General features: G+C 51.7%; 1 protein-coding gene across 1 annotated transcript; it reads right to left on the bottom strand.

Annotated features, from left to right (window-relative positions):
* Positions 1 to 21,264: 21,264 nt before the first annotated feature.
* Positions 21,265 to 108,639, bottom strand: GALNT2 (polypeptide N-acetylgalactosaminyltransferase 2). Its single transcript, XM_044239301.1, has 15 exons — positions 108,550 to 108,639; positions 86,853 to 87,006; positions 56,843 to 56,941; positions 56,511 to 56,578; positions 56,205 to 56,270; positions 52,963 to 53,084; positions 50,406 to 50,493; positions 46,917 to 47,004; positions 45,624 to 45,727; positions 41,276 to 41,402; positions 36,144 to 36,236; positions 35,725 to 35,808; positions 33,616 to 33,742; positions 27,602 to 27,721; positions 21,265 to 23,907 (listed from the first exon to the last, which is right to left on the bottom strand). Exons 1-15 carry the CDS (start codon positions 108,566 to 108,568, stop codon positions 23,752 to 23,754), a joined length of 1,515 nt encoding a protein of 504 aa, XP_044095236.1. The 5' UTR covers positions 108,569 to 108,639; the 3' UTR covers positions 21,265 to 23,751.
* Positions 108,640 to 142,902: the final 34,263 nt, after the last annotated feature.

Raw genomic sequence — 142,902 nt, 5'->3', positions numbered from 1 at the left:
CTCTGCTTTTTCTTTCTACATCTCTCTGCAAATGTCTACCTTTCTCTTTTTCTTCCCTCCCTCACTTTCTCTCACCTTCATCTGCTGTCCCGTTCTCCCCTCCCTGGCCCTCCCCTTCTCCCTTTTCCCCACAGAACTTTGGTGAGCCCCACCGTCATTCCCTGACCTTCCTCTCTCTGTGGGGGGGGGACAGTCTGGGACATTCCTTCTGCCATCTGGGTTCTTCCTTTCTGTTCTCCAACATCCTGGTTCTGAAGTCTCACTGCCCCACAGAGACTCTTATCTCCTCTCAAGTAGGGGTGGGGGACATGATCCTTTGTATCAAAGACATCACGAGGGCAGAGGCACCCAAGAAAGAGGTGAGGCTTCGACAAGGAGACGGAAGACCCTTTATAGCCAGGAACGGTTGACAAGATTTATTTTACTGACTCTCAGGGCCCAGCCCATCCCTTAGGGCTCATGCGCATACTCAGAAAATCCAACATCTGTCTTCTGGTTTGAGAGAGGGTCAGCAGAGGAAAGTGGACCAAAGACCATTTATTAAAGAAACTTTTATTTTATTTTAATTAACTTTATTTTATTCAATAAAAGTTCATCCCCATTAGACACCGGGGATGAACAAGGACGGTCTTTTCTGTCAAGGACTGCCAAGTAGTGGGAGACACACACACACACAACTACCTCATGTCATCAGATAATAATAGTATATGAAAGAGTAGTCAAGGAACAATGACCAAGTTTTCTCACCGAGAAATGAGGATATGCAGGCTGAACCACATTCTGTCCCTGGGGCGGAATGTTTTTAAAGGAATTGTTACAGGAGATCTGTATGGAAAGACAGGTCAGGTGTGATGGTCACTTCACAGAAGGAGTGTGCTTGTTTGATGGAGCGAACCTGTGTGGTGCTGGTTCCTCTTAGGGCAAAGGCTGTGGGATTTGCCATTGGGAGAATGTTGGGCCAATAGGTACAAGCCTAGCAACTGTGCCCCAGTTAAATCACCCCGATGCTAGAGGGCCAAAGAATGTGAGGTCCATTCATGTGAAAATGTGTGCTTAAAGGAGAAATTACCATTCTGGAGGGAGGAACTTCCTTCTGAAGAAGTCAAAGACAATTGAACACACAATTCTCTGTAACGCACGCGTGCGCGCACACACAGACACACACACACCCCACGTTTCCCCAGTTCCGGGAACTAGAAAAAGATGGAGTAAGACTTGTCAGGGGTTCCTTGACCCTGCTCCCAGCCCTCAGCCCCAACCTGACTTTGGGCAGCCTGTGTTAAGCCTTCCTTATGGTAGCGGTCACTTTTAGGCACATTCACTGTCCACCAGGGCTTAAAGTATAGCGACCATGAGTAATCAAGCCCCCAAATCGAGACCCATGACCTGTAAGATAAGCGCATTCCTGGAGGTAACAGGAATCCAGGAACAAGTAACAGGAACAGCCATCCAGAAGGATTTTTGCCCCGGGGTAGACTGTAGAAGGACGGGAAGAACGAGACGATGTAGTCCAGTCGGCCTGAATTCAACAGTGTTCCAATGACAAAAGAGGAATATTTAACAACCTGGTCTGACCTTGGTTCAATTACCTTCCCAACCAAATTTTTGGTCCGTCCCCCGCTTTCCTGGAATATGTCCACCTCCTTGGAGATGACGCCTTTCCCACATCTGCCCAGCAGAGGGCAGCAGAGTACACCTTATGGGCCTCAGAGGAGGGCCCAGAGTTCAGTCAACAAACGCGTTCTGAGTTTGGGGTGTGGCGGTATTCTAGGTACGGAGGAGACAAAGTGAACAGTGTCACTGACCCTGAGCAAGCAGAGAGAATAAGCTAGTTGCTTGAGACCATGCCACCGGCCAGGAAAGGCAATGGCCCTGCGGCTGAAATCAGCGTTCTTCCAGCAAACACTCCCCCGGGGGCAGATTAGGCTCCAGGTAGGTCTAGGGACAGCCAACAGCATCGAGATCTCTGCCCTCCGGGGGCTTACATTCTAGCAGTAAGGAGGGAACCCAAGAAAGACAAAGGTGGTTGAGCAGTATTTTAAAAGAAAGTCAGGTGTTTGGGAAAAGAAGAAATCGGTTTTGTGGGATGTGGGGGCGTGGGGCAGAGGTTCGGGTCAGCTTAGGTTCAGAGGCTCAGATGGGAACCCCTTCCAAGTAGGGAGTCAGCCCAGCAGCATCGGGAACCCTCTGTAACCCATCTCAGCCTTGCGTGCTGGGATCACGTGGGGACGCAGGTCCCACCCCTGTCACGTTAGGGACCACGGGTCTAGAGCAAGGGTGTCTGAGGAAAGCGTGGCTGTACAGGGTTATGTGGGGTGGGGAGGATGTCAGCCGGGGGCGGGGTCGCAGAGGACAGGAGCAGCCCAGCGGGACAAAGATGCTTCAGCCCAGGTGGCAGAAGACCTGGGGACAAACAAGCAAGGAGCAGTGGGCAGGGGGTGACCTGGCCTGAGCAACACCAGAGGACAGGAAATGGTTCCTGGACGAGGGAAGAGAGTGGGGGAGAGGCAGAGACAGAGAAGGAGAGGAAGGGGTGTGGTGGGGTAGGAGCAGCCTGGAGCCCACCCTGCAGGGGGCCAGGGGAATAAGTAGCCATTATCTTTCTCCTACCCATCTCCTCATCTGCTGCCATGCCCCCAGGAGCCAAACCCGGACCGTCGGGGGACCGGCAGCCTCCCCAGAACACGGGGACAGCGGGCAAGCTGCTGTGGTCCTATAGGGACCGGGCTCTAGAGGGGCTCAGCTTCCAGAACTGTTCCCTCCTTTCCACAGTTCCCTTGGATCCCTACCTGGAGGAGGCCAGTGGGCCCCGGCTTCTGATTAGGACTCGGGAGGGTGTGAAAACGGGGCTCTGCCTGCTTCCATCTGGGGAGCAGTCCTGAAAAACCCAAGGGAACGCAGAGTCGGTGGGCTCTGCATGGGGCCTGGACACCCTGGAGGTTCGAAAGAGCTGCTGCGGGGGCAGGGGCTATGGTGTTGGGTTCCCTGAGGTCCCTCCTGTGTCCCTGCAGCAGGGCCATGTAGTACCACACGCTTCCCGGGAGAGGGCAGCCTGAAGCAGTTGGGGAGGTCCCCCCAGGAGGGATGGGCCCCACACAGGGTCCAGGTCACTGGAGAGGCGGGGAGAGGCCTGGAGGAGGGGAGGGGTACGGGAAGGCCCCGTCAGCCCCCAACCCCACCCCAGGGCAAGGAGCTGGGCAGACCCAATCCTCAGAAACCCCTCTGGGTCCTGTTCTGCCCACTCAGCCTTACCCTCCGTGTGGCTCCCCAGTGTCTCACAGGCGCAGCCGCTCAGGGAGGAGGCTCCTGCCTGCTGAAAGCTCCCAGACTGCGCTCCATGGACCCAACTTCGGGGTTCAGCCTCTGCAGGTGCAGACTGTCCATGCTAGCAGGTCAGCAACAGCTCTGGCCCTTGGCTTCCGGAGATAAGGACACCTGCTTAGCTTCCTTCCCAAGGACACTGGGACGACATTGGAGAGGTGAGAACCTGGCACTACTGTCCTCATTAACAGCGCCCTGGGCTCAGCCCACTGAGTGACAACGCCGGGGCCCACGGAGGGGAGCTCTGTTGCAGGCCACCTGCTCTCCATCCCCCCGCTGCTTGTACCCAGGGAGGACGTTGGTGCCAGTCCAGAGACAGCCGTGCAGCCCAGCCAGCCTGAGCCCTGCTTCCCAGCACGCTGCCCCGTCTGCAGGTGTTCCAGGGCTGGTGCACCTGTCCCCTCATTAGCCAAGGAAAGGCTAGCACATGAGACATTAATTCCCTAATCAGCTTGCTAATGTTGCATAGATAGAGAGACAGATGATAGATGATAGATAGATAATAGAGAGATAGATGTCTTTGCTAAAATAAACTGTGCCGTAGGTCAACCTGGACATCCCAGTCTGGATCTTTTCTGTCTCTGAGTTTTCATCCTTCGCTTTCTGGTATCTTGTGGATCAGAAGCAACCTAGGTCTGGCCAGGGAGAACCACCTGCACAGGGAAACCTTGGGGGTCCCCTGGATGCCCTCCATTCCCGCTGCCTGTTGGTGGTCTGCAGTGCCCGGCGCAGAGGGATGGAGGGGCCTGGAGGCCGGGCCGCGACCCTCTGATGGTGGCTTCCAAGCAACCGCAGCTTGTTCGTGAAAAGGACTTGAGAGCAGTCCCAGGTGTGCTGTGTGTAGTAGTGGCAGGAAGACCTGTTGTGTGACACACAGATTTTTCCAAAAAAAAAAAGAGAGAGCGAGAGGAGTCACGTGGCCTGTGGAGTGTGGCGTTTCTGAAGGTAAGTTCTGGATTGGGTTCCTGCCTGGGTGTTTTTACTTAGCAAGCTACTAGCCTGTTTGGGCTTCACTATTCTCACTTGTGAAACAGAGACAGTGATTTTGTGTTACAGAGTGTCTGGGCAGGAAGATGCGGCCCGCTCCCCCTTCCCCCCGTCCCAGGGCCAGGGACACATGGGTCCCTCTGGTACCGGAAGGCCAAGTAGAAAGCAGGGAACACGCAGAACGTGCAGGACACATTGTAGGGAGAGGCCAGGCTTTCTGGGGCAAAAGTTAGACCCTCTAAAAGAGGATATCCCACAGGGGGCCTCTCCCATGTTCCCTGTTCCTGCCCACTCCACCCCCAAGCAACAAGAGAACCCAATGGGGGAAAAACAAGAACCCAATATGGACAGATGGTCCAGCTTAAAGTGCGGTGGGCGTGGGGGGAACGAAGGGATTATAGGTCCGGGGAAGTGGGGAGGGGGATGATGGGAAGGGGCAGATGGCCTTGTAGGGAACTTGTAGGGAGCAATTCCTATCCAGATCTGAGGAGCTGGAGGGGCGGAACAGCTTGAAGTTCTCCCCCACGTCCCCCCACCTCCCTCCTGAGCACACCGCTTGAACCCTAAGAAAGTACCTTTGGGAATCGGTGTGTTTTCCCAGCCGCCCCTGTTTAGGCAGAGCCCACCATTCCCTCTGGTAATAAGAGACACTTTCTACTCAGGTTTGCCCATGTAGGCAAGTCTCACAGCCGGGGGGTGAGTGCCCAAAACACGGCAGATTTTATGGAGACAGGTAGAGAGCACTCGGAGGGCCCAAAGCGGGCCAGAGGTGTCCAAGTGCTTTAGAAGAGGGATCGCCTCCAAGCCAAACTGAAGGTTTTACTAGATCTTATGATTCAAGCCATGTTGACCCACAAAAAGGAAGAAAACAGAGGAGTCTCTGGGCTGTTTCCCACAGCGGCTGGGCCGTTTTGCATTCTAACACCCTGAGTACAAGGTTTCAACTTCCCCACACGCTCCACGACCCTCGCCGTCTTCTCTTGTTTTGACAACAGCCCTCCTGACAGGTGGGAAATGACATCCCATTGTGGTTCTGAGTGGCATTTCCCTGATGCTGAGGCTCTCGGCACGTTTTCATATACATGTTGGTGATTTGCACGTCTTCTTTGGAGAAATTAAAACCAGAACGACCAAATGCTCCAGCTATCACTCCTGGGTGTTTATACAAAGATTTGAATCAGGGTCTTCAGGCTTCGTGCCACACTGCACCCCCCCCACCCCCACCCCCGCTACATTCAATGCTGTGTTCGTCACGGGAGCCAGGACGGGGCACAAAGCAAGGGCCTGCCAGCAGATGGGTGCATAAGGAAAATGTGGGCCACCCAGAAGTTGGACTATTATTCGATCTTTTTCTTTTTTTTTTTTAATAAGTTTTTGTTTATTTATTTAAGAGAGAGAATGAGAGAGAGGATGAGAAGGGGGAGAATCAGGGAGAAGCAGACTCCCCGATGAGCAAGGAGCCCAATGCGGGACTCGATCCCAGTACCCCAGGATCATGACCTGAGCCGAAGGCAGTCGCTTAACCAACTGAGCCACCCAGGCGCCCCTTATTCGATCTTTAAAGAGAAGAAAACTCTGCCCCATTCGGCAATGTGGAGGAACCCTGAGAATGTCATGCTGAACCTTGAGAACATTATTAGGAGTGAAATAAAGACACAGAAGAAGCAAATCCGTCAGGGTCCCAGTCCTACAGGCACACTTCGGAGATCTGGAGGGCTCTCTTCTGGGACCACCACATGGAGCGAGCATCACAAGTGAGTCCACTCGTGTTCTGGCGTCCCACCCAGTGTAGATACGAGTGATGTTTACACCATACTAGAGTCTCACATGTGCAACGGTATTATCTAAAAACACAACGTGCGACCCTAATTTAAAAATACTTCATTGCTAAAAAGGCCATCATCTGAACTTTGTGAGGTATAATCCTTTTGCTGCTGCAGGGTCCTGCCTCGATGTTTTTGTTTGTTTCTTTTTAAAGATTTTACTTATGAGAGAGGGAGAGAGTACAAGCTGGGGGGGGAGGGGCGGAAGGCGAGGGAGAAGCAGGCTCTCCGGGGAGCCCGGAGCCCAGGCAGGACTCGATCCCAGGACCCTGGGATCATGACCTGAGCCCAAGGTAGACACCACGGACTGAGCCACCGAGGTGCACCTTGCCTCGAGGCTGACTGACCAGGGCGGTGGCTACTCAAGGCTGGGGTGGCCGTGGCCATTTCTTAAGACAACAATGAACTTTGTCGCGTCAACAGACCCGTCCTTTCCAGGACGATTTCTCCGTGGCATGTGATGCTGTTTGATAGCACTTTGCCCACAGCAGAACTTCTTCGAGAAGTGGAGTCCGTCCTCCCCAGCCCTGATGCTACCTTTTCAGCTCAGCGTCTGCGATATTCTAAATCCTTTGTTTGCTTTTCCAGCAAACTCCATAGCGTCTTCCCCAGGACGAGTATCCATCTCGAGAAACCGCGTTCTTTGCTCATCCGTAAGAGGCAGCTCCTGGTCTGGAACGGTCACTCACACCTTACAAAGCCCGTCCTTTGTCTTCAGAGCATCTCTGATGGGACAGAAAAGCCTCAGCCCTCGGAGGGTGACAGATAAACTGCCTTCCGTTCATGGTTTAATGTGAAATAGTTAATTGCTATCATTCACTCGAATTCTTTCAGCCAGTCTTTCCAGAAGAATCTTGCATAAATCAGGGAGGCGGGTTTTAACTCTTTCCTGGTTGTCAGCTCGGGAAGGAAGACCCGTGAGGCCCCGGTCCCTGCCTCCCCGGCAGCCACGGGTTACAGACAGGACGGTTCTGTGCAGAGCACTGGGCAGCCGGTGCACAGAATTCTTCAGATTTACAGAAAGTCCGTCATCAGTGAGGGGTGAGACCCCTGCCCTCTGCAGCCCTTCTGTCCAGTCTGTCACCATCCCGTTGCCAGCACCCTCTCGTGGGCCCACGTGCGTGGGTGGTGGCGGTGGCAGCCCTCCCAGGGGATACCTCCCTTTCAGTCACCCCTATTGAGACACAAGTGTCTCGGGGCGCCTGGGTGGCTCCGTGGGTTAAGCCTCCAGACTCTGGATATCAGCTCAGGTCGTGATCTCAAGGTCGTGAGACTGAGCCCCTGGTCTGCTCTGGGCTCAGAGGGGCGTCGGCTTGAGGTTCCCTCTCCCTCTGCCCCTCCCCCTGCTTACATGCTCTAAATAAATGAATAAATAAACACATAAAATCTTAAGAAATAAAGACACTGTTAAATAAAGACACTGTTAAGACAGCGTCTTCACAGAAGGAGGTGTAGAAAGAACAAAGACCCTCCAAGGTGGCTGTCCTCCGAACCTGGGAGCGCATCACCACCTGTCACAATCGGGAATTTAAGTAGCAGACAGCATCAAGGTGGCTCCCAGCTGAGCGGGGGGGTCAGGAGCGCGATCAGGGGCTGGATTCCTCCGGTTATCCAGGGGAGCTGGCGTCGTCACAGGGGTTTTGGTAAGTGAGACCCTTTTCCACGTGTGTTCACCGGGGAGGGGGAAGGGTGAGAGAGGCAGGGCTGCGGCCGCTGAACGTGGAAGGGGCTGTGAGTGGAGGGGCAGGAGCAAGTTCTAGAAGCTGGGAAAGCCTCAGCTGTGGAATCCTCCCCTAGAGCCTCCAGAAAGGGGCACAGCCCTGCGGACACCGTGGTTTTAGCCCCGCCAGCCCCATGCCAGGCTTCCCACCCACAGACTGTAAGACACCGCCTGCCTACTGTCCCAGCTGTGGGTTTGAGGCCATGTGTCGCAGCGACAGGAAACCGCTGGGGCGGGGACTTGAGGCCCCGGAGAGATTTCAGGGCAGCGGGGACCTTTGGGACAGGGCTGACAGGTACCTGGCGCCTGACGCCTGTGGGCCTGGCCCTACAGGAGGGTGGAAGGAGCGGGTTTTAATGGAAAGAGCAAGAACTCAGGGACAGGTCATGCACGAGCATCTCCGGGTCCCCTCCCGAGGCACGCACTGAGGTCTGCGTGCAGACTGCCTTCTGTGCTTCCGAGGAGAGGAAATTCACTCTAGTTCCTCCCTGGCGTTGTTGGGAGGGCATCAGCCCAACTGAGATTTTAGAAGAACCTGGCAAATGGCAAACCCACGTGATCAGGGACCTGGTCTCCAGGGAAGCCGCTGCGTGGGTGCCTCAGAGTTTCTCTGTCTCCTAAAGCAAAGGGGGAGGTAGTGCCAGCTGGTCTGTGGTGGCCGGGGGGTCCGGAAGGGCCATCGCTGGGATAGGACCTCATCTGCGGAATGGAGACACAGGGGACGGTCTGGAAGGATGCAGAAAGCAGGATTTCCCTCCAGGGGAACCTCCGGGCCCGGCAGGGCAGCTGTAAGCAGGGCGGGCCCCTCCAGACCTCTTCCTGCCTCTCCCCCGTTCCCCTCGGACTGAGCCTGTCCCAGGGAGCTGGAGGCAGCCCCGGGCCCACGGCACAGGCCACGGATGGGCAGGAAGAAGGAGACCCTCGCGTGTGGTGGGAAGTGTGCCCATGGGGACTTCTGGATCCTGGGCCAGGCCCCGTTTATCTGCTGCGACCTCGAGCCTGGGGTTCCTCATCGGTTACCGGAAGAAAACAGCCCAGCTCAAGCGGTGACTGTAGGGGTCTCATCTTAAAGCCCAACGGCCAGCAGTTTCCAGGTGTGGCTGAGCGGTTCCTCCGCGCCATTGAGGGCTGTAAACAGAGTCTGCAAACGTGCTCTGTATGTCCCGCGTTCGTGTCCTGGCGCTGTCGTAACAAATGACCAACATCCTGGTGGCTTCAAACAAGAGAAATGTGTTCCCTCACCATCCTGGAGGCCCGCAGTCTGGAGCCGGGGCGTCAGCAGGGCCATGCTCCCTCCGGGGGCTCTGGGGTGAGTCCGTTCTTTGTCTCTTGTGACTTGCGGTGGCCGCTGGCGCTCCTTGGCTGGTGGTCACGTCACTCCGGTTTCCGACTCTGTCTCCTCAAGGCCTCTCTTCCGTGTGTGTCAAATTTCCCTTTCATAAGGACCCTGGGGGACCGGATGGAGGCTCCCCTTGGACCATCTCGGATCATCTCTCCACATCAAGATTCTTGAGAGAATCACGACTGCAAAGACCCTTTTCCCTGCGTACAGGCTCTGGGCACAAGGACTTGGTGTCTGTGGGCGGTCGTTATTCAGCCTCCACGGGCCACTGTCCGGCAGCTGCAGATCCCTGTCTAGTCCACGTGCAAAATAAACTCGCCCCGTCCCTGAGAGGCTCAACCCATTACAGCTTCAGATCAGGTTGAGGAATCTCGTTTCCAACTCACCCAAAGTCCCAAATCCCATCATCGAAACTGGCTACCGAGAGACTCTGGACATGCCCCATCCTGGGGGAAGCCTTGTATCTATGAAACTGGAAAAGAAGTTATCCGTTCCCAAAACACAAACAGTGGGCACGTACAGAATAACAGTTACAGGATTCTCATCCTGAAATAGAGCACAGTGACAGGGAAAAGGGATCTCCAGTCCCAAGCGGTTTGGAAACCCAGCAGGGTGGATTCCATGAGGCCTGAAGGTCTGGGAGAAACTTCTGTGGCTTGAGGCTAAGCCTGTGGGCCGAGGGCTCAGGTACCAGGGATTGGGCGCTGATACCCATGGGTGGCCATTCTTGATACTTACTCTGTGTCCCAAAGTGCATTTTTCGTTCCGAGTATAATACCTACAGCATAACTGTATCTTCGGGGCCGGCAAGCTTGCCTCAGGCTCACCACTCAGGCCCCCTGGCCCTTCCTGAACGAAACTTCCCAGGCCCTTCTTTCTTCCTGGCCTGTGGGTCAGCTCTGGCTGATGGCCGGCGCTACAGGGTCATGCTGAGGACAGGCAGACCCGGTTTTGAACGGATTCACATTCCCCCCAGGGGCTACTCACCGCTGGCGCATTCCTCGCCCGCATCCGCTCAGCACAGGGCCGTCCCGGCCACTCTCCAGGCATCTCGCTGGCCGCTGAGGAGCAGGACCGGTAGCTTTGCCTGTTTGCTCACGGCAACACAAGAGGCCCGTCTGTGGGAGGCTTTCTGGAAGGGCCAAGCAAGATGGATGGGCAAGGACGCCGTTCACGTAGACATTTGTGGCGTTTTCCGCGGGAAAGCCCGCTCTTTGGAGGGCACAGGGTGACAGAAGAGGTCAGACCTGGTGACGCGACAGGGCAGGGGGTCCCTCTCGGCTGGCGATCTGGGAAGTGGCCTCGTGGTGGGAAGGTTGCCGGGAGTAACCGGGACCTCCCTCGGAGTCGCAGATGGGTCTCCTTCCTCCAGTGGCTGCCGTGACCAGGATGTCCCCAGGCTGAGGAAGTGAAGAGGGCCGCGGTCTGTGGGAGCACGGAGGAGGGCTCTGGCCTAGGGCGACTCTCCCCATCCCAGCTCTCTGTGGACGTCCTTCAGGCTGCGTCGCGCGGCTCCCTGGAACCCCAGCCTCCTCTGGTGCTCGTCATGTCCTGTCCCGGTCTCAGAACTGGCCCGCGCCCTCGGAGTCCACCAGGTGCTTGGAGCCCACTAGCCTGGCTGGCAGCATGGTGGTTTTTGGTCTGACCTTGCACACTGGGAGAACCCGCCTGTTTTCCAGCAGGAAAATGCCTTAGTACAGAGTGTCTTAGGGAAAAGCATTTAGGAGCATATGGGAATGGCGGAGCGGAGGGGGTGGTCTTCATTTCCACAGTGACAGTGGGACAGAACAGAGACAGCCCTGGAGAGCGCCTGGGGCGGGGTGGGGGGAGGGGCTCCGTCGGTTAAGCCTCTTGATTTCAGCTCAGGTCATGATCTCAGGGCCGTGAGATCGAGCCCCATATTGGGCAGAGCCTGCTTAAGATTATCTTTCTCTCTCTCTCTCTCCCACTGCCTCTCTTCCCACTTTGTCCCTAACCCCTCTCTAAAAAGGAAAGAAAAGAACGGAAAACAACAAAAAAGAGCGAGCCCGGAGCCAAGCTAGAGGAGCTGCAGGCTTGTCGGTAGGGTTGCCCACTGCCCCGTGTGCCCCGTCTTCCTGCAGACAGTGGACCTGGCTTTCTTGAGGTCCTATCCTCGCTCCTCTGGGAGACACTTGCCTCTGTGGGACAAATGACTGCCATGAGAACACAGCGGGTGGTGTGACAGAGGGACGGGTGGTGCCAGTTTGGAGAAGGGGCCTTCTCTGTTCCATCCCCCAGGCCACCTCTCAGCGCGGGCTTCGGGCCCCAGCCACCGGCTGGCCCGCTGTGTCCCCGACCCGCCCAGGGGCCGGAGACCGTCCCTGCCCCAACGGGCTTCGGCATGTGGAACAGCCTCCGACGAGTTGGGTTTTCTGCCTCTGGGGCTAACGTGGCTGAAAGCCCAGGACAGCAGTGGAAGAGAAAGGAGAGAAAACTGAGTGACCCCCGAGTGAGGGAGAGAGACGGGTGCGGCTAATGGAATTCCGGTCAGGCGCGGGAGACGGGAGCGCCGGCCTGAGCAGCTCTTTCCCCACAGCTATCATTATGGGAAGAGACTTCCGACAGACAGCAGTGTTGATCACTCTGACGACTGCTCCACGCCCCGCCTCGGCGGGAGCCAGGGGTCCCCTCTGGAGCGCTGCTGTCCTCAGCAGTGGGAGGACACAGTGGCTGTCCCTGGAGGGAGCAGTCTGCTTACTGAATGTGGCAAGGACTCGGGAGCCCGCTTCCTCCCCTTCCCCTCCCTGCTCCTTGAGGCTTTATTGTAGTAAGGAAGGGACAGACTGGGGGTGGGGGGGTGCAGCGAAACTTGCCTGGGAAGCGAATGTGTCCAAATTGGATCCCTGTTGCTTCTAGAGAACTGACCCAAAGCCCATCTGCTTCCTTCAGGAGCAGATACGAACAAACCGATTAAACTCCTAATATAGATCAAAAGGGAGAGTTTGTGCCAAAACGCTTTCTGGGACACATTTCTGGGTTTTATTTCCTTCTCCTTCCAGGGAGGTAGTGGAAGTTAGGCCAGTCTAGGTCATTTTCTTTGTCTCCATATCCCTGATCCAAGAGGAAAAGAACAGTTGTGTTACAGCCAGCTCTGTTGTAATACAAACCTTTCCCGAAGTTGAGAAAGCAGCCAGCCTGTCTCAGCCCGCAGCTCAGAGGCTGGACGGGATTCGATTTTCTGGGTACGCACTCGGCCCAGGACCCAACTCTTGACTCCCACGAAGCTCTCGCTGTCCGTACTTGAGTGCGTGATGCCACTCTGATTCTTTTTATCCTCTGCTTTGATTGTCAAGATAAGTTCTGTCGCTCACAGGCTTCGGAACCCAAGGATTCCAAATTGAAATCGTGAAGGGACGATCTGTGATATTAAATCCTTTGAGCCGCAGACGGCAGGGAAAATGGCTTTCTGACGAAGCGGGTCAGAGTACAAGCAAAGTCGAGATCCCCACTATCGTGCCTGCACAGCTCCGTTCATATCATGTCCCCATTTTGCCGGTGACAAAACAGAGCAGAGAGGTTAGAGCACTTAACCCGGGAGCATACGATTCCAAGCTCAAGCTCACTGACGCTGGCCACCTCATGGCTTCTCAGCGCTGCCCTGGGACTTGGCAGCAGAAGTTTCAATTAAAAAGTGTGGGATTCTACATTGAGATATCACCTTACACCAGTTAGAATGGCCAAAATTAACAAAACAGGAAACAACATGTGTTGGAGAGGATGTGGAGAAAGGGGAACCCTCTTACACTGTTGGTGGGAATGCAAGTTGGTGCAGCCTCTTTGGAGAACAGTGTGGAGATTCCTCAAGAAATTAAAAATAGAGCTTCCCTACGACCCTGCAATTGCACTCCTGGGTATTTACCCCAAAGATACAGATGTCGTGAAAAGAAGGGCCATCTGTACCCCAATGTTTATAGCAGCAATGGCCACAGTCGCCAAACTATGGAAAGAACCAAGATGCCCTTCAACGGATGAATGGATAAGGAAGATGTGGTCCATATACACTATGGAGTATTATGCCTCCATCGGAAAGGACGAATATCCAACTTTTGTAGCAACATGGACGGGACTGGAAGAGATTATGCTGAGTGAAATCAGTCAAGCAGAGAGAGTCAATTATCATATGGTTTCACTCATTTGTGGAGCATAACCAATAGCATGGAGGACAAGGGGCGTTAGAGAGGAGTAGGGAATTTGGGTAAATTGGAAGGGGAGGTGAACCATGAGAGACTATGGACTCTGAAAAACAGTCTGAGGGGTTTGAAGTGGCGGGGGGGTGGGAGGTTGGGGTACCAGGTGGTGGGTATTATAGAGGGCACAGCTTGCATGGAGCACTGGGTGTGGTGAAAAAATAATGCATACTGTTTTTCTGAAAATAAATAAATTGGGAAAAAAAAAAAAAAAGTGTGGGATTCTAATCACATGCTTTGCTCCCTCTAGTGCAGTCTCTGGACCAGAGGCCTCAGTGTCACTTGGGAGCTCCCTAGAGACATAAATTCTCAGGACCCACCCGGGATCTCCTGAATCAGCAGCTCTGGAGGTGGAAGCAGGAGTCTGTTTCCACGAACTGCGGCCCCCCAACCCCGCCCCAGTGATCCTGAAGCTCCAAGTTGGAGAAGCCGGGGTCCGGGTCACAGCCTGGCTTGGGGAGCTCTGCAGACACACAGCCCCTTGGCCCCGTCGCTCTAGGATTGGGGCGGGTCACCATTTTCATTTTTTTTTTGTTTTTCAGCTCCCCAAGGAATTGCAGTAGGCCGCCGGGTGTGAGACTGGCCAGCATCCTACAGAGAGCGGGGTCTGGTTCTGCTGACCGCGGGTCGTGTGTATGGCTTAACGAAGCCCCACTTTGTGCACCGGGTGACAAGGCGGACGTGACCGCTGAATGAGATCGTTCCCAGAGCAGCGAGCACGGTTTCTGGCCGGCTGCGGGCTCTCAGTAAAAGCAAGCGCTCACCGGACAAACCGGCAGCCTCGTCTCGCCCCCCAGCTGCTGCCCGAGCACACCGTAGGAGTGCTGGCAGGAGGTCTGGGATGCTGGGAAGCTTGCCCTCTGATGGGACCTCTGAGGCCCTGTCCTGGGAAGGCCACCCCGGGGATGTGCTCCCGTGTACTCTCTCTGTGCCCATCTGGTTTGGAGCTTGCAGGAGGCTGGGCCCAGCTGTGCGTGGGGCCCTGGGGGGTTCCTGAGGGCACCTGAGCCTTCGTATGAATTCACGGGGCCGCAGCTATCACGACGTACCCCACACTGAACAGAAATTGATTTTCTCACAATTCTAGAAGCTAGAAGTCTGAGATCACTGGGCTTCAAGATCAAGGTGTTAGTTTCTTCTGAGGCCTCTGGTTGGCTAGCAGATGGCCGTCACCCTCCCTGTGTGTGTGTCCCCTGATCTCTTCCTACAAGGACTCCAGTCTTATTGGATCGGGGCCCTCCCCAGCGACCATTCACTTTGGGGAGGGATGGAACACTCTGCTTTATGACCCCCCAAATTATGTCCTTCTTATATGCAAAATACATTCACCCCATCCCAACAACCCCACAGGTCTGGATCCATTCCAGCATAACCATAAGGTCCCAAAGCTCATCTAAACATAAAGCAGGTACAGGGGAGACTAGAGGTAAGATTGTTCTAGACCATCTCAAACCAGATAACAAGCTGAAAGAGGACTTTCATTTTGGCCTCCATCTGTACTAGGTAAACTCTTCCCAGCTTATCTCTTAACGCAGGCAAGCATCCCAGGCCCGGAAAGGAAACCAGCCCCGGAGCCAGCAAGACCCTACGTGACTGACTGCCAGACGGTGACGCACCTGACCTTCACAGCCAGCTGCGTGGACCCACCGGCCTCTGTCTTGCCTTCTCCTGACAGAAACCCAAAAGTGTTTATAGCACTTCAGAGATGGTCTTTGAGATGCTAGCCTTGCCCGTGTCAGCCTCCCTGAAATCAATTCCTTCTTTGTCTCACCCCCTTTGGATTTCTTGTGTCTCTGCCTTCGGCTTTGGTCAGTGGTGAGAGGCTACACCTGGTCTTTTGGGACCCTCAGGCCAGGCGCTCTTGCGCTTAGCGATCGACTTCCAAAATGTAATGATGGGTCAGGCATAGGCTCAACATCCCCAATCCCAAGGGCAGAAATTGGGAAGAAGAAAGGGGTGAGCGAAAACCTACCAGGGCCAATTCCGTTTGATTTTAGGGCTCCAGAATAATCTACTTTGGCCCCGACTCTCAGCTCTGACCCACCTGGAATGGGGGCAGAGCCAGCTCTGTCCCTTGGGGCCTGTGCCCTAGGTCAGTGGGGGCAGGGGCAGCCCTGGGACCTCTGGGCTGCCTTCACGGTCATTCTTGTCTGCCTGAAGGAGAAGGTGGCCAGCCCCGCAGGATCCCAGCAGCCCACCGGCTGTCCTTTGTTTTGTCCTCTCTCCTGTCCCCTTGGGCTAAGCTGGCATTCTGCTGCTATAACATTCTTACAACACTTGTGATGTCTGATGGGACCCAGCCGTCAGACGGGAGGCTCTTCCTGGATCCTCCCTGGATAAGCTCCTTTCTATTCCTGGCTGCCGTGGCCACGGCGGATCGGATCCTTCAGTGAAACCCATAATCTCTTTCTCATTTTTCGAAGTGTAGACAGGCTGAGAATTTTCCAACTCTTCAAGTTCTGATTTCTTTTTCAATTTGTCTCTTTTCTCTGCCATTTGACTACAAACCGTAAAGGGAAACCAGGTCCCTCCGACCGTTTGCTCGGAAGCCAGCAGTGCACCAAGCTGGTCACTCACGCGTTCTGCTGTCCACAGGACGCTAGAACACACTCCAGCCAAGTTCTCGGCCGCTTCTCGACGAGGACTGCCTCCCTCCCACTTCCAGCCACTGGTCCCGCACGCCCATCCGTGAACGGGTAGGGAGCTCCCCGGTGTCGATTCGGGTGCTCTCGTGTTTGTGATGCCGCGCATCTCTCCTCTTCTCTCGAGGAGCCTCCAAAGACTTGTGTTTCGTGTCTGTGTTTCCACCGACGGTTTCTTCAAGGCCATCGAGGCTCTAACATTCTCCTCAAGTCTCTTCTAGCTTCTACACACTATCTCCTTCTGAAGCCACTTCCATACATTTTAAAGGTATTACTACATAACCACCCACGTCCCGGGCACCAGAATCTGCATTATTTTGCTGGGTCAGCCAAGACAAGTACCACAGACGGGTGGCTTCTCAGCAGAGATGTATTTCCTCATAATTCTGAAGGCTCAGAGCCAAAGGTCAGGGTGTGGGCAGGGCTGGCACCGTTAGAGGTCTCGCTCCTAGTGTGTAGATGGCCGTCTTCTCCCTATGTCTTCGTGCGACCTTCCTTACGTGCGTCAGTGACCTCATGTCCTCTTTTTTTTTTTTAATATTTTTATTTATTTATTTGACAGACAGAGATCACAAGTAGGCAGAGAGGCAGGCAGAGAGAGAGAGGGTAAGGGAAGCAGGCTCCCTGCTGAGCAGAGAGCCCGATGAGGGCTCTCCCTTTGCCCCTCACCCCTCCTCCTCCTTCCTGTGCACATGTGCGTGGACACGTGTTCTCTCTCTCTCAAATAAGTAAAACCTTTAACAAAAAAATCGAAAGGCACTTGCTGTCCCTCTTCTGAGGCCTGTGGTGCCACTTTCGGGCTGTGTGACGGCGGGCCTCACACCTCTCACTTTCTTGCCCCCATAGTAACCTTTCATGGAGAACTCGGTCTCTAACCCGGATGGCCTCGGTTCCCCAGTTCCAGGCCCCCTTCGCTCTGGGGCCCACACGTGCCCACAAGCCTGCGGGGAAACCAGGGTGGCCCGTGGCAGCCGCAGCCCTGGCCCGGGAGGGAGGCACCCTCCCGTCTCACCGCTCCCTGATGACCGTCCTGTGAGGTGAGCTAACTGTGCCCATTTCACAGACCCGGCTAAATGTGGAAATACCACATTTATCAGTGGAAGCATCATGCCTCAATGCCCTGGGCCTCACCTTTCGCTCACTGAAAGTCCCCTGAGCCTTCTGAAATCGTTCCTCCACCAGGCCTCGGGGGGCCATCGACAGCCTTTCCTGCCAGCATCAGTCGCCTGCTCCTGAGCCCCCTCCGTCCACCGCCTGTCCCCACTGCAGCCGTGCACCCAGGCTCCGGGCTCCCCCTAAACACCCTCTGACCCCCGGCCCTGCCCTTCGCAGCTCCCGGCACCCCCCCACGGGGCGAGGACGAGGACAGACAGGGCATGATCAATGCTTCACCCCGTGCTGCGCGAGCGAACTGGACAAATGGCTTGGCTTCTGGGAGCCTCAGTTTCCTTGAGGGTGAAATGGGCAACAACCGCTCTGTGGGCTGTAAAGGCTAGAGGTGACTCGAGGGCGGCGCATGTATTCCAGGGTCTGGCGAGTTGCACCCCCTCCTGCTTCTCGCTTCTCCTCCAGCCTTCCTCCCTGTCCTTGCACTACTGTCCCGCGGGGCCGCCAACAGTGGTGCTGGAGGGAGGCTACCCTCTGCTCCTTCCCCACCCCCCTCCCCCCACGGAGGCAGGTGGGCGGCGTGCTCCCCGCACGTTCGGATCCACAGTCCACGCGAGGCGGACTTGGACGTGACCGGTTCCTGGACTGCGGCCGTCGGGAAGCAACGCTCTCTTATCAGGGGCACTTTGACCAAATCCTTATTCTGGTTCCTCGCTCACCGGACGGTCTTCTGCTCCCTGAATTTCCCATGCGGCTCCAACAGGGACAGAAGTTGGTCAGAAAATCCCAACCCCTTATCGCCTGCGTGTTAGAGGTTGAACCGGGGCTTGGATGTTCTGAGGACCAGCAGCCCCTCCTGGGCCCCTCGCCCACCCGCTGCCCGAGGCACTGACGAGTAGTTATTTCTCAAATGCGAAGTCAGTGACTAGGAGTCTCAGAGCGCCCAGCTCACGCAAGTCTGTGCTCACGGGGAACCTCTTCCCACTTGACCTTTGGAATCAGGGCGGGAGCCCAGGTCCGGGTCAACGTCAGGTCCCCCTCCGCTTCGCTCTGCCGCCCAGGCCACTTCCAGCTGATGTCGCAGCAAGGAGACAGAGCCCCTGCAGCTGAGGGAGGGTCCCAGACCACAGACATCACTCACAGACGTCATCCATGCGAAGGTGCTTAGGATTCAGGGGGTCCAGAAGCTCTGATGCGAAAAAAAATGTTGTCTTTATTTCCATGAACCTCCATGTGATTACAAAACTGGGAACTCTGTCACCAGTTTAGATTTAAAAAAAAAAAAAGAAATCAGAGGTATTTTCATATTACATTAATTATGGCAGATTTTTCAAAATGCTGTTCATGCTCATCCCAAATTTGAAATTACGGTAGCTATTAGATGTGAGGCCTTGTTATTTAATGCACCGAGAAGCACATATTATAAAAATATTTTGATAATTGTGTCTCAGTCTAATTAGTCGTCTCCGTAATCCCAGGCCATGTGTTTCATTCATTTGAAAACCTCAGAAGAAACCCCCCGTTGCCAGCAGAAGCCACCGCTCACCGAGGATACAGGAATCCCGCACCCATGGGGCTGCCTGGGCCCAGCCAGCTGCTTCCAGAATTCTCTCAGGGATGGCTAATGTGGCGGGTGTGGTGGGGGCCCAGTGGGTAGCCGGCCCCTCCCTGTCCTTGCCAGCAGGACCCACATCCGTGACCGAGGACGAGGCCCCAGGAGAGAACAGGTGGCCGTTGGCTAAGCACCCGAGTGCCGGGTTCTGGGCTGTGGGGCCTGAGAGGTCTCGGGGGGAGGGGTGCTCCCTGGGAAAAATGTGTCTTCTCTGAGGAGAGGAAGGAAAGAAGGAAAAGAGGAGGGAGAAAGGAAGGCAGGAGGGAAGGAGGGGAAGAGGGTGAGGACAAAAGAAGGAAGGAAGGGGAGAAAGCCAGGACAAAGAGCCTGCGCGGGAGGGGTGGAGGCAGGGCTGGTCAGGCAGAAAGCCGTTCATTTTTTTCCTGACAATGGCGAGCCCGGGGGTTGACCTGGAACCCTGTCACCTTCGGATTCCTTGTTATACCAGATAGTAAATGTCTCTTTTAATTTAAACCGCACGTAATTGAGATTTCTCACGCTTGACTCCAAGTGCTCCAGCGGACTCTTCTCCAGTTCAAGAGCAACGGGACAGCTCGTTTCTGGAAGTCCGTCAGGGAGCCCGCATCGGCCACGCCGAGGTCTCACCTCCGGGGGGTGACCTCCTCCCCCAGACGGTTGTCCACGCAGCACCGAGGAGGCATGTGCCTTTCTGGGACAGTCTTTAGTCTCAAAACTGCATTCAAGGTCTGGTTCAGAGTCTGGCTCCCCCGCGGGTGGAACCTGGGGGGAGGCCCACATCGTCTACTTTGCAGCCCTGTCCCACGGTGGGTCCCCAGGGGCTCAGGCAGGGGCTGCTGGGCCATTGGTCATCACTGCTTTGGGACCCTCCGATCCCACAGGCTTTTGGAAACGATGTGTATCATTTGCAGCACCCATAATACAGAATATCAAATACCGACACGTATTTTTGGTAAATTGGTTCGGAATAACAGTAAATTAGTCTAAGAAGAGAATTTTCTTATTTTCTTTGAGGTAGGTCCACAGGCAGAGGAGAGCATGAGAAGAGGTTTTATTTTTGTGGCTGAATATTTTTTAAAAGTGTGGAGTGGCCTGCAGAATCAAACAGCTGGGTCAGGTTACACACTTTGTTGTTAAAAAAGTTGCAAATCGGATCCTGTTTACTCCAGGCCAGAGCTCATAGAGCAGCAGGCCCACCCCCCCGCCCCCCTCAATCAGTGGAAATTCTTTCCGGAGCATTCGGGAGCCCACACCTGACTCAACTACCCAGTCATGTCTCTACAAAGTCCCCACTCGGAGCCTGCAGAGCCCCTGTCCCCTTGCTTGGAGTTGCATATTTCCTGCCCTGCTGGGTCTTCAGGATGGTCAGGACCACACAGAGTTTCTCAATAAATAGTGAATGAATAAACGTTTTCCTGATACCAAAGCAGGAACCACACCGACACGCGCACGCACACACATGCGCACATACACTCCTGAAGTGCTCTGGAGGACATTGCACAATAGAGCTTTCTTGGTTTCTCAGATGTCAGGAGAACCAAGTTTTAATTAATTTATTTATTTTAAAAGATTTTATTTATTAATTTGACAGGCACAGCGAGCGAGGGAACACAAGCAGGGGGAGGTGGGAGAGAAAGAAGCAGGCTTCTGGCTGAGCAGAGAGCCTGATGTAGGGCTCGATCCCAGGACCCTGAGATCATGACCTGAGCCGAAGGCAGAGACTTAACCCACTGAGCCACCCAGGAGCCCCGAGGGCAGGCATTTTAAAAGGCTGAGGATGAGGGGGAAGGACCTCAGCCAGCCTCAGATGGCGCTGGGCGGCCCATAGCTGGTAAACAAGTATGGATTTTAAATACCATAAAAGCACTGAAAATATTTGCTCCCTCCCTCCAGCCCAGTTGGGTGGGCAGACCCCAGGCTGACTCCAGGTGAGCACTCAGGAGTGAGTGCTCTTGAGCCGGTGAGCCCTTGACCTTGAGGATGTTAAGGGCTTCAGGCAGCAGCCTCTGGGGCCAGTTGTGGAAGGCAGCCTGTCGCACAGGTTACTGCGAGCAGACGCGGGAACGCATTCCAGGGCTTGGCTCCGTGCCCGGCACATCACGAATACTCCACAGACAGAAACGAAACGGTACTACAAGTCAGAATAAACAGCACGAGGGCCCAGCAGTAAACAGCGAATGTTTTTTAAAAGTGTGATAAGAAATGGTCACGGAGGGGCACCTGTGTGGCTCAGGTGGTCAAGCCTTTGGCTCAGGTCGTGATCCCAGGGTTCTGGGATCAAGCTGCATATTGGGCTCTCTGCTCAGTGGGAAGCCTGCCCCTGCTTGCGTTCCAGTCCTCTCTCTCTCTCTCTCTGTAAAAAAAAACACAAACCCCCCAAAACCCAAAATCTTAAAAAAAAAAATGGTCATGGAGTGGGGGGTCCCAGAGAAGACAGACCGTCTCCCCACTACCCCCAGATGCTAGTCACCCTCCCTCCCCCGGCAACGCACCAAGAATGACTGCAGCCATTGCCAGAGAGTGTTATCTATAAAGTATCTTCTCTTTATTTAAGTTAAACAATTTTCAAGGATGGTTTCCATCTATAAAATGGACAAAGTACAAGCTCTGTACAGCAGTTCTTTTTTAAAAATCAACTGGAAAAAAAATTACCAAACTATATTTTGAATTTGCAAAACATACTCACAGAGACCATCATTTTAGCTTTGATGAAGACATAAGAAAGACCACCACAGAGAGGACAACTAGCTTCGCCACACTTTGCTCAAAGGGCTCTTAGGAGAGAGAATCTGTACTTGTAAAAACTGGAGTGCGAGGGTGGGATCGTCCCGTTGACTAAGAAATACGCAACCACAGGGAGTCACTTTGGCACACTGTTGTCTTGTAAACATAGCTCACCTCCAGGAAACACGCCCAGCCGCACCTCTGCTCACAAGGCCCACGGGGTCCCAGGCTGCTGCACCCACTCCCCTGCACCCCTAGCTCAGGGTCGAGGAGCGACCCCAGAAGGAGCCAGGTGGGCCCGTCCTGATGGTACAGGCGCCATGAGGGTTCTGGGTGGGGTGGGGGTGTGCGAGGAAAGGACGCGTCAAGGACCTGACTCGAATTTGTTGCACATCAAAGCCAAATGTGTTTGCTGGCCATGGGGTATTTTTCTGGTGAACATGGGCAGTGGCTCACAGGGGACAGGGTCTGAGAGGAGGACCCAGGTGCCCCGGGCTGAGTCTGCCTCCTGCCCCACCTGCACTCAACAGCATTGCACAGGTACCCAGCCCTCTCTCCGAGGCCTCCCCGTAGTCAAGACCGGTCTCTGAGACAAGGTGTGCAGCGGTAACCCAGCCACGGCCACCCTGTCCACTAAGCGTACGTCTGCCTAGTGGGCAGAGGCCAAAAGGAAGGCAGGACAGTCCGCCAGCCACACCTCCACGCCTGATCCCAGTGACCCAGAGCAAACACACATGGGCCTTTTTCAATGGAGGAAGAAAACACAGTAGCGCTCCCTTTTGGAAACGGGAAACAGGCAGGGAAGAGAGTGGCACTTTGCAGACTATCAGCCCAGCAGAATCTTCTGGGCCACTTCTTACTCTGTGACCTCCTGGGCCCTCCCCTCAGGGCCCAAGGAGGTGCATTTCTGACACACTTCCCACCACGCGGGGTGGCCAGCCTCTCTGAGACTGGGCGCACATGTGGAAGGGAGAAGGAAGGAGGGCGGGGCCCCTCCGTGGGAGGCCTGGACTGCCCTGTCACCGTGGGGCCACTGCAAAGGCAAGGGGGGTTGCTGTAGGGACATTCCTGGGCATCTCTTCCTGTCATGACTTTTAGTTCCTAACAGGCTTGTGGTTTATACTGACATCTGCTTCCTAACACACAAGCCTCCTGCTCTGTGCCCAGAATCCTCCATGACCAAAAGCAGGCCCCTGGGCCAGGGAGGGACCACGTGAGTAGGACAGATTCCAGAGCCCAGGGACCAGCTCCCAGGACACACACAGTTCGCTCCATGACAGCCCAGGACAGCTTCCTATGGTCACCTACTGGGAGCTGGAAGCCTGGGTTTGGTTTTGTTTTTTTGTTTTTTCCTAAGAGAAAAAAAAATTAATTTAAAAAGACCCAAAGTAATGTTTGTCAAAAAAATAACCCATCCTGGTTTCCAGATACCAAGGGCACAGAAAGTAGGTTCCAATACCGAGCAGTGGCTTGCAAGCTGAGCCAGTGGAGGGGCCCCCAGCACCCCAGCCTCCTGGGGCCCAGTGGCAGGGAAGCCCCCCGTGGCCCCCGTAGCACCTGCTCACTGGTGGGGCTCCGGGGTGGGGGAGGCGCTGGAGGCCACCTTCTCCCCACCCCAAAGGGCCCCGTCCCTCTTCCTTACGGCCGTGAACTAACTGCTTTGTGGGGAATTTACAAGATGAGGACGACCTACAGAAACCATAGGGAACTGACCGTACATTCTTTCTTTTATATATATTTATACTTACTGTCCCACCGTAGAAAGTTCCTATTCAAATAGAGCAAGTACATCATGTGGAAGAGGGGGTCTGTGCTGGGAAGACAGCGGGAACAGAGGAGTGGGGACAGGGACGTACGACGTAATCCTGCAAAATGACTCGGGTCACCATTGCAGAAACCAGACATGATTTCGATGGGATCAAAAATGGAGATTTCCAGAGTGTTCCTCACGGTGACACAGCAGCGATGCCCCTTCTGCTCTCCCTGTGCCGCGCTGGGGCCCGCGCCTCGGCCGTCCCTGGGGGGTCGCTGTGGGCGGGGGGAGGGGGCGGCCTCCGAAAGGGGGCCCAGCCGCCTCCCGTGGGTCGAGGAGAGCGGGTCTCTTTCCCAGCCTCTTCGGCGTCCACCCAGGCCCTGTGCCTCACACACGTTCTCCGACGTTCCGACCATGATGGAATACTGAGGTATATAGTTTCGCAGAAAGTTCAAGAAACATAATCGAAAACAGGATCTCCAAACTCAGCCGGCCGGTGTGGGGGCCCGGTGGGGGCCGCCTGGCGGGCTCTCCTACTGCTGCAGGTTGAGTGTGAACTTCCACTGCTGAGACAGGGCGGGGCCGCACACCTCCACGCTCAGGCCCCCACTCTTGGCCGCGCGGCTGTCCAGGCACAGGTTGCTGCCCACGTGCCGCAGCTTGGAGTTGCCCTCGATCTGCTCCCATTTCTGCAGGAGACAGGAGAGGGCCTTACGGTCACAGCGCACACAAGACGGAAGGGGACAGACCCATGGCCAGGGTCTCCTAGCTATACGAAAAGCAAAAACGCCAAGACTTGTTTTCTTTTTTGGTGGTGGTGGGGCGGATCTCAGATCATACTGGAAGAGTTAGCTGCTGCGCGAAGACCAAGCAGCCCCAGGGCCGGCTGAGCATCCGGGAAAGAAACCTGTGCCCTCTCCTGGGCTCGCAACTCTAAATCTCCACTCTGCGCCTGCCAGGGCCCGCGTGTCCTGCCCCACCCCTCATCCAAGCTCCAGCACTCTGGGCACCTGCCCATCCTCGGTCATTAACCCGAGCACTGGAGCTAGAGTGCCTCCTGGGGGGAATGTGCATTCATCCACAAGAAGGCCTCATCTGATGCTATTTCGCCTCCAGAGGAGCCCTAGGAAGCTGAGTCAGCTCAAAGAGGACCCCGATCCTGCCCCTGGCTCCTGGAAGGCAGCCCCGCCTGGAGGCTGTCACCCGGCGGCACTTCCACACTCCCACTTAGGGCCTCGGGCTCAATTAAACCAGGGGAACGGTGTCAGCCAGCCGAGAGGGAAAGAGATGCCTGAGTGGACAGAATTACCATGTTGAAGAACCCGTTTCTATACCATCTGTTCTCTCTGCGAGTCTGTGAGCTCCTTGGTGGGTCTGAGAAACCTGTCTCAGCCACTCCGGGGGCCCCCGGCACTCTGCACGGCAGGGACCGAGCAATATTTGCTGAGTTCCAAATGCAACTCCTGTGAGCACAGGGCCTGAGGTCTTATCCGAACGGCCTCCCCCCAACCAAGACCAAACCCAACAACCAACCCACCTTCAACCGACCAGCTAACCACACTCCAGTCAGTCAACGAGTAACCCAACCAACTCACCAATTCACCAATGGATCCGCCAACCAAACAAGAAAGAAAACAAAGCCCACAGCCTTGCCTAAGGGAAGTCTAAGGCCCCCCCACCCTGCTGTTTACCCCATGTAAAAGTCTGTTTGTTCTTTAAAAGAAAAAAAACGATCACACTTTTTTCTCCCCAAAGCTCTCCTTTCATTAATAGAGTCTGTGATTCTAATTAATTTTTTACACTGTGTGCACTCAAGCTCCTTTCCGTAAGTATTTCTGCAAATCCTTTTGACACCACGGAATTGAATTCGCCTCCTCTTGCCTCCCCTTCCCGATTCGGCAAATGCACACACAACACGAACACACACACGTGCCTGGAAACCAAACAGTCCAGCTGGCAAGAAGGTGTGGCTTTGAGATAAAATTAGCTGAGGAGCCTCCTCTCAGAGGGCAAGTGGATGGGGGGAAGGAGGCAGGGCAGGCAGAGAGGAACCCGGCACCCCGAGAACCGGCCTTCTACGCGAGAAGAGGATGCTGGGATGTTCTCACGGGGGCCCTGTGATACTCACTCAGGCTGCCGCAAACCCAGAGCTTCTGCCAACAGTGAAATTCAGGGCAATCAGCTGAGCATGGGGAGGTCACGGCTGCCTGCCTGTCATTCCTCCTTTCTGGCTCCCTGGCTGTCAGTCAGTCCTCACTCGGGCTTCTGCCGTTGTCATGTAAAGTGTGTCTGTGGTGCAGACAGCCCTGTGCTGCTCTGAGTGGCCAGGAATCAGGCTTGACAAAGAATGTGGAATGAATGGAATCTGATTCCCTTCTCTGGAGGGGCTCTGCCTGTCAGGTGTCAAAGCCTCAGCTAAATGGAAGGTCTTTAAATAAAATAATCAAACTCCAGCACTGTCTCTAATCAGGGGTCGGATTTCTGGGCCCTCAAGGCTCTGCTGGAACAGGGCCACAGGGCTCCACACCTGGTGAGGTCTCGGGGTCAGAAGAGCTGCCTGCAGGACACTCCCTTCCCCTGGTGTGAGCCTCTCTGAGGCACCCTATGCTTCCCAAGAACTGGGATTGCACCAGGAACACCTGCCCGTTCTGGAAATAAGGTGAGCTCCTACTGAACTCCTCTAGGGGTTCAAGCGTCCATCAGAAGCCAGGCTGGAGTTCCACAGAGCCGGGGACAGACCCCACAACCAGGCCAGGGATGGACAGATGCAAGTACTTCCCTGACAGCCGGGATCGAAGCCAGGGATCTGGTTGCGGCCTGCGTCCTCCCAGGTGACACCACCTCTCCTTCGGTAAAATGTCTCGGACAAGAAGCCCACTCAGGCTCCGGGCTGTGGTTGGCTCTGTGCCTCCATTTCTCTACATCTATCTATTCCATAAAAAGGGACCATACGGAGACAAGCCAGTGCTCCCCACGGTGGCATGTCGGAAGGTATAAATCCGCAGACACTCGGGAAAGAGAGTGTGTGTATGTGTATGAGGTCTCACCCACTTGAACTTCCTCGTTTAGCATTTTTGCAAATTTAAAAAGCAGAAATATTTAATGAATAAATAAGAACAGGCAATTTTTCTTTGAAATACCCGGTAGAGTGGAAAGAATGAGAACGTCACCAGAAATAAGCAACAACCGACTGGTGGCTGACGAGAGAGGTGTGGCGCTAGGTCTTTCCTTCGGGGCCGTGGGTTCATCAGCACACGGAGTGAATCAGAATGAAAACACCTCCCTTCGGTGACACGGTGATGAACCTTGCTTTCTCTTCTAGTACTTCTCTGTAGGTCAGTGCTGTGCTTACTTCTCGGGGGGTTCTGCGTCTGGGCCAAGGTCCCTGCCTGCTGTAGTCCCTCCCATCCCCCAAGGCCATGCACCTGCGTGGCCCCCTGTGCTTCCGCTTCTGTGGAGAAGTCACGAGCCGGCGGGGCCTCCCTTCTCCCGGGCCCGAGGTCTGCGCCTCCGCTCGCCAGGGATGTGAGGAGGCAGAACACGGTGGGCTTCCCGGGCACCAGCACATGTACCGCCACCCGCCTCTCTCCCGTGTTCGCCAGCACCACCAGACACACACCCTCAGGACACGCACGTACGAGGGGCTGCTACAAAGAAGGGACCAGCGGCTCCGCTTACCTGCACGGCGCGGGGAGGAGGAACTGACCTGGAGGCGCGGGGGCCCCTACCTAGTGAAGGTGCTTCCAGACCCTCGTAGGAGCCGAACTCACAAATGTGGCCCCTTCCCCTCCAGTTTTACTGGAGGGTGAGGCACAGACAGAAGCAGATCAATCAAGAAGCTGTGGAAGGGGGCGGCCAGCTGGACCTCCGACTCTTTGATTTCGGCTTGGGTCATGATCTTGGGGTCGCGGGATCGAGCCCCGTGTTGGGCTGCACGCTGGGCAGGGAGTCTGCTTGCCAGTCTCCGTCTGCCTCTGCCCCTCCCCCTGCTCTCTTTCTCTCTCTAAAAAAAGTGAATGAATCTTTGGAGAAAATAAGTTATGGGGAGACATACCCCGGGATGAGGGCACTCACGGTGGAGCCGCCCACGGGGGGCCGAGGACAGAGGACAGGAGGCACGCTGCCCCAGCCGGTGCGCATGGAGGCCAGGCGGCCTTCTGACCATGCACAGCCCGCACGCAGCGCGAGCACCCCAACCCCACGTTTGCCTGGCATGGGGCTCACGGACACCTGCCGCCGGCCAGGAGCTACCCAGCTTGGTGGGAGATGGCGGCCGGCTGGAGCCGAAGTCCAACAGGGCAGCCTGACGGGACAAAGGAGCGGGGTGGTCGAGGCCACAGGGGGCATGCGGGAAGGCTGGGCTGAGGGGCAGGGGTGCCCTACCTGTCTGGTGTCGTTCTCTCGGCAGCCCTGCAGCTTTACGACAGAGCCCGGCGCCCGGTCCACCACCGTCAGGCACAAGTCCATGTGTTTCACCGACTTCTCCTTCGTCAAGGCCCATTCCTGGAACACAGCGCCGGGGGTCAGGGCTGCGCCACGCACATGGCTGTGGAGTGACGGGGCTCGAGAGGGACAGGGTCATGCCGCTGAGCAGAGATCCCAAGCCCCCCAGCCGACTCAGGGCCGACACGTGACTTCTTGCTGAAGGGCAGGTCTCCACCTGGACGTGCCAGGGCTGGGGGGCGGGAGTGGAGGGCCGCCCAGGGAAGCGCCAAGTTCACCGACTGACATGGCAAAAGCGCTCGGAGAACACGAGTAACTAAGATAAACGGTATGAGCGTTTATGAGGTTTCAGCCCGGGGCGCACGTCTGAGCGCCCCACCACCCAGGGCTCTACCACGGACCGGGAGCTGGGAACACGGCGGCCCACGCATGGATCCCCCAAGGCGGACGAGTCAGGGTCGACATTCCCGCCTGCATCATTTTGGAAAGACTCTGCCCCCCTGCAGTGTGGCTTGGAAACAGCCTTTACGAATGTGGATTGTAATGTGTGAAGATGGAAATTACACATGGAGCGTGTAGCGAAATACGCAGCATGCGGCCTCACTGCGCAGTGAGCTGGTTTGCGGACACTCCCCAAGGCCTGAGCTCCCTAGGGACGGATCTGGGTATTTACACACACACCCCTCGTGCCAACACCAGGCGCCTACTGTGTGCTCGGCACTGCTATGCCCAATGAGAAGCTGTTATTACCCCATCTCAAAGATGGAAAACTGAGCCAGAGAGTGCTAAAATAACTTGCTTATGATTTTTATAACACACACACACACACACACACTAAGGGCTGAGAGCACAATCACTTATAGGACACTCTAAAAGGACAGGACAGGGGAACATGGAGAAGATGGGTGAGGAAGCACGAGGCCCCAGGCAGAAGGTTCTCGGAGGGGCCATGGGTGGGACGGGAGGAGACAGCTTCCAACCTTCACTCTAGGACCCGACCCTTTCAAATGGGTCAATTCCTAAGTGAGCCTTCAGGATCCAGAAGCAGCCAGGCAACTTCCAACCCAGAGTTCCAGCGGGACACACTCCCTACCAGCGTATGTCTTTCTGCTCTCCACCCAGGAAAGCTGCTACGACTCAGCCATCCTTCCTGTGACGGTCCACGGTGCCCCGAGATGCCTCAGGTGCCCTCCCAGGGCCCGGCCCACGGCGGTGAACAGTCAGGCAAGGCCCCGACCTCCCGGGGCTGGCTCTCCAGCGGGGAGAATGGCTCACCCACGGATAATGTACATGGATAATTAAATGCGACAAAGAAATTATTTTTCTTTCTTTTTTCTGTTCTCAGGGGACAGAGGTAAGGGAGGGAATAAATTACCTTTTAAAGAAGCCTCACTGTTCAGTGCCCCGGTCACCTTGGAACAGATGGTCTGCCCGAGACAGGCAGCCAGTCTGGGCTCCGGAGAAGCCCCCTGGGCTGTTGGCAGCTTCCTCCTCTCCTAGCAGGGAGGCAGACGGGGTCCGGGCCGCCTCCTTTTCTTTGGCTTCACTGTTCTCACCTTTTAATGAGTGTTTCCCAAAGTGTGCTCCGCGAGGGATTCTGTGAGAAGTCTGTTTCAGGTCAAGTAAGTTTGGGGAACAGTGAGTTTGGGCCACGTGTCTTTCTGCGAAGTCACACATAGGCCCTCCGAGGCCCGGGAAGGCTGAGCACAGAAGAACCTGCTCTCACTGTCTTCCTCAGCCTCTCTCAGACTCGAGAGCATGAAGCCCTGTCCCATCTGTCCCCATCGGTCCCTGGCAGTGAGCTCTGCAGAGCATCCTCTGGGAAGGGCCCCACGCCACCCTTGAGGGTCGATTCCAACCTACCGTCAGGCTGTCCCCCCCACAGCCAGTGCCTCCGAGGTCCCAACGGGCACTCAAGAGCCACCTGTATCCCAGGGTGGCATTCGATGCCCGCCAGGAAGGAGCCCGCGCACCCCACCTTTCAGTCACTGAGATACGCATCGTGCCTCCAGCGGGGCTCGCGTGAAGTACTGGCACGAACCCGCCCCCACTCGTGGGTAAACCTCTCGATGCTTCTTGGAAGCAGGTGTCTAAAAGACACTGGAAGGGTTGCAGATACTCAGGGAAAGCTCACTTACAAATGTTTCTACAACCTCCTTGCTATTGTGTGTTTAATTATTTTACAGCAGACTTTACACTGAATTCCAGGAAAACTAATTCAGCTGTGCAAACAACAGAGCTGGCTGCCACTTTGTTCTTCTGTTGCATTTCAATGATCTGCATTTGTAAAATAAAGTTCATAAATATTTAAGAATTGCTTTTTTGAGCTGCCACTCTTAAAAAAGCACGGCCATTAATTTCCCCGCTTCCTGGGTGTCTGCTGAGGCTCCGCCAGAAACCAGATAAGAAGGACGGTGTCTACAGTTAGGAAACGCCACTTACCCTCTCATTTCTCACCCAGGCGGCACAGCACTCAAACAACGTTGCTTTCCGTTGGTACGGACGGGCCTCCTCACGGGAGGGTCACGCATCGGCACACCTGCAAGCAGCACGCCTGGGCCCGGCCTCCTGCTGCCCCGGACCCTCGCTGCCCGAGGTGGTGGCCACCACCCACCTTGGCTGAGCCAAAGGGCTGAACACCTGACCTCCTCTGTCACACCGGCTACATTCTGAGTGCTCTGCGGCCACACGGGGTCCGTGAGAACCTCACCGGGTGTTGCAGATGGAGGACATTCTCAGCAGACTGGGCAAGGCTGCTGGGGCTGGTCTAGGCTGCTCTTTAGGCCACAGGCTGGTCCACGGAGGAACATGGGCCCCCAGGGTGTGGGAGAAACCCGTTGCCCACTGGTGTGGGCTCCTCCACTAGAAAACCCTCATGGTGCAGTGGCTTGTTCAGAATCACCTGCCTGGGGAGATTTCACAAACCCCAGTGCTCTGGGACTTCAGGCCGATAAAATCAGGCTCTCTGGACGGGGGAACCTGACATCAGAATTTCTGGAAAGCTCTCAGGGTGATTCCAGGACAAACTCACAGGAATCAGGCTCAGAGATGGTAGAAACCTGCTCCCTGGACAGGCAAGACTGGGTGCTCCCGTCCAGGGTCCCCGAGTGCCCCACAGCTGGCCCAGCGGGGACTCCGCAGACATCTGCTGGGGGGAGGGAAAGCTCCTCTGGCCCAGTGTGAGAAGAGCCAGGGTCTCACAAGGGCAAAAGGCAAAAAAAGAGGGAACGGAATGCTCTGCACAGGCCATACTGTCTGCTCTCCCCGGCAGCTCCATGCACAGCACTGGGACAGCCCAAGTCTGGGCGTGGCCATGGCCCAGCACCATCAGCCCCACACACAGCTGGGAGCTCCGGGTGGCCTCCTGCACTGTCCCAATCTCCTCCTCCCCCACACACGGCACCCTGAGGGCAGCTCATGATCAATGAACTCCTGTGCCTACGAACAAGGAGACTATAACCAGGACAGCTGTGAGAAAAAAAGGGGGAGCTATGCAAAACCGCGCAGGGGATGGGCATGAGGGAGCCATGTGCCCGGCAGCCCAGGCTGGTCAGCCTCCCCATGGGCTTGCAGAGCGGGGTTCATGGGCTCAGAGACCAGCCTGGAGGCAGGATCTGGGGATCCAGAGCCACGGCCACCAGCCAACACAGGTGGGGGCTACCACGCAGACCACGGAAGCTTTTGTGACCAGCCACGGGGTAAAAGGTACCATCCATCCCCGAGGCTGTGCCACGTGGGCAAGAGCCACACACGGCACCCAGGACCGAAGCTGGTGCCTGAGCCCGGGGAGGGCAGGGTGGGGGCAGCGGGAAATCGCTATCGGCCACCGTACATACCTTCCAAATGCATGGAGTCAGCACTGGTCAGAGCTGCTGTAAGGGTGGACCCCGTAACGGTCACTGAATCATCAGAACGTTGCACACGTGACCGAGGGGAAACCCCGGTGACTAAACGGGGGCAGGGTGAGGCCAGCCTGGGATGGGACCAAGTCTAACAATTGAGATGGCAGGTAACGCGGGGCCGCGCCGCCTCTCAATCCTAACCCGCACACCAGTGCATTAGCCAAATTCTGAATTTCGGCCACGAGGACCAGAAGCGCCCCGGGGCTTAGCAGGCCCAGGAGTACGGCCCCGCTTCCGGAGACTCATTGGATCCACTGTGTTCCAGGCCGTCCAAAGCTTCCCTTTTTGGAAGGCAGCACTTCAGTATTTTCATTCCGGCTTGGCCAGAGACAGATAAAACCCCGCGTCTCCCGGCGCCCTCAGCCTCCGCCTCACACCGAAGCCCCAGACCTCCTTGTGCTGCGTCCCTGCACGGCTTCCTGCAGGCAGACCTGTGCCATGTGCCACTGCTGTGCGCATTGGTGGGACCCCGAGCCACGTGGTCCCCAGCAGAAAGTGGAACCACGGTGTTTCAATTTTAGTATATGCGCTGCCGAAGCGAGCAGCCACAGTGAGTTTCAGACCGAAGGCCTGACAAGGACACGCAGAGACACTCTTGGCAGGCACGGCGTCCTCTGTCCCTCCTGTCCCCACCCAACAAACCTGGCCTGACTCAAGTCTTCCCTCCTACTCTACTTCTTCTTCCCTCCTTAGACCTTTTCCTTCTGGCCGACTCCTAACACCTCCTAACGTTTTGAAATACTCAAAATCCACAAACCAGGCTGCACCCCAAACCAGGCTGCACCCCGAGGCTGGCTGGGGGCTCACTCCAAGCTCAAAGCCTGTCCCCGGGGAGCACTTGCGGGACCGAGAGGCCAGGCTCTGAGGACAGAGGTGAGACCCTGGGAGCCCGGGAGTGGCATGTCTGCGCTGGGCCAGCCCTGGCCGCCGCCTGAAGCCACCTCCCCCTCTCTTGTCTAACTGAGGATGTCCAGACTGGTCCAAACAACTGTTAAGATGACATCACCAAGTGAAGAGAGGTGACGAAACATCTGGGGGTCGCGGTCCACCCAGATACTCCCTGGGGGGATTAGGAACAACCAACTTTATGTAAAAGCAGGTGCCCTCTCTTAAAGAGAATTCTATTTAAAGGAGGTTTTGTGATCAGAAAATCTGAGAAACACTTAGTTAATCCCCCATCCCCCAACGGCCCCATTTAAACTGTAGGTCCTCAGAGAGCTTGGCACGTTCTCAAGGAAATAAGAATACTCTAGCATGACCCAGACTCTTCTGGGCGCAAAGCCCACATTTTACCAAATACCTGTAATTTTTTTATGGGAAAACTGCTATTCTAGAATATTGTCTTCCGGAACATATAGGCCATGTTAGGCCCAACAGGCCTTTACTTCTCTGTCTTGTTTTCAGTGAGGACAGAAAGTGTGGGGCTTTATGCATCCAGGACAAGCTGTCTGTATGTGTCAGACTGAAGCTAGTAATTGTTAATATTCTCTACCTAAGCCCATGTTATCTAACAGGCAGGGGCCGATAATGACTCTGGCGGCAGCCGCAGGGTCTGTGCCTATTAAAACTGGGGCCCGAGCAGGTGTTTATGAGCTGGTCGGAGACCAGACACAGATGGAGACACAGAACAGGTGCTCTGGGGACAAGCACATGCCACAGGGATGACAGAGGTGGTGGCAAGATGAGGAGGAGGAGGAGGAGGAAGGCCACCAGCCCTGCAGGCCTTGCCTTGATGAGAGATGCCGGATGTCGGTGGTGACCGCAGTGTCCCTTGCTGTGGTGCAGAGGCCGGCCCGCTCCGCGCATCGCTCAAGATCTGGCGCATCCCACCCCGAGCCCGGGGCTGCCTGCCTGTGGGTGACCAGCCAGGGCCGCAGGCTACCTCAGGCCTGCGGGTGACCAGCCGGGGCCACAGGCTACGTTAGGCCTGCGGGTGACCAGCCGGGGCCGCAAGCTACCTCAGACACCGTGGGTCACAGGAGAAGCAGCAGCAGGGACTTGCAAACTCGGGGCCCGCCCCTGCAGGGGCTGCAGCCCACCCCCCACACATACCTGGTTCCCCCCTGCATTGTGACACTCGTAGACGCCAACGACACCATCCGCAAAATGTCCCAAAGTGTCCAGGCAGTTGGTTCCCTGCTGCAAGGCCCCAAAAGCTATATCCTGGTGGTCAGGGACCCTGGAAAGCAAGAGGAGAACCATCTGCTTAATTCCACAGGTCCCCCGACTCCCTCCATGCACCCCCTTACTCGGCGAGTCCGTCTCCGGCAGCAGGAACCCTGAGAGGGGAGGGACCCCTCCCACAGGCGGGCTGTGTCAGCCGGGCAGCATTTCTCGAATGCCCTGGATTTCTAACCCGGAGTGAAGACTTCAAGCTGGAGAAGCATTCTTTCCGTACCAGGAAAACGTTTCTGGAAAGGGAAAGCTCCTCTACTCCTCACTGTCAGCCTGTTGGAAGTTCTTCAGAAAAGTAATTCACGAGGTGAGACCCCACGGCCCTGGGCTTTCTGGCAGACTTGGGATCTGACTGACCTTTACCTGGCAGAGGGGAGAACCCGCGTGGCTGTGTCTGGCAGCCGGCCACTGACAGCACTGGCACGTGTGGGCGGGGCCACATGCTTCAGGATTCCACCCGGGGCTGTGCTCAGCCTGGGCCCCACACCCGCTGTGCCATCTCTCGCTGTCCTCCCAAACCGCAGACCCTACTGCACAGCAACTGTGAAGCAGATCTGTTCCAAGTATCACGGAACACATTTCACTGCAAGCACATGGAGCCCAGGGCCCGGGGCCCGGGGTTGGGGGGTGCCCAGTGAGTGGCAGTGTGCACTACAAACACACATGAATGTCAGGTCGGTGTCTCCCCTGCCGGGCACGGATGGGGGGTGTCAGCGTCCCCCGCCAGTGTGGGACTCAGTGTTCTAGACAAGTGGCACAGGCCCCCGGCGCCCCACAGCAGGGGTGTGCATAAGGTGAAGCTGCACTCACTCTGGCTGGTAGCAGTACCCACCACATCACAGATGACCATGACGGCAAAAGCACAGTGGTCCCCACGATGGGCTGCAGGCCACAGTGGGAAGCACTGCGCGGGCTGGGCGAGAGACAATGAGCAGCGGCTGCCCGCGGGTGACCAAGTCTGCTCTCGGGCCCCAGAGCAAGCCGCCTGTCACAGACGGGGCCCAAGGCAGGAGGAGGCCTGCTGTCCCCACTGCTGGGGGACAGCTGGATGGCTGTGAAGAGCAGCCGGGAGGCACAGCTGCATCAGGGAACGCTCAAACAAACCTCGGGGACAAGGGCTCTGAAGGAGCTGTTAGCCTGAAGGATAACGGTGGTGACTCCAGCTGCCCCTGCGTGGGAGCCACGCCCTCGCTGGGCAAGGAGGAATGTGCCACGTTAAAGCAAAACCCGTCTGGCAATCCCTTTACGAGGATGACGTTCGGATGGGTCCCGAAACCCGAAGACCTGCAGGCCTCTGAGGAGGGTCTCAAGGGCTCCCCGAGGGAGCGGAGCGGCCATTAGCGCAAGAGGAAGCAGCGGGTGTAGACAGAAGCTGCAGGAAGCGGGGCCCGGTGTTAGTGCCTGACGCAGACTGGAGGCGGGGGTCCGGTCTCCGGGCTCTGCTGGGTGCCGCCCTCTGTTCACGGGACCACAGGATGGGCACCGGCATCCGGGCAGCAGGAGCGAAGCGGGAGGGTGGTAGGGGGGCAGGGAGCGGATTCATTCTCTGGTCTCTGCGTGTCAGCGCTGCCCTCGGCTCCAGCGCAGGGAGGCTGGGCAGAGGCACCTGCTGCACAGGGAGGGACCAGAGCCGGGGGTGCTGGGCACTGCCCCTTGGGCCACTTACAGAGAGGTTGAGACAACAGCCCTTGTCCTCTCGCCAATAGGGCGTGAGCTAAATGAGGTGCCACCTGGGACTGTTTCCGCCTCTGTGGAGAACGGGAAGGTCACCCAGCAGGAGGCTGCCATTCGGGAAGCACTTCTCAGCTGTGCTTAGGGACAGCTGCGGGGTGAGGACACACAGCTCTCGCTGGAAGCCCCAGCTCCCGGCCTCTCACCAGGGCCACAAGTTTAACTTGGTCACTTCTCAGGGCCTCCTGCCTCTCTGACATCCATGGCTCCTAAGCCCTAGCAGAGCAAGGCCCCGACCCCCCGCGGTTTACTTACCTTAGCTCCGGGTAGACGTTTTCCAGGTACCACTTGAAAGGCTTGCAGCTAAGTTTCTTCCTGAGCTCCAGTCGGCTCTGAATACTGGAAAAGAGGGAAACAAGATTCCTTCACCAATTTCGAGAACGGACAAGCTCCTTACATCCTATCTGGAAAGCTGCTGAGGGGAAGAGGACGGAGGCAGACAGTGGAACTTGGACCGTCCACGCTCCTGTCCCCGTGGCCCTGGCCCACCTCCCACATGCCTCCTGCCTTGGGCCCTTGCCCTGCCTTGAGTAGAGGCCCCTGCTCTGAAGCCTGGGCGACGGTTCTCGCCTCGGGCAGCAGGATGATTCGTGGGGTGCGGGCTGAGCACAGGCTCCCCCACCACCCGCCAGGATCCTGAGCAAAGCGGCAGGAGAGGCTCAAGTGACACTCACTTTCCATAAGGAACGTTTCTGGCGGAAGGCACTGCTGCGTAATAGAAATTTTTGTATTCGTCCATCCAGACCTCTGCTGCCCGGCGGGTGTTTCTAGAAACAAAATAAGGATTCTTGAGCTGGGATTTGCCTTCTTTCCGTCAGCGTCAATCTGTGTGCACTTGTCTGCTTCGAGGGCTATTTGGGAAGGGCCCCCAAGGTGGGCAGGCAGCGGTGGCAGGGATGCAGAGAGCAGGCTGTCCCTGCTCGGCACCCAGACTGGTGGGTAGCGGGCAGTCAGCGGGTGCTTACTGAGCAAATGGAACTCGCCTTCTCGTCTTTCACAGAAACAGATTGTCAAAGAGCAAAAGGCAGTTAGACCTGCAGCACAGGCAGGTCCTGGGAGGAAAAGACTCAGGCTGGACCAGCAAGAAGGATACAGCGCGTCACCACGGTAACCTGCATCATGTACGCTGGGGCAGTTGGCACAGGGGAGAACAGCCAAGGAATCCTTGGCCTCTGCGGCCCTCCTCATCATGGCTGCAATGTGACTAGACAACTCTGGGGAAAAGGTAAAAATAGGTAAGTACTATTAAAAAGACTTTTCCCCCTGCAGACCTGAGCTGAAAGAGTGTTCGGTTTGGACAAGGACAGGTGATGGGAAGGGGAGAAAAGCTTGCAGCCCCACACCCGGGGCTCCCGCCCACTACACCGTGCTGGAGGGACCCGGATGGAACAGTCAAGAACACCACGTGCTTAAATCTCAGAACTGCACCTCCTTACAGCTCAAAACCATGACGCGTGATCAGTTAAGGCCACTGGAACAAGCTACATGGGCATACAGGGCCGGTGTGCAAGGCTCCCACGAGTGTGGGCGTCAGAGCTGACCTGCCCGCACCCCCCGCAGGGCACGTATGAAGCAGCATCATACAGTTGAGCCTCTCTGCTCCCAGGTCCCGGACTCCGTTCCCAAGCAGACTCACGCTTCCTTAAGGTCCCATACAGAAGACATTATGTTCTTTCAAAAGAAATGTATTAGGGAGGCAATGTTCACCTTTGAAAAGAATTCCTTTCCTTTACCATAAAGGTCTCTTAAACGGCGAGCCTTTCAAATGATCTGAGCTACAGTCATTAAAATAACTCTTGGGGCGTCGACTCTCACAACGTGACATGTAGCCCTTTCTCCTCTTCGCACGGAGATGAACTGTTGAGAACGCCACTTACGAGACAGGCAGGACAACACGAAGGAATGCACCCCCTCCTCTGATCCGGCACTTCCCACTTCTAGAAACATACCTCCAGGAGAGTATACAGCTGAAGATAGGCTCACTTCAGCATTGTTTATAATGGCAAGAAAAGAAAATTTAGAGACCCAAGACCATCGCCAGGAACATGATCAAAGGAATGGATGACCGGAGCTGCTGGAAACCGGCGGACGTTCTACGGGCGGCTGTGGAACGAGTCCCCTGACCTGCTGTGGGGTGACAGCCCAGGGCTGGAGGTCTGTGAGGGCGGGGTCAGAAGAGAGGGGAGGGGAGGGGAGGGGACAGGAGGGGAGGGGAGAGAGGGGTCCACCATGATAAGATGGCTCCCTTTGGTAATGAGATGGGAGACCTTTTCCACTCTTGCTCTGTAAGAAATACACACGTACAGCCGTGTGTGTTTAAAGATTCGATGTGTCTGGGATGCTGGGGCATACGTGTTATTTCTTAGCCGAGCCAATCAAATACTCTTACCGGGATTCTGGGGGCTTACGGAGTGGCCCATGCCTCACCTCACGCCCCATCCCTAACCCGCGGTGTGACTTCAGTGCTCTGGGACCTGGACCGCTTGTAGGTAAGACGAAAGGACTGCACCCACGCATCTCTGAGGTCCCTTTTAGCCCTGACGGCTTCAATGGCTTTTGCAAATTCTGTTTGTATAGTGGTTCTTAATCTCCTAAGTCATTAAGTAATTAAGCCATTTCTTAATTCCTAAATACGAAGCACCATCTTTCTGTCCAGTTACTAGAGAAAGACCTGTACGTAGCCTCAATGACTTAGCGCCGTGCCCTGCTCGATGCTGGGTTCGGTTCATTCATTCAAACGTTTCTTCGGTACCTATGAGATGCCCAACAGTCCTCTTGGTGTGTGGCAACAGGGGCACCCAGAAGGGTCCGCTTTGATGTGTCCTGGTTCCCCTCACTTGCACTTCCCTCCGCCCACCCCCATACTCAGCGCAAAGCAGCTCCACCAGGAAGCGGGCAGCAGAGAGAAGGTGTGGCTCACATGGGCCAGCTCTACGGCTTGGTGGTGGTAGCTGAAGAAAGTTCGGTAAGAAACTAACTCGAAACACTGGTTTCCTCTGTTTAATACCAATCATATTAATAGAGTGTCGCCATTAACTCTAACCCTAAAACCAAACGTCTGTCTAAGGCTCAACTGCACCACTGTGCTACCGTTCTGACGGGGACCTTCCCTCGCCCCGGGGGCTCTAATGAGCACATGTGTTTAAGCTCACACACAGCGCCCTCCAGTCTCTTAAGGGGCTTGTGGGATGCCAACTGGAAATGCAGTGAGAAACACACCAGCGGGATCACTCTCATCCAGTCTTACGGGATGTGGCCACCATCACCGGGGACTGAAGTAAGAATCTGCAGGTGCGTCATATCACCTTACCCCGCTGAGTGTGGGTGACCACATGCAGAGCTGGCGTGGTAAAACAGTGCCTGTAAGACCCCATGGGGCTACCTGCTCCATTCATTCATTCATCACTTACTCACTGACTAACCCACACAAACGAGATCAGCCTCCACACCCTGTTCTGGTGCCCATTTCAATCTGTACCTAACGGACAAGTTCCAGCCACCCTGGCACTAGCGGCCCCTGCAGGTCTGGATTAGAGAGTTCGACATGTGGGATGACTTGGAATCTGGAGCTCGACTGCCCACGTGACCACACGGCTCTGGCACTTTCTGCCTGTGTGAACTTGGTCTGCGGGACTCCTTGGACACACCTCCCTGTGCCTCGGTTTCCTTTATGGCACTTAGTTCACAAGGTTTTATGAGAATGATGTGAGCTAATATCTGCCCGGTACTCAGAACAGCTAGACGCGCACAACATACTATATGAATATTAGCTATTTCTGAAGCCCAATTTTTAAATGGCAAAATACTTAAACCAAAATGCCACAGAACAGAGGACATCAGAGAGAATTTGGAACTGGAGGGGGACTTCAAAAATAATATGATTCTACTTCCTTATCTTTTAGCAGAGTCCTTGGAGGCAGAGGGCCGTGGAGCCTCATGGAAGGCCAGCAGATCTCTGCTGCCCCAAATACAGAAAGGTTGGGTCTGTCTTCTCTCCAGGCCTTTAGTGTATGGACAGGCTCCTGGGCCACAAAACACAGTGAGGACATTTCCTATCTAAGGAAGAGTGCTTTTTAAAAAAGAAGCGTATAAAGCAACATTCTCTGTGTGTTAACACATTCTTTTCTAAAAGCCCGCCATGGGCTAGTAGCGACCAATGGGATTTGGGTATTTGATATGTCTACACAGGAGGTTTTGGGGGAATCTTGCATTGTCCTTGGGGAAAAAAAAACTAATCATAGTTTGATTTTGTAGAGCTCACTGGATAAGAACATACTTTTGTTTCTAATAAGGAACAGTAACGAAGCAGACCACATTTGAGAAAGGACAGAATTTGAAAGAAGACCATTTGGTCAGAAGTAACTTGCTGTTTGACATCATTAAAGTTTATCACAACTCAGAACTCTACTCTGAAACTACCTGCTGTGTGATACGTGTGTACTGTGCGATCTGTACTTGGAATCCAAGTTTTAAAATACGACACAACAGAGAAGCTAGTTGTTCTCCCCAACTCACTTCCACCCTCTCTCAAGTGCTCCTAGTTTGTGGGAGCAGCAGGTCAGCAAAGTCCTAGGACCGAAGGTCATGGACTCGCTCTTAATTCCTGGCTCTTGGTCTCCAGCCACGGCCAGGCCACGGTCAATGCTGCCTGCTGGAAGGTGGCTGGGACCTGGCTCCCCCTTTACTCCCACCTCTCCTTGGCCTGGGCCACAGCAACAGCTCTTAGAAGAGCAGGGGAGGGGAGGGACACTCACACCAGCATTTCCTCCTGGTGTCACCTCGCTCGTTAAAGCTTAAAACAGAGAACTCAGGTACCTGCTCAAAGGTCAGGCGCCTCCAGCAGCTTCCCCTGGCCTCAGAATAACATCCGGTTTCCCACGACCCACACGGCAGCTTGTCTACTTTGTCCTCCTTCTCTCGGCTCTAGTCCCGCTGTCCTCCCGCTCTGAAGTCATGTTGACCTCAGCACCGAGGGAGCTGCTCGTCCTGCAGGGGCTGAACTGAGCGCCACCTCCTCCCCTGGCTGTGGGCCCCCCTGCAAACCTGTCCCCGTCCCTCTCATGCTCAGCCACAGGACATCTTGCCTGGTTCATGGCATTTATCAGAGGTTACAATCATCTTATTCAGCTACTCATACCCCGGGCTGACTACTCCCCCCTCCGGAGGCCAGGCGGGCTGGTTTATATGCTGTTCTATCTTTAGCATGAAGAGAATTCCCTAGAAAAAGCCGTGGGCCCACGACTGGTAATTCGCCTGTTTTCTTCAGAAAGCTCTTGGTTTGGCAGCTTCGTGCTTGCCGAGACGTACCTAGAATCTACCGTAAATCTGATCTACATGCTGTGTAGATTTTCTGGCTTGAGTTCAGTACGGCTTAACCTACACGCTGTTCACACTTATTCCTTGGACGGCAATACATACAAAAAAAAATAAGCTCGTCTTCTCCACGATCGTGTTTCCTCGTACGCTCTTGGGGGTGCACCGCTGTGTGCGCTTTCCCACACGTGTACAGATAGGTGCAGTGACCACCCAGCGGGACGCGGCCCAGCACCCGCAGCCCCGACAGTCCCTCTGCAGTCACGCCCCAGCCCAGCCCCGTCCGCCCTCCGTCACTGTGGCTGTGTCTCTCTGAGACCGTCCTAGGGCGCGACTTCTCAGCACACTGCCCTCAGGAGACAGGCACGTTGCTGTGTGTACCGGTGACCCTGGTCCATGGCATGTGGTATCCCGGTGGAGGACACCTGTCTCTGTGCAGCCCAAGGCTAAGTGTCTGGGTCGTGGTCACCGATGGCCTGGTCACGACACTTACCGGGCGAAGACCGTGCCGCTGCCACCCGGGAAAGTGTAGGGGTGCTGCTTCCGGAACACGTGTCCCACGCGACTGCAGGGGACGATCTCCAGGCTGCCACCGCACTGCCACACACGGAACGAGATCTCTGAGAGGAGGAATGAGACAGGGTGACTGACAGAGCCCTGGGCTGCTGTCGCCCCAGGTGGGGCACTGACGCCCGCCCACCTGCCACCGTCCCATCGAAGGGCACTTGTGCCCTCAACGGCTGAAGGAGATGGGAATAAGGGAGCTGATTCCCTCCAGAACACACTCTGGAACTTTCTATGGTGCAGACATCCGACACACCCCGGGCTCCTGGCTCCGTGTCATACTCCGTAAAGTAGGTGCAGTGGATCTGGGAATCAGCTTGGCTCTAGGGAGCATCTCACAAAGTACATGTCTGTCAGGTCATCAAGTCGGGGACCTTAAACGTACAACTTTAACGTACAACTCAACAGAGTTGGAGAGACAAAAAAGAGCGAATGAACACTCACACTCGGTTCACCAGGAGGGGGTCTCTACAATGGTGTTATTTGACAGAAATGTGAAATGATGTAGACAAAAAGGAGAGAAATATACAAATTACCTACGCTGGGGCAGACGCAATCGTAGATTTTAGGACAGATCTGAATTATGGAAGTCAATGAGATCAATGTTACCAAATCCCTTGTTTCCACTAAATGATTCTATTCCAAGTTCAAAAGAGAGTGAGCACGTGGAAACGGTTTTTCAGATTCAGATGAGTCACCCTAAGAAAAATGTGTATCTTTGGTCTATTCTGATTATAAAGGACCCTGGCCATAAGACCACACATGTCCATATAGCATCGCAGTATTGAACAATAAAACGTTTGCACTGAATCCTTCACTAGCTGGTTTGGGACCACGGAGTATGACATTGGCACTTGCTTCGTATACACTGTTAGAAAAGCCATCGCTGAAGGTGTGTAAACATCAAAAGGCACGAAATGGCCACACGGTAAAGCTTTGATCGTAACTGCAGTGGCCACCGTACACACCATCTTCCTCTCAACTTCCTTTCCATGCACTGAGCGCTACCGTACACCTGGGCTTTCTCTACCCGGGAGAAAAAAATGCTTCCCTTAAGCTTCACAATTTATGCTTATCCATAACTGTGCATTATTAGCAGGCTTCCAGTCACCCGCGGAGTTCATAGGTGCCTCCTGGACTACAGCAGTGACCAAAGACGCTTGAGTTAGTCACAGATCCCTCAAAGCTGGCCACGGAGTTCCCCAGCCAGTCACCAGTGGTTCGCCTGCCAGGACACAGAAGCCACCTGCAGGAGTACGGAGATGCCCAGGGCTGGCGATGCTCAGGCCAACACCAACACACTCACCGCCCTGAGCATCTGTCCTCCGACAAAGCTCGGCACGCGCTGGCATCTGGAACAGCCCGGCATCCGCTGACCAGGCACCTGATGTAATCGCTAGCCATCTGGGGGCCGTAGCCAACGTCGTGGTTGTTATGAACAGGCGCTTCCTCGACATCAAGAACACAGTGAGGAGGCCAGATGGAATCCACAGAACCAGTAGTCACTGCTCCAAGTATGGAGGGGTCAGGGGTCGGGGGACTACAGTAGACCCCGAGTGAGGTGCTTGGGAAATCCTCTAGGCCAGGCCTCGTCTGTGGCAGCAGGTGCCCAGACTGCACAGCTGACGTCGAGGAAACACCCCAGTGGCTGGAAACAAGTGACCCAGGCCGCCGTTCCGGGCCTTTTGGAACCAATCCCCTCGCAGCCTTGAGAAACGCAGGGGCATGGCCACCCCAGCCTCTGCAATGAAGGGCTTCTGATTTTCTTTCTTCGTGTCCAATAACACTTTGAATAAGAAGTTCTCTGTATTTCAGGACATGAAATTAAACGTATGTTTGTCTAACCGGAACATTCAAAATTGGGGTTGGGGGGAGGAAGGTCCCGTGGCTGCTGTAGGGGGAAGCCCTGAAAGGAGCGGGGTCCACTCAGGGATCTGGGCGGGGGATTTTGAAGACCACGCATGATGACTACGTTCAGCTCTGATTTCACTTGAATTTGGGGTCGCTACAACGTAGGGAATGGCTCCTCAAGAGAAGTGGTAGATTCTGAATTAGGCATCTTGGCCTTTGCTAGCGACCAGCTCTGGGATCTTAGGCAAGACCCTAGTCCTTCATGAAAGGAAGGATATGGGGTTGTCAGAAATCTCTATGCTGTGCACCTGACACTGATGAAACTGTAATACTGTGTGTCAGCCATCCTCTAATCAAAAAAAAAAAAAAAAAAAAAAAAAAGAAAGAAAGAAAGAAAAAAAGAAAAAACCAAGAAAGCATCAGATGAGCGGGTGTACCAGAAGCCGAAAGCAGCTTCTATCCCAAAGCTGTGGGGACACGCACAGAGGACAAACATGCCCAAGGAGCCTGAGCCCTGCATCTCCCAGGGGCTCGAGATCCGATTCTTTGTCTTTTTAACTGCTTACAGAGGCTGTCTGACCAGCTGGAAAAGCGGAAGCTGCTGTGCTTCCTTTTGGCGGGGCAGAGGGTGTGCTTGGAGGAGAAGGTTTTGGATGTCACTCCCGCACCCCTGCATTCCATCTCTCCTGACTCACGCTCACGCAGGCCACACAGGCTGGACACTGCCAGTGTGCACCCAGCGCTCAGAGAACGGAGTCGAAGCAGTTTCAGAAAGAAAGACTCAGATGGGGACTCCTGTTGCTGAAACCCATGCGCCTGCTGACCTCTGAAGACAGTGGGGAGCGGAGCGGCTTTATCGAGCCAGGCAAGGGGAGGGAAGGTACCAGACGGGGCCCAGGAAGGGGTGCTTCAGCCCCTCCTGCCCCGCCCCACCCCACCCCACCCTGACCCCAGTCCCCTCAAGTCCTTCTGGGGAGCCTCTCTTATAGAACAGCTGCATGAATAGAAAACCAAACCACGACCACCACCACCACCAAACAAACCAGGTCATTTAAGATGATTAAGATTAAGATGTCCCCTTTGATGCTTCAATCAACACTAATCACCCTGTGACACAAAGCTGGCCGTCACCTCATGTGCCGAATCCATGCTTTCGGCTAAGAGCACACATTTTGGAAAACCACACAGCGGCTTCAGGAGATGGTCACCCAAGTGACGTGCTGTCCTACTGGGGGGTCCTGGCTGGCCGGGCCCCCACGGGGTATGGGGAGATGTGTGCGGAGCAAGGGTGACTCAGAATTCTCCTCAGAAGGTTAATAATTCTTCTGAAGCCTTTCGTGCTCAAATGACTTTAATACAAGTCTTCCCTGCCTGTCAACGTGTCGTTAAATAAAAGGAGTTGGGCACATGGTCCTTTGTCCCAGGGTGCTTACTGAGCCTAGAGAAGGTTTCAATATCAAACCATGGCAGACAAATTTTCCACAGCGGAGATGTTATCACCAACTTTAACATCATAAAACAGAGAAAAATAAGAGGCTAGTCTAGATTTTTCTTTTAAACAAACAAACAAAAAACCCGTTTCTGATACAGATAGAAATACTAAAAATGACAGTGATATCATGATTCCCTGCTTGTCCTTGCCCGCTCTCTCCCAGGGCACGCCCACCCAGGGCCAGGGTGATTAATTCAACAGCATCAGTGGCTGGCGAGACTCTGCTCAGAACCCCGGCAGAAAACCCTAAACAAACAATAGAACAAAATAAGAAGAGTCTTTTTATCTTACCGCGATAAATATGACATGGCTAGTAATGCAGACCGAAGTCTACAAAATTTCATCGTCCCTAAAGCTGACTGGCATGGGTTATTAAAAATGAAAACAAAAAAAATCAACCAATTTAGAATCACTCACAAAACAGTCAAGAAGGGCTTAAATGCCACGGCCTCTCGGCACCACGGGACTCCCAGCGTCACTGTGCCGTCTACCCCACGAGGCCGGCCCGGGCTGGCTTCCCACCCCACGTGGCTGAACATGGAGTCCATGGCCGGTAATGCTTCCCCGTGTTTGGAAGCTCGCGTCCGAACCCTCAGATCCAGAGGACATTAACGAGTCTGCCTTTCCCTTCAAGGACAGTGCCCGTCTTCTAGCATCCTGTGCTCTAGTTGAGGGTGACGGATTTAACGCCCAGCCCCAGACACCACAGTGGAAGGGATGCTATTTATACTTGTTTGGGGGTTGACACCGAGCAGGGAACAGTGAAGGCCTTTACAGTTCTGTGGTTCTTTTCCCAACTGGCTCCCTGCACACTGCCAGCTCTGGCCTAACAGCCTCTTCAAAGCTTCCACTTCTCATTTCGATGCCCTTGGTGGGCAGGAAAAGGCCCTGGTTTCCTCAGAACCGGAAAGCGCAGACCCAGGCTCTCACGTACCCAGGTTCTCTCCTCCCCACACGTCCATCATCATGTCGTACTTCCCGAGCTCCTCGAAGTAGAGCTTGTCCATTACGAAGAGCCCGCCGGCAATCATAGGGGTTCTGGAAAGGCAGAGAGGGTGGAAGGGAAGAGGGGGACAGCCCAGAGGTCAAGGTTAGAGCTCTTGCATTTTAATGCCAAGGTCAGTTCTATGAGATAACTTTAAAAACCACAGCGCAGTCATGGCTCCCTGTTCAGAGCGCAGGACGCCCTCACTCTGCTTTTCCACTGCTGACTTCTAATGCCTACCCCCTGCCCTGTTCGGACACTCCCACAGTGCAAGGGGCTGGACAGTGTCCCCTCTAGGAGAGTGACTGTTGGAGCTGGGGGCACTCCCTGACAAACGGCCGTAAGCAGGTACTTGGCTTTTCTGTGCCTCAGTTTCCTTAGAGGATTACCAAAAACAATGCACATAAGCTCTCAGTATACTTGGGAAATGCTCGACGTCAGCCATCCTCCTCGTCCTCCTGGAGCCCGTTCCTCCTGCCAGCTGGGACCCACCCCCTTTGTGTCTCCTCAGCCTGGGAGGGAGTGAACTGAGCCCCCACTTCCATCCCCCTAGATGCCCTGGGAACTCAGTGTCGAGTGCTGGCGGTCTAGAGCACACTGTGGTGTTGGTGCCGGTGGCCAGTGTGGGTGGCCACTGCCAGAAGTTAGTGCTGGAGTCGATGTTGAAAGTCAGTGGCAGAAGTCTGTGGCACTGCTGCCACTGAACTGTGTACCTAGCCTGAAAAGACACCCCACATTCACGCCCAGCCACAGAGGGTTGACTCCTGACTCCCAGGCTGAATTCCTCAGCAGGGCATGGCCTGAGGACCTGAAAGCCGGCTGTTAATGGCTCTAAGCGCTCTCCTTGATGGGCCAGCAGGCGAGCAGAGGTAGCCCAGGGAGGCAGTGGACCAGTTAGGGCAGCAGGGGGGAAACATGCTCTCCCGGCCCTGCCCTTTTCCCTGGTGCCCGAGTTCAACTTGAAGAGCCCGTCCTGCTGGAAACCACTCTACCGTGCAAACATGAGAGAATGCCCAGAACTCGTAGCTCTGCCTCGTATAGTTCCTCTATGGGCTCCATCTGAGGAAAACTCATGGTACTTTAGTCTATGACCCAGGGGCAGAAACTCTTCCCAAAGCCAGGACGGGAAACGGTGTCGCCGGCGGGCAGGAAGATGAAGAGCCAAACCCCGTCTCTAGGAAACCCGGGGCCAGAGTCAGGGCCTACCTGGGAGGGGCACCCCGAGGGATGCCTGGCACTTACTTTATGGGGGCGACAGGGTTCCCCTGCCGGGATCTCCTCTGCTCTGGGGTCATGTAATCCCATTTGAAGACCAAGTTCCAGTCAAAACCTGCCGGAGAAGAAACAAAACGTTAGGGTGCCGGCGAGAACGGAGTGCGCTCCTGGCAGCTCTGTCCCTCACGGCTCAGACGTATTTGATACTCGGACTGGACTCACTGAAAACCACACGTAGCAAAACAATGAAGTAAAAGCACCACCGCTAAAGTAGCAGTGTGTGTGGGGGGGTGTCCAGCGGGGGGGGGGCGCACACCAACTCCTTCCCCAAAAAGCTCACCCCCAACGGAAAATGTGGGTCAGCCTTTCCTACAGTAAAATGCCTGAGAATCTCTCTGACAGGGAACAGAGAGCTGCTGAGGAGGGAGCAAATGGGCAGGACAGAGTCAAGTCTGCTGCCACACCTCCCACCTTGCCCCGGGTGAAAGTACCCAGGGAAGGGACGAGAGCACAGGTTCCCTGGGCAGCCAACTCAGCCCCCTCAGGACCCTTGACTGCCACTAAACCATAGGGGGGCGAGGTGGCAGAGGGGACCCTTTTAGGTGAAAACGAGCCAAAGGAAGTGGCAAAGTGGGAAGCAGGCTGTGATTTCTAAGACGGCAGCTGTCCTCATTCACCCTTTGAATCCACAGGCACCTCGGGGCAGCAGAGCCTAGGCCAAGTACCTGGACGTGGTTCCTGACATCCGTGGGCCCCTGGCCCAAGCTGTCGGGTATGTCCTTATGCAGAAGGCACCCCGCATCAAGCCAGTGCACCCCACTTGCTGATGCTCTCGGGACGCACGAGGAGACCACTCTTGGTAACAGATGGCTCTGCATTTCCAAAGGTCTGACGGCCAAACTTAACTACTCCAGGGCCGTTGGACCTTGAGCTCTGTGCTGCCAGGCTTTCTGCTGGTCGGCAGGACTTGAGCAGTGCCTAAGTCTGGACTTCAGTTTGCTCCAAGGTCGACGTTCCTCTGCCCTGCCAGCCCCCGCGTCTGCAGCCGGAACAGGGCAGGCTGGGAGGTGTGGGCTGGAAGGTCTCCGGGGCCCACACAGGATCCTTTATGGCCCAACCAAGGGCATGGGACTAAAAAAGGTCTCCCGGCTGTCACTGCCAAGTGCAGCAGGCTAGCAAAGAGGCAGCGAGCCGTTGGGGGCCCAGGTGGCAGGGACAGCAGCACAGAGGGGAAACTGAGGCAGGCCCCACACAGGCTTTTCCTGAAGAGCTCGGCTCTCCCTGAGGCAGAAGGCCCGCTTCAACCAGGGAAACAACAAGTGTCCTGCCTGTGTATGAACAGACAATGCAAAGGCCTCAGTAGGCCTGTTGACATAGTGTTATCTGCATTTTTTGAATGATCACTGTTCTTTTATTAATTTGGTCCAAAGAGACAAACTTTATTAGGTTTTGAGGATCTGCTAAAAACATCATCCTTGATTCTTCTTCCTAAAGAGATTTGAGAAAATGCTCCTAGTGTAAATTTGTACCTCCTCTTTTTCTGACCCAGCAGGAGGACTGCACTGCCCCCCTCCTACCCCTCCCCGCCACCACCCCAGGGCATCTATGTCCCAGCACCAGCTCTCAAATAAGCAGCTGCTATGGGAAAAGAGAGCCGTCAAATCTCAGCTCTTCTAAATCCTCAGGGAAGAAAACATTCTGAACACTGCTTTCTTGATAACTAGGGATCAGTCCTCTTTAAAGCCCCAAAGCTTCTCACCATTTGCAAGAATCTTTTCTGAATGTTATGGGTCCTGATGTAAGGAGTGTCCCCCAACCATGACCATCCTGTTCTGCTGCCTCGGGATGGGGGAGCTGCTCACGCACGTCGCTGACCTCACGCTGGCCACTCTCATCCCTCCACTACCCTCTGTGGCCGGCGCTCCTACCCCTCCACGGCTCGGATGGGCATGCTGAAGCCCGGAAGTGACCTGGCCAGCCCTCGGTGACATGGCAGGTGGGGTCAAAACCCCGGGTCTCCCTGACTGTCTCAGCACTCTGTTTTCTGAGGTCATGCCCAGTTTTATAGTCTTATGGTCTTCTATTTTTGATGCTAGACTATCAGTGGATCTTGTGTCTGTGTGTCTGTGTGACTACCGTCCGTCCGCCCTTCTCTAATCAGTTCAAAGTGTTAGAGGTGGGAGAACCAGCCCCTTGTTTCACATAAAGAAACCAGGGTGCTGGACAGCTAGGAAAGAAACCACGGGTCTCAGGTATAAGGAATCAATAGTGAACAGATTACACCAACAGAAGGCGAAGGCTTTGATACCTCTTTCAGCTGTCCTGAGCCGTCTTTGCCACCCTCTTGGCTCTTAGCCGTGTTCTGAGAGGTGTGGCTGCCCACCAGTGGGGTTTCAGAGCACAGAGCCTTCACCACTGGGCCCTGCCAGCCTCCCAGCCCCAGGGACACAAGGACAACTCGTAAGAGCCAGACACCACGGGACCAGTTCCGTCGAGGGGGCCGGTGTGGTCCCCGCGCCCCTCTCAGCACCACGAAGTGCAGCATGAGCTCAGGGCTTCTCCAGGCTGGTCCCTTCGCGGGTCCGTCCCACCAAAGCTACTTTGATATTTACACTAAGACCTCGCATGCCTTGTTCACGCCCTGCCTTCAAAAGCGCATGATGGGGTTTTCCAGAAGCTGCAGAACGTGTGGTGTCAGTTCTCTGGTGGACAAGAGGACATGGCACTTGCAGCATCTTGTGTTTTAACAATTTCTTGGCTTTACTCCCTAATACAGCAAGTGCTGACACGTACTGCCCATGTGAGCACACGTTCTTTGGGGCCTCTGATGGTTTTTGAGAAGGCGGAGTGTGTGAGACAAGGGACTCACGGGGCCCGGGTTGGGGGGTGTAAAGGAGCACATCTGGAGGCTGTGGGGACCGATAGGAAGCCGGTGCGGCCCCTCGAAGCAGGATGTGGGAGGTCGGCAGGGTGGGGAGGCGGCGTACACAGCTAGCCGGGTGCAGGGGTGACGAGTGGGTGGGGTGGTCGGTGGGAGCCGGTGATGACCCGGCCCCTAGGGAGACGCAGGCTGTCAGGGGCGCCGGGGTCAGAGAGGAGGCGAAGGCGAGCCCAGCCCTTCCCCTCTGCAAAGCCCGAGCTCTGTGACGCTCAGCACAGACCGCCTGTCAGCTCGGGCGACGCCTTGGCCCAGCCCCTGACTTGGGAAAACTTCATCTTCTCTGATTAAAAATGACACCCAAACTGTGTACTAAGCCCCACATGTCATCACAGCCACAGAAGGTCAAAGAGATAAGGGGAGAACAGGAAGTGCAGGAAGTTCTTTAAGGGAAAGAAGGCCATTTTCCTCTCTTTGTGGAAGGCTACTTGTGGGGCACAGAGACCGTCTATGCTCGCGGCACGGGCGCCAGAGGTGAGCACGCAGCGTCACTATACTTGTGACACGGAGCGGGAGCAGTCACTGGCCGTCGCGCGGACAGCCAGGGCAAGGCAGGCTGGACCGGGAGTGGCACCTACCGCCTTTCAAGTCAGCGGATGCCCCCACGTACTGGAAGTTGTCCATATTAATGACATCGATGATAGGGGACACTACCCGCGTCCTGTCCTGAAAAACAAATCAACAACAGAGGGGGAGTCAGTATCACAAACTGAACAAAGCATCCCGCCCCGCCAGGGGCAGGCATCGGTGTCCGGCAGCATCAGGGACACCTGCCACCCTCCCGCCACCTGCCACTCCCGGCCGGCGGGGGCGCTGGGGCTTCCCACCCCCCGTGCCCCACCCTCTGCCATCACAGACGGGGTCTGTTCTGGGCCAAGCGACGTCAACAGGGAGCAGGCAGAGAGACTCGCTCCCTGCTAGCAGACAGCCGTGGCCATGGGACACCTCCGGTGTTTGCTGCCCGGGCTGATGGCCAGGACTGCCCCCGTGTGTCCCCCGCATTCTCTTCTGCTTCCCCAAGCACCCAAACTTCCAAGCACGGGGCTACTCTCCTTCTGACAGAATCTAAGCTCAGCTGTCCTTAAGCATCCTATTCTGTGAGCTGCGGTCAGTGCTGGGAAAGGACTCTCAGCGGAGGGAGCCATGCAACGATGCTGGGAACCCGTCTGTGTGCATGTGGTGGGGAGTGCATGGATGTGGCTATGGCCAAAGGTAACCCAAGGAAACTCAAGAATTCCCAGATTCGAAGCACATCTCACCTGTGAGTCCATCTGACAAAACATATACCCCCTTAGATGGAGGCATTTCTTTCTGCCAGTCATTACTCTGGTGGTCTGGGAACATACGGTCTTTCAACTTTCCTGCCCTGTTTAAAATCAGATGCTTGGGGCTCCTGGGTGGCTCAGTGGGTTAAGCCTCTGCCTTCGGCTCAGGTCATGATCCCCGGATCCTGGGATCGAGCCCCGCACTGGGCTCTCTGCTCAGCAGGGAACCTGCTTCCCTCCACCCAGCCTGCCTCTCTGCCTACTTGTGATCTCTGTTTGTGAAATAAATAAATAAAATCTTAAAAAAAAAAAAAAAGATAATCAGATGCTTGACGCTGGTGAGAGGCCCTGCCCCACGTGGCTTGTTAACAAAAGAGTAAATGCTTTCCTCCAGCCGCTTACAGAACCCGTGTTCACTATAAGAAAGACTGCGAGAAACAACGAGTAACAGAATCCGCAGAGCTAGCAACAGAACACGTCAGGGGAAGGTGGAAGAAGAGTGTAAGTTTCAGCAGCCCCAGGTGCAAGTTTACGGGGTAGAAACCCCCGTGCGGGCCCTGGGCACGGACAGTCTGATCTTTCTCGCTCAGCTCTGCCTGTGCCTAGGGATGGGAGTCGAAGAACACACTGTGCTCGGCTTTTACGTCCATTTCTTTTGTTTTGACTTCTTCTGATAGGACGGGACTTAGTGAGCTTTGTAATTTTCCACTCCTTCCATCCTTACTTGGGGAGAGGGTACTGGAAAGGCTTGCGGTGGTCCCCACCGTGGAGGTCTGGGGTCTCCGCACACTCTAGCATCTTGGCTGTGGTTACCCTGTGTCCTCTGCCACCCAGGGAACAGCCTGGTGCTGTGAAGACCGACCTGGAAGAGGTTGGGTGGGGGGCTACAGGAGGGTGAAGTTTCCAGGGGGTTCCTCCTTCAGCTGGGTGGGTGTGACGTGCCAGAGGGCTCAGTGAGGGATGGGCTAGGACCGGCTTTGCCTTCTTGGCTCTGCCTCCTGTAAGAATTTTGGATGTGTAATTCAAGTTCCCTGGACCCCCAGTCCCTCTTGTGTCAAATGGGGGTAAGAGCCGGATCCCAGGTAATAGGTAACGTATCTAACGTGTGGTTAGTAAAGAGGTCTGAATACTGTACTGTCACTATGAGTGTACAGAGCCACACTACTGCCGCATCGTAATTATTAGTAGCTGGTGGTTAGTTAGTATCTCATGACTTACTATCTGTCTGCTACGTCCTCATCACGCTTGACTTGCAAAAGGCATGACTTGTGCATCTCCTATTTCTCTAGTACTTTCATTAAGTTTGCTTCATCACTTTCGCAAGAAACACTTTCTCAGTCGGGAGGAAAGAAAGGCAACAGAAGAAGTAAAAGGCAAGAAACACGGCAATGGGCCAAAAGGAATACCACTGGCGATGTTTCTAGAGACAGAGGTTCACAGAGTGAGCCACGGGTCACCCTGACAGCCTCAAAGGGTCAACGGGGTGGTCGCGGGCCCCCGTCCCACTGCAAGCCCGCCGGCTGGGTTTCTCAGCGAGCAGCAGGCAGGAGACGCATACCCTGGCCCCCAGCGCTCAGGCAGCCAACGCCCAGCTTGCACTTGCTGGAGGCCCGGCGCTGGTCTGCGCTCCGAGGGTTGGCTACAAAGCAGCAGGCAGGGGAGGAAGGTCCTCCGAAGGGAAAGGAGAGGCATCAAACGAGTCAGGCTCTCACCAGCCTCTGCTGATCCTTGCCCCCCGCCTGCCAGGTGCTTTCCTCCCCAGCCACAGATTCCCACGGTTGAGTAAAACGCTCCCTGAACAGATGCCCAAGTGCGGACTTTTCCCCTCTCTGGCATCAAGGCAGACCGCAGCGCGAGCCCCGCGCCTCACCTCGGCCACCCTCTCCAGGAGGGGCTCCAGCCAGTGCTCGTTGCACTCGCAGTGGCTGTCCAGGAACGTCAGCACCTTGGCCTGGGCCGCGTCGGCCCCCCGGACCCGTGAGCGCATCAGGCCTGCGGAAGGGATTTCAAAAGCGCGTCAGGGTATCTGAGAAAAAGGCCAGGACGTCCTCCAGCCCCGGTGTGGACACCCCACGCGGCTCTGCAGGCCCCCGCGAACCGGGGCGGGAGGATCCATGCCGGGACAGAACTGCCGGCACTTCCTCCTCCGAAGTGAACTGGGCGCCCGGGAGCACGACCCCCTCAGAACGCCTGCCCTCTGAGACAGGCCTTTCCGCCATGAGCTGTCCTCCATCGAGCTACTCGGGTGTGGGACTTTGACAACTACTTTCCCGTGACACAGCCACAGGGTTTTATAATTAACTGGGCCACGGAAGGTGTTACTCAGACACTTCCAGGGGCTGAAGGGGCCGATGTCGGGGGCGGTAACGCAGTGAGAGCAGAGCGGCAAGGATCTTGGTCTTCCTACGACCTCGCGCAGCCCAACAGCACCTGGAACGAACCCCCGGTGACTGGCTTTTACACAAAATTGGTTCCATATCCATCAAATTAAGACCACTTATATACTTGTGACTGTGCCTAATGCAGGTTTTTTCCGATAATGCGAAGTCTTAGCGCAAGTGCTGTCTGCGTCACCGGGTAGGGCGGTCGTCATCAGTGGCTTTTGCCGTAGATGCCAGGCCCCAGATGGCCCCTGCCTTGCCTATGGCTCTGCGTGGATAACACGGTGTCAGTTATCCATGGTCAGCTGTAGTCTGGAAGCAGATGACCCTCCTTCTGATGTCTCCTCAGAAGGCCAAGTGTCAAGCTATAGCCTGACGCTAGGTCACTGTGTCTCTGTCACACACGTCACTTCGCCTCATCACATGGGCATTTTATCATCCCGTCAGCATGAGAAGGGTGAGTGCTGTAGGGTCAGGTATTTGGAGAGGGACCACATTCACCTAACTTTTCTGTAGTATACTGCTGTGACTGTCCTATTTTACCATTATTGTCGTTCGTCTCTTATGGTGCCTGATGGAGAACTTCAACCTCACTGGGGGTAGGTACGCATAGGAAGAAACAGTCTAAAGAGGGTTTCTGGTATCCCCTGGGGGAGGGCCAGTGTTTTCAGTTGCTTCGTACACTGTAGTCAAAATGGGTTTTCCGTGGTTCTTACAGAAATGCGTGCCATGGGAGGGAAAAGAGACGAGGCTTCTCGTATTGGAAAGGGCCAGGGAACAGGCAGAAGCAGTCAGACTGGATGGGGCTCAACCCTTAGACGGAGAGAATCACGTGGAGTGGAGGGCCCGTGCCGGTGGCGTTTCCCGCAAGGTTACTCCATGACCCACCCCAACACCACCTTTTTGGGTTGTGGTGTCAGAGGACAGAGTCTGGGGTCTCCAGGGTGGCCGGAAACGGAAGGAGGAGATCCCGGAAAGGAGGGCAGCCCCCGGGCTGGTGGAGCACCTCCCCACAAATCCTCAGCTGACCGCCAGATCCTCAGGCACAGGGGAGACCCCAAGCAGTGGGTGAAAGGGAACCATTGGAGGGTTCAGCTGGTGACTACCCCAGGGACGCAGACTTTGGCACAGGAGTCCCGCGCCAAGGTCATCTCTGAAGTTCCTCAGCTGATTCTAATAAACAGCGAGATGAAGAATCACTACAACCCTCGGCACTGAGTTCCTTTGCTGCCATAGTATTTTAGTGACTGATTTTCTCTCTCATCCAGCAGTAGTACCGTAGGCACCCGTCTGTATGTTCAAATATATGGGATACACACGCACGCACACACCAGCAGCCAAGCACATGTAGACATTAGTGTGTGTGCATGTTCTCGCTCACCCGTCGCACACTCATTTGTTTCAAACAGTGTTCCACCCTCTGCTTCCCCCGGTGGCCCCTCCTCGCCCTGTTCCGAAACAGTGTCAATGCGGGCTCTCACCCAAATGAAGATGCTGAGTTAAAGCATGGAGAAGGACCCATTTCGGAGGCTAACGGCACTCCCTGACGAGGCCAGCCAGTGATCGGTCAGGGATAAAATGCCGACATGAAAAATAGTTTCTCTCTTTTCCACCTCTTCTTCTTTTCTTCCCCCCTGTGCTAGCAAACACTTCGGGCTTAAATTCAACAAGTTATGACGCGGTTTGTGTGGAAGCAAACGTAAGGCAAGACTTTCAGTCTGATCTCAAGGTTTGGGCTTATTCTAAGCTTGGGAGACGGATGGGGAGTCCAGCAAATGGAGCTGGCTTCGGAGCAAGCTGGTCCCCTTGTTTATGTATCCTGAACATCTGGACTGATGACCTTCGTTGGTTAAAATATGGTGCTGATGGTGTGGTCCTAACAGGCTCAGTCGCTTTAACGCGGATGAAATACGGGCTAAGACGTACTGACTACTGGACTGTCCAGGGGACCAGCAGAAATAGTGCATATTGATCAGGGATCGCAAGCACCACCGCTGCAGAATCAACAGAGTCCTTCTCAAATAATGAAAATGGTCTGTTTTAAAGCATCTGTGTCCGGACTACGGTGGAGTCTAGAATCCAGCCGCCGTGCCCTCTGACAGCATGGATGCATGGGATGGTCATTACCCTGCGATTTTAGTCTCCTTTCCAGACACTTCAAAGTAATACTTCCCCTTTGGAGTCTCTCTTGTAACTGCCAATAAAGTCGACTGATGAGCCCAACTCCGGCAGATAAGACTGACAGTAGGTTTTGAAGCTGGTATTTGCAAAATCCAATAAGCATGTAATTGCAGCGCTAGCTTCCTTCTTGGGATGCCGCACCTCCAGCGGGCTGTCAAACTCGAACCCCTTATTTTACCAGATGCCTAGAGCATGGAGTCATTAAACTTCTCATTGCTAAATCTTTGTTTTTCTTCTAAACTCTACTACTCCAGGGACTGATAAGCCTTCCTCGATGGTAAAAGGAAGAGAGGAGCCAATTTTCCAAATACATAAATAAAAATGTAATTTGAACTCCTGCCCTAGTATACAAACAATTTCAATTAAGCTTTGAACATCCTCCCTAGGCTTTGCCGGGAGAGGCTCCCAAGAGGCGCTGGTTGAGCGAGACAGACAAAAAGACTGGAAAGTTAATTGTTCTTTGAGCTGAAATATTTCTTTAAGTCGTTGCCGGGTTCGGGAAAAGTCAGAATTCAACAGTCTTGGTACGGAATTAAGAAAAGAGTCTTACCTTCTCGCCGATCATTTCTGAGAACCCGTACCTTCTCAATTTTCCCCAAGAGGGCCCCATCTTCAGCTAGGGAAAGAGATAAGCGGAACATGTGGTACCCCATTTACAAGGGCTTTGCACTCAAGTATCGTGAATCTCGGTCATCTGTGAGCAGAGAATCTCCTGGGGCATCAAAGAGGCACCCCTTCTTTTGCGGGCCCTGATCTCTGGCTGTCTCGGGAAATGCATCACTAGCAGCCACGCTAAGGGAAGCTGGCGTTCGGGAGTCTGGCCGGGCATGGGGGAGGAAGCCGACGCGATACTTACGGTCATTGCTGTAGTCATCTACCAAGATGATCTCTTTTATGAGGTGGGGTGGGCTTTTCTTAAGCACACTGAGGAAACAAAGATAAAGACTGGAGGTCTAAAACGAGTATCATTTGGGGTGGGGAATTCTCACATGCTGGTCCCAGACCTTGGCTGGAGAAGCCACCAGCCACTGCTTGTGCTGTGGTCAGGTGACCTGCCTGTCTCCCCCCATCCCCCAACCCCAGACAGCTGGGGCCGTGGGGCCGTGTCCAGCACCCCTCCTGGGGAACACCTCCCATACAGTGCAGCAGGCGGCAATGGTGGGGGCGGGGGGGCTCTCCGGCCCTCACCTGACCACGGTCCTCAGCAAGGCCGACCTGGCTTCATTGTGGAAGGTGATCACCACACTGGTGGCCGGCAGGTCCACACGCCACTGCTTCCGCTGACACCTGAGGGAAGAGCAAAGATCATTCCCTGAACAAGAACCCGGCCCGGCCTTGGGAAGGTTCTGGGGAGCACAGGCAGCCTGACCGGCCAAGGCGGACATATTTGGACGAGCTGGTGATCCGTAGGAGGGACCGGCCTGTTCTGAGAGGAAGTGACAAGGGACATAAGGAAACAGGAAAACACAACCGGAGTTACATTTTAAAAGATGATTTCGGCGGAAAGTAACATATTGAGAACATCTTTCTAACGCTGAAAAAAAAAAAAGAAGCGTGTTTTAAAACAGTGAAGTCCCACTTATTCTCACATACAGATACACCTCAGAGATGTGCTTTTCACAATCCACAGTGGGTATTTCTGAGGGCTGGAACCAACTGCGGGTCGATGTTCTTTTCTTGTTTCTTCAGCACCATGCGGGGCTTCTGGGGTTCTTGGCAAAGCTGTGTGTAGAACCTGCCTCTGCCCCGCTGACCGCTCTCCTCCCACGCCTCTACCAAGGCAGCAGGGACACACGTCTGTCACCCTGCCAGGCTGGGGCAGGGTGAGGGCGCGGGGGCTCCTGAGCCTGCCCGCTCTCACCCTTCATTTAAGGAGCCGAAGGAAACCCAGGACTGCAAAGCGGATCCGGGGCAGCTGGGGAGAAACTACGGGCAGAACAACGAAAGGCACCTGTCCAGTCTGTTTTCCACAAACAGACACAAGACTGTGAGGACACGGAATGGCTCTTTTGAAAAACAGGACTCTGCCAGCTGGAGGCTGAAGACGCTAGAGTATCCCACACCAGAGGCAGAATGACCCAGAAAGGGGGCTCCACCTCAGCAGAGACCTTCCTAGGGGACCCTCTGAGGCGGGCTGCGTGGACCTGGAGAACATGCCGGCGGGGAGGGGATGGTGCTGGACACGGAGCGGTAACTCTGAGGCAGGCTCACCGCCTGTCAGGACCACTGGGCAGCCATCAACTTGGGGTTTCAGTGCATTTGGAGAGTTTCCAAAATGGTGGCACCATTGGAAAAAATGGTGGCACCTGCTTGGAAAAAAGGCTAGGGAGACCGTCAAGCATCTTTGCCCCAAGGAAAACCATTCTCCGTGTTTTTGTAGTCAGGGTGGGAAGAGTGAGAGATTTTTGCTGTGAGCCTGCAGCAGGGCGGGAGCTGTCTGTGGCGCCCACAGGGAGGTCCAGCCATGGACTCCTGCCCTCACGCGGGGATGCTCGCTGCCACCAGCACCGAGGCCGCTGGAAGCCTTCCATGGCGCCAAGACTCTTTGAAAACCCTGTTTTACCTGTTAGCCCTTAACGCAGCTTACCACCGCTGTGAGGGATCCGCTTCCAGAATTAAAGGCATCTATCTTGAATGGCAAATCGGTGGGAAAAGCGCAAAGATTTCTTTAAAAAGTCACCTTTGGAGCTCAGCCACGGCTAAAAGCATTTACGCAGTTAGGGACTACAGTGGCCGCGCGAGCGGCTCACGGACAATGGCCAGCAGTTCCACACAAACGAGGACGTCTGAGAGGAAGATGAGACACTCGTTTTCCCTCCTGACTGGGAAAATGACTTCAGAGGAGCACATTCTCAAAAGAAGCAAGAAAAGCCAGGCAATTAAGAAGCAATTAGGTCAGAATCACAAGATGGACCTCTTTTGTTTATTCTGATTATCTGGATAGCCCGACTGTCATTAATCATGAGAAAACCGCATCATCTACCCGTCACTGCCGTCCGGGGGACAAAAACGCATTCTGGAATTGATATGGTACCTCATTATGGCTCCTGGCAGCCGCGTCTTTAATGACAAGGAGACAGATAGGCTAGTTTTGCTGTCACTCCTTTTCTTTCCATTTTCAGAATTAGCCAATTGTTGGATTAAGGGAGGGTGTGCAAGGTTCAGCTGTGAACACATTCCTGACGGCAGTCCTTCCCCCAACGCAATCTGTCATGCATGAGAAGAGTGATGCCCTCTGCGGGGAGGGGCCACGTAGTCCCGTGTGCAGCGCTGAGCGGGGCAGGCCAGGTGCACCCCGGCTCCGGGAGCACAGGCCGCCGGGGCATGGGGGGACTAAACGAGGGAAGCACCTTTGCTCCTCGAGGCGTCGTCCACTTCGTCGATCCAATCATGCCCTACCCTCTCGGCTTCCTCTTCTCCACGGGAAGCCTCGTGCTCTGCGAGCGCTGGGAAGTCTCAGGGGGGCCCTGGGAACGTTTTTTCCAGAACACAAAGGGCTGCTGCTTCCACATCGTTTGATGAAAGCTCCCCTGCATATTCATAAGGCTCCAAGTTCCGCCAGGACTTGGCAGCCAGGAGGCATCCCGTTCTTTAAGGCAAAAGGGATAACGAGCAGCGACGGAGAAGTATCTTACACCCCACGGCTGCGAGAGTATGTGCGCACGGACGCCTATGGATTCAGATCCCAACTCCTCACGCGGAGCCAAGAGAAGGAGGAGGGGGAGCACAGAATTTCTTTAAAAAGAAATGGAATAAATCTTGCCTTTAAAGACTCCCAGCCGTGCCAAGCCATCTTCACGACTGCAGAGCGAGTGAAACAAGGCCCCATATAGCAGCTCCTCGGAGGACTCGGCTGCCGGGGACGTTCACGCTGGAGCTCTCCCGGGGAGTGGGAGATGGACTGCAGCTCCCTGCAAGCCCGTGGTGGGACAGGTTTGCCGCCGACGGGAGCTGGAAGCCGTGGGTACCCGGGGATGCACGACGGGGCCCTGGGTCATGTGCTGGGGACGCAAGGTCGCCAGAGTGACCACGGGTCTGGAACTAGAGTGGTCATTCGGGTGACTTCCGAGCCGGTAAAATGCAGACTTTAAAGATCTCCATGCCCACGTGCTCCTGAGCCCTTCTGAAGAATGAATTTGTCTCCGGGGCAGATCGTTCTGACGTGGGGTTATATCTGGGGTTGAACACAAAGTAGATCAAAGAACCCCGGGCATTGCTTCAAATGTACACCCCAATGCACGGGGAAGCTAGGGGCTCTGTTTGGGCATGCAGGAGTTGAATCATGCGTGTTTTCTGCTCTCCTGCCCCCCAGTATGCCACTGCTCCCCACCATCCCGGCTGGTCCGGTATTTCCGCAAAGGGTCTGTGGTAGCCTTGGTTACCGACTGTGTCATCTGCAAATATGGCTCTCATAATCTTGCACGGTTGTTGGAAAAATTAAATAAAAATGTATGAAAAAGAAGGCCACTGTAATTCTAACTCAGGGGTGTAATGCACATGTGGTGGTTGTGCACCATTGGTGCCGGCCATCGGCATGTGGCGGTCAGCATGGAGTCTTCCCTGCGAACTTGCTGTTGAGGCCAGTGTGGCAGGCGTGAGACAGACTAACGCACGTGGCGATCTGGGGGAGGACAGCATGGTCACTCAGGGGAAGAAGGGTTCCTAGGGCTGCAGGAAAAGCTCAGCGGATGGAAGGGAAGGGGGCAGAGGAGGAGGCTTCAATAAGCGAGAGAGAGTTCCAGGACGTCTATATGGTACAGAGCAAGACCGCACTTAGTGAGACGGGGATGGTGGCCAAACCAAGGGGGACAGGAGAGAAGAAACGCTGGGCTAACATGCTCCATCTCCCTGATATGTCTGTCCAACTCAGATTTTGTAAGGAAAATACTGAGCAAGTTGGCTGAATAGCAATTAATTTAGTAATTAATTTAGTAATTAAGCATGACTCTATGTTAGCCTAAAGACTGATTTCTAGGATGGAAGAGACACACCTTAAAAGATAAAAAAAGCAACGTTTCCAACCATGTCAAGCCATTGTCTGGTCTCCGGGTGCTCAGAGTTGCCCAGCCCCTCTGCGAAGCCCGCGGGGCACTTCTGGCCAGTCCCAAAAGGGGGATGTATAGACCCCACGACCCTGAACATAACATGCAGCCTGTATTCTGATAACAGGCTGGAGTCCCGAGCCAGAGGAAATCTGCTGGCCACAGAAACCTTGGATGTTCATTTCTGCAGCGGACACTTCTCACTGTGCACCCACAACCCACCCCCCAGCTGTGCCTCTGCTTCCCGTGGACCGGCTCAGGGAGGAACACCACCAGGCTCAGGCAGGGCCATGGGATTTCAGAGTTCTGAGTGCTGTCCTACGTGTTCCTCTTTATAAATTATTAAGTTGGTGTTCTGGGTTCACTCAGTCTGCGAATTCAGTTGGAGTCTGCACCTGAGAGACAAATCTAGCTTTGGTTTGCTGACAATAAAACAAAGGAGAGTGAATAAACAAGCAAAAAGTGAAAGTTTCTGGGTTTGCAAAGCTAAGGGTCAAGTCTTGGACCACGATACAGTCACCACGGTGACGAGGCCCCCGCGGCCTCCTGGGAAGAGAGGCAGCCGGCCTGCTTCGGCCCAGACAGCCTCTGCACCATCACCGTCGGTGTACGTATGCGTGAGGACCATTTCACACACGCAGCCTACAGAGTGCCACACGCCCAGCCGTGCACCTTCCGCTCACCGTTCTCTGATCTTAATATTGTACGGGGTGCCGGGGTGGCTCAGTCTGAGCGTCTGACTCCCGATTTCAGCTCAGGTCATGATCTCAGGGTCGTGAGACTGAGCCGCATCAGGCTCTACACTCAGCACGGAGTCTGCTTGAGATCCTCTCCCCCCACCCCCCCACCCCGCCGCAATGAATCAATAAATCTGAGAAAAAAAAAAAAACCCAAAAACAAAAAAACCCAAAACCTATTCTACAACATTGGCATGTGACAGGTAGTAGTTCAGTCCCTTTGTGTCCTCCCCACCTCCAACCCCGTTTTCGCCAGGGGTAACCACCCTCCTGAATTGGGTCCTGCCATTATCCCTACGTTAGGTTTTCAATTGTCTATGCACGTCCATATTCATAAATAATACACAGTCTTGTTTTGTGTATATTTGAAATTTATACGGGTGACACTGCCCGGTGACTTCTTTTGTGCACCTTTTGGGAACACGCCTGGTTTCATATGCGTTGCTCTACTGACCGCACGGTCCCCGCTGGAGCCTCCCACAGCAGGCATGCAGCACGGCCCGGCCCTGCTCGGCGGCTCGCCAGCCTCTCTCCGTCGGGGATGTCGAAGTAGCGGGCACTGTCTCTTCCCGTGTGTGAGAAAGCTTCTCCACACTGTCTACCCAGGTGGGACTGCTGTCGTAGACGGCGTCCCTCGTCAACTGGGCACGAGAGAGCCGGACCGCGCTCTCACGCGGCTGTTAGTGGCTTCACTCCTTCCCTCAAGGACAAGTTTGTCTTGCTCCACAGTCCCACCGCCCCCCCACCCCCGGTCCGGATGGCGTGCTTTCATCTTGTCAGGATGATTGGTATGAAATGAGCAGCTCAGGACTCCGATTCTCATTTCTCCAGTCACTAGAGGCCTCCCATCCTTCCGTATGTGTAGAGGCCGGTGGAGGGTTTCTTCCGTTAACTGCCTGCTCATAGTTTTGGTCTAACATCTCGATTTAGGGTTTCACCTCGCTATTACTTGATGACAGCTATTTGTATATTCTGGACATCATTCTCGTCCACCGGATGCACTGTAACACTCTTTTCCAAGCCTGTGGCAGATCCTTTGGTTTTATTCGTGACGTCTTCTGTCAAACGTAAGTTTTAAGTTGGCTTTTCAAACTGTGGCCCTGGGGAAATGTTCTCACGACCTGAGGTCACCAATGTACGCACGTTGATGTTCTTCCAGATGTTTTAACTCTTACAAATACTTTCCACATTTACGTTTTCCGCCTACTCACATGTGCTCCCTTGAATGGCAGGACGAAGGCGTCTCTTCTTTCCTACACGGGTGATCTGTTGTCTCGGCACTACTTAATAGCTCATTACTTCCTCCCGGAATCGGAAAGTCTCTGCTTGTCACATGGCATTTTTTATGTGCAGGCTTCTATTTCTGGTTCCACTTCTGCTCTGCTCCTACTCGAGCAGCCCTACATTCACGCCACGCTGCCTTATCGGGAAGTAAGTCCTCACGCTGACACGGGAGGCTGCCCACAACCACGTGTTCGTTCTTCAAGACTTTTATTTGCTCTTTGGGGCCGTGGGCCTTTCCTTTTGAATTTAAAGGTCAGCTCTTGAGGTTTCCCGAGAAAAGCACCGTATGACATTGTACTCAATTCCCACGTTAATTTGAAGAGAATTCATGTCTTTGTAATAGCGAGTGGAGTATTTTGGGGACCTCCATGTATGTTTTTTTGGCTTGCTTTTTTCTTTTTTCTTTTTTTTTTTTAAGCAATGTCTACAACCCAGTGTAGGGCTTGAACTCAGGATCCCGAGATTAGGAGTCAGCCAGGCACCCCCTTCTTCGTTAGTGTTTTGTACTTTTCTAATTTTCTCCAGTAAAGTTTGCATGGCCTTTATTCCTAACTACATTCTAAAGACTGGGGTCTGCTGTCCTGTTTCCTAATTGGCCAATGTTGCTGCTTGTCTCTGTAGGCGGACGCTGGGCTCGGCAACCTCACTGGGCTCCCTTCTTTGTTCTGACAGTTTGTAGGTTCTCTTGGATTTTCCATGGATCAGTTCATCTGTATTTTGTCCTTTTCATTCCATTTCTTACCTGTATCACATTTCCTATCTTAATAAGGCGCAGGTGATGGCCTGTGGCATGATATGCGATTTCAAAAAACAGGAGTAGAGAACATCCCTGCCTCCATCCCATCTTCAATGTCCATGTGAGTAATGTTCGTCATTAAGCATAATGTCACTGAGGATGTTTTATCGATACCTTTAATCAGGTTAAGGAAATTCCCTCGTAAGTGCTAAATTTTACTGATTTTTTTTTCTCCTTCCATCTATTAAGGTGGTCATATAGCTTTTCTTCTTTGTTTTTATAAAATATTTTATTTATTTGAGAGAGAGAGAACATATGCATGTGTGCAAGTAGGGGGAGGGGCAGAGGGGAAGAGAGACAGAGAATCCCAAGCAGGTTCCACGCTGAGCAGGGAGTCCAGTGGGCGGCTGGATCATGACCTGACCTGAAACCGAGAGTCAGACACTCAGCCACCCAGGGGCCCCTAGCTTTTCTTCTTTAATCCACTGAGAAGGTAAATTGTATTAAAACAGTTTCCAGGGGCACGTGGGTGGCTCAGTGGGTTAAGCCCCTGCCTTCGGCTCAGGTCATGGTCTCAGGGTCCTCAGCCCCTGCATCAGGCTCTCTGCTCAGCAGGGAGCCTGCTTCCCTTCCTCTCTCTCTGCCTGCCTCTCTGTCTACTTGTGATCTGTCAAATAAATAAATAAAATTTAAAAAAAAAAGAAAAAAAAACCAATTTCCACTGCTTGTACTTGTAGTCCTAAAATAAATTCTAACTATGATTTTTTTTTTTTAAAAGTAGAGCTGTATTAGATTTGTGAGTATTTGGTTGACATCATTTGAATCTACAACCATAACCATGATTGGTCTCCAAGTTTCTCTTCTTATGCTTTCCTTTTCCAATTACACAGCAAGGTACTCCCGACCTCGTGAAACAAATGGGGTAGATTTCCCTCTTTTCCTGTTCTTTAAACCAGCCTGTGTTTTACACAGGGGAGGCAAACTTTTTATTGCCAAAACGTCCTTTCGTGGCTTGTATTTATTCCTACTTTTTATTTCTTGAGTGATTCTGGTAATTTTCAATTTCCACGTTCCTAAAAAAATATCCATTCCACATAATTCTGTCGCATCTATTTGCATAAAAGTGTACTTACAATTTTCTTATGGTCTTTCTGAGCTCTACTGGATCTGGAGTAATGTCTGTGGTTTTTTCCCCTAATACTATTTAATCATGGTTTTTATTTTGGTTAATCAGTGTTCTTGGAGATCTCTATTTTTTGAAGATCAAGCTTTATATAATCCTCTCTACTTTGTGTTTTTCTAGCTCATTAGATGTTTCTTTTCCCTGCATTATGTCCTTCCTTCTGCTGTTGAGGTTTTTCCCCGTTGTGTTTTCCCTCCTTTTTGAGTCGCAGAGTGGGCCTGGGTTCCCCTATGGAGCAAACGTGCGGCTTCAAATCCAACCAGCTTCTCCAGAGGCAGAAACAGAGGCGGTTCTGTCCTCAATCAAGAGGTGGGCGGGGTGAGATGGGGAGAAGTGGCCTGAGGTGTCACAACTTTCTTTTTAACCGGGAGAGAGGGACATGGTGCAGTGGCTCCATCCTCTGTCAAAGCACACACCACGGGCCCGGGGAGACCCAACCGCGGAGGGAGGAGCCCCCGGGCTGCGCAGACCGCTGTGTCCCGCACACCGAGCCCCTGACGGTGTGCCAGCCTCCACGCACACCTGCCGGCTGGGTGAGACTGACCGGGAGACCGAGGCCGGATGTTTCAAAAACCTCGAAATAGATTCAAGCGGTTTTGTCACTTCCCAGCCCCTTTGCTCGCTGCCTGTGTTGGGAGATGTGTGAGCAGGAGACGTTAACACACGGGACACTGGGACGAAGGCTCTGACCAGTAGGTGACCCCAGAGAGGTTCCGAATGCACGCTGGCCCCCTTGTGCTCACCCACAGATATGCTTGCGTGGTTTCCATTTCAGTGGGAATAAAAACGGCAGGTCTGTTGTCCGCATGTGTTCCGGAGGCCTGACACAGCGGAGCCCCAGGAGCTGCCATTTCCCACATAAGCGGTCTGGCCGGGCACCTGCCAGGCTGCACCCAAACTGGGTGCAGGCACCTGCTGGGCACATACGTGTCACTCAAGATGCCGGTGTCCTTTGGCTCCTGATCCCCACGAAGTCTGGAGAGTCAGTGTCAGACTCTCCAGAGAACAGGTGAACACGCCTTGGCCCTGCCCCCTGGAGTAGGTCCGGGTGATGCCTGAGGACCTGATTTTAGAAGCTCCCCCTTTCCCCAGGTGAAGCTGATGCGAGGTTGTTCTTAGGCCTCATTTTAAGAAACTTTGCAGAAGACCCAGGGATGTCGGTCCTCTACTAGGGAGGTATATCAGACTTATCCGAGGACCTCTGGAATTAGACACTGGATTCTGATAAGCACAGAGCGCAGAGGTTAAAAAACTACTTCTCTACAAGATCCTGGTATCCTGTTCCCTGTCACATCTCAAGCTGAGTCGAGTCCCAGTGTCTATCATGTAAGGACCCGGTCTGGGCTCTGTTGCTCACTCTCTCCCATGGTTGTGAAGCCCGACATGTCTAGACAAGTCTAAGGCCTTTAGAATAAGGTCCCAACACAGTCAGGGTCCTGTGGAAGAAGACCCAGCCTGCCTGTGAGGCCTGGACTCAAGAGGTAGTATGTGCCTGAAACAGGCTGGCCCTCTACCTTCAGGGCATGAGAAGCCTGTGCAGGCCAGCCTGGGTGGGATCCCTCCTGCACCCTGAGCACTTCCTCTCCGGGCACCCGCTGATAATCAGCCTCCCATGGCCAAGTTTTGCTGCAGAGTACTAGGAAGGCTGGACAGACCCTGGCGTAGAAGGGGTGTTGGAAATGGAAGTAAAAATTGAAAGGGAAGAAGAAAAAGAAGAAAGCTAACTCATTGTCGTATAGCCTTCATTTAATTAAAACATGCTCTGACTAATCCTCCAAACCGTGATCATGGCACCGTATTCCACCTAATCAACTAATTTCTGATCAGTCCTAATAGCTAGAGAGCTTCAAGTACAGAGGTCTCTTAAGGCGGAAGAGAACCAAATCCTAAGACATTTAAAAACCTCTACAGGACCCATCTGAAATTAAGCTTCTTAAAAATCTAGTTGGCAGGAGATGGGAATAAGCCCCATTAATCACCATGGGTTTGTCTCACTTTGAAATTATTAGTCTAAAACAGCTCTTGAAGAGGGCAGGTCCTTGTACCCCAAACTGCATAGAAACAGGAGCCTGTCCTCAAACAACATGTTTGTCCTCGCTGTGGCGTGAGACACTCAAGCAGCGCTTATTTACCAGGCTCGCTGGGAAGTCCTCTGACGGCCCTGGAAAGCCAGTGGTTCCAGAGGCGAAAGCGGACACACAGGCCCCGGGCAGCAGGCGATGCGTGAACACACATTCTTCGCTCATTGAACACCCCCTCTCGGCGCTGGCCACAGAGAGGGCCATGTGGGACCCACGGTGTCCTCCCCCAGGGATCGAAAGCGTGAGGTTTCCACGTGCTACCAGCAGCGAGCACCATGTGATGGGAGTCAAACTGTTCTTTCATTCAAAGCCCAGCATCTGCCCTTAGCCTCCAGCTTTACAGGCATGAAATTTCAACCAAGAACTTTCTCAGGAGTCAAGAGCTATTGCGAGTTGTGAAAATTACGGCCCTGGATGAAGCCGTCTGAACTTCCTGAAGCGGCCAAGGACACTTCTGCCGTCCGCCCCAGCTTGCCATTCGCCCGGAGGCCATGCAGAGACAGAGAGCGCAGGACTTCACACTTCGTTCCTCTGGAGGCCAGGGAAGAAGCTGTCCTCTCTGGAGGGAAGCCCACGCTGAGTATCAGACAAGAAGAACCACATGTTCCATTTCTCGCCCCTTGCCTGTCCCCCTCGGGAACCAGCCACCAACTGTCCCACCCAGCGACACCAACTCTGCTTCCAAGTTGCTGAGGACTGAGATTTGGTTCTCATTGCTCTGTGCAGAGACAGGCTTTTATCTGCTCCTTGCTGTCTTAAAGTGACTAAACTTGAAGAGCGTCTCTCTTAGGGATTATTCAGGCAGTGGGCTTTGTTCCCTGCCCCGGATCTTTGTCTTACAGCCGTGGCCTCAAAATAATGGAGCCTGGGTGGCCACTGAACAGCAGGTTGGATTTTCTGAACTTGGTAGAAGAAAGCTATGTGCTGTCAAGGATGACGCTTGAAAGGACCACTCTTTTGAAAGATACAGTTAATGGCTCTGTGTTGTTGACTGTTGGACACAGATCAGCTTTTCCTGTAATGATACAATGACTGATAACTGCAGGTTGAGGCAGATCCATTCCCTTACATGGCTGATGGCACACAGCCCGTGATGTCCCTGGGCAAGAGTAATAGGGACGCCTGGGTGGTTCAGTCGGTTAAATGCCTGCCTTTGGCTCAGGTCATGATCCCAGGGTCCTGGGATCGAGCCTCATGTCATTGGACTCCCTGCTCAGAGGGGAGCCTGCTTCTCCCTCTGTGCCTCCCCCCTGCTCATGTGCGTGCATGCTCTCTCTCTCTCTCAAATAAATAAATAAAATCTTAAAAAAAAAAAAGATGTTAAGTATGTAACCTCGAAGTAAAAGATTCACTAATTTAACTGCCCCTGTGGCCTCAGCCTATCAGTATTCCAAATAGAGAACCAAACACCCCGTGTTTGTGTCAGTGTGGCATGTACACATTTTTCCAACCGATGTCAGGGTAATTTGTTTGGTTCCCGAATCCCTGCTCATGTCAAATATAACAGCAATTTCTGCAATTTTTGGAAAACACATCGACTGCTAGTTAGTGACAGAATGGCATGTTATGGTAAAGAATGATAAGGTTGTCTGATGTTTCTGGACACTGACAGTTACTATGTTTTACGCTCAGTCCTCTGGACTCTACAGTTCTGTGGGATGCCACTAGGCACACCTGAAGGAGGTACACTCTTCTCGGTATTGCAAAAAATCACCCTCTCTTACTCCTTTCTGACAGATCTATTTTTGGGTGCAGTGCCTGGTCCCTGGGGTAAGTCCTCACCGCCCCAAGATGAACTCATTTTCCCAGCCTTGGTCATCGTGGTCACAGAGAGCCACGACTCTGTTCTGGCCAAGGGATTATCAGAGAAAGTCTGCTGGGCAGAGGCCCAGAAAAGCAATAAGCCACTGAAGAAAAGAGCACTTCTGACCCCTTTAAAGTCTTTAAAGTCATTGTGATGCATGGAGCTACTGCAGCCTTTTTACAACCAGAAGGTTAAAAAAAAAAAAAAAAAGTGCTGACTACAGTGGCAAAGACATCAGTTCTCAGCCAGCTGAAGCAGCCTTGAGGGTTGCCTCCAGACTTCCTGTTAAATAATTTAATAAAATGTCTTTTTTGCTTAAAGTATCCTAACAGACAAACATAGTAAGTGAACCTGATCAGAATACTAAACAGAAAACCATGAAACAACACAGAAGAGTTTCAAAAAAAAATTGCCACAAGAATTCTGGGCATTGTGAATTTACCATTTGTGTACCCAGGGAGTGGAAGGTAATTCTCAGGCTGAGTGAGCTCACAAAGCATTTCAGTTATCTAAGCTGCCTGAAAATACATTTGAAGTTCTACTCAAAAATAAAAAAATAAAAAAAAAAATAAAAAAATAAATAAATAAAAACAAAACAAAAACCCAAAACAAAACAAGACTCAACTTACAGCATAATATGGTAGGACATGTGAAAATTACTTCAGCAGGACAGTCTAACAGGCTTGGGTAATATATGGTGATGCAAATGAAACACCGCTTAAAAAAAATCATTATATAAAATATAACTAAATGATTATATAAAATAATCTTGACAATAATCTGTGTCGAATTCCAGGTAAATCAACAAAACCAGAAAGTGAGTGGGAGAGAGTAAAACCACATTAATTTGTCACCTGGAAATACATAGGGTTTTATTCTTGCCATTAAACCAATACTCCTTTAACTTCAGTGTCTTTGTTGAACTCTTATCAATATGAAAAGGCACAACTAGTAGACTCCCATGTAGGAAACAAACTTTCTTAGCCATGGGAGGGAAAAACAACCAACAAAAGAGAAGACCCAGCAAAGTAAAACACAACATGTTTTCCAGGTGACAGAGGAAAGAAAATGTTGAGAAAACCAGGCATGAAAAAAAAAACCCAGCGTGACATGAAAAATCAGAGAACAGATCTACCATGAAAATGGCACAGTGTTTGATTACACTTCGGACAATCAAGTTGGCCTCAAAATAAAAATACAGTGCTGGCTGCATACTTACAAAAGACAAACCTTAATCAAAATGACGCCAACAACACAAAAAGAAAACCAACAGAAGACAATATATCAAGAATAAGCAGAAGTAGGAACAAGCAGGATATTAACACCATAAATAGTAAAATGCCCAGCAAAACAGAAAAACATCAGATGCAATGTCAGAGGGTAATTTTATGTTAATAAAGGTATAACCCATTGTGAATGTATCATTTCTAGGTCCCAAATCACAGCAGTCTAACACATCAAACAAATACTCTTAGAAATAAACAGAAACCCATCAAACTGTAGTAGGAGCTTCAAATTCTTCTATTGAGTAGATGGTAATAGGGATCAGGAGGTTTCCAATGCAATTAATCCAGCTGGTTTAAGAGGTGAACTTTGAACTTTGAAACAATGATAGATACTACCAGTCTTCAAAAAATAAAAATCAGATATTTACAGAAATGAGAAGGAGAGACTGTAGCCTCTGGAGTCAGACCTGATCTCCAAAGGCCGAGGTATGCAACCTGGGGATTCTGTTTCATCGAGTGTAAAACCCCATACCAGCAGAAGCACCTACTTCAGAGCTGTTACAGGAATGACATGAGCAATGCCTGCGAAGGGCTGAGCATAGTGTCAGGGACCGAAACACTCGACTGCGTGAGCTGTCGTGGCCATCCTTGATCTCAGACCACAAATAAAGCCCTCCGTGACCTCCAAGTCAAATCACCATATTGCAATGTCTGACTACACCACAATAAAGTGGAAGAAAAGAAAGAAGTTTAAGTTTAAACAGGTAAAAAGGAAAAAAAAAATTAATTTCTTATAATTTTGAAACTCTCTCTGAAATAAGCATAGTATTAAAGAATCATCCAAAAGTAGAATTCCAGATGAGTAAGAAATAAAAGGTCATTTAAAAGGAGGCATAAACAACAAAAATTATAATGCTACATTTCATAATAGGGGAGATTCAGCCAAAGCGCTGTTCGCAAACAAATGTAACAGAAATAAAGTAAACATCCAGTTCTAATGTGGGGTGGAGGGGGGCCGGGAGGGCAGAGGAAAGCAGAGGGAAGAAAATATAAAATAACAAAGGCTGACATGAATGTGCTAGAAACAGATAAATCTTAGAATGTAAGCATAATCCCAGCTCTTGGTTCCTAAGGATCAAAGCAAGAAAGGGTAAAAGACAAAGAAGAAGAGAAAGCTGGGGGAAAAAAAATACCCAGAGAGACAAATCCCTGGCATTTCTAAAGAGAAAAGAGATTTAAGTGCATATGCACACCACGCACGCCAATAAATTTGAAAACCGAGCGGAACTTATGATCTTCTGGGAAGATACAAATTATCAAAATTAATTCAAATACAACATAGACAAACCCACCATATGTCAACACCCATGAGAGAATTTTTAAAAGTTACCAAAGCGCTGCTTTGAGTAAAACAAAAATGGTTCTAGGTTCAGATGACTTTTATAGGGGAACTTCAGGAAAAAATCCCTTTGTAAATAAGTTTTTTTAAAGCATCTTTTTAAAAGATGACTGTTCTAACATTCATTTTACAAAGGTAGTAGAAACATAAAGCCAAAGCCAGATGAAGAGAAGGGAGGCAGGGAGAGAGGGAAACCACAGATCATTTCAATTAGGAATCTTAATCCAAAACCCAAAATAAAATAGTCGCCAAACTCAGCAATACAGGGAATACATTCTGGTAGATTCTCAGAACCAAGTAATACAGTGACATTTAAAACAGGACTTCCTTTCAAATGAGTGGGCACAAAAAGGTTATTCAAAAATACTCACCCCAACACTGTTTTCATTAAAACCAAAAAGAAACAATCCTTACTTCCGTCACCAGAGAACTAGCTAACTAAACATAAAATGGAATATATAAAGCCATTAAAAATGAAAGCTCTATTTAAAATGTTTCCTATGGATCAATGAGTGAAAGAAAGGGAAATGCCAAACAGCAAATATAGTAACGTATTTTTATATAATTACATGCATCTAACTATCAGAGGATAATATAAAGGACAGATCAGGGAGGGCATTCACAAGAATGCTAATGCTTATCCCTGCCTAGTGAGATTTTTAGATCAGGTGAAATTCTTTTTAACTTTCTGGTATGATTTCCTTTGGGGGGGCAGTAATATAAGCAAACGTGTATCTACTTTTTAAAAGCTAATGTCAAAGGGAAAGGAAATGGTTAAGGAAATTCAGAGTCCTTTGAGGAGGTCTGATACAAGCTGTCCTCTGCAAGAGCCTTCTGGGTGGCTCACTACTGTTTAGATGAAACAGGGGCAGATTTGCTGAAGATAGTCTGCCAGCCGTGGGAGGGGGTGTTGTCACCGCCACCCCCAGCAGCCGCCCTGTCATCTGTGTCTCACCCTGAGCTCCTCGGGGCTGGGACTGCTTATATCCCAGCAGAGACAAATCCTAGTGCCCTCTGCCCTTTGGGAGGCTGTGACAAAAGTGCTGAGATGATGACACCACTGTGCACTGCTGGACCCTCTTTACAAATGGGATTCTAGAGTCAACAGGGCCAATGGAGCCATTTTTTAACAGGAGCCACCAAATGAGATCTAGATCTGCTCCCCGGGCAAGCGGCGGAGAGGAAGGGAGTTACAAAGTGTATCAGCAGTTGCACTCAGTACTGATCTCCAGGGTAACTCCAGAAGACTTCCAGGAGATCAAGCTGCTTGAAGACTGTTCCCGGGGTCTCTATTCCCCTCTCCAACCTCTCCTCCATCATCTAATACACCTGAGGGCGAATACGTCTGCTAACCTGGGTTGTCTTCATCTCAACACTGTGTAATGCAGAAGAGGGCAGGCTCTGGTCCCTCCAGGTCTAGGTGCTGGTCATCATGTGGCAACAGAAGGACACTTACTTTGTACTCTTCTTTATTGACCTACGAGTCCATAATCCCTGATCTACACTCCCCAAATTTGAAACTCTTAAAAAAAATAACAAAAAACCCAACTCATATCCTATTTTGTGGCAAATCCTGAGCCCACCTGAATTCATCTGGCAAGTAAAGCGTGACCTGGACTGAGATATACCAGCTTTGTTCATCTCGCTCCATGTGACTGCTCATTAAGTTTTCCCACAAAAATATTAGTATTTAATTACAAGGTATTGCCCCAGAATTAAGGATATTATGTAATAAATCTATGTAATATCTATCTGGAGTGAAAAAAAATCTGAATTCCTCAGGAGTTTAAGTGAGGGACTGGGGAGCTGTCTAAGCACGGATAGTCTCTATCCCCAAGAAACTTACTAAATACCGGGGGAAGAATGTGTGAGCTCTGAAATGAGGGAGCCCCTCCAGCACACAAGGGGAATGGGCTGCAGGGGATGTCAGCTGGGGGCAGGGATTCCCTGGCATGGGCCTGGTCAGAGGTGGTCTTTTGGAAGAAGCAAGGTGAGCTGTGTCTTGAAGGATGAGCAGGGGGAGGAGGCAGAGCCAGGCCAGGGGATGGGGGTCAAAAGGGGATTATGCTTGTTGGGGTCTTCTGTGACTTCTCGTATGGGAAGGAGCAGGCAGGAGTGATGCCTGGGGAGGCGGGTCCAGGCAATGTCCCGAGTTAGCGGAGGGAGGTGCTTGCAGCAGGTCTGAGGGGAGGAGTCAGGGACTAGGCAGAGGATGGCAGGAAGAGGAAGGAGTTCATTTGAAAGGGAGGCCAGAGGAAGAGAAAGGCACTCCAAGCCATGTGGGCTGTTCACAGTCCCAGGGGCCTGTCCATGTCAGACAGCCTGAACCAGACAGGCAGGGCCCTGTTTTCCTTCTAGCTCAGAGCAACAACTGGGAACTTCTCCGGGGCTAAAACGTTGTACTTGCATGAGTACCAAGAGGAAGAACCACGTTGGCCTTTGCACTTAACAAAAGAGAATATAAAAATTATCAACCATAAAAAGGTATTGGTTTCAAGGGTCACAGTGTAAGTACTGGAAGAAATTCAATAATCACCATAAGAGAGAAAAATTCCATGAAGAACAAACCTATTAACACTGAAGCCATTTTTGTGATCAGAAGTATCTCTGGGCTTAGTGACACACATTCAGGGATGGATAGCAGAGCGGCTTTAAATACCACAGAGAACTGTTTCAAAATCCCAAATGGGTAACTTCTATCCAGGCTTGTGCCCTGAATTCCAGATTGTCACATATCTCCACTGCTCACTTGACCCTTCCACTTGGATCAAAGGGTCCCCCCCAGTCCTTGCAGTAAGGCTCCCCTAACCACAGCAGACGTTCATGTAGCGCCTACTGTGTGCTAAGGAACTTACAAAACTCATTCACCCTTCACCACGGTCCCATGAAATGCCCACCGCCATCGTCCCAATTTACACCTGACGGAAGTGGCCCAAGGGGCTCAGGGATACGCCAAGGGAATGCCAGGATTCGAACTCAGGCAGTCTGGTGGCAGCACCCCCCCCCCCGGCACTCCCTCTCCTCCTCAGAGTAAAGGGCCTTCTTCAGGCAGCTCAGACAAGGACCCTGACCTCAACTTTCGCACTCTGCAGGCTACTGTTCAGCCTCCTTCTCGTCCCTACCTTCAAAATGCATCCATTATCCAACCATTTCTCACCAGCTCCTCTGCTAACCCCCTGCTCCGAGCCACTGTCAGGGTCACTTCCATGGGTTTCCTGGATTCTGTCTTTGCATCTTCCACTCCACCCCCAAGAAGCCTGGTCTTAACATGGCCACCTATAAAGGAAGGATCCTTTACACAACTAATTCAGATGATGTAACTCTGCTCTAAAACCTGCAGTGGCTCCCATCTCTCTCAGGGGAAAACCTAGGGTCCTTATCATAAGTCTCCAGGCTTCCCAGATGCCCTGACTCCTGCCACATCGCCTACTCCCCCTGCACAGCCACGCTGGCTTCCTGGCCGCCCTGATGTGCCTGGCGCACTCCCTCTTCAAAGAACTTTCCCTTGCCATGTCCCCTGAAGGGAACCCTTTCCCCACTATCCAGATGACGCTGTCTTGTTCCTCCCTCAGATCTTTGCCTAAATGCCCTCCTGTCAGTGAGAACCTTCCCCAATAACCTATTTATATTTTGCCTATTTTACAGAGACATAACCTGTGCACGGCACAATAACTCGACTTAATATTGTGAAGTCATTACAACAGTAAGTTTAGCTGACATCCATCATCTCATATAGATATAAAGGAAGGAAAGAAGGAAGACATTTAGTTTTCCTTATGATGATGACTCTTAGGACCTACTCTCTTAGCACCTTTCAAACATAGCATACTGACTAAATTAATAAAATACTAAGTGATTTAATAAAATTTTTAAATAAATATAAAATAAAATATATAAAAATAAAATAAATGAGATAAAATATAAAAATATAATTATTTTTAATAATTAGTTATTTAATAAAATACTGACTAAATTAATAAATAAACATAGTGCTGACCAAATTCACTAGGCTGTCTATTGCATCCCTAGTAGTTATTTCTAACTGGGTGTTCTATCTTTTGATCATCTGCCTTCAATTCTCCCCCCAACCCCACCCTCTGGTAATCACAAATCTGATCTCTTTTCTTTTTCTATCTATTTGTTTTTCTTATTCCTTTCCTTTTTTCCTTTTTTTTGATTCCACCTACATGTGAGATCGGATATTTGCCTTTCTCTGTCTGACTTTTGTCACTTAGCATAATGCCCTCAAGGTCCATCCATGTTGTCACAAATGATAGGATTTCCTTCTTTTTTATGGCTGAGTAATATTCATGTGTGTATGAGAGAGATTTTATCTGTTCATCCATTAATGTACACTTAACACTGCTCCAGGTATTGGCTTTATAAATAATGTTGCTAAAACATAGGGGTGTATGGGTGTAGCTATCTCTGAGACAGTGATTTCGTTTCCTTTAGACAAATATCTAGAAAGAGAATTATTGGATCATAGGGTGGCTCTATTTTTAATTTTTTTTTTTTTTTTTTTAGCTTTATTAGCGAGAGGGAGACAGAACACGAGCAGTGGGGAGGGGGAGAAGGAGAAGCAGACTCCCCACTGAGCAGGGAGCCTGATGCAGGGCTCGATCCCAGGACTCTGGGATCATGATCCTGGGATCATGACCTGAGCCAAAGGCAGATAGATGCTTAGCCGACCAAGCCACCCAGGTGCCCCTTTATTTTTTATTTTTGAGGAACCTCCACACCATCCTCTATAGTGGCTCCATCAACTTATATTCTTACCAACAGTGCACAAGAGTTCCCTTTTCTCCACATCCTGCCCAACATTTCTTATTTCTTGTCTTTGCGTGGCAGTTCTTTTAACAGGTATGAGATGATACTTCATTATGGTTTTGATTTGTATTTCCCTGTTGATTAGAAATGCTGAGCACCTTTTCATGCACCTGTTAGCTATTCATGTATCTTCTTTGGAAAAATGTTTATTCAAGTCCTTTGCCCATTTCTAATTAAATTATATATTAAATTATATATATTAATTATTAAATATTTTGCTATTAAGTTGTATGGGCTCTTTATTTTTTTATATTAACCCCTTATCAGATATAGGATTTGCAAATATTTTCTCTCATTCTGTTGGTACGTTTTCATTTTGTTGACTGTTTCTTTTGCTGTGGCTAAGCACTCAATGGACCTTTGACCTTGACTATCACACTCTCTGACCCCACCCTTCTTTTATTTCTCTGTATTGCCTTTAACACTTAGTTACTGTCTTCTAACCTCCCCCACCCCCACGCAACGTAAGCTCTAGGAAGGCAGCCATTTAAAAAAAAAAAAATCAGTTTTGTTCAACGACGTTTCCCCAGCGACCAGAAAAATACCTGTGACACAGCAAGTCCTCAAATGCTTTGCTAAATGAATGCATGAATGCAAGCATCAAAAGAAATCAGTGCTGAATATAAAATTTCAAACCTGAGTGCAATTTTTCTATTGGGATATTTCCTTCTTTTAATAGACTCAAATTTCCAAAGATGTGGATTTTCTTTTTCTCTCATCACTGTCAGATGGAGGAAATCACAATTGATTTGGTATAGTTAAGATGCGTGTTATTTTAAAAGTCTGTACTTCTAATTTTACAGCTTGGGATGGAGATATGGGTTCTCACAGTCTCCACCGCTAACACCTAATACTCCAGGACGCATGTGAAGTGGTCAGTCACATCGCTGAGCAGGCAGGCATTGATGGGTAAGGACACAGGTGACATTGAGGGGTGATGCTGCTTCTTTCCAGCTCATCAAAAAGTCGCAGGTAATCTCTGAAATCGTATTGTTTCAGAAAAGTAAAATATACAGCCCAAGGGACTGAGAAGGCTGAAAAACAGTTTATCTTGTTTTGACTAATTCCTAAAATAAATAAAATCCTCCTATTTAAAAAGAAAAGTTTTTACCAGTTACATGGTGATGGGAAGCGACACGTTCAAGTGAGTGGCCGACAGACAAGGGTTGGCTCAGACCCAAAGATTCATCTCATTTACCAACAACTTGCTGATGACCCCCATTTTTCTTGCTCTAATTTCTTTCTAAAATAGGTGGAATCACCGTTTCAAAGTTATTTCCTCAACCATTCTTGGTCAACAGCAACGCTCTCCAATGTCGCGTTTGCACGAGAAGACCCACTTACCCCTCAGCACAACGGAGGCATTCATACAGAGAAGGCTGAAAGTCTGCCCTCAATGGCACACACATATCAAGAGTAAAGCTTAACAGAATAACAATTCAGTCCTTGCTCAAAGCTGACTTCTCATACACACAAGCTGCTGGTCACGTAAAATAACAATACAATAATAGCCTGTATCTGTGTAGCTGTTTGCAGCTTATGAAGTCTTTCACAGATGTGCGAGCCTAATAGCAAAGGGTAAGATGGAGAGGGCATGCATTATCATGGTTTTTCAGATAAGAAACCCAGAGGTTACAGAGACTATTCTGACCTTAGTCGGGGAGTTAAGTGACAGAGCCATTAACCACTCAAGTCCACAGCTATTTTTACTTGTTCTCATTTGTGATTGACAATGCTGCTCAGGACAAAATTTATGAACTGTCAAGATTCAGACTGAGTTTGGATTCCAAATAGGACACTCGGGTTTTTTTTTTTTCTTTTTTCTGTTTTCAGTGATTGTAAAGTTCTTTGGTATACACCAATCTACCTGCTAAAAGGAACTAAAAATTGTGGATGAAACACATCAGAAAATCTCTCTGAAGGCACTGGAGAGTTCACAAGGCAGCTGGGTGTTACAGGGCCAGGTTCCCAGAAAGAAGAGAGGCCCCCAGAGTAAGGCCATTGTTCTCTGATCCTCTTCCCCTCAAGCAGTGTGAAGCCATGAGACTGGGTAAGCCAAGCAGAAGTGAGGGCTTTGCAGGTGGAGATGGAAGCCAAGGTTCTGCAGGTGGCCTGGAGCTGCAGAGCTGCAGAGCCCAGAACTGGAGTTCAGATCTTGCCAAGGAAAAGGGGCTCGAATAAACATCCTGGGCTTCCAGGTGGCATCCCAAAGGGCTACTTCCTAGTAGAAAAAGAGAACTGGAAACTCAGCAGAGGTCTATGAAAGGCTGAAACCCAGCTTTATGCCAGCTCAGTTTCAGACCTGACCCAGGTGATCTGCCCTATTTTAACTGTCTTCCAGGAGCAAAACTAACTCCTCTTTGGAGATGAAAACACCAGCTCCGGCCTTTAAATATTTCTATATTTGTTCTTACCCAACAAAAAACATTAGCTAAAATTAAGAAACCAGCAGACGGACTTGAAAGCAAAACAGATAATCGAGCAGAGGAAAGAATTAGTGAACCAGAAGGAAGGCCGATAGGACTATACCTAGATTAAGGCACAGGAATAAAAAAGAATAAATAATATGGAAAAGAGCACAGGAGGGGCAAGGACATTTAGAAATCTCTAATGAAGACATAATTAAGGCCCAGAGGGAGAGAGAGAGAGAACATGGAGCAAAAACAAAACTTATCAAAGACATGAAGCTACAGATTCAGGAAATCTACAAACCCAAACAGGTTCAATACAAAGGAAACACTTGGGCACATTTCAGTGAAATTTCTGAAAATGAAAGACAGAGAAATCTCTTTAAGGCAGCTAGGGAAAAAGTTAAAATGCCTGCAAAAAAAAGCACTACAGTAAGATCAACAGTTGATATTTTACCAGAAACAATGGAAGCCCAAAGACAACAGAAAGACCACATAAAGGTGCCCCAAGTACTGTCAGCCTAGAATTCTAAATTCAGTGAAAATACTTTTCAAAACTAAAAGTGAAATAAAGGTGCTTTCAGACACATAAAAGGATAGCATTCCTTGCCAGGAAAGTGGTACTAACAGAAGTTCTCAGGCAGATGAAAAACGGTCCTGGGGGAAAAGTGAAAATTATGAGATGAGGAAAAATGGAAACTCAAATATGCGAATAAATTGAAAGGATATTTACTGCATGAAAAAACAGAAGATGTCCTGTGGAGTTACACATAAAGAGAGAACAAAACCATATGACAAAAGAGACCATCAAGCAGGAGAGAGGAAAGCTAATGGGAGAAAGAGCTATAAGGCCCATGCACTGTTTGGGAAATAATACAATTATTCACTTACATTAGATTCTCTTAAGTAAAGAATGCAACACGCTAATAGAGAGGGAAATACTTATATCAAAAGAAGCAGAAAAGAGGAAGAAAAGGAACACAAAGCAGGTGGCCAGAAGAGGACACTGACAGAGGGATGCTAGCATGAAACCCAAATGCGTCAGGACTTGTACTAAATGTAAAAGGACTAAACAGTCTAAATAAAAGACAAGATTATTGAAGTGGATAAAAATCCAAAACCCAACTAGCTGCTACTTACAGAAGATACGCTTTAAATGTAAGACCAAAAAAGGCTGGACATGAAAGCACAGGAAAAAACAGACAACAGAAACCCGTACGCCAAAGAAAGATGGGGCAGTTCTACCAATACTAAGCACGACAAAAGCATTCCTAGTGGTAAAGAGGGCAGTTCATGATGATAAAAGGGCCGGGCTGCCCAGAGGATAACGGCCTCTCATAACGGGTCTAAAACCCAAAGAAGAGAGGGCAACGGAACACAACTTTGAGCTGTTTGGTTGCCCTTCCCGGACTGTGCAACTGTGTTTCCGCCAGCCTTTCCCACTGCACCGCCAACTCCTTGAGGGCCGGGAGGGAGGACCTTCATGTTCATCACCATAGTCCCAGGATACTGGTGGAAAGGGAACCAAAGAATAAAGAAACAAAATTACATGACTCATTTAGGACCATGCCATCTCTATAATCCAGAGTCATAGCCAGGGAAACGGAGCCATGTGCGTGTACAGCCACTCGGGGATTCAGCTTTCAAGATGTTGGCGACCGATCTTTTCAGATGAGATCTCCACCAGGGCCGTCAGAGCCGCTAACAGAGGCAGACAATCTTCACTGTCTGTGCCTTTTACTGTCTCCCAGTCTAGGGCATTCTTTATTTTAGATGCCGATAAGGCCTCAAATAGACAAAAAAGGGGAATGCACAAAGGGGAAAAGAAGAGTAGCCTGTTGTTGGGCAAGTCAGGCCCTAGGATGAGGTGACGGAGAGCCTTGCCGCCGGCCGCCCCCGACTGCCCACCCAGACCTCTCCGGTGGGAACGGGCACGGGGCGCATTCTTCCATTACACTCCTGTGGGGCGCCTGAGACCGGAGGGAGAGAAACAGAAGCCTTGCTTCTCTTCAACTGAAGACGCCGGACTCCATCAGCAGGTGGCCGGAGGAGGGCCAATGTGGCTCAGGCGTTTGGCTCTGAGTCTCCAACTTTGACTGCTTTTTAGGTGCATTTAAGTTTTAGGCCAGGATTCGTGCCCGAAAACCAGGAGCAGGAGAAAGACACCCATGAAGACCGATGACAAGGTGGCCACGCTGGAGATCGAACTCTGGGTGGGCAGTCAGGTGCCCGCAACCCCGGTTCCTCCACCAACCAGCATGCGCGGACGCGGGCAAGGGGCCCAGCTTCTGAGGCTCAGCTCGCCATCCGGCCCGTGGAAACGCGGTCAATGTCACGGCCTCTGAACGGTAATGTGCCTGGTCTTCCATGGGCTCAGGGCGCTAGATAGAGGTGGTGCCTCAGTGGGGGCTGGGGTACCCCAACTGTCTGCCACACCCTAAGGGTACTCCTGCTGACAGCAGGACAAAGGGGGAACCACCCACAGCCAGCACGGGGTCAGCCACTCTGCCTGCTGGGTGAGGCCCCAGCGCTTTCAGGAGCCGGCTCTCTGGAGACTGGTGGATGACATCACCCACGGAATGATCTCCCTTCCTATCTGGCAGGAGTGCTAGCAGATTAAATACAGTCAGTGCACATAAAAGGCCGAGCACAGGCCATGACGGATAAAATGCCCAATAAATATTCTGCTATCGTGATTATCGAACAGACTTTAAAGGCTTGCTGGTGCGCTAAGCCAGCCTCCCTCAGCCCCACTGGCCACAGATGCCCCCAAGGCACTTGAACTTAGAGCACGCCAGGACGGCGGGACAGAGGTCGTGCAGCTAGATCCGCAAGGCGGGTGGCCAGACATTCAGGGGTCTGAGCCCTGCGGGGCTGTGGAGGAGGCAGCTACCACGTCGGGAGGTCAGCTGCATGTGTTTGTAAGACATCCGTTTTATAAGAAGAATGTGAAATGACAACGAAGCCCTGGGCCCGCCTAAGAATGCCCCCACCTTCAAGCACCCACTCACGAGGAGCCAGAGTCTCTGCAGAGACGCACTTCTCCTGTTTCCCTGAACCCTCTGCTCTCCTAAAAATCAAACCCGGAGTCCTGTGACCATCGCCTGCAGCCAAGCATCCCTCCAAGCAGCTGAGTTTATGCAGAAAACTTTTTCTTGGCTTCCACTCTGTTTATTCTTATGGAGCCACAATGAGAAGTTCTGATCGGATCTTTCCCCACAACCCTTAATCCCGATCGGCGGCTCTTAAAACAGCTTACATCAATGCGGACGTTCTTGCCAGGATAAACAACATAGCCCATGACTTAAAGGCCTGCCTCTTGTTGAAATTTTGCAAATAAATAAATAAATAAATAAAATAAATTAAAATAATAATAATAAATAAATAAAAGAAAGGAAGGAAGAATGCCCCCCCCCTCCAGAGTCCTGATCTTTGTGTTTGGGCATCACGGCCAAACACTTAAAACACTGGTTCAAAACACAGCCCTTCGGGGATGATCTTGAAGGAAACCAAACCAAACCTTACAACTCTTAATTTATGGACCAAGTAAAAACAGTGTTTTCTCGATTTAGAGCCTGCCAGATAAATCCATTAGGCGGGCAGCTTGGACACACTTCTCTCTGAGAGAAGGGTCCTTTGTGGGATGCAGTTGAGGCAGCCCGGTTCTCAGGAGCAGTGTTCCAGTGGTAGACTCAGAATGTTTCAAAACCCTTCATTTTTAAACTTACTGATCAAAGGAGAGGGCAGTGACACAGAGAGAAACTTTCTGATCGTTAAACTCTTGCAACCTGAGCAAAACCTGTTCTTTTTCCAAGAGCCTCTCCTTTTTCGGTAACTTGAATAAATAAATGAAAAGGAATGGTGTTTGGCTGACAGGGAAAAGAAGAAAACAGGATAATAAGGTTTCTCCCCCTGAAGGTGTATTTGATTTTACTTCTATAAATAATTTTAAAGCAAACCAGCTCCAGCTTTCCCCAGCAGACAGAACAAGATTCTATAAACTTCTTGGGTTGTGCTTGACTTCCGGACTTGACTTTGCCATCAGACGCATTGCGAGGCAAACAAAACACACACTCAAATGTAAATGAAAAACAAACACCACAAAACCCTTCTGAGTTGGGTGCTGGCAAGGCTTTTTCATACCCTTCCTCTCAAAAGGCAACAAGAGTACTTCTCCGCTTCTCATGGCCCACGGGAAACAGCGAGTGGTCTACCGTGCTGGACCGTCCTCCGAGAGTTGGCGCCGGCTTCGCATTTACAGCCAAAATGTCCGTGGTGGACCAGAGCTTGGTCTTTGGGCCTCTCCTTATTTCTGTCTGTGTTCGCTGGACATGACATCCAACTCATGGTTTTAGACACCATCTGCACACAGACCATTCCCAAATTCGCACTGCTACCAAGGCCTTTCTCCCACACACCAGACACACATCCATCTAGAACCGCGTCTGGAACGGAACACCTGTACACGTTAGCTCCGGGTGCGTCCCCCACAGCGGCTCCACTCAGCCTCCCCCATCTCACGTAAAGGCATCCCGTCTCTTCCTTCGTTCTAGCAGAAATCTTGGCACGCCACCCCTCGTCCAATCCATTAGCGGGTCCCGCTTGCTCCCCCTTCAGCGTGCGTGTACCTGGATCTTTTCCAGGCTGCTCTGGCATCATCTTTTGCCGGGCCAGTAACAACAGCTTCCCAGAGGCAGGAGAGGGAAGAAACCAACAGTCCAAAACAGCACTTTCAAAATTGCCATCGGTTTTTTAAAATTTACTTTTGGTCTTATAAGCTTATTTGAGTTTTCAAGTAACATCAAATGAGGTAGAGAAGCTTTTTTTTTTTTTTTGGATTGGAGAAACTGTATTTCAAGGACAGCATGGGCTTCTACTTTCTAATTTCTAAGGGTTTCCTGTATGTCAGATCTAGGATTTCACTCCTGGCAAGCTTTTTGAGGCTTCCTGCTTCTCTGTATTTTTTTGGCGCAGAATTTTTTTTATACACATAAAAATGTAATGAAGACATACCCAAATGTGTGGAGTTTTGTTTTGTTTTTATTTTTGCAAGGCTCTGAACCCCTGACCCCTTGTATCTGTCCCACATGACAGACAGGATGCTAACTGCAGTGCTTTCCAGTCCAGGAGGAACATAAACATGGTGGAATTATTTGGGGTTCATCTGATTTCCACAGTTTAAAACTCTCCCTTTCACCCTCCTTTATTCTTTTATGACTGTTAATATCAGTAATGACTCAGTGGGCGCTCACCATATGTCAGGCTCTGTGCTGACTAATACACTGGCTCAGCACATACACGCCGAGCTCACTGGGTGCCGAGAGTCGTCCCGTCCGGGCGTGCTCTCACTATTCTGAGGAGCAGAGACAGAGGAAGGCGTAAATAAGTCAAACGCATGGTGTGTAGGGGGTGATATGAGCTATGGAGAAAATCAAGGGTGTGGGGGATTAGGAATGCTGGCGTGGGGCCAGGAGGTTGCACTCCTAGGGGAGACTGTCAAGGTCAAGGGCCTCCTTGCTGATGTGGCCCCTGAACAAAATCTCATGGGAGGAGGAACCAGCCCCTGTGAACATTCTGTTTAATCCTCACGGAAACCAGAGGTGACCGTGTGACATCATCGTACAAATGATAAAGGCCACAAAATTAAGAACCGGAGAGTCTGGGATTGTGACCAAGATCTGTGGGACTCCAGACACCTTGGTCATAATGAGCCATGACCGTTGCTTTCAGATTTATCCCAAGTGAAGGCTGAATCCAAAGGTTTCCATAATCCCAGACCAAGGGGGATACTGCAGAGGCAGACAAACAAAAACGTGACATTTGTGTAGAAGGTCAAATGCCTTAATTGCTATTAGAGAAACAGCGGGGAGTGGGGGAGGGGAGTCACAGACGTAACTTGATCTCCTTAACTTGACATTTAATAGGAGCAGTTCTCCTCAAGCTCACACTTTGAGGACAGCGCGCTGGCTCAGTTCCAGGCATCCGCTGGACTTGGGCAGACTTTAATTTAGCCGAAGTCAAACAAACGGGGAAGGCATCCCAGCTGTTCCCTGAACACATGCAAACGAACGTCACACGGTAGCTGGAACTCAAACTGGCCCCCCCAGCCCCCCAACATATCCCACCGTGAGACGAAGTATCAAACACCTGTTCGGACGAAGTCCTATCTCAAAAACTGTAAAGGAAGGACGTCTGTCTATATATGGTCTGGGGGACTGTCAGGGTCTCGCACTGGAGGCAGAACCACTGCCCAGACTCTGACGAGCCGTCGAGAGAGACACCACTTTCTCGTGGCTCTAAAGAAAAGACTACGGAAGAAGAGCCCCAGAGAAAAACACTCGTACCCAAGCGGAGCAGTGACAGCGTACCACCTTGTGGAGACGGGGCTCCAAACAGTCGAGTCCAGCCACCAGGGGAGGTTTCCGAGCGTGAGTCCACTCGATCTCTAACCACTCTCTTGGGTGTAGGCCCAGCCCCTCTTAAAAAGCCACATTGCCCCTTTCTGGCCTTAAGTTAGCTGCTCCTAGGCACTGGGCAAGTTCTGACACAGCGGGAGCCTCCCTGTTCTCTGTGCCATGAGGACCACCTTTGTGTCCAGCGCCACGAGGCTGGTGGGTGGCACGAGGGTGTCCCAAGGAGCGTCTGACACAGGCCAGTTAGCCTGGAGATGGTTGGTCATGGGGACCCAGGCACCCAGGACCTCTCCCGACACAGGCAGGCATGTCCATGCTCCGGGGTAGCACACAGAGCTTTGGGACTTTTAGGGTCCCACAGCCTCCGTGTGGCTTCCCCAGGGTCCTTGGATCCCAGGTCAGCAAGCCCTAGTTTAGAGAGGGTGCCAACTTAAGTGCTGACTTGAACCAGGGCTGCAGGGTCAGGACTGCCCCGAGAAAGGACGGTTGGATCACAGTAGACATTAAACAGTATTTTGGAGTGAATCTAAAAAAATGGTAATATTTTAACATCACATATCACATACATTTACACATGGGTCATACGTTTCCTACATTCAATCTATCACACACACACACTGCACACTTATTACTTCCGCAGTCCACCTGGCAGTTAACTGTGCCTACACAGTTAAGTCAAGTTTCCCTGAAAGGAGGAGAGCAAAAAAAAAAAAAAAAAAAACAAACCACAAAACTTTCCACATATGCTATGGACTTAGAAAACAAGGGCAAACTCTAAGATGTGTCTGTGGGTGATGTCACTGACTTTCTTCTCTCATCAGCTTACCCTCCTCTCAATCCCCGGCGCTCACCCAGAGCGATCGGATTCCTGGCTGGCTCCCTGCAAGCCTAGGGCGGGCTGTCACAGCCTCTTCCCTGTCCTTTTTTCCAGAGGCCTCCAGCTCAGGACCTGTCCCTCCTTGGGGTCTTTCCTGGCCTTCCTACCTCCTAGGGGGCCCAAACGCACTGATTTGCAACACACTGTCCAAGCCTCAGGGGGCTGAACCCCCTTGCTTCCTGGTGCATCGGTCATCCCCCACACCCCACACCCCCTAACCAGGACAGGACAAGACTTTTCTGGCTGGAGTCCCAGGACCCAGACACAGCGTCTGAGTCACAATAGATGTACATCCGTGATGTGCCATCCCTGACAGAGGGAAGACTCCCCAAGTCACTCAGTGAGCAGGAACGCCCGCAGAGCCCCCAGGAAAACAGCTGCCCTTCAAATGCAGCTGCCTATTCTCTAATGATCTGAAACAAGGTGATTCCCCAGTGAAGCCTGTGTGAACAGCCTCCCAATCAGAGGTTCCTACCAGCAAGGCTGGGAGGTCAGAGCAAGGGCCAGGGATATCACTTTCCTGGTAAGTGGTGATGAACACACGTTAGGATGTCTGGAGACCTCGTCGGCGAAGCCTGATGAACCCTGGGGTGCCCTCCCCCTGCAGCTCCCAGATCTCCGAAGAATCAAGAGAAGGATGCAGACGAGAGCTCCTGGTGTGGTCGGAGGTCACCCTGTGCCTCCTGTCTCAGTCTCACACCGACCCTGCTGGGCTGTTTCTTTCCCTTTTCTAGTCTCTACAGCATTTCCGACTTACACTGTCTTAACAAGCAAGAATTCAGATTTTCTTCCTGCCAACAAAGTTGCTGAATGATGGAAAATGATGCTTGTGTATGCACGGATTTTAGAAAAGACAAGTGATGAGTGGACATGACACCAGGAACACAACTTCCCCTGCTGACTCCCACGCTCTGGCCAGTAACCCACAGCCTCCAGATGCTGCCTCGGGCCATCCAAAAGCCTAGAATCTGATCCCAAATGGGCCTGTCACTTCCCACGGGTGAAGTCCCATTGCCGCATGCCCCGGAACTTTTCCAGCTTCACCACCCATAGAAGGCACAACACACGGTCAGCTGCCCAGAGGAACGGGAAAATGTGAGTGGCCCAGTGAAAGCTACTTAGTGGGCTGTGGGGAGAAAGCAAGTGAGGCCCTGGCCCACTCCCAGCTCCGTACTTACTGGTCGTGTCTGGTGTCAGGTATGGCTCTGTCCATCCGCAGCTTATCACTTTCCACCTGGTTGAATTTGTTGCGGGCGTAGGGGTCCTGTCCGGAGCGGACCATCGTCCCTCCGACGTAAGCTTCCTGGTTGAAGTCCCGCCACCGCACTTTTCCTGCAAGGAGCAGAGCAGAGGGTGTGGGACCAGGGGAAATGGGCCCGGGGGGCCAGCACGCACCACAGGAACAGTGCAGCCTTGGGAATTAGTGCCTGGGGCTTCCTCTCCTGGCAACCGTCATCAGCAAACTAGCTGAAAACAGCCCAAGCGAGCGCCGTCATGTCCGTCCACTGGACAGCGTGCAACCTGCAAGTCAGAGATGTGGACCCCAGGCGTCGTCTCGCAAACAAGAGTCTGTGCCAACCAAAGCACAACGGTGTTGTGCACACTTTGTGAGAGAGGAGATTTACATCTGCTCGTCCCACCTTTCCAGGGATTACGGTAATGCCCCAACGTACCTCAGATACGGTGAAAGAGATAATGTCCACATTAATTACTTAATTTATTTGGGGAGAGAGAGACACACACAGAGTGCGTGCACAGGAGCTGCAATGGCAGGGGCAGAGGGAGACTCTCAAGCCGACTCTGTGCTCAGTGTGGAGCCCAACGCGGGGCTTGATCTCACGGCCCTGAGATCGGGACCTGAGCTGAAACCAAGACTGGATGCTTTCAACGACGGGACCACCCTGGTGCCCCAAAGAAATAAACATTTAAACCAACAATGACGCCCCCAAGCACAGGCTGTCCAAACACCCCTCAGTGAGATGCCCCGAGGGATTCTTCTCGCAGCTGTTGCCATGTCCGACGCCACCAGGAGGACACAGAGCCGCTCCTACTATATACACCACCCGGCACACGTGTCTAGAGGGAATGAGGCACGGTGGCCTGTCCGCATGTGCAGCACCAGGCTCACTGCCAGATATGCAGCCGCCGCCCCACAGGGCCAAGCACAGGCTCTCCAGGAACACAACAGCGGAGCGGGGCGCTTCGACTGGGATTTGGCATAGGGACTGTGTTGGCGGTAGCCTGGGATCTAGGAGCAGGAGCGCTGTGGGGTGGGGTGGGCCTGGGCAAGCCTGGGAGCAATGAGGGCAGAACCTGGAGAAGCAGGCGACGGCCTCCGCACTCTCAGGGAAAGAGGCGGAAGGAAAGACAGACTCAAAGCAAAGAGAAAATTCAGGACCCGACATCCCCTCTGGCTTCAGAGGGCTGCGGCTGCGGGCTGCCTTCCGGATGGCGGTCAAGGGTTTTATTCTTTGAAACACTTTCCTAAAGATAAGTAAGTTTAAAACAATAAAAAAGGTTCTTCGGGAGGACTTAATGGCCTATTATGTGCAGCAAACTCAAAAAAAAAAAAAAAAAAAAGAAATGAAATGAAAAGAAAACTATGATAACACCCTTGCCTCATGAAGCTCACGAAATTCCAGGTGGTCACAGAAGCTGTGAAGAAAAGGCATGAAGGGGCCGACTGTTCTGGGGTTGCTATTTCATATGGGGTGTCCCATGGGACTCTCTCATAGGGGGACTCTGAGTAGACACCCAGACAAAGGGAGGGACAGGGCCACATAGGCCTCTAGGAAGAACACAGTAAAAGGCTCAGGGAACCGCAGTGCAAAGGCCCAGGAGTGGCAGTGAGCTCACCTGCCCTAGACCAGCCAGGAAGCCCGTTTAACAGAGAGTGAGATGCTGGTCAGAGAGGTGACAGCAGGCCTGCTGACAGTGACCCAGGACAGACCCGTGGGTGCAGGCGATTGTCCTTCTGCCCCATGTCAAGCATTGGTGGGGCTGGTTAGGTAAGATCGACAATACCTGCACACGTGCTTTTCCAACACGATCAAAAGGACGACAGGTTCCTTTCTCTGTGTCAGTGATGAGGAAACTGAGATTCACTTACAGATCTGTTCAAGGCCACAGAATAAATTTCCCATCCAAAAGCTCATCTGCTTCTTGTTGCAACTGTCCTGCGAGGTCAAAACCCCCATCTCATCGCAGCTGGTTGCCGTGGAAATGACGGCTGGGGTCACAGAGGTCCGGTCTCTCAAATGGAAAAGCAGTTTCATGACTCACGAGCGCTCTGGCTACGGCAAGGCCACGCCCCCAATAAATGTCTGGTCACAGGAGCCAGCCAGAGCGGCAGCATTTTCTCCCACCTAAAATAAAATGTTTCCCAAACATTTTTTGGGGGAAACATGTTTTGCACACTAAGGCAACCCTAGAAATACTTAACAGTCCTCCTCTCTCCCCATCTTTCTGCCTTCTGCCTCATAGACCCTTGGGGACAGAGGAGGAAAAAACCCCCACTTGTGCCTCAGCTAGAATCCATACCTGCGACACTTACTGCGCAATCTCAGTGAGTTGGTTCCCACCAATGCTTACTGGCCTGAATACACTTTACTGCAACGACGAGTTTGCATGACGGAACCGAGAACTGTGGGGTCCCCCACCCACAGCCAGAGAGGAGACTGTCACTCAAGAGATGTTCCGTCGCTAATGGTTACGTTCCACGTGAGCCTCACTGGGAGCACTGGAGACAGTAAGCAGGAGGTCCGTTCACTCTTGGTCGGGGTGGGTGTGTGTGTGTGGAAAGAGCAGTGGCCGAGGGCCAAGGCCTCCGAGGAGCTCCTGGGGCTTCGATCCCACCTGCACATCTTGGGGCTAGGAGACCCCTGCCCCCTTTCTGGAAAAGATTCGAGTACAGCAGAGGGTTTTATGGTTTGCCAGATGTCAGTCACCAGGGGATGGGGGGGATGTGGCCTGAGGCCACTGGTTTGTACTAGGGTGTGGACTATATGCTAGGCCTGGCAGTGGCTCCTGAATGAACAAAACTAGACCTGTCCTGTGGAGGTCATGTTCTAGAAGATGGAGGGAGACAGACCAAAAAGTGACCATCCTGATCGATGTGTCGTTAAAAACTGGGCCACGTGCTCTGAAAGCCGGAAATGTAGTTTGTGGTAGCATCTAACAGAGGAAACTGATGCAGACGGGGGGCAGGGAAGGCTTCCCCAGGGAAAGACCATCTGAGCTGAGCTCTGAACAATGAGTAGGAGTGACAGACACGTATCCTCCGGAGACGGCAGGAACCACTCAGAGGCAGCCCACCGTCACTGCTGCCCACTCGGGAACATCTTCAACGGGACTCCTAGGGGCCCTGCCATGCCTTGTGACAATTTTCCCACAGCATCAGACCCTTTTACTGGAGAAAGACTAACTGGTTTCTCTTCCTTGAAAGTTTCGCAGGATGTTGGAAGCCAGCAGGGACATGTCTGACTAAAGGACACGCGTTTTCTCTCGTGTCTCAGATGTATGACATGCATGTACGCACACAACCACAAAGACGGTTTCACCCTTGCTGCATGTGAACAGATCCAGTCTATTTTTCTTACGTGGGTGTGACAGATCCTCTAATAAAGGGTCACAACCCGTAATTTGAAAAACGCAGGGCTGAAGAACCATTATAGAAAGGAGATACTCTGTGTTATATGGAATTCCCTGGGCTGGAGCCGCCCGAAGAGGGAAAGGCAAGACAGAGAGCGAGCGGAGTTTCCGGAGGGGACATATGCCCCAGGCCAGCCCCAGGCAGCAAGGGAATCCCCCGGATGCAGAGAGCACAGAACAGGAGGGGTGTAAGTTACAGGCTGGAATGAAATAACCAAAAAAAAATAGACATAACGTCTGAACATCCCGACTTTAAACAAAATGCCATCCATACGTCGTCTTGTACTTCCACCGCCTCTTTAAAATTTGTAGAAAGCACTTGGCAAATTAAGAGCTTTCGAAAACACACACACAGAAGCAGATCTAGAGACCGTGCACTTGGGCCAGCCAGAAGCAGTGGGCAGGAAATACCCCGGAGATAGAGAACTTTAGAGGACAAGCCAGAGACCGGCTTCATCCCCAGACGATATGAAGACAGCCGGCAGTTAAAGAGCACGACCGCAGAAAGTGGGCATGACCCCGAAAAGGCCCGTGGAAACTGCTCTTTTATTAAATGAGGTCATGAACATACTGAGGAAGAAACCGATTTCCAGAAGATAGACGTTTCTGAGAAGGAGGGACTGACTGGTCTTGGGAGTGCCGAAACCTAAGATTCTGAAAGACTGAGACTTTTCCCGATGGTGGCTGTACAGACAGTACGAGGCACCTGTCCACCTGTCGGGGCCCTCACGCGGACCGAAGCGGCTGGGTGAGGAGCCCCTCCCTGTTCCAGCCTGGCCCTCAGGCAGTCTCCCTGGGTCCCCTGTCCCTTCTGAGAACACACGCGGCCAGCCCAAGCCCACCTAGTCTTTCAAGGTTAAGCTTGCCCTTCAAGGTCAAGCTTCTCGGAGAAGTGGGAGGCTTCCAGTGCTGCCCCGCCTGCATCCCATCGCCCCAGGCACAGCCTTTCCCGAACTCCCAGCTTCACCGGGAAGGAGCCCCTGACCCAAGAGCCAAACCTCCTCCTAGTTTGCTGCTGCTTCTCCCCCACGAGCCCCAGCACCCTGTGCGGGTGGCATGCACCTGCTTGCTGACCCAGCTACTGCGGATGGTCTCCACCTGGTCTAAGGCACCCCAGGCCGATCCTGAAAAAACATCCCAGACCCTGCACACTGCCCCAAGCCACACAGCTCCGGACGGGCTCTGAAGAGCGGGATCGCCAAGTGCTAACACCCGCCTCTGAGCAGCGCCCTCCACCCGGGCCGGACAGCGGCCCCTTCCCTTGGTTTGCCGACGCCGCTGCCCTCGCGAGCCCGCCAGGCGGATCTGCGCTCGCTGCGCAGAGAACCTTGAGGACGCAAGGTCAAGGGCGGTCCCGCGCCAATGTCGGGCTCCCGGATGGGGCTTGGAGGTCCACAGCCGGCGATCACGGAATGCGGGCAGCGGAGCAGCCAGGGGGAGCAAGGGCCCCGGGACAGAGATCCAGGGGTGAGCTCAGCCCACCCACCCCGTCCTGACCCTCCAGAGTCTGGGCACAATCAGAACGATATTTCACTGCGGAAGTTGTTTGGAAAAAGAAATGAAATAATGATAGCAATGATAATTCCTAAGCCACGGACTATGTACAACACTGACTGACTTCAGGGGCAGAACGGGCCAAACACAAACACAATTACCCCCACTTTGCTGGTGTAACCCCTACCTAGGCTCCTCATGGAGGGTTGCTGGGAGCTGCCCAGACACCACCCCTCCAGTCCCCCACGGCCTCCCCCGGTGTCCCAGCTCTGCAGCTGACCTGAGGGCAGGAGGGGGAAGAAGTAGAGGGGAACCTCACCTCACCTGCCTTCCAAGGTCCCTGAGAGAACCTGGTCAGGCGAGAACACACAGGAGGGCAGTTCACTCCTCACTGCAGCCCCCTTCCACCTGCGAGCGGGGGGGGGGCATGGGTAAGTTAACCTGTGTCTGCGATTCCTAGGAAACACTTGGAAAAAGTAATAAGCCCAGGGTGAGTCTCTGCTTGCCTCAAGCAGGGGGACGGTGTGATACCATCACACTCCCAAGCTGGGGCAGGGGAGAGCAGAGGGGAGGTTTGCTCAGAAGCAGGGGCACCACTGCTGGCAAGAGGAAGGGTCAGGACGGAGCCCAGGCTGGAACACGGGAGTTGGAGGGGCCTGTTCTCAGATCGTGTAAGTTTCACTGTGGGTTATGATCAGCGAGGCCCCTCAGTTTCTTATTTAAATTGGTTTCGAATATCTCAGGTGAAGCAGATCCCCCAGGAGTGTGGGGGCAGGAAGCACAGCACCCAGCAGCCTGACCTGCAGGCCAGGGGGTGCCTCCCTCCACCCTTCCGCCCTATCCCTGCCCCACCCTGAGGGCCGGCGGGTGCCAGCCGCAGACACAGACGCCCTCCTTCTGCTCAGAAGGGGATGGGGACAGAGGGCTGCCATGCAGGCCGTGTGTATGTGGACAGGGTGGGAACGGGTTTCTGGCCCCATCTCTATGTTCTCACGTCCTGGTGAGCCCCGGAACCCACCCCGTCGCATCTGACAGCTGGAAGACTCTCTTTCAGGGGCCGCTCGGCATCTTGTTCCCGCTCACATGTGCAGTCCTGGGGGACTGCTCACTGCCTACGACAGCCGTTCTATTTTGGGCCAACTTACTGTAAGGAAGTTGTTAATGTTGGAGGAGACATGCTCTGCCTTCTGTCTTCCCCGAGTTGTGTGGCACGGGCCAGCAGGGAGAGGATGCCAGACCTGAGAGAGCATGCGAGAAGGAACGTGGCCTCTGGTCCAGAACTACACATGTGGAAGAGATGAGTCTGTGACCCAGGGCCAGAAAGAGCCCCGGAGAAGGGGTATTTGGGCTGTGTCCTGAGGCATGACCAGGAGCCTGCTAGGCTCTGGGAGGGCTATACTGGAAGCTGCAGTGGGATGGCGGGAAGGGGGTGTGGAGACAGGGGATGAAGGAGAAGTCCAGCCTGTGCCCAGCACCGAGTCTCAGCCTCGGCTCAAGCGCTCCCATGGCATTCTCCGCGCTCCGGGAGCACAGAAGCTTCGAGCAGGAGAGTGCTGACCAAATCTGCACTCCAGGAAGTGACTGTGGCTGTGGGGAGAAGGACGGACGCTCAGAGGGAGAGCCTCCAAAGTAAGGGGGGAGATGACCCCCCAAACACCTGCCCCCTCTGCTCCCTGCTCAGGAAGACCCTGCCCACTCCCGAGGACAAGTCCCAGGTCCCCAGAAGCACATCTTTTTTGATCTAAGCCTACTGCTCGTGGCCCTGAACCTGTGAGGAGTCTCTGCTCTCTTCCATTGTGCTTGGCCCTGCTTTGTCCCTCAAGCCTGCCCCGTCTTCTCAACAAGGAGCCACAGCAGAACCCAGGACCCCAGTGCGGCTTCACTTGTTTATGGCTGAGATCTTATTCCCGTTCTTGCCAGCCTCGTTCCTCTGCCTTCTACAGTCTACCCATGAACCCTTAGTAAACCGAGCCCTCCACCCACCTGTGCAGAGCCCAGGCTGTGCGTACGGACAAATGAGACCTCATAACACTGCAAGGCAGGGCTGCTTTTCAATGTGGCCACCTCCTCCAGGAGGCCCTCCCGGTATTCCCCGCTATGGCCTCTTGTTACAGCATTCCCCTTCCCTCTTCCTCAATCACAGCTCCTACCCTCTGATAACTGAACTCAAAATTCTGCCGAGGAAGGAGCTAAGTTCCCCCTTGAAAACAGAGACCACCGCGTGTGCCCTGCTGAAGTGCCAAGCGGGTTCAGCAGAGTTCACCAAGACCTCGCGGTGCCTGTCTCTATGTCCGTCTGCACCCGGGGACGCATTCACTAAAGCCCCTTCACCCAGTTCTGCCTGCAATTTCCCTCTTTGCCACGTCGGATGCACCCTTCTTGGTGTGGACATCAGTGCCTAGATGGAGGTGATAGAAACCAAGAAAGGGACAAGCGCTGCGTTCTCCCCCTGGCGCCCTAGCTCTAAGCACAGGGCCAGGGCTGGCCTCCCTCTGCAGGCCCTCCCCCAGGCCCTGCGCAGGCCCAGGTACACCCCCGTGCTCCTGCATTCGCATGCACAATGCCTGCCCGCAGCTCTCTTTGCTGTCTGGTCTGTTTGCTTGTTTGCTTGCTCTTCTCGCTTCTAGCCGGGGACCCAGCCTTGAACCTGCCACATGGTGTATGTTTAATAATGCAAAGAAGTAACGCACAAGTGCAGCCGTTTGCAACCGGGGCAGTGCCCACAGCCTCAGCTCGTTCTGTGACTGCTCGCACAGGTCCATGGCGGTGCTAGAGCTCTGACCCTCCTCTCCTGCCTGAGCTGGTCTCTGCTGGGAGTGGAGGCCAGTCCAGGGAAGGAAGCAAGACTGCTCTGCACCCAGCACCCTCGGATCATCACCCTGAGGCCTCCGGGGTGGGGGGGCAGTCCCCCTTCGAGCCTTGCAACCACACAAACCAATGTCCAGAGGTAAGAGAGGGTGAGGCCCAGGGCAACCACCTCAGGGGAGAAGAGCCCGGAGTAGAAGGGACAGACCAGACCCCCACCTGGGCCTCATGAGTCTCCCCTTGCAGCCCCAGCGGGAAAGGGTCCTAAGCCTGGTAGTGAGAAGACAACTTCCTGCCACTCATCCCTGCCAATCCACGCCGCAGACATCCTCCTGCCCACCCTACAGCCATTACCACCTGCTCCCCAGTCACACCGACCTCAGGCCCAACAATTTCTTCTTGTTTTCTTTTCGCGCCTTTGACTGACGTGGTTCCACGCTTCCTCTGCCGCACCTGCTTCCTTCACAGACCAAGCTCTGCAGTGTGATGCTTCTGGAAGCCAGACTGTCTCCTCTCCCCATCATCCACCCCAGCAGGCTCCCGAGCTACTTCTAACCTTTCTGAATCCTGTTCTTCCTAGTGGACATCCGCAGTCCCCGTCCCCCTGCCACCACCTGCCCAGATCTCATCCACACTGCGGAATGGCATGGCGGCCCTCGGGCGCAGAGACCAGCTGGTGATCATAAGCACACATGGTCCACGGGGCCCAGAGGTCAGGGACCCGTTCCAGCTACCGTGGGGGTCTTAAGTGCCACCCAGGATGGCATTTCCACAGCAAAGCTCATTTGAGGCTCCTAATCACCAACCCTAAAACCAGGGACCTGCTTGCATTTGGGTGACTCGTTCAGTTAAATTTGATTTAAAAGAGTGCCACATTGCCAAAGGACACCATTTCTTCCGTAAAAATTTCCTTTCACTAAGCCTCATCTTTAAGGCAACAATGACGTCAATCTATGAAAAGGAACCTTCAAAGGGTTAATATCACAAAACATATGAAAACCCGAGTGCTCAGGGACATACCCACATGGTCCCTACGTCAGTGACTCAGGTGGGAACGGTCCCTGGGCAGATCAGGACTTGGCTGCCATGCGTCCCGGAGGACAGCCTGGTTGTCCACACCCACAGGTGTACAAGGGGAAGGAAAGTGCCTGGGCCCGTGTGGGTCCCACCAGGCCGGCGGATTTGTGGGGTGGGGAGCCCAGGGGGCAGGAAGCTTCTGGATTCTGCACTCACTGCTGCTCTATCATGGCTGTGCTGTGTTGTAGTCCTTTGCTCCAATCCTCCCCGGGAAGGATGGCTTAAACAAATTGAAAGCTAGTCTGTGTAAAACAGAGCAGCCCCTTCCGGGAAAGCAGCCAAGAAGGGAAATAGAATGTATTTTAAATCAAAGGACAAAGCTCTCAGATTTATTTTAACCTCGTGGTTGATCTCAAATGGAATGTAATTTTACTATGCTTAAGAGAAAAAAAAAATCCCTAATATTTTTCCTCTAGAAGGTCATAATGCTGCAACATGAAAGGGGAGACTGGGGCAAGGCTGGGGCCACAAACAAATATATCCATTTAGTGACAAAGACATGTAAATAATACTTTGTTATTTCTTGTCACTGGATAGCTGGTAGGACAGGAAGTTTTGCTCACCCATGAGATGCTGTCTCCTGGAATAAGAAATCCTACACAACTCATTTTTAAGGACAAAGAAAGAGGAAATTCGAAGCAGAGATTAGAAGTCCTTTAATCACTTAATGAAAATAAAAGAAAAAAAATCGATGTTAGAGGGTACGTACCCTTAATTTATTTAAAATGACTGGTGCCATCAAAGTAGCTACAGAAACGCCGGGAGACAGTTCTGCTTTGTGTTAAAAGGCCTAGGCCTGGCTGCAAAACATGGAATCTTCGTCTATCTCTTTTCCAAATTTTAAACGGAAACTCTTCATTTTTCCCCTAAGTGATAGTGTCTAATTATAATGACTCTAGTTTGTTGCACGTGGTCTCTACGGATCATCTATTTTATCCCAAGTGTTAGGAGAAGTATCCAAGTGAAGAGAATTGAAAATGACACATGGAAGGTACAGGCAGAGAAAAAGGGAGCCTATTAACCAGGACCACAGGACAGACACTTCACCCAAACCCAAGCCACACTGTACAATCACCCTGGAAAATATGTATTATTATTACTGTGCCCATTTTACAGATCAGGGAATGGAAACTTAGAGGTTAACGTGAAACATGATGGTACCACAGTGCAAACCCAGCTCTCTTTCTTCCCAATGCTGTGCTCCTTCCACTGTGGCCAACAACTCACTTTAAAGGCGTTTAAGGGAAGCACCAAAGGCACCCCAGGGTCTGCCCAGCACCCTGGTGGCTGGTGGGATGGAGTCTCTGAGTTGAAGTCGTGTGCCCGTCTCTTGAACACAGACATCCCCTGTGATCAGAGGCAGAAGGAACCAGGGACGCGGTTTCTCTGCAAGTGTGGGAAGATCTCTTCAGCACAGCCCCTAGCCTCCAGCCACTGCTCGGGAGTTTCCAGTGATGGAGAAGTCATTGTTTCAAGAGGAGGCTGTTTCACCAGACAGCTGGAATTGCTGGCATGAGCTTCTTTATACAATAACAAAAACTGCCTGCCTGTGACTTCCACTCTCCCAAGTCTCCAACAGAGAGAAAAAAATGAGACTTCAGCCTCTTTTCTGTGGCCGCCTTCCAAATATTTGGACATCACGATTCCATTTCCCCCTTCTAAGACCTTCTGTAAAAACATGCCGTTATTTTAAGTCCTCCTCATCAGATGTGTTTCCGGCCCCCTCACATCTGAGTCACATCATCTGGACCTACTCTAGCTTGCGAGCATCTTGGAAAACCCTGTGCCCGGAGCTGAGGAGAGGAGCTCAGGTGCGGCATGCTGGCACGGACAGCGTGAGCCGCCGTCTGAATGGTTCCGGATGCTCAAGTTCGACTGATTCAAGTTCAAGACCGTTCTACTTTAATAGCTTTATCACACTCCTGGCTACTGACCTGATTTAGGTCCTGGGTTTTTCTTTCCTCCTTGTTGGAAGGTTTGGGGGAAGGACATTAGAAGGTTTGTTTTTTAATGTTGGCTGGGGGGCAAGGAAACAGGCCCCCTTCTTTGGAAAACAATTTAGCAATTGATATAAAAAGAAAAACCCTTAAACACATGCCTTGCCACTGACCCTGCAGTTTCACTTTTAGGGATTTTTTTTCGGGCAAGTAATTAGGGGCATATAACGATTTACCTCGATGGATGTTTGCTAGAAACCCTCTCTAGGTCCTATAATGCGGGATAAGTTCAAAGGGCTTAGGTAACCGGTTACATCACTGTCATTAAAAATGCTGTACAGGGGGACGCCTGGGTGGCGCAGTTGGTTAAACGACTGCCTCCGGCTCAGGGCGTGATCCTGGAGTCCCTGGATCGAGTCCCACATCAGGCTCCCAGCTCCATGGGGAGTCTGCTTCTCCCTCTGACCTTCTCCTCGCTCATGCTCTCTCTCACTGTCTCTCTCTCTCAAATAAATAAAATAAAATCTTTAAAAAAAAAAATTAAAAAAAAAATGCTGTACAGGAAGCATTTATGGACACGAGGAGGAGTTTATGATAAGACACTCCCAGGAAGAGGCAGGTAAAGTCCATTGTGGTGCCGCATGGAGGAAAATGTTGATGTAAGCGGCTGGCAGGGGCTGCTTGTGGCCTGTCCTGTCCTGAGCCATCCCAGGAGGCTGAGGGAGGAGAAAGGTAGGAGGAGGGAGGAGGGTGGCAACCTCTGTGACAGATTCGGGGAGAACGCTGAGGGACTATTACCGGGAGAGAGGACCACGTGTGGGTAGACGTCTCAGCGAATCCCCCAAATCCTCAGCAGTGTTACTTGCCTGGAGGACTACGGGACATTTTGTAACGTCTCACAAAAACACTGAAAAGCCCTGGAGCTGACTCAGACATGGTGTCTGGGGCCCCAGGCCTCCCGTACCTGGGCCTGGCCCTTCTGGCCCACCTTAGCCAGGTGGGGAAGCACACCTGGACACACGCCCAGCACAGGTGCGAGGAACAGGTAGTGGCGGAGTCCCAGGAGTCACTGTGGGCTGGTGGGGTGTGGGGCACCTGTGAATAATCTTATTTTTGCTTATCTGAATTTCTTAACTTTTCCACAAATAACACATTGCTTAAAAAGGTGCTTCCCCGAAGGCTACTCAGCCACTTAGTTTCCTAATGACAATGCTGTGCAGAGCCCCGGGCCTTGGGCCTGGGTCACAGCAAGGCGCACGGAGCTTGCCGTCCCACAGCCTGACGACACACAGGGACCCCTGGACAATGCAGCTCGCAGGGCACACAGCACAGAGAGATATCAGGGAGGAGTGGTCGACCCTCAGAAGCAAGGAGACCCTGACCCAGGCTACAACATGGATGACCTTGGAGGACGCTGGGAGGACGCTGCACCGAGTGAGAGACGCCAGTCACGGAAGGACAAGAACCGTATGATCCCACTTATCTGACAGGTCGGGAGGAGCAGAGCAGACAGGAAGTAGAATGGTGGCCGCCAGGGACTCGGGGAGGGGGAACGGGAGTTAGTGTTTCCCGGGCACAGAGTTTCAGTCTGGAAAATGAGAAAGTTCTAGAGGCGGATGGAGGGATGGTAGCATGACAGTCCGAGTGTGCTTCGTGCCTCTCGACCGTACATACAGAAATGGTTAAAATGGTAAATTTTTATGGTATGCGTATCTTACCACGATTAAAAAAAAAACAAAAACGTACAATGCTGGAACCCAATAAATCCCTCAGAAGGACTGAAGGTCAGGGAGCGTTTCTCCCGACTCTGCAGCCGTGCTGGATAAACACACAAGTGGTTCATCTCATCTTTCTTCCGGCAGGTGGGAAGCAGGAAAGCTAAAACATTTCCATTAGCATCTGTGGCAATTCACACGGCGAAGGAGGCTCTATGACACATTTCGCCATTCCCGTGCCATTCATCTTTGCCTGAACGTGAGCAATTTCTGTTTTGAGAAATCTACTGTCTCGGGTAATGAGGCAGCAGTGGGCAGGGCAGGGGCGGGAGAAGACAGTGCGACGGATGGGGGGGACCTCCCAGACAAGCCAAAATGTAATCGGCGCACCCCCGTCTCCACTCTCTCCCCATCCGTGTCTCTCGGAGACCTTGCCCCCTTACACAACATTATAATGGAACATGGGAATGACACCATGGTTTCAGAAAGGCAAAAAAAAAAAAACCCCAAACCTCTCAAAGGACACGTCACCATCTGGAGAACAAACGCTTCCTAGGAAGGACCCCATCCCCAGCCCACCCCAAAGACAGACCTGGGCCTTCCCACTCTGTCCCGCCTCTGTTCTTCACCGTCTGGCATCCCCAGCCATCCTGACTGCTAATCTCATCAACCAGTCCTAGAGAAGCAGCCGAGGACACAAGAGAAGAGAATGCAGGAGGGACAATTACTGGGAAAGACTAATTTTTCAAAACAGAAAGCTTCTTCTGTATGGGGTGCGGGGGGGGGGGATAAAATTCGTCCCCATCAAGTCTTCAAAAAAACAAACAAAAAAATCCACTCTCTTTGAAACAACACTTTGAATATCAGCATCAGAAACAAACTTCAGGGGCTGAACTGGAAAGAATTGGTCTGGACACCTCGGGGCCAAAGGCCTTCCACTCCAGACGTGAAATCTGCAAGGAGGGAGGCGAGAACCCAAAGACGTATTTGTACCCCCTCTCCAAGGCAGGGTGACTGGTGATCTAATCTGGGAAGAGAGACTGAAAGGCAACAGAAAGACAGAGTTAAAACAATAGAATCAAGGGCCCTCAGAGAGCAAAAGTGTCTGTTTCACATAGCAGGAAAATGGAACAGCAAAATAGTCACCATTTTTCTAAGGCCAGACACCTGGGGGTAGTGCTGAGTCCCGAGACCCAAGGCCTGGCTCGGGATGCTGTCCTGTTCTTGTGCCCACTCCCTGTGCTTCTCGAAGACCGCTCTCACATTCTAGCTGCTATGCGGTCACTACTTGAGAAATGGCAGAAACGGTGGAAACAGGACATGGGGAGAGCTGGCTCAACGCGCTCAGGAGTTCCCGAACCTTGAGGCTCCTCCTCAACTTCTAGAGAGCAGTCGTCCTGGAAGAATGTGTTCACTTGAGAATGCTGAGCTCCCTCTCTGAAGCCAGCGGACTCCTTGGCAGCATGGGGGCAGGGGTGGGGGTTAGCAGGACTCTCCCCACCTGGAGAGTGTGACCACGGCCTCCTCTGCAGGGCACCAGGAAGCCCCACTCTGGGAGCAAAGGAAACAGCACAACCTCCTTCCTTCAGCCGACCAGCGGGGAACTGTCAGACTTGTAAGCTGCCTGTGCTGCAGACCAGGTGCGGTTCCATGGAGGGACACGGAGGAGTCACGGAGGGACCAGGGGGTTTAGGGAGCTTCCACAGGAGGACTCCCGGCCAGCATGACCTGAGCGAGGTCAAGAGTGGCCTGTGTCACAGCTGCACCCGGTCTCCCTGACGACTGATCTCTTCTCCCAGTTCCTAGACCTCCTTCACGGACAGGGTTTCGACTGGAGAACTTGGTGAGGAAATCACAGGTCTCTAAAAGGCAAATGTCGGATAGGGCTGCTTATAAATTTGGCTGCTGGTGTTCACCTTGATGGTTCTGCTCCCGCATGGGGCTCACAGAGCCCTTCTCCGCTGTGCTCTGGCTCAGGGCGCAGCTTGGTCCATACACATCAAGCCCCATGAATCTACAGCTGGAGCACGTGTGACCGAGCTTCCAACAGGCCCCTGCTTCCAGGCCTCCCCCCGGCCACAGCTACTTGCCTGGCATGTGTTATTGAAATTCCAGATTCTACCCAAAAGCAGGCTGGGCTGAAACAGGAAGTCGAGCTAAAACAATGACCTGGGCTTTCGTGGTCATGGCTGACCCAAGAGCAGAGGTGTCCAAAGAGGAGCCAGGTCAGACACCTTTCTGGGGTAAAGAAACGGTAGAGATTTTCAAGTATTTTTCCTAATCCCTTTCACTACCATATTTAAAATATGCTTTGGAATGCATTAGTAGATTAGAGTGGTAATATGTATTTAATCTAGGAGTATTTTAACGTAGGCAGAGGAACAGTGATCTATACTCAAAATATTTTTTGCTAATAGGGTGTTTGGTCAAAGAAGCTGCAGCCGTTGCCTGGGATGCACCACTGCTTTCTTTACTCCAGCTCCTACATCTGTCAGTGGGTTTTGGGGCCATGCTGGAAGACACAAGACTCCTATATTGAGCTTCGTGCTGCCTCCTCCCACCCATCTGTCTACAACTGCTAGATAGCCAACACCTAGAACACAGGAAGCTACTGAGTTTCTGAGCAACCCACTTTACACGGTGGCAAGTGTGATGAACAGTGCTTCCTTCCAGACCACAAAATTCTGGCAGTGCCCATCATTCCTGTGGAAAATGGGCTTCTTAACCATAGCAAAATAACGTCTAAAGGAAAAACTCACATGTATGCTGATTCGGTGAGAAAAAAAAAAAGGTCACAATGAAAACAGATAAAGTCCTTTGACAAAATAAAAGGACATGGGGCCTTTGTCAAGAGTTATCGGTAATGCAAAAAAGAGAATCAGTACCTTCCTATCTCTGAAGAAAGTCAATGGTGTAACAGCTGAAGGCATGAAAGCCGGGGTCAATACCACCACTGAGCTGATTTTGACGAGGGTGGGGCTCTTACCAATAACGTCTAGGATACGCCCTGAAGATGGCTTCCTCCTCCCTCTCTGTATATGTCTTAAAATCCACTAGAACACATGTTTCACAGGAAATCTCTCATTAATCCACACAGCAGAAGCATATCCTATCATTATGATAAAGAAAACCTTATTAGCTAAGTATTCCATTTAGATGTTCCCCCACTGCGTGGGTAATGCCTGTTTTACATAGGAAGGAACTGTGGCTCAGGCAGCATGACTCACCTAGGACTTGGGGAAGAAGAGAGGAGACCATCCTAACAGACACAACTACTGCGAGCACATACACATTTCCATCTAGTGCACCTGGGACAATATGAAGGGTGTAGACAAAGGACAGCCTATACTCCCCCAGGATGAAGCTTATCCAATCTCAGTAAGAAACATGAATATACAAACTCTTCAGCATCACCAAAGTAAAAATTCCATGAACCAACTTCTGGTTTCTGCTCCAGTGTGTAAAGAGCTTGGAAGTCATCACTCCACCCTAATAATAAGCAAAAAGCTGAACACAAGGCTAAAAATGAACAACTCTTAGCTGGCTCAGAGAAGCGAGATCAGAGAGCACCCTGCCACCCCCAAAACTGGAGAGACCAACAGCTGAATACAGAGAATCACAATTTACTGGAGCAACAAGCTCTGGGGAAACCCCATCTGGGTAATGAAACCTGAGCTGTAGGGGATGAACAGCTGGAGGTCATTGTGGACGAGCCCAAGAGATAAAGACTCCAGGAGTATCAGCCACAGGTGGGGGGTCCCATACGTCTGTGACTTTTACCTCCAGAAGCTTCACTAGGTTTCTCATTGTGAATACTGGGAGACAGATCCCTTCCAGCTTCCAGCAGGGGGAGAAGGCAAGGAATCATTTTGAAATATGCTAGAGCATTCTGTTTTCTGTTTTTTGTTTTTAAAATTATTTATTTGACAGAGAGAGACACAGTGAGAGAGGGAACACAAGCAGGGGAAGTGGGAGAAGGAGAAGCAGGCTTCCTGTTGAGCAGGGAGCCCGATGTGAGGCTTGATCCCAGGACCTTGGGATCATGACCTGGGCCAAAGGCAGATGCCCAATGACTGAGCCACCCAGCTGCCCCCTTAACAAGGCCTGCCCTCAAGGGAAACTATTCTACCACAGCTAACCTACTGGGAGTTTATCAGATCCTAACTAACCTGGGGAAAGGGAAATAGTCAACTTCAGCCTGCCCCTAGCCTTCTACATGGAGGAAGGGAACTAATCTTTTTTTTTTTTTTAAAGATTTTATTTATTTATTTGACAGAGAGAAATCACAAGTAGATGGAGAGGCAGGCAGAGAGAGAGAGAGAGAGAGAGGGAAGCAGGCTCCCTGCTGAGCAGAGAGCCCGATGCGGGACTCGATCCCAGGACCCTGAGATCATGACCTGAGCCGAAGGCAGCGGCTTAACCCACTGAGCCACCCAGGCGCCCCTGGAACTAATCTTTTTTAATCACCTCTAGCCACCTAGTCCCACCTCTGTGGAAGAGATGCTGAGAAGCATTTGTGAAGGTGACAGCCCAGGGCACAGACCTATTATAGGAATATCGGTGTCCCCTCTCCCCTCTAGAACTTAATACCACATCACTAAAGCCCTATTTCCTGGAGTTCCTTTCACCCAGCATATCATACCCAGTGTTGAAGAAAACCTTACAAGGCATAATAAAAAGCTAAAAAAACATAGCTTGAAGAGAGACAAAAGCAAGACTCAGATATGGCAGGGATGTTGGAATTATTATACCAGGAATTTAAAACAACCATAATTAGTATGTTAAAAGCTCTAATGGAAAAAATAGACAACATGGAAGAACAAATGAATAATGTAAACAGAGAGATGAAAATTGTCTTTAAAAATCTTAAAGAATTACTGGAGATCAAAAACACTGCAACAGAAATGAAGAATGGGTCTGATGGACTCATCAGTAAACTAGACACCGCTGATGGAAGATTCTTTGAGTCTGAGGATAAGTCAGCAGAAACTTCCAAATGGAAAACCAAAGATTAAAGAAAAAAAAAACCCTGAAAAAAATCAGAACAGAGTATCCAAGAAATGGTGGGCAACCTGCACACACACAGGTAATGGGAATACCAGAATGAGAAGAATGAGAGACAGGAATAAAATAATTATTCGAAGTGATAATGACTGAGAATTTCCTCAGATTAATGTTAGACACGAAAACACAGCTCCAGGAATCTTACAGAATACCAAGCAGGATAAATAACAAAAACAAATAAACAAACAAACAAAAACACAAAAACTATACCTAGACATAGCACATTCAGACTGTAGAAAATTAATGATTTTTAAAAAACTCTTGAAAGAAGACAGGAGGGGGGGAATAGCTTTAGAGAAACAAAGATTAGAATTCTATCTAACGTCTCATAAACCATGCAAGCAAGAAGAGAGTGGAATGATATAACTAAGAGCTGAGAGAGAAAAAAAAATGCCAACCTAGAATTCTATACTCTGTGAAAATAATCTTCTAAAGTGAAGGAGAAATAAAGACTTTCCCAGACAACAAAAATTGAGGCAATATGTTGCTGGTAGACCTGTCTTGCAAGAACTATTAAAAGAAGCTCTCCAGAGAGAAAGAAAATGGTATAGGGCAGATCTCCATAATGTAAGTAAGAACATCAGAGAAGTAATAAGTGATGGTAAAATGACAACTTTAGTTTTCCTACTCTTATTTAGTAGGGAACAGTTTGTTCAAAATAATAATAGCAACAATGTATTAGATTATGTATGCTTATGTACATGTTTATGTACACACATATATGTGAAATGAAGGACAGCAATGATACAAAGAATGAGAGGGAAGAATTCTTAATATTTTGTTATAAGATACATTAACTGTGAAGAGGGCTAGTGCTATTTGAAATTAGAGTTGGATTCATTGTAAATACATACTGCAAACTCTAGAGCAACCACTAAAACAAAGTGAAAAAATAGGAGAGAAAAATGGAATTATATAAAATGCTCAATGAAAGCTACGGAAAGCAGAAGAACGTGTAGAAGACAAAAATAAGAACAAAACAAGGGCAAGTAATAGAAAAGAGTAATAAATATGGTATATATCAAGACAGCTATATTAACAACTACTTTAAATGGCAATACTCTAAATATACAATTAAAAGACAGTGACTGTCAGAACCGATCAAACAAGACCCAACTGACTATATGTTATCTACAAGAAATCTACTTCCAAAACAGAAAGTACTGAGCCCAGATGGGTTCTCTGGTGAAATCTATCAAACATTTAAGGAATAAACCATACTAATTCTCTATAATCTCCTTCAAAATATAGATGCAGAGGGAATACCTCCTAACTCATTCTATGAAGCCAGCATTATCCTAACAACAAAACCAGACAAGGCCATTACAAGAAAATAGCAAACCAATATCTCTTATGAATATAGATGCAAAATCAATAAAATATTAGCAAATTAAATCCAACAGTGTACAAAAAGAATTATACTATCAAGTAGGATCTAACATATGCAAGGCTGGCTCAACATGTGAAAATCAATCAATGTAATCCCCTTGACAAAATCCAACTCATTCATGATAAAAAAACTCTCCACAAACTAAGAACAGGAAGAAAGCTTCTTCAGCTTGATAAAGAACATCTACAAAAAACCTGGAGCTAACTTCATACTTAATGGTGAGAAACTAGAAGCTTTCCTACTGAGATCAGAAATATGGCACCACTTTCTAATACCATACTAGAAGTCCCAGTTAATGCAATAACAATAAGACAAGGAAACAAAAAAGTATAATACAAATTAAGAAGGAAGATGTTTGCAAATGATTTGACTGTTTATATAGAAAACCTGAAAGAATAAAAAACTCCTAGAACTAATAAGTAATTACAACAAGGTTGCAAGATACAGGACTATTATACAAAAGTCAATGGTTTTCTTATATATGAACAACGAACAAAGAGAATTTGAAATTAAAAACACAATACCATTTACTTTAGCGCTCCCCCAAATGTAAATACTTTGGTATATACCTAACAAAATAGGCATAAAACTTATATGAGCAGAACCCTAAATCTGATGATAAAAATAAAAAGAACTTTAAATAAATGGAGAGATTCCATGTTCACGGGTAGGAAGCCTCAATATTGTCAAGATGTCATTCTTACCACCTTGATCATAAATTTGTCACAATCTACATCCCAGAAAGTTATTCTGTGAGTGTCAACAGATTCTAAAGTATATGAAAGGCAATAAACAAACAAACTGAATAACCAACACAACATTAAAGAGGAAGAACAAGGTAGGAGGCCTGATGTTAACCGAACTCAAGAATTACCATAAAGTAATCAAGACAAAGTGGTATTGGAAAAAGAACAGGGTAATACAGAAATGGAACAGAAATTGACCCACATAAATAGAGTCACTGATCTTTGGCAAAGAAGCAAAGGCAATACAATGAGGCAAAGACAGTCTTTTCAACAAATGGTGCTGGAACAAGTACACAATCACAGGCAAGCAATAAATCAATCAGTCAATCAATCAATCAATCAAGACACAAAACTTATACATGGATCACAGACCTAAATATAAAACCAAATTATTATAAAGCAAATGAAACATAATATAGGGAAAAAAATCTAGGTGATCTCTGTATGGTGATGGCTTTTTATATAAAACATCACAGTCGTGATCCATGAAAAGAACTGATAAAGCTAACCTTCATTAAAATCAAAGTTATCTGTTTTGGGAAAGGCACTGTCAAGTAAATGAGAAGACATGCCAAAGGCTGAGAAAAAATATTTTCTAATGACATATCTGATGGAGGACTATTATCCAAAATATACAAAGAGTGCTTCAAATTCAATAAGAAAATGAGCAATTCACTTAAAAAAATGGTTGAAAGACCTGAACAGATACCTCCCCAAAGAAGATAAACAGAGCATAAATGAATATATTAAAGAACTCAGTATCATATATCACTAGGGAAATGCAAATTTAAACAATGAGATTCTACTTCCCACCTATTGTAATAGTCCAAATTGAAAACACTGAACACCAAATGCTTCCAAAGATGTGGAGCAACAGGAACTCCTTTACTGCTGGTGGGAATGCAAAATGGTACAAACACTTTGGAAGACAGTTTGGTAGTTCCTCACGACACTGCACATAGTCTTGCTGTTTGGCCCAGCAGTCTTACTCCTCGGTATTTAGCCCAATGAACTGAAAACGTACATCTACACCAACACTTGCTGCACACAGCTCTTTACTGCAGTTCTATCCACAACTCCCAGAGCTTAGAAGTAACTGGGAAGTCCTTCAGTAGGTGAATGGATCAACTTCGGTCCAGACAACAGAATACTAGTCAGGGGTAAGAACAAATACACCAACGAGCCACGAAAAGACATGGAGGAAGCTTCGTTACGTATTACTACGTGAGACAAGTTGATCTGAAAAGGCAATATACTGTATGATTCTAAACATATGGCATTCTGGAAAAGGCAAAACTATGGAGACAGGAAAAGGATCCGTGGTTGTCAGGGACTGTGGGGAGGGAGGGACTAAAGAATCAGAACACGGAGGATGTTTAGGGCAGTGAAGCCATTCCATAGGTTACTATAATGATGGAGTCACATCCCCATACGTTTGTTAAAACCCATCGAGTGTACAACACCAAGAGTGAACTGTAATGTGAACTATGGACTCCGGGTGACTATGACGTGTCAATGCTGGTACCCTGATTGTAGCAATGGACCATCTGCTGGGATATGCTGACAGTGGGGCAGGTGCACCACCTGTATAGGGCCCGAGATATATGGGAATCTCTGTCCTTTATGCACAAGTTTGCTATGAACCTAAAACTGCTCTAAAAACTAGTCTTCTAAAAAAATTAGTAAAAAATATTATCCTGTGTTTTCTATCTTATTCTTTTTTTTTTTTTTTTTAATTTCTTTCAACAAATTCTGGTCATCTCCTAGGAAACTTATTTCCCCAGCCACTAGTGGGCTGGAAGGAAGCCACTAGTGGGCTGGAAGGAAGCCCCCGCCCCCCCAGATTGCTATAGGGCAGTGTCTCCAGCGACCCTAGGAAATCCATTCTCTATCCCACAGGCTCCAGTGGCCACAGTCGGCTCATTCAGTTTCTGAGCAAGAGGACTTCCCAGCCACCAGCCCAGGGGGGGACGGGTCCCTGAGGACAGCTGCAGTACCTGGAGGGAGGGTCTCCATGCTCTGTGCTTTCTCATCCCCGTTGCTGTGATGAAGGTCTTTCTTTTTAACTGGGTCAATTTCATTCCAGTCCTCCTAAGGGGAAAAAAGACAGCGTATGAGTTGATCAGTTTCTCAAGCATATCTGCATTCACCAGTTCAATCAACAGTAAGTGGGAGGATGTCCGTGGGCCCTGGGGATGCAAATGATGAGGGAGAGAGAATTCCCGTCTCCAGGACCTGCATCCCAGGACTTTTCAGACACTGGCGACATGAAGGGACAACAGTATGGGAGTGGCCTTTTCCAAGGAAGGATTTCTACTTCCCTCTTCATTTTAATATTTGCACTGCCTAAGTGTGGGAAGGAAATACTCCGGAAATTCCCAGGGCTCTGTGGATCTGCGAAGGTAGGGAAGGGAGATGGGGAGAGTAGATTAAATAAAATAATTCAATAGTGGTTAAATTAAAGCCATTAAAATCAGGGTAGCTCTCCAGACATCTTAAGATGGTTTAAGGACACCCTAGGACGCAAATTCTCCCTCCAGGCCCCTCGGAGCCCTCCTCTGAGGTTGCTAAATGATTTAATTCCACCGAGCAACAGTGGAGGGAAGAGGAAGTACCAGCCAAGCTTTTCCTAGGGCTCACTCTAATAAGACTGCCAATAGAACAGAGCTGTAAATTAAGGGTTTAATGTGAAACCAGAATAATATATAAGCTCTGGCAGAATTTATTCAGCTCATCTGGACCAACAATTTACTCTAATCCATCAACATTAAATCAAACTAAAAAACATCACCATGACCACAGAGCTAAATATATTTCGCAACCACTTGGAATCCGATTTCGGCAAATCGAGTAAGAAAGCCTTCTGTATATAACCCAGATCAGAAATGTCCCATGGCTAGTCATTTTCCTACCCAGACTTCTGCGAGCCCAGCATTGTCAACTGGGCGTGCCCCCCAGCAGAGGCCACCCGCACCATCCGCAGCGTTAAGCCCTCCTCTGGGGGAGACCCGACCACTTCTGAACAGGTCTGTCCAGCTAGCATTCCTCTGGGCCAGCACGGGCTCCGTGTTGTGCAAAAGCTGACCACCGGAGACATTTTGGCTCTTCAAAATGTAAAGTGAGATCTTCAAGGAGGGGAATCCCTGGAGGCTGGGCCAAGTCTGACATTTTCCCCAAATGCAACTTGCTCTGCCAATCATCTGCATTTTTACTCAAACGGTACAGTAATCAAAGATAAACCATGCGTAAGCGTCTCCCTCTTGAAGCCAGCTTTCCCTTCAGCAGCTTCTTCGGGGATACAGCTGGCTCGATCTCCATGGAAATGATGGGTGGGGCACCCAGGAGGATGACCCCACTGCAGAAAGAGGGGGCTGGTGAGGAACCCTCATGCCTTGGCAGTCCTAGCCCCACCCAGCCATCACAAGGCCTTTGTCCTTCAGGTGCCCCAAGTGCTGCGACTTTTGAAGATTTTACCCTGCATTTTAACAAAGGTATTAAAATGCATCTGTGTCCCAATTCAAGTATTCTTTTGCTGTAAATTTTTTTTTCAAAGGTATTCATAAATTGGCTTTTGAGATTATTTGGTTAAAAATAAACTTTCGGTTTACTACCAGCTATGATTTTGCAGCAAGCCTGGCAAACGCATGGGAAGGAGAGAATCTAACCTACAACCTTGACAATATATGGAAACATGCGGATACAAATTCAGTAAGTAATGAAGTAACCAGAGTCACGCTGTGCAGACTTTTAATTAAGCATTATTAATTCTTACTTTGCAGCTTGCTTATAGCATTCCATGGCTAATAACTTTTGTCCCCCACGGGCATTACACTAGCTAATGGATCAAACCATTTAACCTTGTACTTGAACAAAATCGAAAGTTAAAGTTGCTCATGGGGCCAGTGCCTTACTTTTCACGTGTGAGAACCAAGGCACCGGCTATATGGTCCGCAGAATCAACACTGGGGTCAGCCATCCACACTTTTGTGGAAAGTAAGTGCTTCCTTCTTCCCACAGGCGGGACCGACGAGTCCACATGCAGCACTCCTTAACCTCCCCTCCTGCTGCCGATCCAGCACCCCCACCACAAAGCCAGAGCGGGAGCCCAGAACGCGCCGAGTGGCTACGTCCCAAGCGGGTGAAATGATGCTGAGCCCCGCTGACAGATCCCTACCGTGCATCACGTGCTCTCGTCCCTGCCACGGCCACCCGGCTGCTTACAAGTCCTGTTTCACGAGGGGCGTGTGGAGGTCAGCAAACCTACGCAGCCTGCCCACGGCGGTCACATGGAGAGCAAGAAGCTAAAGGTGGCTTCTTCCCAGTCGGGACTCCATTTAAACCAAGTGACAAGAGCCCGAGTCTCACAATATCACACGACCCCAAGGATACGTTTCTAGGAGGTCTTTCTCAAAGGACTCTTTTACCCTGGACTCCCGAGTCAAGAACTGAGAATGACCATGGTAAGCGCCTGCTCCTAGAGGAGAGTGAGGGAGAAAAGGACCCGCCAAGGCTGCTAAGACTCAGAGCACTTGGGAGGCGCCGAGCCCCACTCTAGACACTGCACACACCCTGACCTTCCACACGGTGCTCTGGATAGCCCCATTTTACAGACGAGGAGGTTGAGGCACTGAGAGCTTACGTAGCACAAAGGACACAACAAGGCTAGATTCGAACCCAGGGGATTTAGTATTAGTTCTGTGGTCTCAATCATTCTACCATACTACCTTTAGATAAAACATCTTCCCCCTCTACCAAGCAGACAGACACAAGTAAAGCAAAACAACGTATTAACCATGCATCTCACATATGTCTGAGCATTGTAAATGCCTGATCGTTCAGGATCACTGACTGGTTCACGGCCTGAGACAGCGGCTGTCGGTGTAGGACCTGCCACCTTTCAACAGCTCACCCTTCCAGACACCTGTCATGTTCCACTCTTTCCCATAACCCTGACCCATGGCCTTTGCTGGATGGAAGACAGTCTCCAGAGACACGGTGGGGACCAGGCGGCTTCACCTTGGCCAATCGTGCCTGATGGGGTGCAGACAAGCATCCAATGATGATGGCACAGGGTCACACACCCTGAAGACTGCGGGGCCAAGGCATGCTGGGGGTGTCAAGAAGGCTCTGAGAATCCTGGGTGCCAGAAGCGACACCTTGGCAGAGATCCGAGGGGGTCAAGAATTGACCTGGTGAGATGAAATAATGGGGGTGGGGGAGATGAAGGTCGTGACGGAGGGAACAACGCGGAAGATAGAAAACAGACACGGACGCGGCAAGATACCGAGACTTAAGACTTGGGTTCCAGAAACATCGCTTTGGCTGTAGTGTAGGGAGCGCATGGAGGGGACAGAAGAGAGGCCAGGGGCCAGGAGGGCAATGCAGCAAGGGACCGTGGTGAGCTGCTCGGATCTGGGTCCCAGAGACGCGGAGAGGAGGTCGGCACAGCCGTGGGGCGGGGATTGGAAAGGGAGAGCAAGAAGGAAGGAAGGAGTCAGAGCTGCAGGTTCCCTGCGTGTTTGGACAGGAGGGTCACTCCTGCTAAGGAACACGAACTAGTGGTGGGGGAGGGGTAAGGAGCAGCGCCGGGATAGAGGGACGAGTCTGCTTGGGAAATTTGGGGGTTCCTGCGAGATACCTAGAGGTGGTAGCTGGCAAACACAGGAAGACAGGTGGTTGCAGCTTTGGAAAAGCAGAAGACCACAGAAGCTGCTGGTGAGCGTGTGAGAGCATCCGGGAGGGGTGGGCCGAGTGAGAACGGGGTCCCGGACCCGGGGGCGGGGAATGACAACACCTTAGGGGCAGGCAGGACACGCGGCGTGTTGGGAAGAGCCGGGACCCGGGAGCTGGAGCCTCGGGGTCTACCCACGGGGGTCTGAGGAAGCCACCAGCCTCTGTCCACTGGGCCACCGGGCTGAAGGTCGCACAGTTCCTGCTGGCCCTAAGCATTCCTGGGGGCCAGATGGAGCCAGCACCTTCTTATACATTCTACCGATCACACATACGTTTGGTGTCCGAAAGCACTTGAGGTCCCTGGAGGGCAGGGAGGGCTCTGACCGTGGCGCTGCTCCTGTGAGTTTCCTAACAACAGAGCTGGGAAAAATCCCCCCGCTGCTCGCTCAGACGGATCGGCCCGGCCTCGTCCACTCTGCAGAGGAAGCATTTCCTTAGAGCAACTCCCCGCCATACAGCCACATACACTGGAGGGCTTATGTATACCCGCGGAGGCTCGCTTCACAAGGGAATGCGCGGGACGGACACTCGGAGAGGCCTCTCATGCCCAGGCCCGCGACAGCCAGGACGTGCCACCAACTGATCCGTCTGTCTGTTCCCCGGTAAGAGCAAATGACACGGTGGCAGACAGGTCCTCTTTCCAGTGGTGTGGGTAAACTGCTGAGATGAGAGGAGCAATGATGTGAGGGACGCCGGGTCAGGAGTTGCAGGGAATCCAGAGCCCACGATCTGGTCACCCTGCTCTGCCCAGGCCGCGGCCCATCTCCACGCCGTCCCCTCCCGCCCTCCGTGGGGGGCTGTGACACCGCATGCACAGTGACTAGCCCGCAGACAGCCCGTGCTGCTGATCAGCGTGGGCAAGGGTGGGCTCGGTGGTTCTGGCCCCACACGGGGCGCTGGCCGGGATGTCTGAGCAGAGGTTGGCCGCCCCCACCGGCCACTGCGGAGCAGAGGAAGACGCCGCCCCCACCTGACTTAGCCATTTCAAGCACACCACGGGGATGACCTGCAGGGCCTCGCCCGAGGCACGAGACTGTCTGGGCCCTCTTAGCAGGCGTGTGAGCCAGAGCGAGCGCAAACCCAATTTCCTGTCCTCCTACTTACTGACCGACCTGCGCTCGCAGCCTCCTACTACTCGTACTTGAACTCGGTGAGTTCTCGTGGAGTCTGCAGAAGCTCGAGATGAGCACTTTGCCCGCACTGTTCCTACAAACGTGCGCAACGGACGCGGTCTGTTATCACCTGAAGCACAGATGAAATTAAATCAGGCCGGGAGACGATCAGATGGAAGGGAAGGGCTGAGCGACGTCTGTTGACCTCCCGCAATTAGAGAGCACGATGGCAAAATCATCCTTTTCCCAAGAAGATAAAAGAACGAGTTTTAATAAAATGGTGTTCCTTTCAGAAACAGTAGCACCAATAGGTTGGCTGACGGAGTAGTTACGAAAATTAATTAAGTGTAAATACAGCTTTAGTTATTAAAAGACGGTTCTCCCACCATATTCCCAGTCTGATCGATCTGTGCTTCAAAACAAGAAGAGATAAATACCAAGTGGGCTCGGCTTTTGCCAGAGAGAGACGTCAGTGTGCAGAGGCGGGTGAGGAGGCAGAAGGGCCCGAGCAAGGGGAGCAGAGAGGGTCAGCCTTTCACCTGCAAACAGACTGCCATCGGCGTGTTCAGGGTGCTGTTTCATCCCTGTTTCTTGCCCTAGATGAGAAAAGCGACCCAGAAGGGCTAAGTGACTTATCGTGTTATCAACCACTGCAAAACAAGCTCCCTCCAAACCGGAAGGCTCGAAACAAGGAACATTTATTATTTCCCAGCGTGTCTGAGAGTCAGGAATCCAGGTGGGTCTGGCTCATGGTCGCTCGGGAGGCTGCTGTTAAAAGATGTCAGCCGAGGCCGCCACTGTCCTAGGGTCTGAATGGGCTGAGAGGCTGTTGCCAAGATCGTTCTCACACAGCTGCTCGTTAGTGGCCACAGTGCCTTACCACGGAGTCACGCGTGGGGCTGCTTGAGTGCCCGCACAACATGGCAGCTGGCCTCCCCCAGAGGAAGAGATCTGACAAGACAGGAAGGCTGGGGGAGACAGACAGAGGGAGAGGGGCAGAGAGCAGGACTCCTTTCATAGCTTGGTCCTAGAAACCAGATGCCATCACATTCTGCTGACCAGGAGCGCCTCACTATGTCCAGCCCACAGTCAAGGGGAGAGGAATGAGATCCCGCATTTTGAGGAAAAGACTGCCAAACAATCGGTGAGGATTGTTTGGTGGTTCTAAAACCACCACGTGTGTCAGTGTCTAAGACTGGGAGTGGCAGAGATGAGGCAAGAATATTCCACGGGGAGACAGAACACTGCTGGGACCCAGTCAGTCAGTTACCCACACATGGGAGCCGCGACGGGTCGGGGGTCCAAGAGATGAGTCAAGGCAGGGTCAGGTCAGTCCAGTAAAAAATGTTAGTTCATTTCACATTGACCTCCTGTCTATGGGCCAATATACAGATTAACACTGCTTGTAGTAACACGTTTGAATCATGAACCACGGCCGAAGCAAACACGCTTACACACGTAAAACAGATGATGAAGGTCGGGGTATACTGCGGACTCAGCAGAGGCTGTCTCCATAAATTTTAAACGGCTAACATTGTGTTTGTTAGCAGAGATAAAAATATCACGGTGGAAGGAAAAAAGAAAATAAATAGGTTGTTTTTAATCTCCCGTTACTGAAATATATTTTGTCACTGTTAAATTATTTCAGCCGACTAGACCATATGCTCAGAGGCAGATGAAGTAACCAAAAATACCATCTGAATGACTACTTGATTTTTTCTCATCAACTGTCTACTTCCCACTGTTACTTAATGACTGTTTAGCGATCATGACCGCCACAACCCAGCCGTACAGGAATATTCGAGTTCCATGAGGGGAGGGGGGAAGCCAGGTTGCCAGATCTGTTAAAAAGATGTGATCATTTATATTTCCACAGCCCACTAAATTGTTTACTTGAAAGCAAACTGTTTAAAGAGCAGACTTCGTTTCCTGCTAAAGACCAAGACCTCCCAAATCCCAGCACTCTCACGATGAACTGAGCCACAGAGACAGAAGGACTATTTACTGCTTCTAATTCTTCAGGGTGGGTAACCCACCAGATTAGCACAGAGGAATAATTCCTAGGTCTTCTTATGAGAGGACGAAAAAACCTGCTGATATAAGGTGTCAATGATGAAACTTTACGTTCCAGACAGGGTGTATGACCCATTAAGAAAATGATAAATTAATTTCAACTCACTGGGAAACAGAACACTCAGGGGAAGCCTCCTTAGCTAGGCTAGGAGTCAAGTCACTGTGAACCATGACCAAACTTGGGTTAAAACCAGAAGCCTCTACCCTACAAACACTGACATCAATGCATTTATAAAAGAGACGGTTTCTAGAACACTGTATATCAACTATGCTTAATAACTTCTTTTTAAATCAAAGCAATGAGACGTGAAAATAGATGGGGGGGACAAAAGATTTCTACTTCTAAGTAAGAGTTCCCACTGAAAACCTGAAGAGTATTCTCTTCCTTCCTAATCGTCATCAGAACAGGAAGGGGACATAATATACTGTAGAGACCAGAACAATGCTGGCTCAGTCACTCGACCATTTCTGAACAAGCATTTTGGACACAGGCACCAATGAGAATCCCTGACGCCGTATTTCATCACTTGGGGGAAAGCAAGTCAAACAAGCTGGATGAGGAGGAAAAGCTCAGGGGGACCTTCCAAAGGCAGCCTCCTGACAGTTTCCATAACCTTTATTCAGGTTAACTATCAAAAGATAGGAAGCGGGGGCCTGGGTAGCTCAGCGGTTTAAGCATCTGCCTTCGGCTCAGGTCACGATCACAGAGTCCTGGGATTGAGCCCTGTGTCAGACTCCCTCCTCAGTGGGGAGCCTGCTTTTCCCTCTCCCACTCCCCCTGCTTGTGTTCCCTCTCTCGCTGTATGTCTCCCTCTGTCAAATAATAAATAAAATCTTAAAAAAAAAAAAGAAGAAGACAGAAAGGCCAAGTCTCCCGGCTTTCTCCAAGACTGGTTCCTGCCCCAGCATGGGGATGAGAGCCAGAATGGGCACTTTCCAGAAGCTCCCCAGGCAGCTCTAATGCACAGTCAGGGTGGAGAACCATTAGCTTCACTGAGGTACTTACAAGTTTTCCCACTCATTTCTCTAGCCGAGTTCACGAAACTCAGTGCTGCTAAAATGTAAGGGGCAAATTTCTACTGCGGGTTCAAGTCACAGGCTACTTCATACATAATCACTGGCTCACAAAGAAATACATTATGATAAAGGTCACTGCTTTGTTTATGGTCCAGAGGAGTCTCAGAGAAACGTGGGCGGGTGAGAAATACCGCAGGGCTACCCGTTATTTGGGAACTATGACGATCAACTGGACTGAAGTCATGAGCTTTTCAACTGATTTTTTAGCTTCTCTAACGTGCAGAGGGCCAGGGCCCCCAGACTGAACACTCACTCCATACAACAATCAACTGCCTTAACTTAGTCAAAAATCTTTCGTTGGAAGGAAGCCCCGTGGCCACGTGCAGATGAAATGACCATTGGTGACCCCACCCACTCAATCCAGAAACTCTGGAGCCTAAGACGCGATGAGGAAAGGTTTGGGATGGGTCATGGGCAGGGCAAATGGACCCTGGTCCCTATCACCTTGAGCAGCTCAGGGCTCTCGGGTTTCTAATACGCAACACAGAAATGTAAAGACCTCTCTATCCCACCCCACAAGACCTAACAGGGCTCCAGTGGACTGTAAGGCATTAAACAAAGTTAGACACCAAGTCCCATCACTGAGAACATCACACTTGCCTTCTTTCAATCAGAGGGACCTGCCTTCGCCCCTCTTTCTCCTTCATTACTCAGGCTACTGAACGTCTTCCTTCCTCCCCGTCATTAGCTCGTTCACTGACTTGCTAACATGTAGACATGTTACTTCTGTGATTTTCCTTCCCTAAACCCCAAACCTCAGTCTCATCATGAGGAAAACACTAGATAAATAAACACTAGATAAACCCCAAATGTGGGATTTTTTTTTTTTTTTTTTTTTACCAAATCCTTGACCAGGACTCTTCAAAACCACCAAGGTCATCAAAAACAAGGAAGGCTGAGGACCGTCATGGCCCAGGGGAGCCAAAAAAAAAGATTGGACAACCCACTGTAACGTGGGATCTGGGCAGGTACTGGAAAAGAGAAAGAACATTAGGGAAAAACTCAAGAAATCTGAATAGTGTAGGGACTTCAGTTTATAATAATGGATCGGTATTGGTTCTTTAATTATAATGCATGTACCATACTAATTTGAGATAGTCCCCACAGGGGAAACTGGGTACGGGGTATATGACAATCCCTGCACTTGTGTTCCCGGTTTTTCTGCAAATCTGAAACTCTTCTAAAAAACAGTTTAAATAAAAAAAAATCTTAAACTAAATGCGTGCATAAATCTTATTTACATAAAAGGAAAATAATTACATTAAACACTGCTGGTTCAACATCTGTCAACTATGTATTTCTAGGGTGCCTGTCAATTTTTAATAGCAATTTTAACTCCACTCCCTCTCCCTGCAGGGAGCTAAGGTGTGAATCTCTTGATAAATGCTGATTTTAAAGCCAATTTTTGCAATGAGACACAGAGCCCAGGAGCAATCTATTTCACACCACAATTCTCTTTTCAAGAGCAATCAATCCACCCTAAACTCCCATGCTCATAGTAGATGACCAAAGCAGTAGGTGGCCCAGAGCAGGGGGGGGAGCACAAGGCAGGCTATTAACATGCAGCTTTTCCTCATTCCTGCTTCTAAGTAAGAGTTTATGAAGCCAGACGGCTCTCGGGCCAGGTCATAAACATTCCCAAACGCAGGAGCCGTAGGCCTCTTAATACGGAGGCATGAGCTGGCAGAATTAGAGCCCACAAGTTAGCTGAGCACCTGCTATTTTAAGGAGCTGTTTATGGCCTCATCTTTTATCATTTGATCTGATTCCACCTTTTTCTTCCTGTAAACAGAAAAACAGCTTCTCCTATTGGGTAGGGGGCAGGGGGTCTCAGGCAAAGCCCCTTCTTCATGGCTGCTCTCTTTCTTGTTCCGGAATTTTCAACATTAGCTGAAGCAGTTTCTTACTTTAAAGAAATGATGAATTGCAGCAACTTGACAAGAAAATGTCTTTTTTAACAAAACGAAAATGTATTTTAGAAAATTACTGGGATGCCTGGGTGGCTCAGTCAGTTAAGCGTCTGACTCTTGATTTTGGCTCAGGTCATGATCAGGGTCATGGGATCGAGCCCAGCCAGCATCCGGGCCTGTACTCCAGGGAGTCAGCTTGAGAGTCTCTCTCTCCCTCCGCCCCATCCCCAGTCACGCGCCCACGCCCTAAATATAATCTGAAAAATAAAGAAAATTATGTTCCCCGTGACTTTTGCAAAGACCAGTTGTATATTAAAGTTAGGAAATCCTGATTTCCAGTAGACGAGAAAAAAGTAGGAATGGAAAGGTTACGGAGGCAGGTGGCATGGCACGGTGTGCAGCAGCCGGCAGGGACAGACAGGTGGCATCCCGGTCAGCCTTGTCCGGCCGAGATCCCCCTCACCGCTACGTCCCACACCCCTGCCACTGCCCCGCCTTCTCCCACCAGGCTTCCTCCAAGCTCGGCAGCACCCTGACCTGGGTGTCAATACCCTGGCAGCTTCGGCTCCCGGGTGTATCTCATCTCGCAGAGCCGCACCCCAATGCTCCCCTGTCATCAGCAGGTGCCGCCCCCTGGCCCATTTGCTGAACCATTTACGACTGGTTCCTTCCTCGCTCAGTGCTGTAACCACCGGAGTCGGAACTCTCTTAGGGGAAATCCTCCATGGACATCAGACCCATTTTGAAGAGCAGCTCCAGGAGAAAAGTGAGTCCTAGAATGATAAGCTAAGGGCTCCAAGGGGGGCTGGGGTTAGGAAGTAAATGGAGAATTTGAAATTATGTTTCCTGCCTCCCCCTTATGGGATATCAGGTCATCGGAGTCAGATATCTCCGGTAGCCCAGGTCAGGGACAGCTGGCCAGGTATGAAAGGGAAGGATTCTCTCCTGTTAAAGCCTCGCCCACACCAAGCACGGCGGGCTGGTCTTCTCTCGCTGACTCCTGACTGCCCAGCGAGCAGGACACAGCCATTCTGCCCCCAGCCCCGGGTTCCCCTTACAGTACATTCCCCGTGCCCCTCGATGGAAGTTCTCTCCATCCAAGCACAACTGAGGTTTCCATTCCCTTTCCTTTAGGGCCAATTAAATTCAGAGAGATCTGATGTTGGAAAAAGGAAAGCAGGGGAGAAGTGAGGGGAGAGGAGGCGGTTCCCCCAAGCTGCCCTGGGAAAGGCAGCACGGGGAGCCAAGCCCTGCACATCGCCACAACCAACGCCAAGGCTGGGCAACCTGAACACTTGGAAAACACATGATTCATGTCAAGAACAGTAGGTAGATGACAGGGACCCACGTGGGTCTTTTAGAAAATCAGTGCATGTGGCTAGAGGACCAGAGACATCACGTATGAGGCACAGCTCCGAAGACGCACGTCACGGGCAGTGAAGGCAAATGAGCCCAAGAGCATCTCAGTGAGACAGTGGGAAGGAGTCTTCGGAGGTTTCTAACAAATGAGTAACAGCAAGGGGAACGATGCAGCATTTACCTAGATTAATTTAAAATTCACTGTTCTCATTAACATTCCCTTCATCTGGGGTTCGATGTCTCTCTGCCTACCCTGTGAACACCTAGAAAACCCTAGAATGGTTGCCCAAAATCTGCTTTTCTCACCAGACTCTCATTTTGTTAATCCCAAGTTTTTCTTTCACAAAGCACCGTCCATCATTAGCCTATTTTATAGACAAGCAAATATGGGGGGAAAGGTGGTTGACGCGAGACCCCTCCAGCCTGCCCTCAAACAGTGCTTCCCTGGAGCTCCAGGCTCTTTTCTTAAGACGTTATTTCCATCAGGTCACAGAAGCCATGCGGAGCATTCGCATCCATCCCCTGGTGTGAGGGGTTCCACAGCAATACTCTGCCCCCAAGGACAGGGAAAGCCCAGCCCAGCTGGGCACCATCTGCTGGCACGTTCCATGGTTGCCTCTGGAGCCTCCCTCCCTCCTGTGTTTTGTCCTGGGACAGGACGGACAGCTCTGGTCAGGGACAAGCTGTTTGAACCCTCGACCCCTGTCACATTTATTTACACATCGATTCTCTGCTTCCAACAGGTGGGACATTTTCCACACTATTCCAGTATGTGGTATTACAACACGGGCTGCAGATGTTCCACTCTCTCTCTTTTTTTTTTTTTTTAATTTTATTTATTTATTTTACAGAGAGAAAGAGATCACAAGTAGGCAGAGAGGCAGGCAGACAGAGAGAGGAGAGAAGCAGGTTCCCCGCCTAGCAGAGAGCCCGACGCGGGGCTCAATCCCAGCACCCTGAGATCATGACCTGAGCCGCAGGCAGAGGCTTAACCCACTGAGCCACGCAGGCGCCCATGTACCACTCTCTTCTTAAAGAGCAAAAGGAGAGGCTGTAAATTAGTTCAACCTGACTGGGAAGCAACTGGGCACCACATACCAAGAACCAGGAAGACACTTCAACCTTTAAGCTGAGAAACCGCATTTCTGTGAGTGTCTCCTAATGAACTCACCAGGAATAAGGAACAAATCTTAGGCACGAATGTTGCAGCACTGAGTCTAAGAAAAAAAAAGAAAAGGACGTATTCGCCAATAAGAGATTGGTTAAATTATGTTATAGCCCCTCAAAAGAATATTATGCAACCATTAAAAATTATAATTATAAGGATCACACAGCCATATGCAAATGCTTATAATATGTTAAACGAAAAAGCAGGAAACAAAATCTTATGTACACAATGAAACAACTATATGAAACGACATAAACAACTATATGAAACGACATAGCCATATGGATTAGCCTGGAATGAAACGCACTAAAATAAAAATGGTTGTGGCAGAGTGAAGAATAATGAGTTTTGTCTCTACTTCTCAAACTTTCTGTCATGTTTTTAAATTACCTTCATGAATAATAAATTTAAACACAGACACGTTGAGGTTGGAACCTCAAACCTATGCACTGTTTTACATCACAAAAGGCACTGTGGCGGCTGGCTTTTATCTGGCTAGAGGGTAAGGATGCCACCCAAAGTGCCTGGGGATACCTGTGGGGAAACAGGAGCTGTTCCTAGAAATGGGTGTGACCTGGCCTCTGCTTTCAAGGCCTGAGGTCAACACACTGTTCTAGAAGCCCAGGAGGTAGCCCCTCCCCCCAGAAAGGGGAAGAGTCTCTGCTGTTCTGGGGGAGGGGCGGTGAAGTGTGTGGGGGGGCAGGGGCAGGGGTGTTGGCACTGCCAGGCCTATGGAGGGGCCCACCTCCTCTGCATGTATCTCTTTCCCTACTTAGTGTTCCTTCCAGAAACTGGTCAACAGAAGGTTGCGTGCTTACGGCCACTACTGGCACCGACCTTCTGAATAAGGGGCACGCTGGGCCCTAACGTGCAGTTCAGAGGCAAGTTCATGCGCAGAGAGAAATCAAAGCATGGCCCTTCCCCCCGGCTGCCTGTCCATGGCCCGCCTGCCCGTTGCTCCAGTGCAGAACTCGGAGGGGATGGGAATGACAATGGCAGTGATGCCACCTCCACAGGGCAGACATTTACAGAGAGCTTCCTAGGTGCCAGGAGCGGTAGGGACGATACACGGACACTCTTCCTATCATTCTTCTTGCATTCTGGAGAGGTTGTATAAACGCCCCCATTCAAAGACAGGAAAATTGAGAACAGAGAATTGAGCGTCTGTGGCAAACAGGCAGCACATCCGGGGTCACACCAGGGTCTGACCAGCCCAGGCTCCCTGCTCCATCCACACACCAGGCCAGGTCTGGGATGGCCTGGCTGACTCGGCGCCCGCCCAGGTCGTTAGAATGGAAGGAACTCCAGCTCATCTAGGTAAAGCGTCCGGCTCTCAGTCTGTGAGACAGGAACCGGGGATGCCCATCCTCCTCTTACCTTCTCTCATTAAATTTCAGAAAACTACAATCTTACACTAACATTCCGTTTCAAAGGCTGCTTTCCCTACTCACACGCTTTATCTCATTTAATCATAATGGGAAAGCTGGGGAGGTGGTCATCTGCAGGAGGCTTGGGCTTTGCAGGCAAATTCAGATTCCTGCTCTGGAGCTCACAGCAACAGGAGTCGTGTTTTCCACCCACGGTGATGCTCAAGAATTAAATGAGATAACGTGCATGATGATGATGATATCGGCAGGGCTGGATACATAGTAGGTTCTCAATAAAAACGAGGCCCAAGAAATCACCTGAGTTACCCATGACCTCATTGTTACTGATAACCTGTCACGAGCCTTCTGTCCACTGTAGACCTGCAGGCTGTGAGAATCAGGAATGGCCACCAAGCTGTGCCGACTACTCATTCCAAGTGGTGCTTGTAGATCACCTCTACTGCATACTGAGATCTGAGATATTAACCCTCTTTTATTTTTTTTTTTAAGATTTTATTTATTTATTTATTTGACACAGAGAGAGAGATCACAAGTAGGCAGAGGCTGACAGAGATAGGGAAGAAACAGTCCCCCTGCTGAGCAGAGAGCCCGATGAAGGACGCGATCCCAGGACCCTCAGATCATGACCTGAGCTGAAGGCAGATTTAACCCACTGAACCATCCAGGAACTCTCAACACTCTCTTTTGACATGGCTTCTTTTTTTTTTTAATGCTGCATTCCAAAGAGCCTTATGACCTGCTAATTTACCCTCTGGAGGCCAAAGATTCATGTGCCCATTGTCTTTGAAACAAGAAAGAACTAGATGCAAATCCAGTTTCTAGAACTTTCTAAATGACCATCTCTCTAATTCTTGGTAGCATTATCCAGAATGCTAGCCTCCAAGAGGATCAGAGCAGCTGTACCTAAACACAGCAGATGCTTAGACACAGGAGCCTCACTGCAACACCTTGAGGATGTCGTGGACCAGATGTACCGACACCCGACGTGCCGGAAGGAATGCATTAGGAAGTTGGCTGGCTTATGTGGCTGTGACAAACGGCAAAGTCCATCTGAGTCAAAATCAAGCAGGACATGCAAACTCACTTTCATTCCTGTGCAGACAAGTTAATGCAATAGTACTAGAACCCTGAGGCTTACCAGCAAAACCGATGAACTGCGAGTGCCGGGAATTTTTAACTTTTTAAGTGATCTTGCTAGTGGGTCTGTCTTACCAAAGGTTTCTACCCCATCTTCTTCCAAAACGGATTGGGTAGCTTAAAACAAAAGACCTAACGAGCAACACAAAGGAGCTGGGACACAGAGACTGAGGAAATGGGGAAGCGAGATGCTGAGGTCGACTTGAATTTCAACTCTGAGCTTCCCAGGGACAGATGTAAAAGGAGTAACAGGAACGAACACTAGGGTGTAATAAGCATCAGTCACCAGCTAGGAAAAATGGATACAAGTAACCTGTCAAAGGCAAAACGCCAGGTGATCCAGTCAGTGTCTCCATTCAGCCCAGATCCAAAGGCTGCCCTTCAACAAACTGCATTTTCAGCTCCCAAATGAAGTCACAAGTACCTTAAGAGAGACCTAATTTCTGGGGCAAAATCCTAAATCTGTCATGAAAGTCACGGATCTGAGAAACGGCCTGCGGTGGGTTACACATCTGGGCTCCTCCTCGTGAGGAAGCTGGAGGAGACAGGCCCTCCCCTCCTAGCCGCTGGGAGTGGCCCTGTGACCCCCTCTGGCCAATCGGATGCCGCAACCACAAGGCAAGGGGTGGGGCTTGTAAGTGCAGGTGCCTATACTTGTCCTCTCAGGACACAGCCCCAGGGACCACCAGGCTGCAAGGAAGCTGACTGAGGTTCCCGGCACTTAAACCTGGCCATTTGGATACGGAGACACCCCAGGCCACAGCCAGTAGCACTGTGGGACACGTGAGTGAGGCCATCCCGGACCAGCCAGCCGAGCCCTCACTTGGCTGCAGGGACACACGTGAGCCCCGGACCCAGAGACACTGGCTGCAGCATTGTCCCACAGGGTCATCGGGAGTCATAAATCATTCCTGTTTAGGCCACTATGCCTCAGCAACAGATAACAGACAAGGATGTGGAATGAAATAATACAGGAAATCCTCAATGACAGCTGACAGAAAACAGGAAGCGATTTTCCATGGCTGCTGCCCATAAAACTGTGGAAGCACACGGAAGGGCCGTTCAGTCACAGGATTCTAGACAGAGCAAAGCCACTGCTGTCCACACAGTTGGGGCTAACAGCCCCCATTTGAAATATCATACATGCCCTTCAGTCAGTATAAAAAAGGATCCAGGAGAGCCAGTGCATCAGCAGGTCTGAGTTTCTGAGCTTCTGCAGCCACCTCAGATAGAGCCAGTGGATTCATTTAACAAGTCTGGTTTAGGGGCGCTTGGGTGGCTCAGTGGGTTAAGCCCCTGCTTTGGCTCAGGTCATGATCCCAGGGTCCTGGGATCGAGCCCCACATCGGGATCTCTGCTCGGCAGGGAGCCTGCTCCCCACCCCCCCGCCTGCCTCTCTGCCTACTTATGATCTCTGTCAAATAAATAAATGAAATCTTTAAAAAAAAAACAACAACAACCAAAAAACATAACAAGTCTGGTTTAGAATGCTTACTGCAGGCCAGGTCCTTTGCTAGCCAGGAGAGATGGAGAGAGAATGGTACATGGTCAGGGCCTGTCCTCAAGAACATCACACAGCATTCTTGCTGAGGACAAGGTGTGCCCGGTGATCGTGGGCACATCTACGCCCTCCCTCAGGCTCAGCTCTTATCTGAAGAATGGGGACAGCAGCCGATGGTCACCATACGGGATTTCTTGCATAATACCTGATGCATACTACGTATTTAATTACATTACTATTGTTATTAACACTGTTATTAATACTGCAATCCTGAAACTAATACAATAGCCCTCTGCTGTGATATGGAAGATGGGCTGGAGAAGTCTTCAGTGGGATGAAATGAGGAGGGACCTTTAGAATTTCTTTTAAAAGATTTTTATTTACTTATTTGACAGAAAGAGAGAGAGCAAGTGTGCATGTACAAGCAGGGGGAGGGAGAAGCAGCCTCCCTGCTGAGCAGTCAGCCCAATGAGGGCCTCGATCCCAGGACCCTGAGATCATGACCAGAGCCAAAGGCAGACGCTTAACCAACTGAGCCACCCAGGCAACCGAAGAGGGACTTTCAGATGCCAGCAGTTATCCTGGAGAAAAGAGACGAAGATCTGACCAGTGAGCAGAGGCTTAGGACACTGGCCCAGAAGATGGGGAAGAAGCACCTGGTTGGGCAGCTCCTATAAAAAGAACACACCCCAAGGGTTGTGACTTCAGCCTCCCCACACACCCCTCCAAACTCTCAGTAGTCACTCTGGGTCAAAAGGCAGGAATGGGAGGCATGTCGGCCAAGTCCTCCAGAGCCAGGAATAAACTGGCAAACAGGCCTTGGCCAACGGCTTCACAAAACTGGCACGCTCCCAGGATTCCAGTTCCCTCAAGGCATCTTGGCCTTCGAGGTCCCTGGTTAAAAAGGGATGAAGCGAAGGGGAGGAGCACTGTGGCCAGAGCCAAGGTGCCTGCAGGTGGTGGGGAGGCTCTGCGTTCCACTGCTGGGGCTGACCAACATTTCATCTGGCCTGCTCTGCAGGAGACACCCAATTCCCAGCCTTCACCGTGTTCACTGGCGCAGCCCACCCCGTCGGAACCAAGATGGCCCTGGGCAAGCTGGCACCCTGAGGTCACAGCTCGTCCCACGGTTCCCTGTGGACTTGGTGTGTGATCCTGCGGCTGGCCACAGCAGTGTGGAGCCCCAGGGCCACGCGCCAAGCCAAGTGACCATCCCTTTCCCACTGGATAGTCTGGCCATTTGTGGTCCCAAGTTAGACTAGAGCTCCAAATGTTTCCTTCAGACCCGGCAGAAACGCAAAATGGGGGTACAAATAAAGAAACAAAATAATCAGGTGAACTTCTCTTGCTGACCCCCTCCCCCCAGTATCACACTGAATATCTCCCCTCTTGAGACGCTCCTAGTAAACTCAAGGGAGAGGTCAACATCTCCATAGAAGGCAGTGGAATGCTTTGGCATCACGTGCAAGCACAAGTCACGCGACTGGACGTTTCTGCGGAGGCAGGAGCGAACAGTAGGAGAAGAGAAGACCGTTGCCCATGGAAATAAAGCATCACATGGACAGCAGCTGGACACGCAGGGCGGCTGGTGCTGGGCCCGGGCAGGGTGAGCGCGCACGTTTACGGTGACAGAGTGGTTCTCACGAAGCTCTAGTCCAACCCCAAATTTCTGCCCCATCGGAAGGCAGTGTCAGCGCCCGGGCAGACCCACGGGATCGGCCCCTTCGCCCACTGTAGGCACGGGATGCGAGGACACACATGGCTGCCCAGGCTCCTGGCCCGAGCGGCACAGGCTGGGGGGCCTTGCGGAAAGGCCGCCTCCGAGGCTGGTTCTCTGTGTGCCTGCTTGCCCAGCGTTCTGCGTGGACATGAACAAAGCCATCTGGCAGCGTTCTTCCGACCAACCTGGAGGCCGCCAGTACAAAATCTTTAAGTGTACAAGGACAGCAGAACCCAAGAGCTCCTGAGGAAGAGTTAACCTGACTTGATTTCCCTGGAGGGAGAGAGGGTGGGAAGCTTTCCCACAGGCCAGGCCGGCTGCTGGCCGCTTCTGCTCTCCTGTGCAGGGGTCGGGGATCTCTGGCTGAAAATATTCTCCAGCGCACGCACTGGCCCGGGAGGCAAAGTCTATGAGTGTCACTGGAGGCCTCGGCCTGCACGTCTGTACTGGGCATTTTTCTCAAACAAAAGTCTCTGGCTTCGTACCTTAGTGACCCCATTGCTAGAACAGGCAGCACATGTTAGCAATGGCCTCAAGCCCCTCTCTACAATCCCTTGGCAGATCCGCCGTGCCCTGGTCTCACCCTCATGCTGAAGAAACACACTGGCCTCTGGCCGGGCCCTTATCAGTCCCAAGAGCAACCCCCAAAATGCCACCGTCATCCTGAAGGCTCAACATTTTACATCTCCTCAGCTACAAACACCATCAACCCCCTGCAGCCAGGCTCCACTCTCCCCACACCCAGCTTCCTTCACACTGACCCCCTGGCTGCCCAATTCCAGGCCTGTTCCAGCAGGTTCCCTTAGTCCCCTGACTTGGCTCATGATTTGTTTTCAATTTAGGTGCCCTTTCCTCCAGGAAACTCCCTCTAGTGTGCAGCTCTGTGAGCTGGGGCCATCGTGCACATCCGTGGACCACCGCCACGAGCCAGACACACAGCGGCAGCGTCACCCACCAAATTCCCCCGTGAACCTTACCTTGGCTCCCCGGCTTCCCCGATCAGCCTTCTGTCTCTGAGGTTTGCCCTTCTAGAACATCACGTGAGTGACGTCAGATAGTAAGTGGCCTTCTGGGTGCCACGGCTCGCCCACCCGTCCTCCAGCTGAGGGGCGGCCAAGTTGTTTCCCGTGTGGGATGAGGGTGAATGAAGCCATCAGGAACTCTGGGAGCGCATGGATTTCCACTTCCCTTGGAGAACCACCGCCGCAGGACACCTGGGTGGCTTGGGAGCGCGTGTCGGCCTTCGTAAGAAACTGCTAACCCGTTTTCCAAACTAGTTGCGCCATTTTGCCTCCCCAGCAGCACCATGAGGGTTCCAGTTGCTCTACAGCCTCGCCAGGACTTGGTATCACCATTTCGGTATTCTACGAAGACACCCTACACAGGCGCACATGCCGCTGCGTGGCTTTCCTGTCCGATGTCACCGCGCTCACTCCAGACCAGGCACCATGCTCCGTGGCTCACGCCCACCTCAGTCCCTCAGTCAATGCTCATTCCAGCTCTGCACAGGAAGTTCTTGCATGTTCTCTGCTTCTACCCGCAGAGCTTGAGGCGGCACGGATCCAGGGTCACGTGACTACAAAGTTCATGGCCTTCGATAAGATCTCTCCCAGGATGACTTGATGAACGCCTTCACGGATTCCCTGCCAGCTTTTGGGTTCTGGCTTCAATTTCACCTCTGGTGTGACAGTGTCTCTAAATCATAATGTAACGTAGCCAGCCCAGCCTGACCCTGCTTTCTATTGTCCTTGATCAAGTCCCCAATTACTGCATTTATCTCTAATGAGAGAACCAAAGTATTCTTCAAATAACGTCTGTTTCTTGTCTCCCAAACAGGAATGTTCAGTGTCCCGAGGCCAGGGCACCAGCCTTCCCAACACCCTAGAGAACTAAATAAAGCCACCAGACTCCAATGAAGGCAGGAGAGGGACTGTTCAGGGCCACTGGCCACCCAACCCCCGCTCCCGCATGCCAGGCGGGCCGGGGGAGAAGAACAATGGCTGTAATCCATCTCGAGGGAGCCTTTTTGTCACCCGCAGAAAGCTCCGTCACCTTCACCTCCTCCCACCCCACACCCCATCCTCTGTGTCCCAAGGGTCCTACCCCAGCGTGGCTCACACCGCTGGTGATCTGCACAGCCAGGGAGCCCGAGTGTGTGGCATGAATTCCACGGTGTCTCCCGATCTGACTCTCAACGCTTCCCTCTTTTCGCCACCATAAGCACTGGGGAATGTGCCTTTTTAGAGCATCCCTTCGTCCTCTGCTCAGAGCCTGAGCGCAATCTGTGGACGCTGGGGTTTCACTTCTTAGAAGCTTCAGGCCCTCTCTTGATCTGGCCCCTGATCTAACCTCTCCTGGTCAGCACTCTGTGCCCCGGCAGACTGGGCGATTCTTGACCTTTTGTGATTTCCTCTGTCTGTGCTCTTCACTTGAAAATCCAGTCTTGGGTTTATAATCACTCTTTCTCTTGGAAACGGTCTTCAGATTACAAAAGCGTCAGACCCACAAAGCCTGGCTCTGCCCACAGGACTGCGCTGCGAGAGTCCTGCCTGATCGCCACCAGCCCGAGACAAGGTCCTGTGCAGTCATACACCCTACCCTTGTACCCCATCATAACATGTGGGGTGGGGGGGACCGTAATGACTTATCCCAACGCGTTCTGATTTCGGATCCGTTTCTGAAGTTCCTGGAATAAGCTAACATTTCTTTTTCTTAAACATCTGAGTTAATGGCCACTCCGAAAAGCTCCTGGTTGAGTTGTAGCACTTACCGGTTCAGGGATCGGTTCAGCGCCAGCCTGGCTCAAACACTGACTGGGAGTGAGAGGTGGGCTCTGAGGAGGAAGGCAGGGAGGGGCCGCTCTAAGGCAGTGAGCCCAACCGCAGAGACCAGACAGAGATCCTGGACAGAGAGCCAGAGGCAGCAGGAGAGGGAGACAGAGACAGCCAGAGTTCAGCATATGCGGCCTGAAGAATCCTTGGGCAGAAACTGGAGGACCCTCACCCCACGCAGATGTGGGGGGAAGTGACGCTCTTCGACAGGAGGAGACCCACAAATCTGGGACACTGCCTGGAAGCCAGCCACGGCCTTGACACCGAAACCCAAGCACTTGAAAGTAAAACTGAGTGGAGAGCCAGCCCTACCTGGGAGAGAGCCCTGAGGTCTGGAAAAGAAAGCCCCAGCCCCAGACCCCACCCAACCCAGTCTCTGAGTCCGAATTTCCCCATTTTATAAGGGCACGATCCATGTACAGACTTTGCCTCAAAATAAGGTCACATTCCGAGGTACTGGGGGTTCAGATTCATTGTAACACTTGTACCACTTCTCCCCCAGAGATCTCACAGCGGGGGCAGAATACACAAATGGGAAGACCCAGATACCTGTCACTCAGCTGCTGGTTTCCCCACTGACCTGCAGCTATCTCTTCAAGTTCCACCAGGCTCAAGACCGTTTCCTACAAAGGCGGCAAACATGGGCTCCGTACCAGTAGGGGAAAGCTGGAGAGCGGAGGTCAGCGAGCTAAAGGCCTGTGGTCCTCCTCAAGGAAGAGTTCATCTGCTGTGGAGAAAAACTCACCTGCCGTGTGACATCTCGATTCCAAGCACAGGCAGCGTGATTTCTAACAGGACTGAGTGGAGAAATATTTAAAATGTACAAAATATATATTCCCGTTGCACAACGGGGATAAGTTCTTGGCGTAACAGCTCAACAGACACTCTGATTATGCAAGCTCTTTTCAGAAAGCACGGAGCCTCCAAGAAGCTAATCTGACAGAGACTTATTATGCTCTCCAAATAATGGGTGAAAAAAGAAACCGTTTCTGAGTCTTTATGGGAGAGACACCCAGGCAGACAGGGCCACACAATCAACCAGCACAGAAGCTGGTAAGACGCCTGGACACCAGGAGCTTTTATGAACATATCAATTGCACCAGACTCCAGTGAAGCCAGGAGAGGGACTGTTCAGGGCCACCGGCGGGAGCCCCCCCTACCCAGGGCCCCACGGCCTCCTGCGGGCTGCTGGTGTGCCAGGCGGGCCGGGGGAGCAGAACAATGGCTGTAATCCATCTCGCAGGAGTGGGGCGCAGGGCCACGGCCAGACAGGCTGAGCTCACTGTGTCTGACAAAAGGACTTTTCACTACCGAGACCTCTGGGGTCGCAATCATGAAAAGACAGCAGGGGTGGGGGGTCGGGAGGGCACTTTGGGGGATCGGAGATTGGCGAATTGAGAAGGCGTCCTCAGACAAAACTCGACGTTCTCTGCGAAGGATTTTCCGAAAGGACAGGGTAAATCAACACCAAGGTCGCTGCAATGAACCGGTTTTGATGAAGAGGGTATCACGGGGGTGTTTGTTTCCCGAAGGCACCAAAATGCGCTGATTGTGACATTCAGAGAAGAGAAAGATGGCTGGATCTTTAAAGTGTTAGGGGCTGAGCCCTCCTAAATGGCTGTTTAGGGAGTCTGTCAAATCGGACGACAGAGAAACCCTCCCACGTAAGAAGAACAGAACTGACGACCGGCGAGGATCTGCAGCAAGTCCCCGGCTCGGTGTGGAGCTATCGGTTTTCTTTATCTGTTTTCGTGTGACCTCCTTGAAACGTACTCAGAGAGACCAAATGCGCCGAAGTCCGGTCACCAAGTATTAAATTTTGCTCACAAGAAAACTGAGGGCGCAGGGAGATGGGAGTGATCTTCTGTCCCGAACCAGAGGCAGGCACGAGGCAGTGAAGCGGGTCACGGGGTAAGAAGGCTCTTACCATCAGGGTGGTGCGCCGGGGGGCTGGGGACCGGGCACTTCAGGGACATGCGGGGGACGGGCAGGCAGAAAGAGACCCTGCCCCCCCACCCCGGAGACTACGGATTTAGGAGGAGCAGATCAAGGCTGCACGTGACAACGATGCTGGTCTTGTCACTTACCCAAAACACGAGCAGGTGCTCTAAACCAGAGAAGCGAGCTTCTCCCCTCCCCCAGTCTCTCCCATTATTCCTTCCTGTGTATGCACTAGCCCAGCAGTTTCAACTGGAAGAACTAAATTGGATGTGGAGACCCAGTACACGATTCACATATTTTTATATATAGTATAGATTCATACACACACACACATATGCATACACATCCATATATATGTAGCAAGTTTAAAAAACAATACTACCTACTTTGCTGTACGGGATGTGTTCCAGTATCTTCTATTTAATTTTTCTTTTAAATACTGATGCCATCCTCCCAAAGCAGTTTCATGATCTGCTCTATGGCTTGTGACTTAAAATCTGAAAAACCTTGCCCTGGTCCTGGCAAGAGTCCTGTTCAAGATTCCAGCCTGGTGTCAGGTACACTCACAGGCCCCAAGTTCAAGCCCAAGTCACAGAAGTAAAAGGGAAACCCACAGCCCGGACCCTCCGAGGGCCTTCTTTTCGTTCACCTATAGCTGAGGCACGGAAGCAGTCCAGGAGCTGTGCCTGTGAGCTCCTTCCTCACACCTGCGCAGCAGGAGCAGGGCCGAGGAGGAGAGGGACCCCACGGGACGGTTAATTCTGAGCAGATCAGAGAACTGGAACTCCTCCTCCCGGGGCCACACCAGGGAGGATGGGCGGTCAGGGTCTTGGGGCCTTGTCAAGGAAACACGGGCCCTGCACTACCTGTCTAGCATCTGAAGGCTCTGAGAGGAGCTTCCGTTACTGGCTGGGCCATGCCCACTGGCCTCCTGGAGGCATCTAAGGTTTTTTGTTGTTTTTTTTTTTTTTTTTAAGATTTTTATTTATTTATTTATTTGACAGAGAGAGAGAGATATCACAAGTAGGCAGAGAGGCAGGCAGAGAGAGAGAGGAAGGGAAGCAGGCTCCTTGCTGAGCAGAGAGCCCGACTCGGGGCTCGATCCCAGGACCCTGAGATCATGACCTGAGCCTAAGGCAGCGGCTTAACCCACTGAGCCACCCAGGTGCCCCTGGAGGCATCTAGATGGACAAGCCCCGCCTCTCTCATCACCCTCACCTGGACCCAAACACGCAGCCCTGTGCCTGAACCGAAACAGAGCAGGAGCTTCCAGCAGAAGGCGCTACTGGAACCCACCCTCAGGCCCCTGCCTCCCAGAGGTTGCAGGGACAGGGGTAAGGAGGAGGGAGGAGAAGGGCACAGCAACCAGCCATCAAGGGCCCTGGGATCACGATGCTGACAAAGCTACAAAATCCAATCTAGGCGGCCACACAAAACAGGTAATGGAACCGAAACCGAAAAGAGGTGAATGACGTCATGCAAAAGCACAAACACACCAGCACCCCTGCGGCATCCACTCTAGCCCTAAGAGTCGCAAACACCCACCCCCGAACTGGGGGCTCTCTGAGTTGTTGTGGGAATACAAGGCCAGATTCCTCAGGAGGAAATGCAAAGATGGGTTCCTGGGGGCTGAGAAGACAGGCAGCAGGCGTCCATCCTGAAAACTCAAATCAGAGGCGAGCAGCAGAGCCCCCATTTGGAAGGTCAAGCCCCTGCGTGGGAATATGGCCATTCTCGGGCCTCCTGCCATCTTGGAAGGCGGACGGGAAGGCTGGTGTTCCAGCACGTCCTCTTCTGGAAGGCCCAGCACCGCGGCAGCTCGACAGGGGTGCCCTAGGCAGAATTATAAGTAGAACTTCGAGTTTCAAAATGAGACAAGAAAAGAAAAAAAAAGAACTCTGAAACCATTATAAGGGGGGTGGGGGGGGAGTGTCTCTGTAAGAAAGGTTTTTGCAACAGAAGAGATCAGACTTTCCTTTCAGAATAAAGTAAGATATGCAGCCCTCCCCAATTCCCAACTCAAACTCCAATGGAGACACTCGCTTTTCTGGGGAGGCTGTTGACAAAAACAAAGCAGAAGAAAAGAGGATGCTTGAAGTTGCTGTTTTAGTCTACCTTCTGAAAGTCGCTTTCAGAAATAGGTTCAAAGTTTAAGGAAAAAAAAAGAAGAAAAAGGGGGATTTTTGTTTGTTTTATCCAAACATAAGTTTCTGGGCGCAAATATGCCACCTTGGGAGATGTAGCAAATACCGCCTTTCATTTCAAGCCTGTGAAGTCTCTTCTGGGCGTTCTATCTCAGGCCTCCTTTGGGGAAACAAAGAAGTGAGTCTTCCGTACACAAGAAACAGCAGCACATGCTGGCGGGCGGGCTGCCCAGACCGCAGATGACCCGGTGAGTCCCCGGCTCCGCGGCCCAGGAAGGGGGAGCAACCCGGCAGGTCCCCGGCCGGCTGGGTCCCCGAGCGCGGGCAGCCAGCCCCATCCCGGGAGCTGCTGGCACGCTGTGTGGCCATCGCTCTGCACGATGGCATAATTAGGAAAGCCGCAGGCACGGTGGGAAGTGGCGGTGAGGATTAAATCAGGGGCCTCCCAGTGCATCGGGGTGGATTGCTCTGACAGCCACCAGCGCGGCCTCGCTGGACTGACTCAGCGACGAGCTCCAGACACAACAACCCCATGCAGCAGGGGAGCCTGGAGGGCAGTTTCGCAGGTGTTACGTCACGCCACGCTATTCCACGGGGGAACGGCACTTGGCTACAGTTTCCGGCTCTGGATGTGAAAGTCTTCGATATACCCGTCTGTGTATAAGTACAAGGCTGAGACGTAAAACAACAAAACCTAAACAAACCCCATCGCCCGCCTCGTTCAGCCAGCCGGGGCAGCCCACGGAGCAGGGCGTGCACACACGTTTCCAGTCCTCTAAACAGACAAGCATCCTCAAACGGGGGCCGCACCCCATCGCACCAAGGACTCCAGCACGCACGTCCCACGGGGGCCTGTCCCAGAATCGCTACAAAGGAGGGGATGTGTTCAGCTCAGAAACCTCCCTCCCCACAACATAGACCCGAGGACGGCCATAATCGCAGATGGCCCAGCCGTGGCGGGGCCCAGAAGCCTACAATTAGGCAGCAGCCGGGCCGGAGCTCCCAAAGCCTCAGCAGCCCCGCACTGACTCCCTGCCAGCAGAGAGGACATCGAGGCAGCAAGACGACTTCAGGAGCCAAGGGCGGCAGCAGCAGCTCCTGCGACCCAACAACCCAGACTCAGACAAGGGAAGCCCCTGGAGGGGCTGAAGCCCAGGAACAGACTTCGAGGGAGCGAGGCACATCCTCCTGGAGAGACATGCAGGACCGAGGTGTTGGGCCGTCTCGGCAGAAGGGATGGATGGGCTCTTCCAGTCCCGCGGGCCTGGGGTACCCGACTGCACCATCACGGAGACTGGACTGAAATGGTCCAGATCTCAAGAACGCCCCTGGAGGGGATCAGGGTCCTCAATGTCAACCCAGGAGGAAAGTAGCTGGTTACCATGTGCGCTGCCTCCGTGAGCCCTCGGCCCGTGTGGGGCTCTCTCAGTTGACCTGGCTGAAGGGGGCCGGGGGTGAGCGGCCTTCACCTGCAGGCTGCTGTTTCTGCCGCCTGGGTCTGTGCCTCTGCCTTTAAGACTCAGAGCCTAAAACGGGGGCAGCAGGGGTGTCTGTCCCGTGTCCGCTGGGCTGGACACACAGAGAAGCCAAAGGCTGCACCTGCACGGTTACCACCAACAACTGTCTGAAGGGTCGGCAGCTCTAAGTTTCAGGAGCAAACTGGACGACGCACCAGGTGGCGGCCGCTATGAAGACCCGGGACATGGGCCTCCCTCCATCCAAGCGCTTTGTACAAAGGCCTCCACTGAACACACGCCCCTCGGAATACCGCTCAGCGCAAAGTCCTGGCGGCGCAGAGACAGGAGCCTCCTGTGCAAGGGAGGCAGGGCCTCTCCCAACAGTGACCCCAAAGCCTCAGCCCCTGCCAGGGTGCAGCGAGCTCATCAGCTGGCAAGGGCTCTGCTGAAAGAGAGACGGGCCTTTCAAGAGGGGACGGAGGGGGAGACGAGGGACCATGGGGCCAGGAAAGGGGAACCAGCCCTCTGTGTGTCTCTTATTTTCTGTCCCAGGGGAGAGGTGCTCACCCGCCCCCACAGCACAGGGTCCAGCCTGCCTGGCTCCCAGCCTGCCCGGCTCTCCCTGGATTTCTGCCTGGAGCTGGGGACAGGCCAAGTGAGCTCCAGGCGAAACCGCACCTTCGCCAGGAAGCAGGCTGCTGTCAGTGAGAAGTTTTCACCATAATAAAGGTGGTTTTTAAAAAATTTTTTAAAGATTCATTGATTTATTTGAGAGAGCAAGCGACCACGAGTGTGGGGGCAGAGTGGAGGCAGAGAGAGAGGGAAAACCTCAAGCAGACCCTCTGCTGGGTACAGAGCCTGACCTGGGCCTTGATCCCATGACCCCGAGATCATGACTTGAGCTGGAACCAAGATCAGATGCTTTCTGACAGGGCCATCCAGGTGCCTCACCGTAAGAAATGTTTGTAATAAAAAACAAATCCCTGCACCCCATGATCAGTCTAAGCCCGGAAATGACAGAGGGAGAAGTTTCGGGGTGGTCATTCTCGCTGCCCCGTGTATCGGTCAGGTGTCAACATGCTGAAGGGAGCACGAAAGTAACTCCTCCAGACAGGGGATGGTGTCCTATCACAGGACAGCACCATCGGCCACCACCCTGGACTCAGTGATGCCACCACCCTCCCTGTCACTGCCCCCAGCACTGCCACGGGCCCCCAGCTCTTCGGACTCTGCCTCCCGTTTCTGATTCCAGCCCCTCCCTCCTAACAGCCCACCTGCCTCTAGCCTGGATTCCCGCCCCTCTCCCCAGTGCTGCCGGGCCAACGCTTCAGCCACATGCAGGGCCCTACACGCTTCCCACAGGCGCCTCTCCAGATATACCCTTGCCCCCCAAAGCACACAAGGCAGCATGAGCTATGGGCAGCTCCCTGACCTGCCATCACACTTCTCAGGCATGGCCCCCTCCCCTCAGCATGGACCACACTTCCGGCTCAGGCCTGGTCGCCCTGCATCATAATCAATCATTCTGGTGTCTTTCCTTCTCCTAAAAACACCAGCTCCCCAACTGCAGGGCTGGGTCCTCAGCGATAGCCTGCATGTGCCGCGTGCACAGGAAGAGTGGACCCAATGGTTGAGGCACGGTGGAACGCCAAGGCCAGCTACACCTGCTCTCACGGCAGCTGGGCCAGGAAGGGACAGAGGCAATGGCCTCCAATCAATGCTTAGATAGAAAAGGAAGCTCTTTCTCAGAGTCAGGACAGATTCCAAAACATGATTAAATTATTAACCAAAAAGTACTGGAGCAGGAGGGGTAGTTGTGCACACGGCGTGAACCAGTGTGGTCCAGTTCTCCGCTGTGGCTGGAGACCTGACTCAGGACCCCAGCCCGCCCCTGCCCTGCTCCTCTGGGGCTCCCCAACCAGTCACACGAAACACGGTGGGCAAAAATAACCAGCCTGCCTTGATCGGCTTCTCACGCCTGACTCCAAAGACCAGAAGTACAATGACTGTCTTTTTAATTCCCAGCTCAGGAGGAAGAAGGAAAAAGTGCTTATTTTTAGCCTAGCCCAAAACCATAAGCATCTGCAGATCAATAAGGAGCATCGGAGAAGAAAGAAATCTCACAAGAGATCAGAACTGGAACCGAAGCCCCGAGTAGCACCGGACACACTGGCAGTGGCTGCCTGGCGGGGCCTGCACGAGGACTGGCCCGGCTTCCCTCTTTTCTAGATAATTAATCCCAGGATAGCGAAGACGCACGCCCTAAGCTTCTTGAAAACACACACACATCCCGGAGGAGCTGGGCAAGTGGGGAAGAAAACAAGCAGTGTGAAACCCTGTTTTCTCTGTAATGAAGTTATTTAACAGAGATCTCATTTCCAGCATGATCCTTCCAGGCCCAGACAGAGCCACTGCCACCAAGACGAGAGCTGGTCCTCTGTGGCACGTCCCACCTGGGCCGGCAGACAGAACCCGATTGCCTCCGGTGCCCACTACGCGGGGGCAACCACCAGCACCCACACGCCCCACACACACCATGCCAAGGGGGGTGGCCTTCCACACGAGCTGTGAAGCAGAATTTTTGTTTGTTTGTTTTTTTAAATGTGTAAGTCCCTAAGCCCCAACCTCAGCCCCTGGATAGCTGGGTCCAGATATCCCCAAGGGATTCAGGGGGAGCTGAGAGCCATGGACTTGAGCTGCATTTTCTCACCCACCACCGAAGTGTTTTAAAAACAAAATACAAAGGGAACTGGAGCCTGGCTTTGAACACCAGACAAACAGGGAACCGATGTGCACAGACCAGAGACCTGGCTTCCACGAGAAACTACCCTGCAAGGCCTGGGCCTGACCCAGAGACCCCCAAGCCTTGGGGGCCCGGGGCAGGGGCTTAAAATGTGGATTTCAGAACCCACCCTTTAACCCCAGGGATTCTGCTTCAGAGGGTCGAGACGAGAATCAGCCCATTCTCAAGCAACACTGGGGCACTCCGAGAAATGGTGGTCCAGGACAGTCTTGGTATAAGACAGAAGGAGGGGAACCAGTGAGAAAGTCTGCAGATGTCCCAGCAGAACAGACGCCCTCACTCTGGAGGGGCTGCTGTGGAGCCGCTGGGGGTGCTCAGCCCCTTCTCTCCCTGCTTTGGGAGAGCAAAGGGAGCCCGACCTCACTCAGAGAACTTTCCCAAAGGCCTGTGGGGAGATAGATGGAGGTTGCCAGAGGTCAACAGAGCCCCCTCAGCATTTGGAAGCCATGATTTCACAAACGCTCACCATAACCTCTGCCCCGAATCAGCCAGCTCCCATGAGGGCGTCTGACACCTTCTAAATGCAGCTTTTCTCTGTCCTCCAGCCTCTAATTAATCCCTCCGCCTTCCCACCCCTCCTGAGAATAGGGACACAAGGCCAGTGATACTTCCTTTGAAGTAAGCATCACAAGGAGAAAAACAATGCCTGGGATTTGCTTGAAACTACAGGAGCAAAAAAAAAAAAAAAATTGCATATAGGATGAAACAAATCAAGCACAGTAAAATTCCAGTGACTACTGACAGGACAGACGGTACACAGTTCATTCCATCTACTTCCGGAGGTTTTTCATAATAAAAAAATTTTAAAGAAAAATTATTGAAAGTCTATATATTTATTATGATCATAATCATAACTCTCGTGGCAAGGAACAGAGACCACAGGGAGGCCACCAGATCTGTGGTCATTTGGAAATATGCAAGTGACCCCAAGCATCCTGGTCTGGAGCTATGTCCCCCTATAATTATTAACTTTCCCTCACTTTCACTCCCCAAAGCACCCTTGGACCCTAACTGCAGTCACACCAGATAAGGGAGCAATGAGCCTGGCGTAACAGGGCAATGTCTTTGAAACGTGGCCCAAAAGCAGCATAGTAACATTTACTCCCCTGACCTGCTCTAAATCATGATCTAGGTCAAAACGCTGACCCAGATCTGCTTCCACACACCTCCTCGCTGCAGGCACTGGGCTGCAAAGCATTCACGGGCAATGCTTTTGGAAGCTGAGCCTGTTTCTGCAGATTTCAGCAGCGCCGTTGTGTTTGAAAGGGTGCTATTTTAAAACTGATTAAGATTCAAAGGTTAGCAATTAAAGCCATTAAAAACAAAACTCTTGGTATCTGACAAATGCCCAAATGACAGGAGGAACATCATCTGGGAGAAACAAAATGAGCCATTTAGCACTGAACAGGGTGACAGTCCAATGCTGCCTGAAAGAAATGTCAACGAACAGCTGTCACAGCTGGGACGTCTGGCCATCTTAGGGATGACACCCACGTGGTATCACAGATAAAGACAGGCCTGACACCCTCTGAATTATCAGAGCGGCAACAGAGGCCTGGGAAAACCAGGGGCTTCAATAAGGGTGTGGGACTGACACTTTCCCACGCGAAAACCATATGCTGCATAAAGCCAGGGAAAAACAGACAGCATTCAGCGCCGACGAGATCTTTCTCCTTGGTCCCCTCTGCATCTGTCACATCTCTTTGCAGAGCAACAGCGGCATTCACAGAAAAGGCAGCTGGCCTCCGTGGCAGGTCCTGATGGAATGTCAGGGTGACCTGAAGGGTGGGAGCCGACGTGTTGTGCGAAATGTCCCCACCTGCACACACCCACACTGCGACCGCTTCCAACTTGCCTCATGATCCAGTTTCTGCGTTTCATTCCCACTGCTGCTGCTACAACAGATAGATGGACAGATGGACAGGGGGCCCCTCTGCATCTCTTACCAGAAAATAACTACCTGCCACAGAGCCAGCCACATGCTCTCTTCCCCTGAGTATTCAGATGCAGAAACTGGAAGCCAAGAGAGTGGGGGCCTGTCCAGGTCACGACGCCCACTGGAGATAAGCCAGAGAATGCCCCAGTGCCCCGATTCCTAGGGTCCGCTACTAGAAACGACTCCAGGATTCCGTCTCTGGACTCAGGCTCCAGGAATACCAGAAGCCAAACTGAGCCTGCACCATTCTCTCTGCCAGCGGCTCACACGCAGGCAGCCCTCCAGCCCCCTCCTCTAAAACTAGCTGGGCCTTGGGGCTGGCCGTCTTACACATGGGGGCTCTGAAGAGTAGCCACTGCTGGGACTCAGCTGGGGGACCCCCCCCCACCTCCTCCCAGTATGCACAGAGGCCAATCCATGCTTTGGGCTTAAAATGAACATTAAGAGGTTAATTTCTAAGTGAGTATTCGGAGAAGAACCATGTAAAACAGCCTACCTAGCCACCCAGGTGAGGCAGAGGGATGAGAAGCAGCTGACCAGTAAGTAACCAGAGAGCATCAGCAAAAAAGCAAATGTATTTTATTAAGGGACTGAATAGAACAGGCAGTGCCCAGTTTATAAAAGTTACGCTGGACACCCCCAGACTCACCAGAAGCCTGGCCTATCTTCACATGCCTGCCTTCTCCCCCTTGTCTCTTCCCCTGCCCTCCCTCTGCCCCTGCAGGGGCTCCTGATCCTGCAACAGCCCAGCCCCTTGGACTGACATGAACACCAAGTATAACGATTTTCCAAGTTCCACATAATCAGCTGACAGAAAACAAAAAATGTTTTATAGTCCTTTTGAAATCACGTGCCAAACACAAGGGGAGGACCTGTTACGACAGTGGGAAATATGAGAAGAGGAGACTTATCCCAATCTACCATCTAGACGTGGCTCCAGGGTGACCCACGGTGCTGTCTGTGCCCTTTAGCAGGTGGCCCTGAGGAACAGCATGTGTTGCTGTTGGTCTCAGGGCCTCCCCTCAGCTTCCCTGTCCATAAACTTAAACGACACAAATCACTTAGCCAGGCCTGCAGGGCATTTAGGAGGCTCGGTGGCCTTTACAAGTGTCAACTCATTCAATTCTCTTAACAACCCAAGGTCAAGAAGCAAAGTAAGTCTATCAGGAAAAACAAAACAAAACAAAACACAAATAACAAACCCATAAAACAACATGTGTGGGCAAGGAGGTAGAGAAATGAGGAGATGGAGCCCCTGTGCACTGTTGATGGGAATGCAAAATGGTGCAATCATTAAGGACAACAGGGTAGTGGTTCCTCAAAAAACGAAAAGGAGAATTACCAGATGATCCAGTAACCCCACTTCTGAGTACAGACTCAAAAGAATGGAAAGCACAGATTTGAGCAGATAATCTGAAACCCATGCTCACAGCAGCGGAGTCACAACAGCAGACCAAGTGTCCATCTACAGATGAAAGGATCTTCAAATCATGATACATACAAACGGTAAAACTCCCCTAAAAGGGAAAAAAAAACCTCTGGCACATGCTACAACATGGAAGAACCCTCAGGACATCACACAAGTGAAATAAGCCAGTTACACAAGGACCAATTCCATTACGTGGCGTTCCCAACAGTAGCCAAATTCCTGGAGACAGAACATAGAACGGTGGCAGCCCGAGGCCGGGGGTAACGGGGGAAGGGGGGGGTCAGTGTTTCATGGGACAGAATTACAGTCTGGGATGATGAAAAACTTCTGGAGCTGGATGGGTGATGAGTGTGCCCTTAACGCCACTTAACTGTACCCCGAGAAATGGCTAAGACGGCAAATTCTATGTTTTATGTATTTTACTACCATTTAAAAAAAAAAAAACGTTTTTAAGCAAAGTAAGGAGCACAGCCAAGGTCTAACCCTGAAGCCTGGGGCTGTCTTAAATGAAGTGTAAGCCCCTTCTTTCAGTGGTCATAGCAAGACCCCATGACACTGCTGAAACATCGTGAACGTCTCTGAAACAAGCCGGTTCCTGCGGTTCTCCCGTAGGGCAACCCAATTCACATATGAAAAAAAAAACACATCATCTGCTTTCACGGTTTTAAGAATCTTTATTACATAGCTACGCATTCTTATTTGTGGTTTGTTCCAAAAATTACACATCTGCAAGGAAGGCTGACATTTTCCCAGAACGACACAAAATGAGAGAAATAAGGAGAGAGCTCTTCCAAAACCACAAAGGACCCAGGAAAGTGGAGATCTTATTTTTTTTCCTTCCCCTTAACACCATCATTTGGTAATCAGAAAGAAGGTCCTCTGCAGACATTTAAATACTGTGTAAGTGGGTTGTGTAAAGGCACACGCTAGCAGAGGCACCGCATTTTGCTTTATGCTAAATGGTTTAGACAATTCATTTACCACGGAGATGCGCACAGGCCTCTCCCTGAGGAGACAGGGAAGGGGGGCTGAGGAGGAGGGTTTGTAAACACGATGATATCTAAACACCGACACAGACTGAATCAGGCGTAGGAGGGGAAGGATAGAACTGTAATGTGTTTGCAAAAAAGCCTCTCGCCGTGGAAGTGAGCCGCATGAGGAAATCCAGGACACAGACAGAGGCACCTTCCGTCGGAAGGAACAGACGCGGACAAGAAAAAGCACGTGGGCTTCCACGCGAAAACCGTGGCTCTTCCGATTTGCCACTCCGACCCTGGTTTACCGCAGTGTTCTAAACAGAACATATACCTATGCTTAAACATCACCTAACTTCCTCATTTACATATAAAATTTCCTAAGTGTTCACCTAAACTTCCTCGTTTAAATATGAAAACTCAGAAATGGGGATGAACCTTCCTGATTTCGACAGCGAGGAAAGGGACGCTCAGGGAAGCGGTGACTGCCAGCGGTCGGTGGCCAGTAGCGGCTAGAAAGAGCCAGAAGCTTCTAGCTGGTCTCAGCAGACTGTAACTCCCAGAGAGCAGATGCGGGGGGCGGTGCCCTGGGCTTCAGTCCCCAGCAGGTGCTTGGTCAATAGCTGACAAGGTGGTGGGTTGGGACCGCAGCCAGGG

The sequence above is a fragment of the Neovison vison genome, chromosome 2, assembly GCF_020171115.1.
Source record: "Neovison vison isolate M4711 chromosome 2, ASM_NN_V1, whole genome shotgun sequence".
NCBI lineage: Eukaryota > Metazoa > Chordata > Mammalia > Carnivora > Mustelidae > Neogale > Neogale vison.
Note: the sequence above shows the minus strand (reverse complement) of the source record. Positions and strands in the feature narration are given on the sequence as shown.

Excerpts from the sequence above, each read along its gene's own strand:
- GALNT2 (XM_044239301.1), bottom strand. Across the intron at positions 50,494-52,962 it reads TCCTGGAGAGGGTGGCCGAG|GACAGGACGCGGGTAGTGTC; the intron begins GTGAGGCGCGGG and ends TTTGTTTTTCAG. Across the intron at positions 41,403-45,623 it reads GTGGGGAGGAGAGAACCTGG|AGATCTCGTTCCGTGTGTGG; the intron begins GTACGTGAGAGC and ends TCCTCCTCTCAG.